General features: G+C 46.9%; 1 protein-coding gene across 1 annotated transcript; it reads right to left on the bottom strand.

The window, feature by feature from the left end:
- Positions 1-17,620: 17,620 nt before the first annotated feature.
- Positions 17,621-85,153, bottom strand: DDHD1 (DDHD domain containing 1). Its single transcript, XM_058806862.1, has 12 exons — positions 84,472-85,153; positions 71,728-71,901; positions 59,647-59,775; positions 57,137-57,284; positions 43,365-43,471; positions 42,965-43,071; positions 31,314-31,576; positions 29,892-29,967; positions 25,601-25,750; positions 23,664-23,916; positions 20,494-20,673; positions 17,621-18,452 (listed from the first exon to the last, which is right to left on the bottom strand). Exons 1-12 carry the CDS (start codon positions 85,151-85,153, stop codon positions 18,271-18,273), a joined length of 2,451 nt encoding a protein of 816 aa, XP_058662845.1. The 3' UTR covers positions 17,621-18,270.
- Positions 85,154-137,017: the final 51,864 nt, after the last annotated feature.

Raw genomic sequence — 137,017 nt, 5'->3', positions numbered from 1 at the left:
CCTTTGCTGGGTGGCTGGAGCTGGGAAAGCAGCAGGACTGAGTGCCTGGCCTGTCTCCATACACAGAGACAGAGAAATTCCCCAAATCTCTGTGTAAAAACAAGGCTCTGTTTCCTCAGATGGTCCTGGTGCTCTGACCTGGTGGTGAGCAGGCTCCTGTCACCTGGGTCTTCATACTCCTGGGTCATGATATTCCCTGTCTGCAGCTTCTTTCTTAAAAAGGATAGTGTCAGGGAAAAAAAAAAAAAAAACCCAACCAAAGAGGAGAAATGTAGATGCTTGTTATTCCCTCCATTTTTTGTGTCTCCAACACTTCCCAGCCCATATTCTCCCTTCCAAACCGCTGCCACTGGTACCACTGTTCATGTGGGGTTTGCAAGCTCTTTACTTCACAAAATCATGGAATTGCAGAATAGTTTGGGTTGGAAGAGACCTTCAAGACCATCTCACTCCAATCCCCCACCTCTTCATCCCCTTCCGCCTCTTTTGGACGCAGCCAAGGCTCCCTTTTCACAAATGACCATTTCCCAGCAGGGACAAGGTCATGCTTCTGGCAAAGGAAACATGCTGGGTAACTCTGCTTCCTTGTTTATTCCTGGCCACATTCGCTCTTCCCTGGTTTTGTCATTTCAGAAGCATCCACATGACGTGGATTTCTGCTGTTTTTCTGGATGTAAAGGCAGAGCAATGATGCTGTGGTGGTTACGTGTCCTAGGAATGTGCCACCACCTGGGTGGTGCATGGAGTTAACCCAGTATTCCCATCATGAAAGGGTGAAGGATATTTGTGATGAGCATCTTGAAGAGGCACAGGACACGTGGAGGTTTAGTCTTTCCAGGTTGTGATTGTGATTTGGTCACTCCAAGCCCTGTCCGGCCTGGCCTTGGACACTTGCAGGGATCCAAGGGCAGCCACAGCTGGTCTGGGCACCCTGTGCCAGGCCTTCCCCAAACTCCCAGCCAAGAATTCTTTCCCCATCTTCCATCCATCCCTGCCCTCTGTCAGTGGGAAGCCATTCCCCCTCATGCTGTCCCTCCATCCCTTGTCCATGTCCCTTTTCTGATGGCCAAGTCCACATGGGATGAAGCCAGGGACCAAGATTCAACACTGTCACAACCATCCAGCCTGGTCCTTCATGCCTTAAGGTAACAAAATCATAGAAAATAATCCTGGAATAGTTTGGGTTGGAAGAGACCTTAAAAATAATCTCTATTTTCCCCCCTGCCATGAGCAGGGACATCTTCCATAGACCAGGTCTCTCCAAGCCCTGTCCATCCTGGCCTGGAGCACTTCCAGGGCATCCACAGCTTCTCCTGGCAATATCTGGAATAAATCCTGGGCTGTAAGAGATGGCTGCACTGAGATAAGAGGCACAAAGCTGCATTGAGGTGCCTCCTCCTTGGCAAGTCAAGCTGATGAGGTTTCAAGGCCCTGCAGCTACAAATTCCCCTCTCATTTCCCTGCCCTCTAATTCCTGAAATCAGCCACGGTGCACTGGAGCCTGCCAGGCTTGTGCTGCAGGACAAACCTCTCTGCAGGGCTCTTCTCTGGCCCCTCTTCACCTTCTTTCCAGGTATTTGGGTCAATTAAGCTCTCAAAGCCTCAGGCTGGGAGGTTTTGTCCTCAGCTCTTCGCAACCCAGCACTGTGCTGGTTCTCTGGCTGGGCCTGTGTCAGCCACTGCTTTCCTGCTGACATTAATTCCCGTGCTGTCATTTCTCTTTTAGTCTTTTTCTGTGTCCTTCTGATGTTTCCAGCTGCCAGGAGTGACCTCCCCTGAGCGTGACTCTGCTTTGGCCCACGCAGGAAGCAACGTGCCCCAAATAATTTTCTGGTTGGTTGTCCCCAGTGTCAGGAGTGTCCTTGAATTTTGTGTCCTTCTGGAAGGGCTGGCGGGTTCTAGAGCATCCTAAAACATCACTTGGAGCCAAAGGGAGTTGTTAGCTGAACACTTGAATCCATGTGATGGAGAATTTGGATAAATCCCAGGTAAATTCTCCTAAAAGCTGATTCATCTCCAGGGCTGCAAAACATCCCTGCACCTTCCAGCCTGGTGCCTGAGTGTCTCCAAGAGCAATGCCCAGGAATCCCTCCCACTGCTGATCTTCCTCTGCATCACCTGTGCCTGACTGATGGTTTTGGGACCACTCATCATCCTCAGCTTGTGACTTCCTGTGGTAAATGCTGCACAGGGATGCAGGAATTTGTCCCTCTCAGGTGCTGCTGTCCACATCCATATTTCAGACATCTCCAGAACCCTCAGGGATGTTGGATCGTTGCCTCCATCCAGCACAAAAGCTCAAATATCTCCCACACCCCCTCTTCTCCCACAATATGCAACATATTAAACCACTTTCTATTGTCCATCAGATGTTTTGAGCCTTTGCCTCTCCCGTTCTGGCTTTTCTCCACCTCCAGAAGGCCTCCTATTCTTCTGCCTTTACAAATACCATTTCTCCCATGGAGCTGAGGCTCAAAGAAACCCAAATGTCAGGCAACACTCAGTCACCATCCCTGGGGCTGGTGACTCTGTGGTGTCAGAAGTAACACCCTGAATCGTTTATCCACTGTTAGTCAGCACGAAGAGACACCAAAAATCCCAAATAATTCATCTGATGGGTCTGACATTTCTCTGGGAAACATCTATTTGGGAATCATTTACTGGACGGAGAAAAAAAAAAAAAATCCCCAAATTCTACCATCAATTATTCCCAGCTGCTCTTCAGGCCCTTTTGGGGGAGAAGCCACTTGATGGGAAGTGGAGTTGTTGAACTCAGCCTGTGCTGGTGAGTTCCAGGTGGTGAAGGAGGGGAGGGACACTGTGCCCAGCACCCTGTGAGATTCCAGAGGGGCAGGGAGTGCTGCAGCACCAGCCCAGCCCTGGCACATCCCGTTATCTCCCCTGCCCCAGCCCTTCCCTCCCCAACGGCTCCTCGGGAAATTGGCTCCCAGCCCATCAGTTTTCCCTCTCTCAGGGGGAGGAGGAGCTGCTCTGACGGGCTTTTTGAAGGAACTGGGGCCTGGGGCATCCCTGAGACACCCTGGACAACTCCCACTCTATGGATGCGCCCTGGTGGGGCTCTGGAGCTTGGCAAAAAATCCCCAAATTGTGGAGTGGAGAAGGAAATGCAGCCCTGGGGATGGGGCTGGCCAGCAGTGCTCAGGGGTGTGGGGATGGGGATGGATTTTCCTACTGTGGAACCGCCAGAAGCTCCAGCCTGGGCCACCCATCCCCACTGGATGGCACTGGGATGCTTCACCACCAACCCAAGTGGTTCCAGAGTCCTGTCCCCACCCCACAGCCCCAAAAATGCTCTGAGGTGGGTTTATTCTTCATCCCCATGACCAGGAGTATGACAGCAGCAGCTCAGGGAGGGGAATGGGCAGTTGTGTTGGGAATCCCCCAAATCCCATGGAATGGAGGTGACTTGGGAGCTCCTGGAAGACACAGGGTACCTGCAGCCAAGGGTGCTGTGGTGCCCCTGGTGCAGCCCCACATTCCCTGTGAAACAAGGATCAGGGAGGAACCCACTGAGGAGCCCCAGCCCCAGTTCCTCAGGGAGGGGAATGGGAGCACCCAGATGGGGAGAGCAGGTGGGACACACTTTGGGACCAATTATCCCCCAAAATCCCCCAGCTCCCTTTCCTGTGGCATCCTGAGAAGGATCCATGAGGCCTTGAGCTCCCTCAGGATGGGGCTCACTGCCCCAGGCCCAGGCAGAAGGAAGGAGAGGCAGCAGAAACCCCAGGGGCAATGTTCCCATTGCCTGATCCCAGGAACACCCAAACCCTCGGGAATGAGGGACTTGGGGCAAGGGGCAGGGAGCTCTGCAAGGCTCCATAAATCACACCTGTCCTAAAAATCACACCCTTGGGACAAATCCCACGGAGAGGAGAGGAGAGGAGAGGAGAGGAGAGGAGAGGAGAGGAGAGGAGAGGAGAGGAGAGGAGAGGAGAGGAGAGGAGAGGAGAGGAGAGGAGAGGAGGAGGAGGAAGAGGAAGAGGAGAGGAGGAGGAGCAGGGCACCAAGGACGGAGCCGCTGGGCTTTGGCTGCCTTTGCTCATGTGCTGCCAGAGACTGAAAAGCACTGAAGGAGAGTTTTTATCGATTCCCACGTCAGAGCTCTGTGAGAGCTGGCTGATAACAGGTCCCTGAGCAAAGCACCGACTCCACAGGGCTCTGTGGGGTGTTTGGGGACACGGCCCTGATGGAGAAGGACATTTTCACCCTGTGTGAGACACCAGACCCCAGTCACAGGTCCAGGGGAAGCGACTCAGCATCATCCCCTGTGACCTTTTCAGCCCCCCCAAATCTCTGCTGTCTTGTTTTTAACCAAAACCAAAGATATCTGCCCACAGCAAGGGGGTTGGACTGAGAGGATCTTCAAGGTCCCCTCCAGCCCAAACCATTCTGGGATTTTGGGATTCCCTATCCTGGCTCTTCCTGCTGTGTTGGGGGTGTGTGTGAGCACAGGTCACCCAAATTCCCCGATCATACCCCACAATGAATGGCTGCATCCAAGGGAATCAATCACAGCCATTTTCTCCTCATTTTCCAGATGGAGAAGTCCAGGCTGGACACACAGCAGGGACTTACAACCCCTGAGGATGCAGTTCCCCACTGGAACAGGGATCACTCTGCCCAGGATTGCTGGGGTGGAAAAGCAGCATTGGTTAAAAAATAACCCCAAATTGCTTCCTTTTGAAGGGAAATTAACACTGTGAAGCTGCAGGGAAACAGGGGGGTTGTGCCCTGATGGACACCAAGCTCAGATTTCCTGGTCACATCCACACATCTCTCCACCATGGATCACTGCAGATCTCAGAGAGCTGGAAAAGGAGATTTGGGGGACACAACCAGAAAAATCCATCTATTGAAGGGGTTGTTACCTTTTATTTGCCCCTCAGACACCTGGGCTGCCCTGAGAAGCTGCAGCACATTTGGGAACCTGTTGTCTGGGGGAAGGGGAGATGGATGATGCCCAGACAGCTGCATGGCTTTGTGCTTTTCCAGCCTCCAGCGGAAGGATGGGATGGAGCAGCCTGGTAATGCAGTTAGAGCTGGAAAAATAGAGACAGAGCAGGGCAGAGTGCTTTAATCAGCTCAGAGTTATTGAATCAGCTGGCTGGGATGAACTCCATCTCCAAGCAGAGCGCGCTGAAGAGATCAGCAGCTCCCCCAGGAAAGGGAGGTGGGCTCCCAGCTGGCTGGGAAGGGAAGTTGTGTTGGGAATCCCCCAAATCCCGTGGAATGGAGGCGATTTGGGAGCTCCTGGAAGACACAGGGTACCTGCAGCCAAGGGTGCTGTGGTGCCCCTGGTGCAGCCCCACATTCCCTGTGAAACAAGGATCAGGGAGGAACCCACTGAGGAGCCCCAGTTCCTCAGGGAGGGGAATGGGAGCACCCAGATGGGGAGAGCAGGTGGGACACACTTTGGGACCAATTATCCCCCAAAATCCCCCAGCTCCCTTTCCTGTGGCATCCTGAGAAGGATCCATGAGGCCTCGAGCTCCCTCAGGATGGGGCTCACTGCCCCAGGCCCAGGCAGAAGGAAGGAGAGGCAGCAGAAACCCCAGGGGCAATGTTCCCATTGCCTGATCCCAGGAACACCCAAACCCTCGGGAATGAGGGACTTGGGGCAAGGGGCAGGGAGCTCTGCAAGGCTGCAAAACCTACCCTGAGTATCTCAGCAGCCCCATAAATCCCACCTGCCCTATAAATCACACCCTTGGGACAAATCCCACCCCTGATGTGGGAGCTTCAAGGCTGGAGGAGGAGGAAGAGGAGGAGGAGGAGAGGAGAAAGGACAAGAGAGTGGAGAGGAAGAGATCCCGGTGGGACAAGAGCAGGAAAGGTTGAAAGAATTCAGGTTGTTTACCCTGGAGAAAGAAAGAATGGTGATAACATCTTGAGGTAGATAAAAGAGGGTTTGTGTAGGGAGGGAGGGATGGAAGAGGGAGGAAATGCCCTGTTCTGCCTTTCCACAAGGGATGGGCAAAGAGCAATGGAGAAATCACCTGGAGAAAGACTCAGAGTGGCTCTTTGGGGAGGCTGTTCAGATGGGAGGGAGTGAAGGAGTTACCCCACCATCAGAGGGTTTTCAAAGCCAGGAAAAGGAGTTCTGGGTGGTCACTGTGCCCACTCTGTGCCAGCAGGGCTCTCCCACCTGCTCTGGCCAGAAAAAACCTTTTGCTTGAACTGGAGGATGCTGGATCTGCAACAGCTCCATTCCAGCTTCATGTGGCACCCTGTCCATGGCAGCAGGGTTGGAAGCAGCTGATCTTTAAGGTTCCTTCTAAACCGTTCTTTGATTCTGTGATTATCCACAAAGGTGGGTTGAAGTTAATGCCAGGCACAGCCTTGCAGGTAAATCTCAGCGTGGACACTCAGCAGGAAGAGAGTCCAACCCAGTCACCAGGAGAGGAAACTGCAGCAACCAGCTGGGGCTTGGAAAAGGGGAAAAAACCCTCCAGCCAGGAAAGAAAATAACCTGCTGGATGGAGAGCTGCCTGTCAGTGATGGCTGTTTAACCATGGCAGGGAATCAGAGCGCTCGAGGAGCTGGATGTGTGTGCAGGAGGACAGGAGATGGAGGTGCATGCCAATATTTTCTGGCAGGGCTGGCTTGGAAATATCCTTCAGCTCCTTAGATAGCAAGGCGGAGATCCCGAGGCGGAGGAATGCGCCGCAGACGTGGGAGGCTGGGAGGAGCAGCCTTGGCCATGGCAGCAGGAGAGGAAACATCCTGGAGACAAGGAGAAATTCAGGTCAATGCTCTGCAGTGCCTTGACAGGCCAGCAGGAAGCTCTTGGGAAGGGGAATGGCACAGAGGGGGAATTGGTTCAGGTGAGGTCACCGAGGGTCCCACCGAGGGATTGGGGCAGCCCTGCCCCAAACCACAGTGAGGTTTCACAATGGGAGGTTTGGTTTGGATACTGGGGAGGAATTCCTGGCTGTGAGGGTGGGCAGGCCCTGGCACAGGTGCCCAGAGCAGCTGTGGCTGCCCCTGGATCCCTGGCAGTGCCCAAGGCCAGGCTGGATGGGATTGGAGCAGCCTGGGACAGTGGAAGGTGTCCCTGCCATGGCAGGGGTGGGATGGGATGGACTTTAATGTTCTTTCCAACCCAATCCATTCTGGGATTCTCTGGTGGAAGAGATCATGGAATTGTAGGATTCTGGAATGGTTTGGGTTGGAAGGGACCTTAAATCTCATCTTGTTCCACACCTGTCAAGGGTGAAACCTTCCACTGTCCCAGGTGCTCCAAGCCCTGTCCAGCCTGGCCTCGGGCACTGCCAGGGATCCAGGGGCAGCCACAGCTGCTCTGGGCACCTGTGCCAGGGCCTGCCCACCCTCACAGCCAGGAATTCCTTCCCAGTATCCCATCCCACCCTGCCCTCTGGCAGTGGAACTCATCAGAATGAAGGTGGTTCTTCCCCATGATGGATGTCATGGGATCAGCTGGGATCTGCAAGGCAGAGCCCGGGGGACCAGGAACTGGAGGAACAATTGGGAAGTTCAGTGCCACCTTCTCAGGGATGGATGGGGATACTGGGCAGATTTGGTATCCCAGCCCAGGCCCCTGCTGCTCTCCCACCTTGGGAAGTCAAGTGATGAGCAGATTTATCACCTTGCTTGGCTCCCAAAGCTCTCTGCACCAAGCACTGGCTGCTTTAGGGAAACCCCATCCCCATCCAACAACCCGAATCCTGACACATCCTGATTTTTCTTTCTTAAAGGGAAAATCCATGAGGTTGTGCTGCCAGGGTGTTTATTCCAAGCCTCTGGTCCCCTGTCCTTCCTTGCAGGGCTGTGGAGTGGCCAGGCTTTGCTTCCAGCTCTCCAGTGTGTCTGGGACACTGGAGATGCTGCCAGCTGAACAAGGATGGGTTATTCCAACATTTTGGGACACTGGAGATGCTGCCAGCTGAACAAGGATGGGTTATTCCAACATTTTGGGACACTGGAGATGCTGCCAGCTGAACAAGGATGGGTTATTCCAACATTTTGGGACACTGGAGATGCTGCCAGCTGAACAAGGACGGGTTATTCCAACATTTTGGGACACTGGAGATGCTGCCAGCTGAACAAGGATGGGTTATTCCAACATTTTGGAACACAGCTGAACAAGGACGGGTTATTCCAACATTTGTTCCTTGCAAGGAAACACCTCTGCCTCTTCCTCCTCCATCTCCAAGCGATGACACTGGGTGGTGACACAGCCAGGACAAGGCAAGAACTGTGATAGCAGCACTGGAAAGAATAAGGGAAAAACCCACAGTAAAAACCCCAAAGTTCCTGTAAATCACCATGGAAATTAGGCACAGTGGAGATTAGACACAATGGAAATTAGGCAGTGAATCTTGCAGGTTCACTCCTGGATCTCCAAGGAGAGGTCCCCATGTGGCCATAGGTGACCTGTCCTTCCTGGAGGGGACCCCAGTGGAAAGGTGGCACCTGCTGCCCAGCAGAGCCAGCCCCCCCTCAGGAGAACCCAAATCCTGGCAGCAGCACCTCAGGCACCTCCGGGGGCTTTGGCAGTGACACCACAGCTGCCACCCTCATACCCGACCTGTGCTCGTGCAGGTGACATCCCAGGTGGCACAGGGAAGAGCAGACTCCATGCTTTGGGGAGCTGCAGGGAGAATGACAATCCCAATTTCTTTTCCCTGGGAGAGGTGCCAGAATCCCAATTTTTTTTTTTTGCCCTGTCAGGCAGGGCCACCCTGCTGTGTCCTCGTGTGTCTCCTGCCACCAACCCACCACCAGGGCTGTGCTGCTGTAGGCCACTCACCTGGAACAGCTTTCTCTGGAACCTTCCCAGTGTGGAGAAGCCCAGAGCCAACTTTCCAGGCAGGGTTGTAGGAAATGAGAAGTGCAACAAGAGAGAGGCTGGCGCGTTCCTGCCATCCTGCATCCCACAGCATCAAGCAGATGGGGGTGTCCTGTGAGGAAAAGCAATTTCAAGAGGGGAAAACAAAAAGGCAGGAGGTGTTCTTTGCAGGGTGGCTGCTCCAGAGATCATGGGTGACACTTCCAGCAGGGCGAGGAACGCTGCAGGGTCAGATCCCAGCCAATACAGGAAGATTTGGGCTCATTTCCAGGCACTCTGGCTCCTGGCCAGCCACTTAACTCTCAGCATCTCAGCTCCTGCAGCTGGAGGAGAGAGGGGCAGGGCTTTCTTCCCAGCCTCTGGCATCTCCTGGGCTGGGAGCACTTTGGGATACACATCCATGAGTGTGGGGGGACTCTGGACAGTCACCCCCAGGAAGTGCCCCTGGAATGATCTTAGCCTGATTTTTTCCTGCTTTTTTTGGGGAGCTGTTTGCTTCCCTTGGCCACGTGCTGGGATGGCTCCTCACTCACCTTTTCCAAGGGAATTTGGCATCACTGGGGAAGGTCTGGTGGTCGGCACAAGGTGGCCTCTAAAGGAATTCCAGGAGGGACAATTCTGTCTGTCTGTCTGTCTGTCTGTCCCTGCAGGACCCTTCTCAGGCAGCATCTCCCGTCCTTCACCCACAGCATTCCTGAAAGCAAACAGACAAAAGGCCAAGTTCACCAAATCACAGCATCACAGAATATCCTGAGCTGCTTGGAAATGCAATTGCCGTGCCAAGAATTGTTTTAAATAGCCTCAAATTTCCAAAATAGACCCCAGGATTAGCTCAGACACCACACTACATTCACACTGCTGATTAAGATGGTTTTATCCAAAAATCCTCTTCTGAATTAAAAGGAAAAAAAATTACTTGTAGTATGTTATTCCCTTGAAGAAACACACATGTCTTAGGGTCATCCAGTCCAGCTCCTGGCTCTGCACAGATCCAGGACAGAGATCTCTCCAAAATTCCCTCAGGCATTTCCCAGCACAGCAATCCTCACACAAAATGCATCAGAGTGGGAATTCCAGGCTTCTGGAAAAGCATTTCTGTGGCAGGAGAGCTCCCAGAGGCTGCAGGGACCCAAACTCCAGGTGAGCATCCTGCTGCTCCTGCTCTCCAGGACACTTCTCCCAGGAGCTGGGACCTTCCAGAGCTCACAGAGGCGATTCCCAGAGCTGCTGCAAACTAGAAAACCTTATGTCAGGAAGAAGTCACAAGGCATCCTAACCAGAAACATATTTGGGGAGTGAGTCAGTGCAGGGGGAAGCAAAAAAGAAAGTTGCACCCTTTAAGTTGATGAAAAAAGCATATGGCAACAGCCAGTATTGTGAACAACATTCCCTGCTCCAGCAACTGAGCCAGGGAAAAAAAAATCGTGACTCAATCATTGCATTTCATCCAAATCTAAGAAAAAATCTTGTTGAGGACGGGGTATTTGCAGGCAGAGCCAGCCAGAGCTGAGTTAGCTGGTTAATTAAATAATTGTTTGGAGGGGGGGGGGGGTAATTTTGCAGCAGGTTTTAGGCTTTAAAAGGCCTGATTGAAACACAGCTTTGGCTGTGGAGTAACAAGTGAGCGCTGCAGATGTAACTGGTGCACAAAATAAATCCATCCCTGCTCAGGTTGCACACACAGCCTCTCCTGAGGGCACAGCACAAGCCCAGGAGCAGCCTGATCCAGGCCCAGGAACAGCTTGCAGCCAGAGCTCCTGCTTCCCCACCAGGCTGGGAACACGTCCCCATAAATCCTGAACCCAAGCAGGCCAAGAATGCCATCAGGATTATGAAGGAGAGCTAGAAACTGGCCAAATGTTTGCTGCAAAATCCATATGACTCTGCTCTCCTTTGGGGATGCATTGCAGGGCTCAGGGCTGCAGATTTCCCAGGCATTCCCAGGCTGAGGCCGCTCAGGATTGAAATTCACTGCAGGAAGAAGCAGTGAAACCTCAACTTTTAATTTTTTTATTTTTTTTTTTTCCCTTGTGGCTGCAGATGTCAGAGCTGTAACTCTGAGGGAGCCCCAGCACTTGGGAAGGGAAGTGAACAATCCCTAGAAAGCAGGCTGGGGATGCTGGGTGGGAGCTGCCACATCAGTGCCTGGGTTTGGGTGGCTCTGGGACAGGAATCAGCTGCTCCTGAAAATGGGCTGGAGATGGTGCAGCAGGGCTGGGACAGGCTCAGAATCAGGGAATTGTTTAGGCTGGAAAACCCCTCTAAGGTCGAGTGCAACCACTGTCCCTGTCCCCAAGTGCCACATCCTCACAGCTTTTAAATCCCTCCAGGGATGGTGACCCCACCACTGCCTTGGGCAGCTGTGCCAGGGCTGGGCAAACCTTTTCCATGGAGAAATTTTCCCCAATATCCAATCTAAACCTCCCCTGGTGCAACCTGAGGCTGTTTCCTCTTGTCCTGTCCCTGTTCCCTGGGGCAGAGCCCAGCAGTTCCCTGGACACAGATGGTGCTGTGGGCTCTGGGAGATCCCATCCAAGCACACAGGACATGCAGAACTCTGGAAGAGTTAAATCCCAGCAGGACAAGCCTTGGGACAGCCACGATTTGGACGAGTTCAGATGCGCTCAGGGTGAGTAGAATAACTGAAGAATAATTGGGGGGACAAAGGTTGATGGTTTTGAACAAAAAGAGAGTGGTTTAAATTAAATATTGAGAAGAGATTTTTCCCTGGGAGGGTGAAACCACAGGGTGCCCAGAGCAGCTGTGGCTGCCCCTGGATCCCTGGCAGTGTCCCAGGCCAGGCTGGACAGGGCTTGGATGACCCTGGGACAGTGAAGGTGTCCCTGCCATGGCAGAGGGTGGCACTGGATGGGATTTAAGGCCCTTCCAAGCCAAACCTTGCAGGGATTCAGTGAGTGAGAGGGTGCTGTGGGCAGAGCTGAGCTCCCACCCTGCTTCTGCCCACGGCTCTGGCTGGGAGCATCAAGCTCTGACATGTGCTGCACACGTGCTGCGCTGGCTCATCCCCATCAGGCTGATCCCCATCTGGCTGCTCCCCAGGCTGCCAAACTTCTCCTTGATTTAATCTGCTCCTCCCCTGCCTGGGCTGCCTCCCCTCCTCCCTCCCCGGGCAGATGTGGTGTCTCCGAGGCCAAGGTGGATCCGTGACAGCGCTGCAGGGAACGTTTCTGCCCTCTTCCCTTTCCTGCAGCCACCACGAAGCCGCCTCACCTCCCTGCCCAGCTCCTGCTGGTGTTTAATACCTCGGTTTTGTACCAAAATAACCCCCCACACGCTCAGCTGCATGCGAGGAGGGGCAGCCTGGAAGGCAGAAAGGAGAATTCCCAAGGAGTTTGCCAAGAGACTGAACCATCCCATCTGAAGGGGCTTTGGAAACACAAAATATTCACTCTCAGTGCGAGCCCTCCCTGCACAGCATGCAGGGCCACGTCCCAGATCCTTTTCCAACAGGATCTCACCTTGGCCAAAGCACAGAGCCCAGAAGCTGTGGAGCTATTTGGGAAAATGCTGCTGGAATGTGGTGGGGAGATTGCTGGAACAAAGGGCTGTAAGGAAAATGGAATCACAGAATTGCAGAATGGTTTGGGTTGGAAGGGACCCTAAAAACCATCCAGTGCCACCCCTGCCATGGCAGGGACACCTCCCACTGTCCCAGGCTGCTCCAAACCCATCCAGCCTGGCCTTGGGCACTGCCAGGGATCCAGGGGCAGCCACAGCTGCTCTGGGCACCTGTGCCAGGGCCTGCCCACCCTCACAGCCAGGAATTCCTTCCCAATATCCAATCTGAATCTCTCCTCTTTTAGTTTGAAACCCTTCCCCTTTGTCCTAGAAAGTGGAGTTTGTTTTGGAAGTGCTCTGTCCCTCTTTGCAAATTACTCTAACCTAAATTTCCATACTGAAAGTGCTTCTAGCAAAGCTGAAAGTACATCAAAGTTATTTTTAAACTTCAGTACTGGTCACTTAAAAAGTAATTAGGGATGTGAACGTTTCTGACAAATGCTGCATCCTGGAAAGTCATCAGAGCAGGACATTGGCACTATAAGGCTCAAAGTATGGATGTTCCTCATTTGGACTTTCAGCTCAGCACAGCAGGAGCGGGATGGAAAGGTGGGAAGATAAAACATCTGTGCATGTTTTGGCTCTTCTCATCTTTCAGAGGGTTTTTTTTGCCATTTTGCATTTCCAACAGGAAACCCCTGTCCTGAGAGCAGGGGGGGCTGTTCCTGCCCAGCTGGGCTCACAGAGACAGAGGGCAGGGATGGGGGCAGCCCTGCTCCAAACCACAGGAGGAGCTTTAGTTTGGATTTTGGGGAGAAATCCTCAGCTGGGAGGGTGTGAGGCCCTGGCACAGGGTGCCCAGAGCAGCTGTGGCTGCCCCTGGATCCCTGGCAGTGCCCAAGGCCAGGCTGGATGGGATTGGAGCAGCCTGGGATAGTGGAAGGTGTCCCTGCCATGGCAGGGGTGGGATGAGATGGGGTTTAAGGGCCCTTCCCACCCAATCCATTCTGGGATTCTCTGGCAGCAGCACAACCTCATTTTTAGCTTTGGGAAGGTGTGAGAGACACCAGCAGGTGAGAGAGACCCCAGATCCCAGCTCAGCAGAGTTGCTCTCCTTTCCCTCCTCCAATGGCTTTGGTTTCCAGCCAGTCTGAGCTTGGCAGGCACAGGAACAGGAACAGAAAACCAGAATGGAGCGGTGAAATGGGGAGACAGAGCTGCCCCTTGAGAGCACAGTCTGGGACTGGCCTGAGATGAGATCCTGACTGGAAGAGCCATAAAATGAGCAAGAACAAACTGGATGTGGGGTCCTTGGAGCTAGAGAAGTTTGGACTTCCCCTCTCCCATCCCAGCCCCACTGGGGGCTGGAATCAAATCAACTTTAAGGTCCCTTCCCAAACCATTCTGGGAATTCTCTGTCCGTGCCCACAATCAGTGAGGCCCCAGGGAATGGGCAGCAAGAGCTGCTATTTTATTTAGGAAACAAAGGGAGGAGTTAATCCGTGGCAGATGCTCACAGAACCACCAAATGAAGCCCCTCTCTTTTTGGATAAATCATCAAGGATTTCCAAACCACCAGAGATGGCTCCTTTTTGCTCCTTTTTGCAGGAAGATTCTCACTGCCAAAGGGGAAGGAGTGGCCAAGGTTTGCTGGAGAGCTGCAGAGGGAGAGAGGGGAAAATTGGCTGGAATTTGCTTCCCTGTGGCAGCAGGGAGCACTGACCCCCAGGGTGACCTGAAACTTTTCCAGGTGTTCCTCTCCCTGCTTTGGGACTTCTCTTGGGAGAGGAGAAGCGTTGACACACCCAGAGCTGCGCTGGCAGCGCCGGAGCTTCTGCAAAGGCGCGCAGGGAAACACAAAACTCTGGATTTCTATGGCAAAGTGGGGCTCAAATGGGTCCCCAGGGAGGCAGGAGAAACACGAGGAGCAAGGAGGCAGCCCTGGGAGAGCCCAGCCCTGGCTGAAGTGCCAGAATTCATTGACAAGGACAGAAAGTGCTTTGTCAGGGCTGGGGCTGAGCTGGGAGCAGCAAACAGAGCGGCACAAACACAGAGAGGGAACATTGCAAAGCCATCCTGGGAGTGAGCACATCCAGAGGGGATGCAGAGCTTTCAGCAGAACTCTTGGGGATCACAACAGCAGGATTTGCCTCTTGGGGGTCAAAGGGGTTCCAGGATTTCCCCTAAAAGTCTTGAGGCTGTTCAGACAAGCATGAAACCAATGGTGATTCCAGCAGGAATGAAATCCCAGCACGGCAGAACAGGTTGGAGTGCAGTGGGGAAGAGACAAAAGCCCCCAAAAAAAGAGGGAGCAAAAACCCAAACCAAGAGAAATGGTGGAATTTTTTTTTTTTTCTTTTGGAGGAAAATTATTCTTAAATACAGCTCAAACTGGGCCTTGGTGTGTAAAAGCTTTCTGATGGTGACTGAGGATGTTTGGCAGAGCCTGGGGAGGTGACCCTGCACAGGTCAATCACCTGCAGTCCCAATTCGGCAGAAAAAAGATTTGTGGAAGCAGAAATCTCCAAGCTAATAACAGAAAAACGGGGAACGAGGAATTCCAAATAAACTCACCTGGCAGAGGGCACACAAATATACATTAACTAACTCAGTGCAAACAGTTGACACAGTGACTCATGAACTCAGCTTGGAAAATAAAAATCAATTCCCAACAATTCAGACACAGCAGAGTCAGCTCAAGAGCCAAGCATGTGGGAAAGGAGCACCAGGAGAGCAGGAAAAACAGGTGGCAAAATAGAAATGTGGGAACGTGAAATATGGTTCAGCTCAGCCTGATAGTATTAATTAGGAAAGGAGATAAAATAATTGAAGTTGGCCAGCCAGACTGTCCATGGTGAAATAAAGCAAAGGGTGTCTGACTGCAGAGACTCTGGCACTGGAGCAGGGAGGGAGTGAATGCAAATGGAGAGGAAGCTGCAGCAGAACCAGGACAGAATAATTAGGAGCAAAGGGACAAAATGAAGAAAAAGAATAAAATTCACGCTCATTATCTGCAAAAAATGACCTTGTAGCAAAACCATTGTAAGCAACAAAGTTGGACAAAGACCTCAAGGCCAAGTTTGGAAAACAGGTCGGTATCAGGCAGAGGACTGACAGCAGTGAGGAACATTCTCTTATCTTGGTTTCTCAAGAAAAACCACCAGTCAACACAGCTTGGAAAGCTCAGCATCGTCCTTGCAGAGGAAAACAAGTCAGTAATTGGCAGCCAGGACATTCCAGCTCCACACTGTGACACAGAGCATCTGACCAGGGAGTTTGGAGCAGCAGACGTGACCCTGCCTGAATTCTGTGCTGCACCACAAGAGAAATGGGGCAAACCCTTCCAGCACCTTCAGCACCTGCTCTGCAACCAGGATTTCACCTCTGAAGCAGGAGGAGGGGTGGTTTTGGAGGACTAAAAAGATGAAAGGCTGTTTAACATCTCTGCATACAATTCAGAATGAGTCCCCATTGATTCTTTCAAGGTGTGCTTCATATTCGGAATTTAGCTCGGGAGATTAGCTGGTGGTCCAGGAAGTTGCTAATTAGGGCAGAATCACAAATAAACACACCCTCAAGTCAGGAAAAGCACAAAGGGGTGATCAGGTATTGGCTCTCACTGTCCCTTCTCCTCCCAGCAGTGAGATTCACCCCTCAGCTCTGCCTTCCCCCTGATTTTCCAAGGGGCACGCAGCACCTCCAAGTCGGATCTCCTCCCTTATATGGAGAGCAGGCAGCAAGTCCCAGCACGTCCTGAGGCCAGGGGAACAGCTATTCCATAAATCTGAAACATGTCCTGGGCTACAGCAGGCTTTCCACAGACCACAAGAATTGCAGGAATTAACCCCTTTTGTTTACATCCCTTAAAAAAGGATCCAGGGTGGATCCAGTGGTGGAAAGGGAGAAGGCAGCAGCACCACAGCCCAGCTCAGAGCCCTGAAACACCAACCATGCACATTTGGAAACGTTTTGCACGGTCTAAATATAAAAGGAGATTCTCCTTTTTGTGTTTAAGTTGTCCTCATTAGGAGGAGTTGATTAAACAACTTATCTGGAGGGGCCAGTCCTGTAAACACGAGGCTGTTTGCTGGAGCAGAGGCTTCCTCCTCTCAGGGGGTTATTTTCCTTTCCTGGGATTGCTCATCCACCAGGGTAAACAGGTCAGGCAGGAGAGCTCCAATTCTCTGAGGCCAGATGGGATTTTTCACAGATCCACACTGAAGCAAGGTCCTTTCCACCAGCTGAATGTTGGATATTCACTGCAGTGCTGTTTGTGTCATTTTCCCATTCCCCTCCACTCCTCCCTTCCCTTTCTCTTTGTCTTTCCCCCCTTCAGAATTATTCCCAAATCCCTAACTCCAGCAGAGAATCCAAACTCCCAATTCTTTCATGGAAGGAGCAGCCCAAATAAACAGAATTTGGGAGAAGAGCCCCCCTCTCCCCCCAGGCAGGGAACTCTGGGCTTTCCACAGCTCCAGCCACTGCTCTGGGCTGATGCTGCCGCATCTGCTCACACCGAGAACACAACCATTCACTCACCAACACCACAGCCCAGGTTTTTTGCTATTTTACAATATTTTGCTGTTTTAACTGAAGTTCAGGCTCTGCAGCTCCCACATGTGCCATCCAGATCATAAATACCTCAGGCAGAGGCAGCTCTGAGGGCAAATATCCAACACCAGAGCCTTGCTCTAAAATCTCAGCAATGACCCTCTGGTGTTTTATTTGGAGATCATTCCCTTTCATCCCAACACTTCCCTCTTGACTTCTGAATTAGTTTCAGATACAAACTTAATCTAAATGTTGGTATTCTCAGGCCTCACCAAGTTTATTTTATGGTGCCTCCCCCCCCCTGCACATAAATATACACATCCATATGTTTTCATACAAACACACACATGTATGGATTTAATTATGGTAAACAAAGGACAGCTGGGTCCTCTGCAAACCAATCTCACTTTTGGAACCTGAAAAAGCAAAGGCACTTACCTCTGAGAAGAAGGTGACTGATCTCATTTGTGTGAAACCACAAATATTTATTTTTAATGAAAAAATACTTAAAGTGTGCCACAGTGTCCATATATTCATTTGAATAGTAGTACAAAGATATGTATTTCTGAGAAAAAGTCTTAACACTGTAGAAAATAAATGTGGTTCTTAAATTATGTCAAAAGAAATCAGTAAAAAAGTAATGTTTTATACACTGGAATAAAATGAAACGATTAGAGAGAATAATAAATTATAATTACAGTATTTCAAATATTTGCCTCATGCTTTTTTTTTTCTTTTTTTTTTTTCTGTTCAGCATTAGTTTCTAAGTGTGTCACATAGGATAGGACCTCAGAAGCCAGCAGTCAGAATGGGCTTCCAATGTGGGAATAATTGGATGTGGAGCTGAATAAAGTCCTGGAAAAATGATACCACTGCTTGTAATTCACAGGTACATAAAACATCAGCACATGGCAGGTTTAGGTTTGTACTGAACATGTATTTTCTGTTGTTAATGGAAATCAATTTAAGTTTGGTTTGTTGTTGGTTTTTTTTTTGTTTGTTTTGTTTTTTTTTTAACCCACTAATTTTAAAAAATATTTTAATGAACTAAACAGCAATTATGGTCATTAACAAGGATGTCACCCAAGCACAACTGCTCATGGGATGCTACAATGCTGTCTTGGCTCTTTGTACAGCCCATGTTGACAGGAATTTGGAACCCTTTCAGGTCTAATTCAGCACTGCAAAACGTTGAAAACTATAAAGTGCTTTGAAATACAAATAACCTCTCCTCTTTAGAAATAGGAAAACCCCCCAAACATGCACTTAAACCTGAAACCTCCATGCCACAGGTCCTGCAGCTCTGCAGTCAAACATCTGCTTTGTGCCGTTGGTTTTTCAAGTTTCCTCTCCTGTCCTCAGTCCAAAATTCAGAGAGTGTCTAAATTGGATTTGTCAGTCTCTTCTTGGTCTTGCTTGTACATGAAGGTGAGCAGGAAGAGGGCAATATCCAGAGATGACCAGTAAGCAGTGTGGGAGGTGACTGCAGACCAGTATCTGCTCTCCACCAGACCTTCCCTGAGCTCAAAGTCGATCCTGTGCTCCAGTTCCACTGGGAAAGGAACAAGAAAAGGAACAAGAGGGATGTCAGAGCTGCAAAAACAACCGGGGTGTTTCGGGTTCTGATTCTGGACAAATACACACTCAACATCTCTGTGTTTTCACAGGGCACTCAACAAAACCAAGATTTAATAATGTAGAAATACATTTTAATGCACCTCTTACATTTAGCACAAGCCTAAGAGAGTTTAAAAAAAAAAGCAAAAAAAAAAAAAAAAGAAAACTATTCTTGCTCTTAGGCATCTTTTCTGAATGATTCTGTGATTCTCAACTTGGGAAAAGACAGGTTTTTTTTCAAGCAGCTGTTTTCCTTATAGTAACTCTATAAATATATTTATTTATACTTGTTATGATAACTACAGAGAGATATCCAGCAAATGCTGAGGCCCCACTAGGAAACTTTTGGAAATAAATGGATTTCTTGCATTTTTAGTGTCTACACAAGGAGACTACACCCACTACTACAAGCCCTTCCTGCAAAGTCATCCCTCCACAGCTCTGCCCTTTTAATATCCTGATTATTCCAAGCATATTTCAGCAGTTACCCTTTTATTTCAATGGCTGCTTTGATTAATGCCACATTCAAAGCAATTACCGCTGCATTTGAACTGGGCCAACGTGAACCTATTACTAAGGCACTTCAGAAATAAAATAAAATAAAAAATACAAAAAACCCAAAAGCCTGCTGAGCTACAAAAGCCAAAGGCCCAGACTGGGTGGAAAACGCCGCCGTTTCTCAAAGGCAGTTTGAAGGAATTTGGATTCTTGGCTGGAGGAGCGCGGGCAGGGGAGCATCGCGCGGGCATCGCCCCGATTCCCCAGAGCTGCTCCCCACTCTGCAGCAGGCACAGGGAGCCAGAGCCTCGGAGCAGCAGCAGACAAGCAGAGCCATTTCCAAGAAGGAGAGTTTATCCACACAAACCCCAGTGGCTGGGCAGGAAGGGCCATCGGAGAGGCCCCTACGGGAGCTTGGGCGGGAGCCAAACCCCAGCAGAGCCCTCTGAGAGCAGAGCTTGGTGGGGATTGCATCACTCAGCTCCCAGCCCTGCTCCACGCTCTCCTTCTATGGAGCAGGGATGGATGTGGGATCCATGCAGGAAGCTCTCAGCGTGCCAGCCCCCCTGACACGACCCCCTTGGCAGCTCTGCCACGTTCCCTGTGCTGCTCCTCTGCTTCCCTCACGTCTCACCCCAAGCTTCCTGCCCTCAAACACTGACTCAGACAGGTTTTCTGTTGCAATTCGTATGAACAGACAGCAATCCATCATGTGAATGCTGTCACAGGACACTTGTGACTCCCTCAATTGCAAAAAAATCCCCTGTGTGTCCTGCAGGAGTGTCAAGGGGGAGCTCAGAAATAAATCCAAGGATGAATTTCCTGAGAGGAAGGACCTATGCTTTTCAAAAATCCCAGCTGCTAAAATTGCACTTTCTGTCCTGAGCAGTTCAGATCAGGACAAGGGCAGCTTCTGTTTCCAGTCATACGTGTCCTAAAATCCAGATTGCTTCAGAATGGGAAATACAAGGGGGAATTGGGAGTTTAGGTGGAAAAAAAAGGGTTTAAAATGTCAGAGGGCAGGGTTAGATTAGAAACTGGGGAGAAATTCCTGGCTGGGAGGGTGGGCAGGCCCTGGCACAGGGTGCCCAGAGCAGCTGTGGCTGCCCCTGGATCCCTGGCAGTGCCCAAGGCCAGGCTGGACAGGGCTAACCTGAGACAGTGGAAGGTGTCCCTGCCATGGGAGAGGTGGAATGGGATGAACTTTAAAGTCCCTTCCAATCCAACCCAGGAACAGATTCACAAAATGCCAAAATGCTTTGGGTTGGAAAGGACTTTAAAAATCATCTTATTCCACCCCTGCCATGGCCAGGGACACCTTCCACTGTCCCAGGCTGCTCCAAGCCCTGTCCAAGCTGGCCTTAATATTCAACATTTATTATTTTATGGCAAACCCACAACAGCAAGCTGCATTTATGGCATTTCCAGCCCCCACCCCACTCTTGTTTCCCTGGACCCACAAGGTGGGCACCCCTCACCTGTGGGTTCGAGGAATCCCGAGCTGCTGTGGGGCAGAGGTGGGGTCCCAGCAGTCGTGGCCTTCTTCTCATCCCCCTCAGGGCCATCTTTTCCTGTCTCCAGGGTCTGGGGGGTGGCACTGGACCTGCCAAACCTGGAGAAGAGCATCCCACCGAGGCCCTTCCCGATGCTTGCGGCTCCTGCATCCAGCACAGAGGGGAAAAAACAACCAAGATGCATCAATCAAACTGCAAATTAATTAAAGCACCCCGCAAATTAAAGTCACTGCAGCACCCCTTAAGAAGAGCTGAGGGATGGGAAGCACTCCTGCTGCTTTCCTAGGGTGGGAACATCAGACTGGAGTGGGCTCTGTTCATCCCCAAACCCATCTCATTACAGCAAAAGCTGTAATTTGGAAGCTGTGTTTAGGGGGAAAAAGAGAAGCATGAAACACATCTGCAGAGAGAAATCTGACACTTTGAAGGATGTGTTGTGATTCCTCTTTCATAAATTCTAAGATAAGACAAAAATGCTTTCTAACAACGTTGGTGCCTTCTGCACTTAAAAATCCCAACAGCACATTTAAGACATCTCTCTTATTCTTATTATATTATTATTTCTTATATTCTTATTATTTCTCTTAGGTCCACTGCTGTAACAGACCTTTAAAAATGTTACATCATCCTTTAAAAGGACTATTTGGGTAGCTCAGGAAGAGGGATATAAAAGTTAAGAGTAGTTTTGTCCTGTTTTATCCCGACTCTGCTGCCACCTCATGGACAAGACATCCAAGTCACTACAGAAAGCCCCCAAAAAGGCACTCTGCTCTGAAATACCACATATCTCTACTTCAGGAAAAACTGCTTTGATATTCTTATTTAATTGGGAAGACTCCTGGCACTAGGATTCTCCCAAATCCCACACAGGGAGCTGAAGAAAAGCCTTGAGTCAACAAAAACTGCAAGTGCCATGATCAAGTATAAGCTCCAGTGAAGGGAATTTAAGCTCACTTAAACCAGGGCTTATTTTGAGTCAGAAAGCCAGAAAGGAGCAGACTTTATATGAAACCAGCCTGAATTTCCTATTGTAGAATCATGAGTTAAAGGTAACTGTATTGGGTTACATGGTGTGATTTTTCTGCTATTGGCTAATAGCAGAAAATGGAATCAGAAGACAAGCTTTAATTTAATTTTTTTTTCCATGAAGCAGAGTGGAAATTGTTAAATCACCAGGATGTTACTTCAATGAGACAGACAAAAATAAGGCAGCAATAGCATGAACTAAATAATCTCCCCCAAGCTATGACTCCAATGGACATTAACTGGTTTTTATTTCAAAGTAAATGTCAGCTGGGATTAAACCAAGTCAGACACCTACAGAAATCACTGAACCCATCCTCTGCCAGCAGAGATTTTGGGGGTTGGAGTAGAAGATCTCCAGAGGTCACTTCCAACCTCAGCCACTCTCTGATTTTGTGCAAGGGACAGGGATAGAATCATGGAATGGTTTGGGTTGGAAGGGACCTTAAAGCTCAGCCAGTTTCAATTCCCTGCCATGGCAGGGACACCTTCCACTGTCCCAGGCTGCTCCAAGCCCTGTCCAGCCTGGCCTCGGGCACTGCCAGGGATCCAGGGGCAGCCACAGCTGCTCTGGAAAACCTCAGGGCCTCCTCACCCTCACAGAGAATTCCTTCCCAATCTCCCATCCATCCCTGCCCTCTGGCACTGGGAGCCATTCCCTGGCTCCTGTCCCTCCATCCCTTGTCCCCAGTCCTTCTCCAGCCCTCCTGGAGCCCCTGAGGCACTGGAAGGAGCTCCAAGGTCTCCCTGGATCCTTCTCTTCTCCAGGTGAGCACCCCCAGCTCCCATCCCATCTCCACAGTTTCGTTAGGACTGCACCCCAACCCCAAGGAGCAGCAAGGCACCCCAAGTATTTTGCACCCCAACCCAGGGACAGAGGAGACATGACCTGTTGAAGCTCTGGGTGCTGAGAATTTCAGACTTTCTGTGCTGCCAGGCTCTGACCCCCAGGAGAACACTGCACTGACCTGAGGCCCTGGAGAAGCTTCCAGAATGGAATTATAGCACTGGGATTGTGGTTGTGGGGTTTGGATAGAAGTGTGTGATATCACAGGGTGAGAAACTTGGAGTTTGGGGTTTTAGAATAGTAATAGACATAAAGCAAGATGGATGTTTTAGTGTTGGAGGCTGCTCCTTCTTTGCCTTCTCCATAGGTTTGGGTGGTTTTGTGTAATTGGACAGAAAATTCCGCACCGCAGACTGATCGAGTGATTGGTTATTGGGTTAAAAGTGAAAAAAAGTTCAGCTGTCATTTCTTAATTGGACAGTTTATCCTTAAAAGACCTTGTATAGAAAGACAGTTTGCCATTCTGCAGCTTGTTAGTAGGATGCTGCAGAACTTACCACTTGTAACACAGATAAGAAATACCAAACATCCAAGCCTGAACACGAAATACCATCCCAAGCCCCTTGAATCCTGACATCAACAGAGGCAGAAAAAGAAGCTGAGAACCAGCAACTACCCAGAATGCTGCCTCTCCCCTCCCAACCCAGGGAGAGAGGGAACATGACCTGTTGGAGCTCTAGATACTGAGAATTTCAGACTTTCTGTGCTGCCAGGCTCTGACCCCCAAGAGAACACTGCATTGAACTGAGGCCGTGGAGATGCTTCCAAAATTGAATGATAGCACTGGGATTATGGGTGTGTAGTTTGATTAGAAGTGTGTGATATCACAAGGAGAGTTTGGGGTTTTAGAACAGTAATATATATGGAGGAAGATGGATGGTCCATCCTCTTCACCTTCTTCTCCATGAGTTTGGGTGGTTTTGTGTAACTGAACAGAAAAGTCGGCAATGCAGACTGATCGAGTGATTAGTGATTGGGTTAAAAGTGAAAATAATTCAGGTGTCATTTCTTAATGGGATAGTTTAGCCTTAAAACACCTTGTACAGAAAGACAGCCATTTTGTAGCTTGTTAGGATGCTGCAGAACTCACCACTTGTAACACAGATAAGAAATAACAAATATCCAAGCCTGAACGCGAAATTCCATCCCAAGCCCCTTCAACCCCAACCTCAGCAGAGGCAGAAAAAGAAGCTGAGAACCAGCAGCTACCCAAAGTGCTGCCTCTCCCCTCCCAGCCCAGAAGGACAGAGGGCACACTCCTTACCCAGGATGCTGGCTTTGCCAATGTTGGTGATGGACTCCCCGTAGTGGCGCCGCACCATGACCGGCGACGTGGTGGGGCTGGGTGCCGCCGAGGCGCTCTCGCTCTCTGGGGCTGAGGTAGCTTCTTTGCTGGGGTTGAGGAAACTTGGCTTCATGTGCTCGTAGGGGAGGGGGTTGGCTGTGTTGTACCAGTGGATCTGCACGGGTGAGATGTTGCTGTAGTGTTTCAGGATTAAGGGTTCTAATCTGTAGGCCTGGAAAGGGAATTCGGAGTGAAGATCAGTCCTGGGAGGACAGACTGGGAAAAAAAAATCAGTTTTCCTTCCCATCCAGAGCTCCCTCCAACCCCAAATCCAGAATACCTCTCCTAAACAATGCCTAGGAGGTGACACAGTGGTGGGGTTACAGTGTGATTCACTTTTAGTTTCACTATCACTGCCATATTCTCTGGAAAAATCCCTTCCCCAGGATTTCTCTCCTGGGAAGCTGAGAAGCCTCAGAGAAAAATGAAAACAATAATTATCTGATTTGCTTCTGCTGTGTTTTGCTGCTTTGGAATGTGTTTGGACATTGTTTATCAACAGGTAGATGTTTGATTGGTTTCACATGAATTGTTTTAACTTAATGACCAATCACAGCCAGCTGTGTCAGGACTCTGGAAGGAGTCACGAGTTTTCATTATCATTCTTTGTAGGCTTTTGTCTGTATCCTTTCTCTATTCTTTAGCATAGTTTAGTATGGCATTCTTTAATATAATATAAGATCATAAAATAATAAATTAGCCTTCTAAGAACATGGAGCCAGATTCATCAATTTCCTTCCCTCAATGGGGACCCCAGAAGCCACCGCAGTTTCACAGCCTGGAAGATTTATCAGCTGCACAGCTGCCTGTGAGCTCACTTTTGCACATCTCTGCAACACCTGCATTACAACACTTGTACTACATGCTGTTACCAACACACAGGTTCCTAACAGATGGCTTCACTGAGAGAACAAACTTCATGTGAAATTAAGCTGATTCTAACACAATAAACAGGAATTGGCTATGTAAACATTTTGTTTGATGGCTCTTTGTTGATCCCTGTGCAAACCATGAGTTATGTTTATTTAAAAAATATTTTCCTATTGATTATTTATTTATCTTTGTCCACTTAGATGTACAAAAGCATCTTGCATTTCTTTCTTTTAAAACTAAGTGAAGTTACTATTTGCAGAGTGGAACCAATTGTCCCTGTTAATCCAGGAAAATTCTGGAGTAGCTGGAGCTGAACATGACCATGTTTGGACTGAAGTCTGAAGATATTTAAATTCAGCTACTTTAAATAGGAAAGAATCCCCAAATTGCTGTTGTAGATGAAATTCCCAATCCAATTTGCATCAGAGAAGTTATCAAGGGGATGCAGATCAAAGGTCCAGTAACTGATTTGGTAACAGCCAACACTGGCTGCTGTGGAATAAGGAAAAGGCAAAGCCACACCAATAATCCTCTCCCAAATACTATCAACAAACTTTTCCTTGTAGGATCCTTTGGGGGGGAAAAAAAAAAAAATCAGTCTTTGCTTTTCTATATTATCTTGTAAACTGCTCATGAAGCCTTTTTAAACAGCAAAAAAATATATTTTAATGGAAGCCAGGAAGTTAAACATAAAATCCTTGTCTGAAAAAGGATTATTTCTTTGGGGAAAAAAAATCAGAATAATCCCAAATCTTATGCTTATTACTATGAAAAGAGAAGCAAAATATATGTTATTTATGGCAATTACTTGTAGGAAATGTAATTCTACAGTTCCAAACCCCAAGCCATTGTATAACAACCATGAACAAATAATCCCCTGCTGGAACACGCTCGTGTTGAGTCACACACTTTGAAGATCCCACGTTATCCCAGAGCTTAAAGCCAGGCAAGGCAGAGGCTTGAGAGGGCAGCGAGAGACTCACCACTGGATCTGTGGGGTGGAAGATGTTCAGCAGGCGGTTGCAGATGGCTCTGGGCAGGATGTGGTCCTGGCTGCCGCTGGTGCCGGGACGGATCCCACGCAGGGCCAGGAACACGGCCAGGGGGGATCCCATACAGAAGAAATTCTCAACCTGGGGAGACATTTAATAAGGATGGAATTGATGTTTCCTGACACTGCATTTGGTTTCTTTCTCCATTTCCTGGTTTCAGTGGAGGGACTCAAAGTCCTGGTTGGTCCAAACAGGGAAGAACAACATAACATCAATAAATGAGGGTTAAACTGCCCTTGGCTGCATGTTGGGGTGCTAAAAGCAAAAATCAAGTTGGATATTTGAACTCAGAGAGGTCCACCAGCACTGGAAAGGATGGAGCAAGAAGACTTTGGGAGACACGAAAGGAAAAACAAAGCCTGGATGTGGCACTGGGTGCCAGGGTGGAGTTGAGCTGTTGGGGTTGGGTTGCACTCGATGATCTTGAAGGGCTGTTCCAACTCAGTGAATTGAGTCTGATCTCTCCTGGAGCTTCCCAGACCTCCCAGTCCTCCTCATTCTCTTCCTAACCAAGTTCTCCATGATTTTCTTGCTACACACAGATGGTGCTAAGTGAACAGAACAGTGCTTGTCCCCAGTGCCACCATGTCCCAGGAGCAGGAACAGCCACTGGGACCCTCTGATGTCACCCAAAGCTGCTGTGACCTCGCTCTCAACTCCTGCCTCCAACACCAACTGAGTAAATCTGAGCTGCCACATCTGACAAGTCACTGAACCTGCATTCTGGGGTCATTACAACCAACCACAACTCTGACCCCCCACTACCAACCCTCAGGCATCGCCTCCTAAAACCATCAAATGGAAAACTCAGTGGTAAAAGACATTTCCCTAAGTCAAAATGACCTTTCAGCCTTTATTTTCTTACTTGAAAATTTAATTTTACCATTGTCAAATGCTCAGCCAGTGAGAGAAATTGCTGAATTCTTGCTAAATGCACGTGGAGGATCCTTGGAATGCCACGTGCCTTCCCTGTATGTCAGCACATGGAATGAGGGCAGGGGAATAATGGTCCCTTTCATCTCTTGGATTCCAGTGCTGCACAAAACATTCCTCCTCCTCTGTCTTGGCACTGGTACCACCCCTCTTCCTTCCAAAAGAAGTCTCAACTTGATGGAAAAAGTAAAAACTCGACCTTCCGCATGGTTATTCCATGTCACATGCAGCACAGCACTGCTCTGTCATTAAAACTGTGACTTGGTGCAAAGCTCCTTTCCTTTCCTCAAGGCTCCTTTCCTTTCCCCAGCCCAAGTTTCAAACAGCTCTTGTGTGTTGGCAGCTTGGACAAAAAGCTTTTTCATCTCCAAACACAACAGAAAGAGACATTCCCAGTGCAATCCTTTAAACTGAATAAGTAACCTCCAACCCTGTCCATCCGATATTCCTGTGTCAAGCACCTGAAAGGCACAATTATGGTTTTTCTGCTTTAGGGAGGAATCACAGTGCCTGCCAGCTTGCACTCAGCAGAGGACACTCAAAAGGGACTGGGAAAACCCTCAGAAGGTAACTGGTTTCAGAGGGTACAAGGTGTGTGGCTTTTGTCCCACTGCTGTCCCATCATTTCTATTAAGAGTGCTGGGGTCCCCATCCCTGTAGGGTTTTGATGTGGATGTGGCCCTTGGGGACACGGTTTAGTGATGGACAGGTCTTCTCCAACCTTAATCCTATGATTCTTAACCCCAAATGCTTTAATCTGCAGCCATTAGACTGTCAGTGCTGTTGCAAGGCTGCTGTATTATATTACTGGGAATAAGAGATCAAAATCTTTCTAGAAAATATTTATTAATTTTGGTTGTTTCTCCTGCAATCAGGAGTGGGGCATTTTCCTGTAAATGTTAACAACACAGGAGATGTGTTTATGTGAAATGACCTTTGAGAGAACTCCTCTCCTGGTTATGATTCATAAACAGAAGACTTAATGAATTTATTTGTATTTTAAGCAGAAGCTGAGCCAAGCAATCATCCATTCAAGTTAGCACTGCAGTATTTTCATAATTAGGTGAAGGAAAAAAAAGCTGAATGAGTCAAGAGAAGTGAGGCAGCAGAGCCCTTCAGTGCTGGGCACAAAGAACACGAGGTACAGGCTGGACCTTCCTGCAGCCTTGGCTGAGTGAGAAGTGCTGAGGAACCCTGAAGTCTTTTGGGCCAGGACATTGCAAGGCCAGACTTAAATGCATTTCCATGGCAGCCCTAAGGAGCAACTGAGGCACATCCTGCTCTCCTCTTCCCTACCATTACTGGAATTCATCCTAAATAAAAAATTCCCAATTTTCATACAACAGAGGCATGCAGGGGCTGGTGTCACACCACGCCCCATGTTCCTATGATCTTCAACCCCTCACCCTTTAACTCCAACTCCCCTTCCAAGGCTGGTGGGGAGAAGGCTGTGATTCTAAATCTTAAATTTACAACAAGGTGTTGGTTTAAACTCCCACTGCTCCTGTTGGTCTAGCAGGCAATTCCATTATCCCATCTGAGGAGAAGCAGAATTAAAGACAAAGATCCCTTTCCCTCAAGTTCCCACTCGTGTGGCTTGCCCAATATTTTATTACAGTACAGCACACCCCATCTCTTCATGTTTTGTGGGGTTTTTCCTCCCTGTGGAGTCAATAATTTCATTTTCTCTATTACTAAGCATGAACCAAGCAAACTGCTGTATTTCTTCCTGCATATGTCTTGCCAAAAGCAACTTTGTGCTTGCTCAACATCAAGCACAACTCTCCCTCATGTGGCACCAGTGACTCTGCCCCATCCTGAGAACCCTGATTTTTTTTTCAGTCCATGGAAGAGTTGACATGAAGAGCCAAGGGATGGGTGGGTGGTTTCTGAACAAGGCTGTTCTCTTTCAACAAACCAGTCACCCTCAGTGAGCTGGACTGCTCTGCTGATGAGCAATCCTGTTCCAGCCACTCCGCTGAAATCCTCCCTTGCCATCATTTCCATGGAAAGCTTCTCCCTCTGGAGCTCTGCCTCAAGCCATGGGAGTCACCAGTGTGAAACCTCACAGAAACAAAACACCTCCCTGTCAGGAAGGGCAAGAAAAAGGATGAACTGCACTGGAAATGCTGCCTGAAGATTACAGAGCAATTCAGGCAGATAAAGTCCTCTTTATCTAAAGTTTCTTCCCCCTTTTTTTCCTCCTCTCCATCTAAAAATCAACTGTCCAAAAACTCTTCAGTTTAAAACCAAGTGAGTGAAGAATATTCTTTCCCAGAGCTGGGGGAGGACCAGCCTGACTCCAGCTTCCTTGATGGGAGAGATAATAGCCTGACACATGCTTTCAAGCACTGATGAAAAGGAGAAGGCTGTGACAACATGAATTATGGCTGGTTTCCTCTTTTTTTATGGCTCAACATTGACCTTGGCTTCCAGGAGCCCTTCTGAACTCATAAGGAAAGAAAAATGGCAAGTTAAGAAACAATAATCCATTTAATTCTCATCTATCATGTCACATTTTTATGGTTTAATACTTCAGGATGGAGTTGAGCAACTGGAGAGTGTTGCACATCCCACCCAGGAGCTGGAAAATGCCTTTTCCCAAAGATAAGGAATTCTAGCAATTTGTACAGCTGATTAGCAAGCAATCTGCTTCATGAGATTGAAAGAGTGCTAACTGTCAGAGCAGAATCATTTGGAAGGAAAATCCACTCCTGGAGGAAATTCAATCAGATTTGCTCAGAGATGTGACATGCTAGAAGGAGTCCCCAAGGAAGATGGATTATTCAATGGAGTAGATGTGAAACTCTTTAAAATATGTGATTGATGTAATCTGCCAAATGGTTTTCACCTTCCCACAGAATTGTGTGTGTATAATAACTAGGTTTATGTATCAAAATGATTTATAATCTATATATTCACATATACATTTACATATAATTTCATATAAACATATATAACAGAATCCCAGAATGGTTTGGGTTGGAAGGGACCTTTTAAAGCTCAGCTCATTCCAACCCCCTGCCATGGGCAGGGACACCTCTCACTACTAGACCAGGTTGCTCAAAATTTATTACAAATACAGCATTGCAATAAATAACCATAATCTATGAATACAACAAAATTTTTACATATATGTACACACACTTCATCCAACATCCAAATTGTTCTGCCAAAATCATGTCTAGGGTCATGGGAAAAAATAAAAGTAAGCAGAATGACTCAAACTGCAGGTGTATTTTTACAGCAAGCAGAAAATTTCAGCAGAAACCTCTTAAAACATACATACCTTAAATTTTAAGACAGGTGGTTTTGATATGGTGGATGCCTTTAACTCATGTAACCTCTCTTCTATCTCTCTCAACCTAGAAAATAGAGATCTTTCTGAGATCCAATAAAAAATGCAGCTTTAACCTCTCTGATCCAAACAGGCATTCCTGTGGGGTCCAACAGTTTTGTCTGCTGGGAAGAGAGAGGGATGGTGTCAGTATTTCCTGGAGCAGCTCAACTCATCAACAATCAATGTCTGTCAAATCCTGTTTCTCTGGCCACAGAAGGAATCAATCCACACATGACAATTCCCCTTCACCACCCCAAGCCTCTGCCCACCCTCCTTCCTCAGGAGCAGCTGACTCACCTCCTGTTTCCTTGGTGATTTTGCAGCCAAATCACCTGCTTTATTTTGTTTTAAACCCCCCCCCCAGACAACAACAAAGCCCCAGGAAATGGTCTGGGCATTATGGAGTTCTGTATGGAGGTGGAATTTCTAGAGGATGGTGTCCCACCCTTTAAACCTTCACGAAAAAAAGCTTGTTCACCTGCTTTTCTAGCTGGCCTGAATTAAAAAAGCAGCTACAATGTGAAGCAGACATATGGATGGGTCGAACTGTTCCCAGTGCCAGTGAATTCTAGAAGTTACAGGATGTCAGGAGTCTATTTCCCATCACTTCACACTGAAGGGACAGCCACTCACTCTGTGCAGAAGTGCCAGTTGTCAAATGACACTTGGGAATTCTGTGGAAGCACTTCAGGAGATGCCTAAGGAGCAGGAGCAGAGTGTGAAAGTGGCCATTTCTCCCTGATTATATGTTTGTGACAGGCCTGAAGGGTCATCTTATCACTGCAACACTTCATTTGGCTTCTAAACTTCCCTTTTCTCAGAAATCCTTCACTGAGTCCAGCCCTGCAGCTGACAGAGACATCCTGCACCCATCCCTGGTGAGACACATCCTGACTGCCACCACAGCAGGGCTGCTGCTAAATTAATGCTTCCCAAGAACCACCAATACTCAGATTGGTTTCAGGCAGGAACCAAAGCCTGTGATTCATCATTTGTCATCTCCCACCTGAACGACTGAGGATGCTAATTTTAGATTCTCCAATGGGTGCCTCACAGCACCACAACATCCCCAGCCCTGAAAGTATCCAAGGACAGGTTGGATGAGGCTTGGGAGCAACCTGGGATAGCGGAAAGTGTCCCTGCTCAGGGCAGGGGGGTTGGAGCTGGATGATCTTGAAGGTCCCTTCCAACCCAAACCGCTCCATGGGCCAGTGTGGATTCAGAGCTCCCAGTGCTGTGTTTAGCATTATCACCCAGCCCCAGAAGAACACCAACCACCAAAGATAGCAGCCCTGGAGGGCTCTGGAAACACCCAGAGGGTATCTCCAGGGCTGTGTTATCTCCCCTGATCCCTGGCAGTGGGGGCATTACCGTTGCTTGGTCAGGTAAAGCTCCTCCAGCAGACGCCGCTCCTCGTAGCTCATCCAACTCTCCTCCAGCTCCTCCTCCTCCTTCTGCAGCAGCTGCTCATAGAGCCTGACTGGATTCCAGCCAGTCATGATGTCATAGGTGATGACACAGCCCAGGGAGTGGGACACGATGGAGACCTTCCCTCCCTTCTCCTCGAACTCGGGGTTCCGGGAGCAGAACAGGGAGTAGAGGCGGTTCAACTCCTGCTGCAGCCCCTTCACCAGCTGTGCCAAGAGGGAGAGGACACAGGGTTTAGTATCCACATCTTGCTGCTCCTGTTGATGTTCAGGAATGTTCCCACCCCACACTGACCCATGGCTGTTAAATCAGGCTGGGAAGATGAGCTCAAGCCCATGGCCAGCAGGAACTGCCTGGCTGATGGTCACTGGCTCCAGAAGCTCATCCCTCCCTCCAGAGCCACCACACAGGACATGTGGTGACCCTAAAACTGCTGCACTGCCCAAGGCATTAAATTGAAATAAACACTTCAATAAATTAAACACTTCAACAGTTCAAACACTTCAAGCTGTGCTTTGAGTACTGAACAGAACACTCTGAGGTGAGCAACACCCGGTTCTCACTGGCACACCAGTGATTGTTGGCACAGTGGCATTTCCCTTCTTGCTGGATTCTATTCCATTTTCTGCAGCACTGAGCACAAGAGCATTCCTCTTGTATCAAGGTTCAGCTCTTTTTTTAATTTAAGGAGGATGGAAGGAGCCTGAGCCACACATGACCTGGAATCAACCTGATGCCTTGTGCAGGCTGTCCTAGAGCAGAGGCTGGATGGAGCTCCAGAATAAAGCAGGGATTCATTCAAAGCATCTCCTCCATGCATCCACCTTGGGCAGCACCAGAGCCCAGCCAGGGCTGCACCCAAGATGAACCAAAATGGCCCCAAAATGCACGGCCGGGCACGGGCTCTGTCCCTGGGATCAGTTCTGCTCCATTTGCACCTTGCAGTTCATTGTCCCATTCCAGCTTTAGCCCTGCAGTCCCACCCTGCTTGTTTTTCTCTCTCCAGCCCACGGGGTTTGTGCTCTGGGGCTGAGATTTGGGTCATTTGTCCTTGGTGCCCAGCTGGAGCAGGAATTGTTTTGTCTCCCTGCTCTGTGCACAGAGCTCACCATCCCTGAATATGGAGCCCAGACCCTCACACTAAAGCAGCACAGAATGTGAAAAATACAAAATCTAAAACATGAGGCATCAGCCCAAGCCATTTCACCACCTCCTAAGGCTTCTCCCACAGACTAAACAAGCTCAAACACCTCCCAGAAGAATCAATGAGGCAGCAGTGGATTGAGCTGATGTTTTCCCTGTCAGCTGCTCTGCTCCTCCAGAGGGAGCAGGGAAATGCAGCACCTTTATCTGTTTCTGAGCAGATCAAACACTGCAACAAAGGGAACACTTCCTATTTCTTCCAGAAAAGCTGCATCAAATCCCATCCTCCCAGCTGGCCTCTGTGCACAGAGCTCACCATCCCCTAAATGAAGCCCAGACCCACACACTAAAGCAGCACAGAATGTGAAAAATATAAAAACTAAAACCCGAGGCATCAAACTCACATCTCTGCCATAACCTTGGCATCACCCTACTAAACAGCTCATATCCCCTCTTCTCCCTTCATCCCTGTGAGCAACAGGGGACGGGGAAGAGAGAAATCCACTCAAATGGATGTGCTCAGACTGCAGTGAGAGCCTGGATGGGTTCTGGGAAAATATCCTCAAATTGCTTTTGGGTCTCAGTAAAACAGGCTTGAACTCATCAAGCTTTTCCTTCTTCTCCCCAGTGCCTGGCTGAAAGGAGAGGCATCTTCCTCTCCTCCTTCCCTTCCTAGACCTGCACCTGTTGGAAAGTATTCCCAAGGAATCAGACTGAAACAATGCTGCTAAAAAATGAAAAGCCTCATCTCAGGTAAGATGATGACACAGGAACTAAAAAAGACAAAAAAAGAGACAAACAGAGGCAGAATTTGAACATTTGACTTAAACAATGTTTAAAAAACCAGTTTTCTGGTTATAGGTTTCCTGGAGGGATTCTGGGGGAAAAGCAGGAGTGCAACATGGTTCTTAAACATCACAGACCAATCCTAGAGTACTACAGGAATAAATAAATATACAAATGTTGGTCCTATGTTCATGGAGTCTCTGAGAAGCTTATCTGCCCAAACCCAACCCTGTAGGATAAAAAGGTACAGCTTCCCATAAAGTATTTTAGAGAGAAACACTGGAAACCATGAGATTTGGGAACTGGCCAACAAAAAACAAACAACAACAAAAACCAACCAACCAAAAACCACAAAAAACCCAAAACCAACAAAAAAATCAAGACAAGAACCCCCCCCCAAACCAACCAATAAAACAAACAAGCCAACAAAAAAACACCCCAACAAACAAACAAAAACCCAACAAAAAAAACCCAACCCAAACATCCCCAAACCAAACAAAAACAAACAAAAAAAATCCAGCTTTGCCTGTGAAACTCAGGATGGAAACCGAGCAATGCTTCCAGGCTGTGGCAGGGAGGAGGACAAACAAGAGAGTGCAAATCATTCCCTTGTTAGCAAGAGGAAATTAAAGCCATGGAACATATAATTTCAGCATGATTTTTCAAGAGCCTGAGTCATTACTGAATATAAATATGAATGGCACCAGAAGTGCCAGTGTTTGATACACATTTTACTGAGTGAGAATCCACACAACAAACGCTGTGCCTGCAGCATGGGGAGATGATTACCAGAGCCCTGCAGCAGCTTGCAGAAAGGAGTAGCAAAACACCCATTTTCAAGTATTTTTGACTGTGGTGCTGCCTCTTCTTCCATTTGGGTCTACACAGAGTCTGGGCACAAAATTCCACACATGAACAGGCAGAGCTGGAGCTGGAAATGTCAGTCAGGATGAGCTGCGGCTGGCTGGTATCCTCTCCATTTAAAAAGCTTTTGACTAAAATCCAGAGCAAAATAGCAAGAGCCAGTTGAAATCAAAGTGTTTGGGGATTCCTGCCAGGAATAGGTAAATTATCTTCTGGCATCGTGGCATTTCTATTATAAAGATCTGATCTTGCAAACATAAAACAGAACATTTCTTGCAAAATCCAGGTTGAAAACTGAGTCCAGCCCTGTTTTTAATCCTCCTCCTCACTAAAAACTTGCTGTTACTGGGAAGTTCAGCACAAACATGGATATAACTAAAAAAATATTTTCCAAATAGGTGCACATTTGCAATTTTGCAGACCAGAATCCAAGCCCTGAATTCAACCAAATCATCTGATGAAGACAATTCCTAAACTCCAGAACCCCCAGGTAATTGTGGAGTGGAAGATCTGCTCTGGGAAGGGCTCCAGAATTCCAGGCCCTGGGAATGGTCTGGTTTGCTGCTCTGCCAAAACCAGGAGCCCTGCACCTGCAGTGAGCACTTATGCAGGTTGGTGTCCTGCCAGCAGTCCTGTGCCAGCCCTAAGATTAGAAACTGAACCTTTGTGCTGCAGAGTAAGGGGGGAAAAAAGGAGAAAAATAAAAGGAACTGAAACAAAAATGAATATTCATTTAAAGTCCCAGCTTAAAACCTGCTTGGTTAAGCAGTATATGAAGCTGAGGTAATATTTATTGGGGGATGATGTTTAAGGTCCCTTCCAATCCAAGCCAGTCTATGATTTAATCCTGATTTGCTTTCTTAGTCTTAAGAAGCATAAAATATTCCAACTTGTGAAAGAAAAGTTTGAAGAGGGTTTTAGTGCAGTAAATGCAACATGAACTGCTTTCAAACCTTTTGTAGTTACAGCTTGGTAGGTCCTAAAAGTCCATGTAGAAATACTTCTAAAACCACTTTACATTGCCTAAAATCAATGAATCTTTTGGTAGGATTTAAACATGAAAAATCAGACTGCCTATCAAACTTTCTCTCCTAAATGGCATCACTGTAATAAATTTTTAAAGAGCTGATCTTTTCATGCACAGCTTGTCTTTCTACTCCCTCTAAAGGGTCTTAAGTAAAGGTTCACTGTTAAATTAAAAAAAAAAAAAAAAAAAAAAAAAAAAAAAAAAACCCCAAAAATAAAACAAATCCCTTCTCAGCCTCCCAAACCCAGGATATCCAAGTGGCTGCTCCATTCTGCACCTCATGGTTGGGTTACAGGTAATGGTGCCCCATCCTGAGCTTGCTGAAAGCTTCTCCTGCTCCACTGCAGCTCCATCCAAGGAATTCCTGCTGAAATCAGCCCTTTTCTCACTGATTGCCCTGCCAGCCCCAAACCTCAGCACCTGCTGCTCCATGGGGTCTACTGTGCTTGGGAAGCACCTGCTGGTTCTGCAGGAATCACCCAAAAATCCCAGGAATGGTGGGAACAGTGGAATGCAGCAAGACCAGACTCCTTTCTCTCTTTGCAGCTCCCCTCTTCCATCCTCCCTCCCAGTTCCCAGCTCATTTTGGGGACTGCTTTTCCATCCCAATGGCATGGAGCAGTAGAGCTGCTTTTTCATCCCAGGTCTCCATAGGGCTTTCCTTACAAAAAGCCTGGAGGTTCCTTGAGTTCCCTAAGCCAGGGATTGTGGCTTTGGTCCCATCTGGGTCACCAGAAACTGATGCCTTGAGCAGGCTGCCCTAGAGCAGAGGCTGGATGGAGTTCCAGAATAAAGCAGGGATTCATTCAAAGCATCTCCTCCATGCATCCACCTTGGGCAGCACCAGAGCCCAGCCAGGGCTGCACCCAAGATGAACCAAAATGGCCCCAAAATGCACGGCCGGGCACGGGCTCTGTCCCTGGGATCAGTTCTGCTCCATTTGCACCTTGCAGTTCATTGTCCCATTCCAGCTTTAGCCCCTGCAGTCCCACCCTGCTTGTTTTTCTCTCTCCAGCCCACGGGGTTTGTGCTGTGGGGCTGAGATTTGGGTCATTTGTCCTTGGTGCCCAGCTGGAGCAGGAACTGTTTTGTCTCCCTGCTCTGTGCACAGAGCTCACCATGCCCTGATATGGAGCTCAGACCCTCACACTAAAGCAGCACAGAATGTGAAAAATACAAAATCTAAAACATGAGGCATCAGCCCAAGCCATTTCACCACCTCCTAAGGCTTCTCCCACAGACTAAACAAGCTCAAACACCTCCCAGAAGAATCAATGAGGCAGCAGTGGATTGAGCTGATGTTTTCCCTGTCAGCTGCTCTGCTCCTCCAGAGGGAGCAGGGAAATGCAGCACCTTTATCTGTTTCTGAGCAGATCAAACACTGCAACAAAGGGAACACTTCCTATTTCTTCCAGAAAAGCTGCATCAAATCCCATCCTCCCAGTTGGCCCTCATTTTCCATCAGCCTGAGGACACTGAAATATTTCCAAGAAAGGGCCTGGAGTGAAAGGACAAGGGGGAATGGCTTCCCACTGATAGAGGGGATATAGATGGGATATTGGGAAGGAATTCCTGGCTCTGGGTGCCCAGAGCAGCTGTGGCTGCCCCTGGATCCCTGGAAATGCCCAAGGCCAAGCTGGAGCAGCCTGGGATGGTAGGAAGGTGTCCCTGCCCATGGCACGGGTTTGGAATGAGATGGGATTTAAGATCCCTTCCAAACCAACCCATTCTGAGATTATCTCTCTCTATCAGCTGAAGTTTTGCCAATAAATCCTCCTTGCAGGAAACTCAAGCCTGCAGGATCAACTTGCTCAAAAGGCAGCAGCTCACATTCAGATTGACTGAGGTTAGAAGCTCTCTGCCCTTCAGAAACCAAATTAAAGGCAGAGGAAGGAATGCACATCCATGGGCAGCTGGCTTGGGGGCCATGCAATTCCAGGGAAAGCCAAAAACTGACCAAGGAGCAGGAGGCTGGGCTTGATGAGGCCAAGAATGCCCTTTGCTTTCCCAGTTATGTGCCTGGCTGGCACATGGCTTCCAAGAAATCAAAAAATAACAGCTTATCCCCTCCATTCAGGAATCCTGAATTGGCACAGGCCTGGGTTTTGTAAAGGGAGGGAATCAGGTGACACGTCCCTGTCACCTCAGGCTCAAGAACACTGATAAAAAGGGCAGCAGAATCATCTATTTTAACACCTCCTGAACTGCTGGATCATGATGGGAACAAGAAATTGTGGAAGCAGTGAGACATCCAGAGCTGCTGCCCTTTTCTGCAGAGCATTAACAGCATCCCATGCTGGGCTGGAAAAATCCAAACCTCTGAATTCCAGCACCAACAGCCCAAACAGATGTTCAACCTCTAATTTCCAGTACCAACATCCCAAACAGATGTTCAACCTCTAATTTCCAGTACCAACATCCCAAACAGATGTTCAACTTCTAAATTCCAGCACCCCAAACAGCTCTTCAACCCCTAATTTCCAGCACCAGCACCCCAAACAGCTGTTCAACCTCTAAATTCCAGCATCCCAAGCTGCTGTTCACCCTCCTCTGAGGGAAAGCAGCCTTGAAGACACAGCATAAATAAGCATGGATAGCATGTTCCTGGCAAAGCAGAAGGAAATTGGGATGTGTGTGTGGACAAACAGCCCCTGGACACACACCAAGAAGATCCAGAACTCCATCCCCTGCTCCATTTTAGGGGCAGATTGTTGGGACTGAAGGGGGTTTTCAAAATTATCAGTGTAGAAAATTACATTCTCCTCTCAATATCCAAAAAATGAGGTTTTTTTCCCCAAGAAAAGAGGGAGCAGAAAAGCCCTGCTGGCACCTGAGCACAGCAGTAACACAGAGCTTGAGTGCTGCTCCTTTCTCTGCGCTGTCTCCCCAGGATCCTCACCCATTAAACAATCTTCCCACACCAACAGTTTGAAGAAAAATAAAAACAAGAGACAGGTACCCATGGAAAGGGAGTGCAGCACGCCTGAGCTGTGCACCCTCTGCAGCCTGAAGAGCAGGACTGCTTCTGCAGCTTTGTGGGGAAGGAATGCGAAGGAGATCTGAGGAACAGTGAGCCCTGCAAGCAGCTCATCCCAAATGTCAAGAGAACTCGAGGAGAAAGTGCAAACTCCTTTGAAATTCAGCCAGCAGGAGTGTGAGCCAGCTGGAGGGGGAAGAGGCTCCTTGAAAGCCAAGGGGGGACTGGGAAAGCAAAGCTGAGGAGTTTTTGCTCCACGTGGCCCAGGAGAAGGTGCCAGCAGAGCTGGTGAGGCTGCTGATCCCCAAGGGGACAACAGTTGTCACATTCCCTGATGGAATCACGGGTGGATGCCAGAGGAGTGTCACAACAACAGATGAGAGGCCAGAACGAGCTGTGGCTGTGGGAACAGATGGGAAGGGCTCTGTCTCAGGGATGGCACGGGAAAAGGATCTGTGGAGCTGCCTGAGCCTCTCCCAGGACCCCTCTTGTGCTGAAAAGCTGAGTCCAACCCATTTCTAACAAGTCACTGTGCTCAAGATTAAGTTTAGGTTCAGGCACAGCCACTAACCAATGACTTTGTAAAGCTGAGAACACATTCAAGGGCAATCAAATTAATTAAACCAGCCAAGCAGCTCCTTCACTATTGGGTTCAACAGGATATGCAAAACCAGTCTTGAAACAGCCTCAGCTTAAAATTCCCTGCTTCCCATATGGTTTTCAAACACACCTGAACCAGTTGTCTTTTATTGCTGAAAGGAGTGCACAACAGAATGGTATTTCCACTGCAAAACAACCCAAAGGGATGAAAGCTCTGCTAAAAGTTAATACTTGTCCCAAATTTCAAGAGGTTAGTCATTAATTCTCCTTTTAAATTTGTGTATAAGGGTAAATCATGAAGCCAGTCCAAGGTCAGGACTCTGAGCAATAAGATGTCTAGTTGGAATGAGATTATCCCTAATTTCCTTTCCAACATAAACTATTCCATGATTCTAAGGTGGACAGTGAAGTTTCTCCACTTTTTGCACTAAATATTCTCCAATATTTGCACTAAATCCTTAGAAATCTTTGGATGATGAATGTAAATTATATTTATTCTGCACTAAAGGCATTTTCTGCCAAGCCATGTATCAATAATTCACAGATTTACAATTAGCCTGCAAGTAAGTACAGGGAAGATCAGTAAAAAAAAAGGCACTTAACAGTATAATGAAGGTGACAACTCTGCATTTACTATGCAACAATTAGTCTTTCTAATCTCTGCTGCAAGCATTTATTATTAAAGCAATATGAAGCTCCAGTGACACAGATGTGAAACCAAGTGCCCCAGTGAGGACACTAAAACCCAAGATTGTGTTACCACAGATGGACCAGCGAGGTCAGGGGCAGAATGTGAAATGATTCTTCATTTAGAAATAGGCCTGTGTGCATCACAATATCAATTTATTGTTTTTTTCTTACATCTGGGTAATGTCTGAAGAGGGATTTGGTAGAGAGGAGGACACAGCAGAATTCTCTGCCACAAAACCAGCCCAGCTGAATCTGACTGGGATGTTCAGGGGGCTGTGCTGAATTATTAATGCTGCCTGGTATCACATCACATGCCAGCAGTCAGAGGCACCTTTTGGATATTCTCCTGCCTCACTGGAGAAGAAACAATACCTGAAATCAGAGAGGGGGGCACCCAAACGCTCTGGGGGGCTCAAATGGGCAATGCAGTGCCCTGGGACAGCTCTGTGCTCTTCAAGTGACAGTGACACCTTCCCCTGGTGGGACACAGGGGCTGCCACTTGCAAACCCTTCATGAGCTGCCTAAAGAGTGCTCAGGAGCTTAAAAGGAGAAGTTGTGATACTCCTAAGTGGGGAAAATCCTTGAAAGGGGAAAGAAAATTCCCATCCAAGAATCACTATCACATTTTCTGAAAAATCCTTTGCTGAGGATTTCTCTCCTGGGAAGCTGACAAGCCTCAGAGGAAAAGGAAAACAGTATTTTATCATTTGCTTCTCCTGTGTTTTGCTGCTTTGGAATGCTGTTGGAGATTGTTTATCCAACATGTGAATTGTTTTTACTTAATGACTGATCACAGCCAGCTGTGTCAGGACTCTGGGGAGAGTCACGGGTTTTTCATTATTATCTTGTTAAGCCTCCTGTCTGTATCCTTTCTATATTCTTTGGTATAGTTTAGTATAGCATTCTTTAATATAACACCATAAAACAATAAATTAGCCTTCTAAGAACATGGAGTCAGATTCATCACTCCTCCCCACGATGGGGGACCCTGAAAATGCCACATCCCAGCATTGTGCCCTGGGTGCCCACAGCCCAAAATGCCAACAGGGTCCTGAGCTGTCCCACTGGCACTCAGGGGAGCAGGGAGAGGATTCTGTCCTTGCCAGGAGTGACCTGGTCACTGGAGGACCCTTGGAATGCTCTGCCAGCTCTGGGGCTGCCAGCATCAGGAGGAGCTGCTGGAGAGGCCATGGAGCTGCTCCAGGGCTGGAGCCAGGCTGGGAGAGCTGGGGATGCTCCCCTGGAGAGGAGAAGGCTCCAGGCAGAGCTCAGAGCCCCTGGCAGGGCCTGAAGGGGCTCCAGGAGAGCTGCAGAGGGACTGGGGACAAGGGATGGAGGGACAGGAGCCAGGGAATGGCTCCCAGTGCCAGAGGGCAGGGATGGGTGTGGGAGATTGGGAATTGTGCTCTGTGAAGGCTGAAGGTTGCCCAGAGCAGCTGTGGCTGCCCCTGGACCCCTGGAAGTGTCCCAGGCCAGCCTGGATGGACCTTGGAGCAGCCTGGGATGGTGGAAGGTGTCCCTGCCATGGCAGGGGGTTGGAATGAGATGATTTTTCAGATCCCTTCCAACCCAAACCAGGCTGGGATTCTGAGAGCCATCAGCTGAATGGCAGCTCCACTCTTCACCACTTTCCTCAGTTTATTTCCCAGAGGCAAAGGAAAGTTTAATAAAATAATCTCCTTTTGAGACCCTTTGAGGATTTCTGTGTGGAAAGCACTTGGAGTGCCCAGGGTACACACAGAATTGTGTTGGGGTGATAAAGCAGTGAGCAGGGACATGAATTCTGAGCAATGTGTGAATCCTCAAAGCCAAGGCTCATCTCCGAGCTGGAAGGAGCAAAGTGACACAAGAAAAACACACTGAAGGTGGGAAAACCATCCAGAACTGACACTGTAGTGTTAAACTCTGCAAAGTTAGGTCACGGAAAATAAAATGGGATAAGGAAGAGTAACTTGAGTGTACTGCTGCCAACACTTCAAGGAAATTAATTTGATTTGATGAATAAAACCAACTTGGTATTTTGTAATCAGATCTAATCATGCTCCTCCTATGTCAGTTCTCACACCCAGGGGATGGTGATGAACCTGTAAAACTGCAATTCTACTGAGCAATGAATTAAATTTTCATGCACTGCTGGCCAGCACACCTGAACTTTATTCACTAATCCATTTCCTATAAGATGTCCACAGACATGCCAAGCATCTAATGCAGTTAGAAAAATATCTGTTCTCAAGCTGCCAGAGAGATTTCCATGGCTTGCCACAAAAATCTGTGTTGGCTTCAGGTACACAACAGGCAGGGAAAGCTGAGAGACAGTGGAGAGCCCTGATCAATGAATTGTGCATCACTGAGCAGGAAGGGAGGTACAGATTTTGGCTTGAAAATTGTGTTGCCAGTTTAAAGGACTTAAACACACCTAATTTGACATTAAATATCCAGGTAGGACTGGGGTAAGGTGACCTTACCCCAGTCTAAACATGCTCAGGGCACCAAGGCTGCAAAAGGATTAACACAACTCCATATATAACACAGCAAACACAGGAAAAAGCTGCAATTCCTACAGAAATTAATCCTAAAACAGCCCCAGAGGGCTTTTCCAGTAGTTGTGAAATACCAGGGATGATACTGGGGTGAAGCACTGTCCATTTTTTATGGGCTGCTTCATTTATTGATGTTATTATCATTTATTCAAGGCTTATCATTATTTACAGGCCACTATAATTTATGATCACATTCCTGGTTTTTCTCCTCTGGTTAATGGGGTCACTCAAGAGCTACAAGATGGGTCAGGGTGGGATGGGAGCACCCAGGATATGAAGAGCCCCCTGATAAAGTGATTAACTGGGGATCATTTTGGTGTCCCTGCAAGGCAAGTGCACACAAATGCAACCAGACTGGGCACGTTTGCCATCCCATCTGTCCCCAGAAACAGCAGAAATAAAGTGACAAATACCCATGGATTTTGTCAGAGGTAAAAAGAACCTGAGCTCTATGGACTTCTAGATATGCAGAAATTAAGGAGAACAGCATTAAAGCCCTTCCCATTTCTCAGCTGTTGATACAGACCCATTTTAGACATCTTTGAATAAATGACATGGATTGTGCTTTTTGTTGTCTTTCTTCTCCTCTGTCCTTCAGGAGAAGTGAGACAGGTGAGGATAAATCACTGCCACCACCTGGGACAGGAACTGCTTCAGCTGCTCCACGTGCTGGGCAATCCTGAGCTACCCACAAATCCCATATGGATAACTCTGTTCTGAGAAGGTAGGAAAGGCTATGAAAGTCAGTGGTTTGGGGAAAAAAACCAAAAAAAAACCCCAACATTTTCTACAATTATCTCTTCTCCTTTTAATTTTTTTTCCTTTTGACACACCTACAAAGTGTTAACACCTTTTACAAAGGTTTTCCTTAGAGGGGAGCTTCCCTGACACTCCCAAATCCACATTTTTTCAGCCTCTGTGCCCTGCTCTGGTGAATTCACACAAAAAGCAGTTTTCCTCACTCACCTCATCCCTGTAGAGAGGGCTGGTGTAGTACATGATGTCCATGGCACTGCTGTTGAGCATGTCCCTCAAACCCCGCACTTTATCCGGGGTTATGGAGTCCACAGTGTCTGGGAAAATAAAGAAAATGAATTAAATTACATCCAGGAGAATGAGAAAACAGAATAATGGGGTGATTTGGGTTGGAAGGGACCTTAAAGATCATTCATGGGCAGGGACACCTTCCTCTATCCCAGGCTGCTCCAAGCCCCAATGCCCAACCTGGCCTTGGGCACTGCCAGGGATGGGAATGTTCAAAGTTGTGCAAACAAAACCAAAGGAAAAGCACAAGCAGAGAGCACAGATGAGATTTCTGGGGAGAATTCTGCAGCTGCTGGAGGAGCACAAGAACTGAGGCCTGTACCTCCATCGAGGGTCAGCTTTGATCTCCACTCCACTGGAAGGAATTCCACGTGCGTTGCAAGGTTGGAAAAATATTTTTCTTCCACTTTTCTTGCTGTATCTCGCATCCTACAACAAAGAAATGAATGTTTTCCTGTACAGACTACTCTTGGAATTCCCTCAATTTCAAGCTCTTATTATGAAATGCTTAAATTCTCATAGAATGAAAAAAATTCTGTGCACTGCATGCTCAAAAGAGTCTGGATGTATCGCAGCATGGGCTTAACATAATCCACATAAATTAAATTCAAAGGTTTCTGTTAATCCTGGTGGGTTTGGGGCTGAATAGGAAAGGTAAGGATTAGAAAATTAGAAAATAATTAGAAAATCAGAAAATAGAAAATTAAGAATTTCACCTCTGCTTTGAAATCCAGAATCCACTGAAATCAACCACTTGATCAGCACAGAAGGAAAACAATTCCGCGCTTTTAAACACAAAGAAAACTCTTTAAAATTTGGCTTGAAAGAGCAGAGTTTTATTTTAATTTTGCATAGTGAATTGGAAGGCTGGAGAGCTCCAAGGGTGAGAAACAGGATCACTTGTGAGTGTTTTAACTTGCAGGAGCAGATGGAGAGGCTTTTAAAAGATTTTGCATTTTTACAGCATATCTGAACATGAACATTGCTGCACCTCTCCCAAGAGATGAGAAAAACTTAAAATATCTCAACCCCAAAGTATCTCTGACCTTCTCTGGGGGAAAATGGGAATAATGGTAAGTTATGTTATTTAAAAAAAATATTTATTTGTGTTGTGTGAAAAACCCATCATTGAAAAAGGAAAAGCAGCAAGAAATCAGACAAAATATAAAATATCCAGGCATTCTATAAATCATGAGAATCTTTACTTTTGAACAGCTCATCTTTAAAACAGTACTGAAACGTTAGCATAACCCATAAACACAACTGCAAAAAAAAGCTTGTGAAAAATAGGAAAGATTTCACAATAACAGATTTCCCCAAGCAGCTGTGACGTGTAAAAATTAAGAACCACAAAAGAACTATTTTCTTGTAGAGAAGTCTCCATGACATTTACAAGAGGGACTTCTCCCCCTAACCAAAGAAAGATTATTTTAGAGGTAGTAAACTGAGTAAAATTTTAAGTTTTATTTCTTTACATTATCATTAACAAAGAAAAGGTTGCAGGAGGAGGAGAAGTATCCTAAAGGTTTTGTTCCAATTCTATATTACTAATATTGTTAGTAATTTGTTCTAATTCTTATTACTCTTTCTTTTAATTCCTAGTAAAAAATATTTCTTTACAGTCTTTTAAAGTTTTAACCTACTTGTCTCCCAGTCCTACCTCACAACAAGAAGTAAATGAGTGCCTTCTATTAAGCACACTGATAATTAACCAACACCAAACCCACCACACTCATTAGTACATTAACCAAAAAATCTCCAATTAACAAACCAAAACCACTACAGTCACTCATCATCCAAAGCAAGGAAATGTTTTATTTTCCTTTCTTTCCTTTACCTCAATCCTGGCCCCAACAGCATCCCTATTTTTGAAGATGAGCACAACAAACCAAATCCAAGTTCCCAGTTCCAAGCATCAATTTTTTATTTCAGTGTTTCAATGTGTTTTCCCCCCTATTACCAAAGCAACCCCCTTTTAATAATTCTACAACCAAAGGAACAATGACATTAACCTTCCACCTGCACTTCCACCCGGCCAAATGATTTTTAATGACTTTAATCCCTGAGCTGAGGCACTTTCCATGGGTGCATTAATGCTCCTCTGTCCTTCAGGAGAAGTGAGACAGGTGAGGATAAATCACTGCCACCACCTGGGACAGGAACTGCTTCAGCTGCTCCATGTGCTGGGCAATCCTGAGCTATCCAAAAATCCCATATGGATAACTCTGCCCAAACCCTGTTCTGAGAAGGTAGGAAATGCTATGAAAGTCAATGGTTTGGGGGAAAAAAAAATCTACAATTATCTCTTCTCCTTTCCCTTTTTAAAAAATTTTAATTTTTTTTTTTTTTCCCCAGGAAAAGTTCATGATGCTACTAAAAAAGCAGATTAATCATGTACCACATTTTGGAGAGAAGCAGTGAAAACACTTTTCCATCACTGATATTTATTTTCTGATGAAAGAAAAGAAAACCAAAGGAGGAATGGAGAGAAAAAAAAGAGAGAAGGGAAACGAAATGGGAAAAGGGGGGAAAAAGGAGAAAGGAATAAAAGAGAGAAGAGGAAAAGGGAGAGGAAAGGGAGAGGAAAGGGAAAGAAAAGGGCAAGAAAAGGGCAAGAAAAGGGCAAGAAAAGGGCAAGAAAAGGGAAAGAAAAGGGAAAGAAAAGGGAAAGAAAAGGGAAAGAAAAGGGAAAGAAAAGGGAAAGAAAAGGGAAAGAAAAGGGAAAGAAAAGGGAAAGGGGGAAGGAAATAAAGGGAAGTGAGAAAAAAAGGGGAAGAAAAAAGGGGAAAGAGAAAAGAAAGGGGGAAGAAAAGGGGGAAGGAAAAAAAGAAAAGGGAAAAAAAAACAAGGGAAGAAAAAAAGGGAGGGAGAGAAAAAGGGGGGAAGGGGAGAAATAAAAGGGGGAAGGGAGGAAAAAAGGGGAAGGGGGAAAAAAGAGGGAAAGGAAATAAAAAAAGGGGGAAAAGGAGAAAAAAAAGGGGGAAAGGGAAGTAGCATCCTGTACATCCTTTTTGCAGTCGCTGCAGGCCTGTGCAAACAGCCAAGAAATGCAACTGCTCAGCATCTCTATTTTTAGAGCCTGGTGTGACTGCACTCCTAATCTCCTGGATTCTTGTCCAAAGAGATGGCAAAGGTTTAAATAAAGCAGAATATCCTTCCCGTGATAAGGGAGAAAATAATTCAGCAGGAGGATGTGCTTAAATCAGGGCTGATTCAAGGCCTGAGCTGAGCCATCCTTGCCGGGCACAAAACCCTCCCTGCCTCCCCAACACACAACAGGACATGTGAGAGTTCCAAATTCAGCATGGAAATCCTTGATTATAAAGAAGATAAAATTCCAGTGAATAGATGAACATTCCTGGAGTCCCTGAGTGAGCAAAATAAAGGAGATTTTTGAAAACGCCCCCAGTTCCTTGGTATTGCCAAGTCAGCCTCACTTTGTCTGCATGAAGGAGGTGGTTTTGGCTGGGATAAAGTTAATTTCTTTCCTGGTAGTTGGTACCAATTTGGATTTAGGATGAGGATAATGTTGATATTTTGGTTGTTTTGGTTGTGCTCTCCCTAAATCAGGGATTTTTCAGTACCTTGTGCTCTGCCAACAAGGAGCTGCACAAGAAATTGGGGGGGATATGGCCAGACCCAGACTTATTTCTGGATATTATTATTATTATTATTATTATTATTATTATTATTATTATTATTATTATTCAGTTCTCATCTCAACCCATGGGTTTTACCTTTTCCCAGCTCTCCTCCCCATCCCACTGCAGCTGCAGGCTGGGGTTAAAGTTTGACACCAGCAATGAGGAATTCAGAAACAGTAAAGTTTAGAAGGAAATTAGCCAACCTCAAATTAAAGCTGCTCAGATTAAAAGCAGTAAAAGCACAGGAATACTGTCTGAACAAAACACAAAATTTTACACCACAACAACTACTTGAGGTGAAGAAAATGGTAAATAACCTGTACCTAACAGAGCAGGAAAAACCACCCATTATTTATTATATAACTATTCATATCAACATAATATTTATGCTATTATCAATTCATATAATACTAATATTTATAGATTTATAATTCATTACATAATTATTTATATTATAATATTCATGATATATTTATTATCGAATTATTTATATTATTATAATATTTATTATATATTTATTATAGAATTATTTATTATTATCACTAGAAGCTGATTAGGAAATATTATATAGATATTTTATATAAACATTATATATGTTCCTCCACAATAGGAAATATTGTGGAGGAACAGCTGTTAGACATCCCTAAACCTTTAAATCTTTAAATACAGCAACTACAGAGCTTTCTGCTCTTTGAAAGGGTTCAGTTCTTACTAAAGCTGTTCACAAACTGACACAGAGAGTTTTTAAAAATAAAAGTCAAAGCAAGAAACAGGAGTTTGGAGAAAATAATGTGGTCTTGCAATTCTGGCAAATCTTTTGGGAAAAGCTCCAGGTCTCCCCACCTAAAAACTGAGGTGGCTTTGTGTCCTCATCCAGGAAATGTAAAGGCTGATTTTACTCAGGGGAAGTTGAGGTTCTCCAGCTGTGGTCCAGCACAACAGTCCCAAATTTGTAAAATCCCAGAAGGGTTTGATTTGGAAATGACTTTAAAAATCATCCAGTGTCACCCCCTGCCATGGCAGGGACACCATCACTGTCCCAGTTTGCTCCAAGCCCTGTCCAGCCTGGCCTTGGGCACTGCCAGGGATCCAGGGGCAGCCACAGCTGCTCTGGCAATCCCAGCCCAGCCAGGAATTCCCAATTCCCAATCTCCCACCCATCCCTGCCCTCTGGCACTGGGAGCCATTCCCTGGCTCCTGTCCCTCCATCCCTTGTCCCCAGTCCCTCTGCAGCTCTCCTGGAGCTTTTTTCCTGCTGGAATAATCCTGCCCCAACAGAAGCACTCAGCTCCATGAGAAAACCCAACTCCAAACTTTAAGGAAATGTTGTTTTTTTTTTCCTTAGACTCCTCATCCAGGTCCAAGTGCACACAAGCTCTGTTTCAAGCCATTTTTTCACCTGTCTCCCCTGGGTGTCACAGGCTGTCAGAGCTGCACTTCCACCCTCTCATTATCTCCCAGCAGTCACTGAAATCCCCAGGGCAACCCAGCCAGAGGCACTGCACCACATCCCCCACGGATTCTGATCAGCAGTTTGACAGAAACTCTGAAGAAAATTGGGTGTAATTTCCAGGCAATGCAGCTACAGACACAATCCCCCACCACACATACCTGCTCATCTCTTCTGCTATAAAGACGAGGTTATTAATTTTTTTTTCTTCTTCTGGCTCTTCAAAATAAATTTCTTTAAAGATTTTTATTAGATGACAAATCCCTCTACTCACTTGTTAAATTAACACCAACTGAAGCCATAAATCCTCATCTAAACAGGGAGAGAATTCACCTGATACAAATGCATGCTGAAATAGTCACCCCAGAGCAACAATTACTTGAAGCTATGCATTGAAACACAAGGAAACAACTCTAATTTATGGTTTTTCTAAGAAGAAAACCCACTCATGCACAGACTCAATGCACACCTTGAAAGAATTCTGACACATTGCTATTTTCCATGCAAGAAGTAATGGCCTGAAAATAGGTATTTTGATATACACCATGAATAAATTGTGCCTGGCTGCCTTTCTCTGATTAAAATAATAAATAACAAACCCATATTTTCACAGATATACATCCTTGCTTAAATTGAGAATATTCCAGAGGTATGTTAGCATATTTAGAATTATTACTGAGGGGTTGTTTTTAATCTCATGCTACTACATTTGTGTAGGATTTACAAATACTCCATTAAAAACAGGGGAGCTGCAAACTGATTTAGCTTCAGCTGCTTCCCAAATTTTGCAGAATGATGCTGATGTTAACAGAGCAAACTGCTGAAAGCTTGAAGAAACCATTCATCTTAATTCCAAGTTATCTTTGCAGATTCCCTTCAGTCAGATGATCCATAAGAGAGAAACAGGGAATTGTCTTTAAGCCTTAAATGTGACAGCTTCTTACTCTGAACTCCTGATTTCAATAAAATCACTGAATTCCAGAATGGTGTGGGTTGGGAGGGACCTCAAAGCCCATCCAGCTCCACCTCCTGCCATGGGCAGGGACCCTTCCACCGTCCCAGGCTGCTCCAAGCCCTGTCCAACCTGGCCTTGGACATTCCAGGGATCCAGGGGCAGCCACCTGAGCATCCTCTTCCTCAGTTCCAGGGCCCTCACCATCCTCACAGTGAGGAACTTCCTCCTAATATTTCATCTAAACCTCCTCTTTGTGTCAGCTTAAAGTCACAACCCTTTATCCCACCACACTGACTCCAAGAGACAGAGCTATGGGATGTTCCCTGAAAAAAAACCACCTCAACTCTGACTCTTCCCTGCAAAGCCATGTGGATCCATTCCTGGATTTTGCTCACAGAACTGGGGAATGATGCTCTGAACCATTCCCCAGCTGCTCTCACCCCCCTGGAGCTCCCTCAAAGGGAGGGCAGCTCTTGTGGTGTTTGTGGGTCCTCAGGATGAGGGAAGAGATGGGAATCTTGACTCCATGTTTCAGAAGGCTGATTTATTATTTTATGATATATATTATATTAAAAATGCTATATTAAAACCTGCTAAAAAAATAGAAGAAAGGATTTTATCAGAAGGCTAGAAAGGAATGATGATAAAAAAAAAGCCGTGACAGACTCAGAGAGCCTGACACAACTGGCTGGGATTGATCGTGAAGTAAAAACAACCACATGAGACCAATCAAAGATGCACCTGTTGGCAAACCATCTCCAGACCACATTCCACAGCCATCAGATAATTACTGTTTACATTTCTTTTCTGAGGCTTCTCAGGAGAAAAATCCTGGCAAAGGGATTTTTCAGAAAATATGTCAGTGGCAGGCAGCACTCACTGCCTCCTTGAGGAAATAACAGCACTTTATTGAGGAAATTCAGGGCTGGCCTGGGCTCAGTTTGCTGAGCTGAAGTGAGCAGTGGAAGTGGAGCTGTGCTGAGAGATGAGGAAATGGGAGGGAGAGGCTGTTCCCAAAGCTCAGCTGCAGAAATGCCAACTCCACTCTCCCTACGGGCAGCTATCAAAGAGCAACTCAAGACCCAAGGCATGTTCTGCCACTGCTGCTCTCTGAAAACTGCTGTGAAATCACTGCTCCACAACACACACAGACTCATCCCGCTCCAGAGGAGAGATGGCAACTCCAGGATGCAAATCCCTGAGTTTGGGTTTGGCTTGGAAGGGGTTTTAAAGCCCATCCAGTTCCACCTGGCTCCCACAGGCAGGGACACCTTGCACCAAACCGAGATGGTCCAAGCCCCCCCAGCCTGGCCTGAAACACTTCATGGCATCCCATCACTCATCAATAACATAGAGGGGATTCAGGGTGAGAGCCAACACCTGTCCAGTCACCTTTTCCTGTCCTTTCCTGAAGATTTTGGGGTGTTTGCCAGCCCAGCTGGGATCCACACTCCATCCTTCTGAAGAACAACAGGATTTTGCACCATCAGAGGCACTGAAGGTGCTTTGTTGGTCGATCACAGGATCCTGGGAGGTTCAGGTTCTCCATAATCTCCTCCAGCACTGCTTTCCAAAGGGCAGGAAGGCTTTGCCCTGCTCTGGCACAGAGCACTGCACTCCCTGTCCCCTCCCAACCCACTGCACCCACTCCCTGCACCTTCCAGATCTTGAGTGTTGGTTCTACCACCCAAACCCATGAAGAAGAAGGTGAAGAAGGACTAGGATCCAGATAAAATCCCACTTTTTTACACCAACTGGAGTGATCCAGCTTACAGCTGGGATGGTGTGAGCAGGGAAAAGGCTAAACAAGGGATTTGGGGAGGTTGGGAATAGGAACAGCCCTGGGGATACACCCAAACCCTGAGCAGGCTGCTACAGCTCCTGCCCAACACCCAGCCATGAGTTAGGTAATAAAAACACACAAAACAAGCTGCTCCAAAAGCAGTTCATGCCCTAACTATCACCTTTTACCTCTTGGCCTGAACTTCTCTTGCAAGACAGGCTCAAGTTGAAACCTGTAAGGCAATGTTTACCAGCTGGGTGCTTATTTCCTGCACCAAAGGATGAAAAACAAGCATTTAATATGTATTTAATGCAATGCGAGGATTTAAATGGAACATAAAGCTACCAAATACCTGAAGAGCTCATATTATAGAAAAGATTTTACAGGAAAATCTTCATTTGAGATTCTAGCAGCACACATTAATGCAGTGAAAGGCTTCTGAGAGGCTCTGCCCAGGCTTGCATAGCAATGGAAATGTACCAAAACAGCTATTCCAAAGTAATTATCCTAATGATAATCCACAATTAAAATGCTTTCTAATGGGACTTGCAATAAAAATGTAATTGGTGATTAGGCCAAGATGCTGGTGCTTGTGCAGACAGCAATTTTTGGGCTGTGAAGAGCAGCACAGACAAATGTGATTTTGGAATCCAAACAGGAGATTCAGACAGAGGCAGAGCCCAGCTTCAGCTGAGAGCAGCCCAGAAGTGACACAAAACTGCAGCTGCTCCGGAAAAGCACAGCAGAGTCACTGCCCTCATTCCCCAAGCACAGGAGATGATGAAATTTAGCCCAGCCTAAAGGTCTGAGCCCTGCCTAAGGTGTGACAAGGTGAAACAACAGGAGATTTGAAAAGAAGGTTGAGAACATGGAGAAGAACATTCCTAGATAGGCAGAGGAAGCCACCAAGATGATCTCAAGAGGGATGGAGCAGCTCTCCTGGGAGAGCTGGGATTGCTCAGCCTGGAGAAGAGTAGGTTTGGGTGAAAAATGTGACATTGAAAAACCTTCAGAAGAGCTGCAGAGGGACTGGGGACAAGGGATGGAGGGACAGGACACAGGGAATGGCTCCCAGTGCCAGAGGGCAGAGATGGGTGGGAGATTGGGAATTGGGAATTCCTGGCTGGGCTGGAACACCCAGAGATGCTGTGGCTGCCCCTGGATGTGCCCAAGGCCAGGCTGGACAGGGCTGGGAGCAGCCTGGGACAGTGGGAGGTGTCCCTGCCAAAGGAATGAGATGAGTTTTAAGCTCCCTTCCAACCCAAACCATTCCATGACTCCAAATTACACTCAGATGTTGGAGTTCTGGATGCTGAGAATTTCAGACTTTCTGTGCTGACAGGCTCTGACCCCCCAAGAGAACACTGCACTGACCTGAGGATGTGGAGAAGCTTCCAAAATTAATAAATAGCACTAAAATTAAAAGTTTGTAGTTTGAATAGAAGTGCGTAATATCACAAGGTAAAAAATTTAAAGTTTTAAAATACAGTAATAGATATAAAACAAGACAGAAGTTCTAAGTTTAAAGACAGAAGCTAGTCCTTCTTTACCTTCCTCTTCATCTTATTGATGGGTTTGGGTGGTAGAACCAACACTCAATATGTGCAACAACATCTCTCCCTCCACAAATTCAACAAAAACACAGATCAACTTCCATGAAAAAAAAAATCCATTCCAAATAACAACATGTGAGTGTGTACAGTACAAAGACATCCCAAAGAGATTTATTTTAAAGCCAACACTCTGCCTCATCACAAACCAAGAATTCCAGGATCCTGAGGCCAAATAAAACCCCCTCCAATTAAGTACGTTCTGCCACAAAACCTTGCTTTGTATGAGGCAGAAACACAGATTATAAAGCCTTCTCCCTTACAGAAGCATCCCTGTGGTACCAAGAGAGCTCAGAGCTCCTGCTGGGGCAGCTGAATCTCTGCTCCAGCCTGGAGGAGGGGCTGTCTCTTCCCAGAGAGTCCCAGGGAACATCAGAGCTGACAGGAGCAGCTTGTTGCACCAGCTGCTGTGCTACATTTAGATAATAAATGTGTTTAACTACCACGGAAAAAATAAAATTATGTCACATCCACCACAGACCTGCTCATCCAAGCATCCACAAGATGCATCTTTTCCATTTACCTACTCACAGGACACCCTGCAACCACAGCATCCAGCCAGGCTAACGAGGAGGTTGAGCTGCAGTCCCTAATGAAATTAGCAGGGATAATTTGGAATTTCCCTGGACAAGGGGTCTCTGTTTTCAGCTCTGTAACCAGCAGGATCTGCCTAATGATGCAGCAGCACCCTGGGAGCTGCACCAGCTTCTGCTCAAGGTGGGAACCTGAGGACAGAATGCGCCAAATGAGCTCTGGTGGGGTCTAGCTGCAGGTTTGCTACTAAAAAATGTGCATTCAAAAGGCAAAAAAAAACCCCACTGACATCTTCCCTCCTTAGTTTTGATTTAGATGGTCAAAAATTACTTTTCCTTATTAATTTTCTTCTTCAAAAGGCACCAGTGTGTCCCTAATGGAAAAGCTGGTAAAAAACCACCCCAAAAACCAAACAGCACAAAAATATCATGGATGAAGGTGCTAACAGAAAGTGCCAGTATGGCTTGTGAGAGCTTGGCAGACATTCCTTCTGAAATCTCTCCCTGCAACATATGGGATGTTCCTCACTGATAAGTTTTAAGTTGTTATTTGAAAAAAAAAAAAAAAAAAAAAAAAAGGGAAAGAAAAAATAAAGATACTTCAATCTGAAATGATGCTTTAATTTGCAAATTTTGTGCAGAATGCACAATTTATGCCAATAATTAGCATTTTAAAAGGCTATGCAGTGCTGTCTGGTATTTCTTGAGGATGGGAGTGAGATTTATTGAAGCACATAAAGTCTTGTGTCCCTTTTTGAGAAAGTATTTCATATGCAGGGCTGCCAATTAGAGCAGGACTTATGGAATGAATGAACATCTCTGCACTGTGACCTGAGCTGAAGTTAATCCACCCTGTATCTATGGAAAATGGAGGAGGGAGAAAGATAAAGCAGAAAAATTTAATGATTCCAAGGCTGAAGCTTTATTTCTGGTCACTGTTAAAAGAGCAGCTTACACTGAGGCTATGTGCATTCTGTGTAATTCCATCCCACAAAAATTGAAGTTTTTACATTGATTTTGGTGACTAACTGAGCCAAGGGCTGTGGATCCTTTTTCTCTCAACTTTGCATTGCTGGCTCTTAAACAAAGTGAATAACAGAGCAGTGAAGTGGCAGGACAGGGGTGGGGAGCTGCAGGCTGGGGCTCTGAGGTGACAAATGACACACAAGTGACATCAAAAGGTTTACCCTGGCACCCCAGAGGAGGCTGGAGTGGCACCAAGAGCTGTGGGGACACAAGAGGCTGATGACACCATGGCACAGAGTGACAAAGGGAGGGTGACAAAGCTCCCACCACAAATCCCAGCAATCCCAGCTCTTCCCACGGGAGCCACTGGGTTTGTCAGCGCTGAGGGAACCTGGAGCTATTTGGGACACACCATCCAGATCTGTAATTAACACCTTTTGAGCCTCCTCTTCCAGCTAATGAGGGATTCCTCAGTGCCACCTTGTCCCCCACACAGCTGCCATCAGCACTTGGTGACTTTTCTAGGATTCAAACCCATCTTGTCAGGTGCATAAAATCACAGATTGCTTTGGGTTGGAAAGGACTTAAAGATCACAAAGGTCCAACCCCTGGCACGAGTGAGGATGCCACCCACTAAACCAGGGCCCAAACCTGGCCTTGAACACTGCCAGGAATGGAGCAGCCACAGCTCTGGGAAATATCATTCCCCAGAGCCATCTGCAAACCAAAACACATCCAGTGAAGAGATTCCACAGCCTTTTTGGCCACATTTTGCCTTTCAGCCAGGCTCTGTGCAGAGAACTCCATGAGCAGTCTCACAGCAAGAGCTTCATCCATGGAGGGCTCCTGTCCTGCTGGGAATGACAACATTCCTGTGTCTCCCCATTCCCCCTCTTTCACAGGATGCAATTTGCTTGCCCACCATCCCAACACCCAGCTCTGAGAGACTCCATTCAAAAATTAACTTTCCCATGCCACTTAATCAAAAATGTTCTGCTCAGCTCCTTCCCAGTTGTTACACACTGAATTCACCCAGGTGAATTTGCTTTTCCAGCATCCCAACACCCAGCTCTGAGAGATTCCATTCAAAAATTAACTTTCCCATACCACTTAATCAAAAATGTTCTGCTCAGCTCCTTCCCAGTTGTTACACACTGAATTCACCCAGGTGAATTTGCTTTTCCAGCATCCCAACACCCAGCTCTGAGAGACTCCATTCAAAAATTAACTTTCCCATGCCACTTAATCAAAAATGTTCTCTCAGTTCCTTCCCAGTTGTTACACACTGAATTCACCCAGGTGAATTTGCTTTTCCAGCATCCCAACATCCAGCTCTGAGAGACTCCATTCAAAAATTAACTTTCCCATGCCACTTAATCAAAAATGTTCTGCTCAGCTCCTTCCCAGTTGTTACACACTGAATTCACCCAGGTGAATTTGCTTTTCCAGCATCCCAACACCCAGCTCTGAGAGACTCCATTCAAAAATTAACTTTCCCATGCCACTTAATCAAAAATGTTCTGCTCAGCTCCTTCCCAGTTGTTACACACTGAATTCACCCAGGTGAATTTGCTTTTCCAGCATCCCAACATCCAGCTCTGAGAGATTCCATTCAAAAATTAACTTTCCCATACCACTTAATCAAAAATGTTCTCTCAGTTCCTTCCCAGTTGCTGCTGAATTCACTGAATTCACCCAGGTACCACTGAGGAACAACATTCCCCAAATGAGGAACCTCTCCCTGCTCAGCAAAGTCACCAACAACAGGAGCCAGGATTTCACACAGAATCCTTTCAAAAGTCAGCAAGTCCAATTCCCACCTTGTCCTGAGAGGAATAATGAATTTGTCTTTCCAAACAAGCTGTGGGTGTGCTGGTAGATAAAACCAGCACTAGGAGATAAAAGAAACAATGGGAGGGATTCTCCACTGATTGATGAATGGAAAAAGATATTTGCTTTTGCAAATAAACTTTAGGTGTGCTGATAAATGAAATTAGACATTGAAAGATGAAAGAAACAACGGGAAAGAAAAACCCCTAAATTCTGTAAGAATTAAAAATTAAAAGGGAGGGTTGTACATTAGGGGGGCATCTCTGGTATCAGGTGTTTTGGGGAGTCTGTACCTCTCAAGTACCTCAGAAATGGGGAAAGAGAGAAGGGAAATGAGGCTGGGAAATTTGGATAAAAAGTGAGGCTGCATCCTCCAAAAATGTGAGAGATCCCAGGGGAATGCCCCATGGCCTCTCTCTTTATTTGAATAAAGTCAAAGGATTCCTCTGTCTCCTTTTTGGACACAAACCTCTGGTGTTTGTGGATTAATTTTCCTAACAGTCTCCAGCCCAGAGAACTGAGTGCCACCTCTTGGACACCTCCAGGGATGGGGACTCCAAACCTCCCAGTGTGGCATTCACATTCCCTGGAAAAATCCCTCTGCCCAGGATTTTTCTCCTGGGAAGCTGAGGAGCCTCAGAGAAAAGGAAAACAATTCTTATCTCATTTGCTTCTCCTGTGCTGTGCTCACATGTGGAATGTGTTTGGAGATTGTTCACCCACAGGTGATTGTTCCATTGGATTCTGAATTGTTTTGACTCAATGGCCAATCAGGGCCAAGCTGTGTCAAGAATCTGGAAGAGTCACAAGTATTCATTATTAGCTTTTTAGCTAATAATATCTTTTCTGTATTCTTTATTACAGTTCAGTATAGTATTCTTTAATATAAAATAGTATTATAAAGTAACAAATTAGCCTCACATGGAGTGAGATTCATCATTGCTGCCTTTATGGGGACATTCCCAGCAAATACAAACCTCCCTGGGCAGCCCCTTCCAATGCTTAACAACCATTCCATGGAGAAATTCCTGCTGATGTCCAAGCTGAGCCTTCCCTGCTGCAACTTGAGGCTACATCCTCTTCACCATTTCCCCAAAAGTCACAAGTGCTGGTGATAAAATCAGAATAAACCTTTGCTCTTTGGCTCACAGCTCTCCCTAAATCCATACATCCCAATTGACATAAAAACCAGTGTACCCACAACACAAAGAATAATGACTCAGGAGAAGAGGAGGAGAAGGAAAACAGGCCAAGACTCAGCCCAAACCAAAGGCTCTGCTGTCACTCACATTAAGGCTGCTTCAAACACCCCAAAGCACTCACATGGCTGTGTTTTTGATGATTCTTCCTTGGTCCATTTTCTGCCCAATGCCATGCACAACAAACACAATGTGGCTGGTCTGGGGTGGCTTGTCCTCTAACGTGGCTTCTTCTACATAGCCCCTGTGTAGCCTTGTCCCACTGCTTGAAGCTGCAGAAAGAACATTATCCCACATCAGAGACATTCTGCCAGGTGCAGGGCTCCCCTCTGCTGACAGAAGCTTGGCTTTTCTCAGGCCAACACGTTGAAAATGAGATTATATAATAGAGAATCATAAAATTAAAGGATTAGCATCTATTTTTAAATACGTGTGTACAGTACGAAGACATCCAAAAGAGATTTGTTTTAAAGCTAACACTCTGCCTTATCACAAACCAAGGAATTCCAGGATCCTGCACCTGATGGCAAATAAAACCCCCTCCAATTAAGTTCATTTTGCCATAATAAAAGTGCCTATATTTTTAAATCTAGGTAGTTTTACAGCCCTGAAGGATTTAAGCAGCCAGGTGATATCCATAGCCACTTCCACTGCAAAGGGAATTAATTTCAGGTATGTTTGAGAGAACAACTCTTCAGAAAAGAGTTGTGTAACTGTGCACCCACTTTTACAGCACAGAACCCTTCTCCTGGGTGTCTCAATCAATGAAATTCCTTCTCTCTCCCCCTTACTCCCACAGCATGGAAAGATCATGGAAATGACCTGACCACACAAGTGATTAAATGTTGTCACTTTTCCCACCCCAGTTAAAAGAGCTGGTGGAAAATCTTTAAAATTTATCATTTTGATAAGAAAAATTGCTTTATTAAATACACTTTTAAAGCCCTGGAAGATTTAAGCAGCCAGCTGATATCCATAGCCATTTCCACTGCAGAGGGAATAATTTCAGGCATGTTTTGGAGAACAATTCTTCAGAAAACAGTTGTGTAACTGTGCCCCCACTTCTACAACACAAAATCCCTCTCCTGGGTGTCTCAATCAATGAAATTCCTTCTGTCTCCCCCTAACTCCCACAGCCTGGAAAGATCATGGAAATGACCTGTCCACATTAAGTGATGAAATGTTGTCACTTTATCCAGCCCAATTAAAAGAGCTGGTGGAAAACCTTTAAAATGTATCATTTTGATAGGGAAACTTGCATTATTTTGAGCTGATCCAACCTGAAATTCCCCCCTTGTTCTTCAGCTCAGTGACCAAACCCAAACCCAGTTCCCCAGGGTAAACTGGGCATTTTCTCCCTGCTGTGCTGACAAACCCATGGGCACAATGTGCCTCCATCCCCCTCTAGTGACACTCAGGGGACCACACCAGGCACCAGTGCTGGCCTCCAAAACTGGAACTAACAGCTTATTTTGGTTTTAAAGAGGAGGAAAACACCCCAAACCCACTGAGGGCATTTTTTTACCCAAGACAGGTTTTATTTATCAAGTGAGTTTCTCTTTGACATTTCTCCTCCACAAATTGTTTGGGACAGATCTCATTATTTATTACACATTATCCCCAAGGTGTTCTGGATAAATTACTTCATTTCTTCTGGAACTGAAGCACTGAATTATATTATTATTTTAGGAAACATTAATTAAGTGTTCACCCAGGAGTCCTGGAGGGTAAGAGGGCATTAATTACAGGGCAGAGGATGCAGAATAAAGTCAGAGCTGTGACCTGACCTTGTCTGTTCAAGGAACAAACCAGATGTGCAGGTTCTTGTTCTGGTATCCTGCAGAGGACAAATTCCCATTTTCTAGGATGGAAATAATCTGCTTTTTCCTTGAGAGACCTCCCCATTCTCTTCCAACCATCTCAGCTTTGCTGCCTGACTGGGAGTGTTGAGTTTAAATGAGCCTGAATTTCTGCTGGAAATAATTTCTGTCTAAATGCCCTTTCCTGTCAGTTCATACTTTTGTTTTATGAACAGAAAAATGACTGGATGGAGGTGGGGAGAGGGAAGGTATGGTCATGTATTTAAGGAATGAATCAGAATATCTAAGTACCCAGCAGTAAAATTAAAGTTGCAAAAGGAACTGTAATCCTTATATTATTACAGGAATAATTCTAATTTTACATTGAATTCTAATTTAATTCTAAAGGAATAATCCTAATTTTACATTGAATTCTAATTTAATTCTAATTTTAGCTTCTGGACTCTGCCACTGCAATATTTTCATGTATTTGCTATGTAGGGCTAACTGCTGTATCCAAACCCATCAAAATAAAATTAAAATATAATAAAATTATAATTTTAATTTAAAATTAAATAAAAATAAAATTAAAATATAATAAATCAAATATGTAATCTAAATAAAAGAAATTTAAAATTATTCACATCCAAACGGAATAAAATTTAAAAATATTAACATCTAATTACAATTATTTTCACAAGCTAAGGATTCTGAGTACTCATATAAAGTAAAAAATGCAATGGCCCAAGTGGAGTACTCACATTAAAACCTTTTGGAGTTAAACTTCAAATGCTGGCATTTACAATATTCTTTACAATGTTTGGGAAAGATTTACCTTTGGAAAACCCCAACTTTTGTGTGACAGTCCTTGCAATTTTGGATGTTGTGGCATCACTGTACAGATACACCTCATCCACACTGTGCCAGTCCACATGGTTACGGCTCAGCTTTAGGCTGTGAATGGCTGCAGCAAAAAGGAATAAATACATTGAATTTAGGTGGGGAAGAGGGGAAAAAAAAAACAAAAACAAAGAGAGGAAGAAGGGTGATTTACAGACAGGTTAAAATCTAGAGCTCTATTATGCTTAAATTTGTGGTATTTCTTACCTTGAGGAATTTTTACACTTTCCTTGAGGAATTTTTTGGGTTTAACCTGAGCAGGACAAGCAGAAGTTTGAAGACCACCTGTGAGGACATTCACATCATTCCCCTCCCACCCTCATTTTGGGGTGGGAATTACCCAAAATATTCCCTTAAAGGGGGCAGAGTGATGGATCCTGAAACACTAAAGGTGGGTGTGATGAGCAGGTGGCTGCCTCAGGTATTTCCATCACTAAAAAGTGGAATTTCAGCCCTCTCTCCCATGCTCTGCTCTAACACAGAGGCTCCCAGGGCTCCCTTGCATTTCTCCCCTTTCAGAAATACCTCAGGGCTGGAAATGCAGCTCAATGAGCCTCTGAACGGGCAATTTCTGGCACAGAATGCAGCTCTTTGAAAAGCCACTAAGAGCTCTGGTGGTTGGGTTTTTTTTTTTTGCTGTGCACTGATTGTGTTTTTCCAGATTTGGAGCTGATTGAGCCCTGAGCCCGACCTCATGACACACAGCCTGACTGTCAGGATTAAACAACAGGCACGCTGTGATGCAAATCAAAATCATCCCAGGCTTGGAGCTTGCAGGAGCCAAGCTGGGTTACAATGATATGGATTTCACCAAAATTTGCTGCTGAGGTCTTGTTGAACATGGGGTGCAGAGCAGAGCTGACAACAGGAATAGCCCTGCGACCAAAGAAATGGTGATTTATCTGTCACTGCTCTTGCTGGGAAGTCCAAAGTCATGGAAAACACCCAGAGGGGCTGGTTTGGGGTTGTTTCTTCCACAGCAAGCAGAGCTCTAACCCGTCTCCTCCTTGAATCACCCAAATGAATTTTTTATACTCTTCTAAAAACATTCTGAGAAAGCCTGAGCCAACACAATTTCCAATTTTAACTCTGCTCAGCCAGATGTTGTGACCTTTCTCCAGCAAAATTTTTTGTTTCTTTGCCAAAGCAGACAGACTTGACACAGACTGATGAAAAACTAAACAAAATCTGTAAGGAGCACGGGGATTAAGAGAGGATTAGCACTTGTGTTGTGGTAAACAATTGATTCACCAAAATAACTGGAATTACATCGTTGTTTTCCACTGGCAGAGCAGGAAGAGGAAAGAAATAAGCCTGGCTTTGAAGAGCAGAGATGGTCTGGTCTGTCCAGGAGGTGCTCAGGAATTGTTCCATCTGCATTCTGCAAAATCCCCCTGAGAGAATGATGCTGGGGAAGCTGGCAGAGGAGGGGTGGAAGTCTGATGCCTTTGGAGGGTGTTGTGTTCAACATCCAAAAAAAGAAGAGGAAGAGATGAGGTTGAATATCTAGAAAAAGAGCAATTTGTGGTGGAGTGATCCTCAAATTCCTTCTAGAATCGAGTCCAGCCTCTCTACTGGAAGGAACATAAAGGAACAAGCAGCTTTTCCCTACCCTGCATTAATTATTCTCATTTGGGAAGAACAAATTCCTCACTTTTATGCTGTTCATGGACATGGAGGAACATCAACATCAACTACAAGATGTGGAACCAGCAAAGTATTTCAAATGAAGTTCAGCAGGGCCAAGTGTGAGGTTCTGCACGTGGGTCAGGGCAATCACAAGCACAAATTGAGGCTGGAGGGAGAATGGATGGAGAGCAGCCCCAGGGAGGAGGATTTGGGGGTGCTGGGGGATGAGAAGATCAACAGGACCCAGCCATGTGTGTCTGCAGGCCAAACGTGCCCAGGGCTGCATCCAGAGAAATGTCACCAGCACAGAGCTGGGGGGGCTCAGGCTGGAGAAGAAAAGGATCCAGGGAGAGCTCAGAGCTGTTGGAACCCTGGGAATTGCTGAGAATTTCAGACTTTCTGTGCTGCCAGGCTCTGACCCCCAGGAGAACACTGCACTGACCTGAGGCCCTGGAGAAGCTTCCAGAATGGAATGGCAGAACTGGGATTGTGGGTGTGGGGTTTGGATAGAAGTGTGTGATATCACAGGGTGAGAAACTTGGAGTTCAAGGGTTTAGAATATAGCAATATATATAAAACAAGATGGAGGTTTGAGGGTGGAGGCTGCTCCTTCTTCTTCACCTTCTTCTCCATGGGTTTGGGTGGTTTTGTGTAATTGGATAAAAAAGTCCCCATTGAAGGCATGGGTGGTTGGTTATTGGGTTAAAAGTGAAAATAATTGAGGTGTCATTTCTTAACTGGACACCTTAATTAATTGGACACTTAATTCTTAAGTTTATCCTTAAAAGGCCTTAGAGAGAGAGAGCTGGGGCTCCATTTTGAGTTTGTTACAGTGAAGTGCTGCAGAACTCAGGGTTTGTGAGACTGTGACAGAGATAAGAACTAATAAACATCTGAGTCCCAACAAGAAACACCATCTTGTGATGACCCTGAAGATAAAACTCAACACAGAGCCCGTTCCAAGGCCTGAAGGGGCTCCAGGAGAGCTGGAGAGGAACTGGAGACAAGGGATGGAGGGACAGGACACAGGGAATGGATTTAAACTGGAAAAGAGCAGGTTTAGGTTGGATATTGGGCAGAAATTCTGCCTGTGAGGGTGGCGAAGCCCTGGCACAGGGTGCCCAGATCCCTGGCAGTGCCCAAGGCCAGGCTGGACAGGGCTTGGAGCAGCCTGGAAGGTGTCCCTGCCCATGGCAGGGGTGGCACTGGATGAGCTTTAAGGCCCCTTCCAGCCTAAATCTTTCAGGGATTTGATTCTGTGATTATTTGACAGTGAGGGGATTATTTAAACCCTTGAGAGTTCAACCAAAAGGAGTTTCTGCTGCTGACAGCCCCAGGGGGTGTTCACAGTGAGACAGGGAACACAAAAATGTGTCTTTGGGGAGGATTTGACAGCAGTCTGAAAAGAAACATCCTAAAAAAAAAAAAAAATCAAATATTCCAAGTGTGCTTTGCAGGCATGGGATTTTACAGACTGACAGTGGTGGTGTGAAGCTGAGCCTGAGGAAGGGAAAGTGATGTTTTGTGAGGATGAGGAGAGGACAGGACTGACAGAAGGACTGTCCTGTGAAGCTCCAGAGGGCTCAGAGTGGCAGCTCAGGGTGTCCCAGGTGTCAGGGAGCCAGCAGAGTGTGTCACAGCCTGGCTGAGGGAGCCCAGGGCAGAATGCAGATGAGGCAGCAGCACAGGGGAATCTCTTCTTGCTCATCCTCCAGGAGCACAAATTCCACACCTGAGGGGCCTCTCCAGGGCACCAGGCTGGGATGGTGCTGAGCTTCACTGAGAGCTGACTGTCCATAAAGCCACAGGGACAGAAATCTCCCTCTGGACCTGACTCCAAGAACTTGGATTTTAAAAGAGGGAGAACAACTTTTTACATGGGGAGATAGAGAGAGGAGAAGAGGGAAGGGTTTTAAACTAAAGGAAGAGAGATTTAGATTAGATTTAAGGAAGAAATTCCTCACTCAGGGTGGGGAGGCCCTGAGGTTGCCCAGAGAAGCTGTGGCTGCCCCTGGATCCCTCTGCATCCTCCAGGAGCACAAATTCCACACCTGAGGGGTCTCTCCAGGGCATCAAGCTGGGATAGAGCCAAGCTCCCCTGAGATCTGCATGTCCATAAACCCACAGGGACAGAAAACTCCCCTGGCCCTGACTTCTCATCGATTTGTTCCCATGTGGCACCGCCCTGGCACTGACAGCATTCCCACAGTCATCCCTCTGCAGGTGCATCTTCCCCAGATGCACAAAAGCCCTGCAGAAAACCCCTGCACACATCTTCCTGGAGAAGAGAAGGCTCTGGGGAGACCTTGCAGCAGCCTCCAATGTCACTGTCATATTTTCTGGAAATATCCCTTTGCCAGGATTTCTTCTCCTGGGAAGCTGTGAGGCCTCAGAGAAAAATGAAAACAATAATTATCTGAATTGCTTCTCCTGTGTCTTGCTGTTTAGAAATGAGTTTGGGGATTGTTTATCCAACAGGTGATTGTTTGATTGGTTTCATGTGAATTGTTTTAACTTAATGACCAATCACAGCCAGCTGTGTCAAGGCTCTGTTGAGAGTCACAGGTTTTTCATTATTATCTTGTTAAGCCTTCTGTCTGTATCCTTTCTCTATTCTTTAGTATAGCATAATATAATATAATATAATATAATATAATATAATATAATATAATATAATATAATATAATATAATATAATATAATATAATATAATATAATATAATATAATATAATATAATAATAAATTGGCCTCCTAAGAACATGGAGTCAGATTCATCATTTCCTTCCTGTAATGGGGGACCCTGAAAATACCACACTCCAAGAACTTGGAGGGGGATTTTAAAAGAGGGAGAAAAACTTTTAACGTGGGGAGATAGAGAAAGGACAAGAGAGAACGGTTTAAAACTAAAGGAAGAGAGATTTACATTAGATTTAAGGAAGAAATTCCTCACTCAGAGTGGGGATGCCCTGAGGTTGCCCAGAGAAGCTGTGGCTGCCCCTGGATCCCTGAAGTGTCCAAAGCCAGGTTGGACATCGGGGTTTGAAGCACCCTGGGAAGATGTGGAATGAGATGGGATTTAAGGTCCCTTCCAGCCCAAGCCCCTCTGGGATTTTAGTCAGGGATTGAAGGCCAAGTCCTTGGAGATGAGGCCAAATTTTGGGTTCTTTTGTAGCCAGAACTTAGAAATGAAACATTTTTCAGGAGCTCCAACCAAGACCGACACCTACAGCGTGAGCACGTGAAAAGCTCAGCCCTGCTGGAGATGGAAGATGGGATCAGGAAAGGATTTCTTTCAGCTGAAGATATCAGTGGTTTCTATCACACAAACTCAGTTTCACCAAGAGAGATGAACCCTGAGGGGAAAAAAAATCCCCCTAAAAGGTTGAAATCTGAAAAATGAACCTTAAAACACAGAACAGATATTCCTAAAGCCTTGCAGAACCTGACCTCCATGAGGCTTTTGACTCATCTTGAGTCAAAAAAATGGAGAAAAACAGAGGAGCAGAAACCCTGCACTGTGTTGTGCACATGGAAACATCCTCCCATCCTGAGCACCTCCTGCTCACAATTAAACACCTTTTTGAGCTAAATACCTGCTCCTCTCCTTGATGCTCTCATCCACCTGCCAAGAGCAAAGCACAGGGTGGATCTTTCCTCCCCACAGTCTGATGGTGCTCAAGTCCAAATCCATCCAGGGAAAAGCAGCTTTGAAGTGCTCAGGGCTGACTCTGCCTCCAAGGACAAAGGCACTGTCATTCCAGCCAGGACAGAGACCAGAGCAGGGATACAGACTGTCTCAAAACCTCTCATGCATTCTTTTTTTCCCCCCAAGGATTTTTAAATTAGTCTGTCTTGCAAGCAGCAGGTGCCACACAAAGCCTGACACATGGTGCAGGGAGCTGAGAACATAATTTGGCTGCTGCTGTTCCTTCTGAAATGAATCTCAGGTTCTGCTACAGAAACCTGTAGATTTAAAAACCTTTTCTTATTTATTTTTTTAAAAAGAGCCATTAAAAAGGCCATTACTCTTAATTAAAATTTCTCACATTGCTGTCATTTATACACTGCACTTCATCACCTCTCAATTCATCACTGTCACTATTTGTCACACAACCACCTAATTTCAATTTCTTTTTAATTTGAGCACATTCATTACCACAACTGAGCATGATCTGAGAGGAAAACAAATGCACAACATAATTTCAGAATTTCAATTTACAAAAGAAAAGGCAGAACTCCTTTCTTATTGCTTGAATTACACTGATTCACCTTTAACAGACTTGGGTTCACTGTGTGAGAAGAGGCAGGAAAAAGTTTTACTGCAAAACATTTTGATTTCTGGCATTTTCCATTTGGACCCAATCATATAAAAAAATAATTAAAGGAAGCCAAAAGGCAAACATTTATGCATGTCAAAATAAATTCTTAGAGTTCATAACATCCCCAGGAGCTACAAGAACACAAGATATGACAAGAACAACTCCAAGCCTACCACGTACATTTACATTTTAAATTAAAGGCTTTAGAAGTCAGTGAAAGTTTAATCACTCCTGGCTTTAGCAGAGAGAGCCCAGTGAGAAGAACTTGGAGCCTCCTGCAGTCATTAATGGCTCCTGCAGGATCTCCCCCCACTTTCTGAAATAAATGTGCTTCAGCTGCTGCAAAGGTCAGGGCCGTTTTCTGCAGCTCAGCAGCCCTGAGCTATAATCCACACAGCTTCCCCTTTTCCAGGGGACTCATTCCATTCCAAAGCTGCAGCAAAAATGAATTATAACTTAAAATTAAAGATTATTATCCCAAAGAAAGCAGCAAACAAAACATTATCTGGAAGGAACCCTCCATTCCTTCTCTGACAGAATTAATCTCACCCCAGGCCTGCTGAAATCCTAAAAAAATCCCTTTTATTTTATTGAAAAAGCCAAATCACACCAAAGAGTGCAAGAAACAAATATTCACAGTTTTCATCAGCCACAAACAATTCTAATAAGAATTACTGCATGACACTATGAGCATCTACTTCTCTCTAGGCCTCACAACACTTCTACTTTTCCTCTAAGCTTTAGGATGCTTTTTCCTTCCTCTTGGAAAGAAATTGCATGGATACAGCTCAAAAAAAAACCTGAAGCATGTAAATCTAACATTTAACTGAGACAAGCAAACTAGAATTTAAAGCTTCCTAAGCCAGGAGCACTACAAAAAAAAAAAAAAATTAAAAAAAAAAAAGAAATCGCCAATTACTGTACCTTGGGAATGCTTTCTCTTAAGACATGCAGCATCTGATTTCTCCTTATATCCTCTCCATTTGAACAAAGAAGGGAGGGAGAAGGGAGGGAGGTAGTAGAGAACTAAAAGTAAAAACACTGAGCTTCAAAGTAAAATTTTTAAAAGGGGTGTCATTTTTTTTTTTCATTAGAATCACCATTTTCAGGAAAAAAAAAAGGAAAGAAAAAGTCACATTTTCTAGAAAGAACTAAAATGTATATATTAAAAAAAAAAAAAACAACAAAAAACCAAGAGATTTTGTAGCAAGTCCCAAACTCAATATTTTCACTCTTCACAAGCAGTTATGACATCACAACAGAGCTAAAAGCATCAGTAAAAGGCACTGGCACATGGTGTCACCAGGGTCACCTAAAGCATCATCCCCCCCCCCCCCGGTACAGGGTAGAACTTCCTAAATGTGCACTAAAAACTCCATTTTAAGCACAACTCTGGGGGTTTTTCCCCCCAAAGAGCGTAAGAGGATGGTTAAAAGTTAGATTAGACAAAATCTCCTGCTCTTGCCCTGTTCTGCAAGGTTTCAGCACTCCCTGATCCAGCAAAGTGAGTGACATCCCACACTTGTGTCACCTGCCCCAGGTGTGCCCACAGCTCTCAGGGCAGGTGTAAATGAAATGTATTTATTGCTGCACATCACTTCTCCGGGGGGGAGGAAAATCAAAATAAATTCTCAGAGCTACAGCACTGAGGATTCCACAGAATAATTTAATTTGCAATACTGCACTGGCTTTTTACTTCCCTCAGGAAGAATCAACACAGGAAACTCAAGGAAAGTAGAGGAAAAATTGCTTTTCATGGTGAGGGTGGTAAAATACTGAACAGGCTGCTCAGAGAGGTTGTGGAGTCTGTTGCTGGAGAGACTGAAAATCCCACAGGAAACATCCTGAGCAAGCTGCTCTCATCAGAGCAGGGAGGCTGGGTTTGAGCATCCCCAGAGATCCCTCCTGACCTGCACAACTCTCCAAGTCTATGAACAGGAATTTCCCATCTAAAGGTTAACTTAGCTGTGAATTTTTTATACAGTGAGAAAATACTATTTGAAAGCTAAGACAAAAAAAAAAAAAAAAAAAAAAAAAAAAAAAAAAAAAAAAAAAAATCAGCTCTTCCAAATGCAATTTTTAGAGGTTTTGTGGCCTTGACCACACACTGAAATTCTGTAAGAAAAAACCCAACAGAGTTCTGCTGTCTCAAAATCAATGCATCGGAATATTAATTCTAACTGGCAGGATTTTTTACTTCTCTATGTCTATCATGGAATCACAGACTATTTTTTGGCAGAGGCACTGCTGGGGTTCATCTGCTCCAATCCTCTCCACAGATCAGCATCAACTTCAAAGTCAGATCCAATTTCAGGTTTGAATCAGGTTGCTTGGCTGATTTCCAGCTGAATTTTGAGCATCTCTCTGTGCAAATACAAAGAGCTGTATCTGTTCCTATCCCACCTTCCTGACATATGGGTCTCCTCGAGCCAGGTCTCATAAGCTTTTGGAGATCTATTTCACACCCAAGATTGTCTAAGGTAGCTGAGCTAAGGCATAAAATCAGCAGGATGGCTTCTGTGGGAGTGCTGGAAACAAAAAGGTTTTAATAAAAGGCAAAATAACAAAGATCTTTACAGAGAAAAACTGATCTAGGTGCAAGAGGCCCCTGGTAAAACACCTCACAAAAGTGATTGGTTTTTTTGTTTTCTTCTTTTTCTAGTAAACTGCCCAGGCTGGACTTTTTGGCTTCTGTCCCATTAGCCATCCTTAAGTTTGAGGTGAAGTTCCCCAGGTCCTATGAGATGTCTTTCCACCTCATTGAGGAGAGAAACTTCTGGGCTTAGTTCCTTTTTAAAGGGACAAAAATAGTTTTGTCACTCCATCAACAAAAACCACATTCCTATACCTTCCTATCCCATAAGTAAAGCTTTCAGCTTCACTCCATCATCACTAAATAAATATATCTGAAAAAGGTCATGAAGCAATGGATGATAGGAACTTCATTGGTCTTGTTTTATCTGACAACAGCCTGGATATGCCAGAAATCTCTGCAAAATGCTGCTCCTTTGATGGGCTACTTCAGATAGGTGCTGAACTCACTGCCTGCCAAAGCATGAAGAAAAGGCAGTTTCTAAATCTTCTGTCATTCTGTAAATTTTAAACTTATTTACTGCTACATAGGTGTCCCTCTCCAGCTCTCCTGGTGTCCTGGAGAGGGCTCTGAGCTCTCCTGGAGCTTCTCCTCTCCTGTTGAGCACTCCCAGCTCTCCCAGCCTGGCTCCAGAGCAGGAACAGAATTCCAAAGGGGTCTCAGCAGAGCAGGGGGGACAATTCCTTCCCTTCACCGGCTGCCCAAGCTCCTTTTGATCATAAAATGCCCCATTTCTGCACCCTGCCATTACAACAATAATTCATCTGATGCACTGAAGGGCATCAGGCACCAAGAGGAGCCACTGGCATCAGGCACCATAAACCAAGCTCGTTTTGCAAGGCATGAAATTGAACACTTTGTGAGGATGAAAATCAAAATGCAAACTACAGTTGTAAGCAAAGGAGTGATTTCCAGGCTGCCCCATGGAAAACAGAGCCTGGGGAATCACTCCCTGTCATCTATGCTTGCTGTTCCCTTGTGCTTTCTGATCCCTTCTGCATTTAAAGCTCCTTGTGCTCCCAAAAAAAAAACCCCAAAAAAACAAACAAACAAAAAAAAAAAACAAAAAAACAAAAAAAAAACCCCGCCAATCTTTTATTTGTAAAGAATAACACAAATATCAGCATGGGCATCATGTTATTTGTTAGCTGCAGGTTGGAGACTCTCCTCCTGAATAATTCTGCACTTTCAGAAGAAGGTTTGCTAGGATTAACAGTTTAATAACATGCCATTTATCCCTCCTATCACCACCAAAAGCCTTGGATGAAGCTTGGTGATTTCCTTGTTAACACGCTGCAATCCAGGATTAATAAATGAATCAGAATTAATAAATTAAATAAAATTAATAAATTTAATTACTGGAGTAATCCTTGGTACAAAGGGGCTGTTACAGCACCTTGTATTAATTTTGCTAAGGAATCAGAGGACCTGGTCAGTTTTTCATCCCTCACAAGGTTTTATCACAGCACTGGGAACAGTCACTGCTTCCCAGTGGATATTTCCAGATTTAGCTCAACTTTTACTGATCATAAACAACAGGTACCTGTACACCCTGATGACACCAAAAACTGCTTCATACAGGATGCAATTACAGCAAAATGGAGCATTTAAGAAATTTATAAACTGAATTCAGCTAATTGTTTTTATTTCACCAGTTGCAGAGCTTCTCCCAGTGCCACTGCAGATGGCATTTGTGGATGCCAGAGGATCCAAGAGGCATTGAGAGGCAAATTAGAATGACAAAACCACTTTTCACACACTGTCAGCTGTAATTGCCCTGCAACTCTCCTATTATTACCAAAAAAACCTTGTTGGAACCTGCTGGTGACTTGACATATATACCATTGAAGTGATGCCATACATAGCTTGGGGGTTTTGTTTGTTTTGGGGCTTTTTTGGTTTTGTTTTGTTTTTTGGGGGTTTGCTTTTTGGTTTTGCCTTTTTTCTTTTCTGACTTTGGTTTTAGAAAAGGCACTGGCACCTGAATTTGGACTTTCTTTTTCTGAACTTTTACGTTTTCATAAATATCAGTGGTCTTATCTTTCTCATCACACTCCCCAGTCCATCCAGCATCAAAACCAAAAATTTCTGTTCATAGTCCAGACTTTATCTGAAAAAAATCCCAACCCTGACCTCTCTTATTTACTCTATAAGGAGAACCCAAGAACCACTGCAGCCTTCCCTCAAAAATTAAACTACCAAAGGCTGGGAGCACTCAGGAACCACAAAGATTTGCTTTCCATGTAAAAAACCATAAATCCCTGCCACTAACAACCCTGAGCTTTGTGCCTCTGGGACAATAAATCAGAAATACAGGTAAAGTGCCTTTCCAGAATGATGACTGCAAAGGCACAGAGCTGTGGCTCAGGGCTCACACCACTTCATGCACCTTTTGGACAGAGCTGTTCTAGCAGGAAATTGTTCTGCAGCCTTGGACAGGTGAAAAGATCTTTTAAAGTAGCACAAATAAGGAAAAAAAATATTCACAAAGCCCTCACTAGTTTTGAAGGGGAGTTAGAAACTCTCTGTAATGCTGAAAAAACTCCCTAAATCAAGAAATGACACTTTGGTTTTCTTTACAGTGATTACAGAATTTATTGCTGGGCTTCCAATTTATGAATAAGGCTTTACTTGTGTGGCCACACATAAGAAGTCATGGCCAAAACACAGCCATTCCCACACTGGGTGACTGCTCTGCACAAAGCTCCACTTCAAAAATAAAGTTTCTTTGTAAAGAATAACAGAACCAAATCCCTGCTGAAATATCTTCAGGGCTTTCTGTACCTGAAGCTTGTGGTTTGTAGATTGTTCAAGCAAGAGACAGCCAAAAGTGTGAAGGCCAAAAATTGTGATTTTTTGCTGTGCAACACCTGCTCTGAGCAATCAATTCAACTGTGTACATTAAATAATAGAGCAGTAATTTCAGTAATTTTGAAAATGTTCCATGCAGCAGACCAAGATTCTCAGCAACACTACCTGAACATCCTCAGCCTGCCCATTAAAATGTAAGGACTTCCCAACAGAATGCATGCCCAAGATTTACTGCAGCTGAAAAATAATAAATCCAGCCTGAATCAAAATAGAAAATGGAATGTGATTTGTAAAAATGATCCCACTCCCTTCAGGGCAGAATTAGGGATGCTGAGAGAATGAGGGATTGCAGAGAACAATCAGCCAGTTTGCCTTTGGACACTGACCCCTATTATCCCATAAAGAGATTTTAGTTTGAAATGAGATTTCAAACACAATTAGAAGATATGAAACACAATGGGAACAAGATATTTCTCCATAACTTTCATTTTTACAGCATTCCCCAAACATGCTGCAGCAGGAAATACCACACTGGAAAATGGGAGAACAAACTGATATTCCCCAATTTCCAGGATAAAAAACCAAAGCAGATCATATTGTTACTTAGGAAAAGCACATCTCAAGTGTCCAAAAAAATGTATTATAGTGATCTAAACAATCTTACCCTCCTTCCCATCAACAGGTTTGGATATTTCCATTTCAAAGCTCTCCTGCAGCTGCTGGCCTTTGAAGCGGTTGAGGTGCTCCTGCTCTATTAAATTACTTTCCTCCTCTTCCAGAGGCTGCCAAGTCCCATCAATAAACCACTGGCCACGCATGACAGGGATCTTTTCAGACTCTAAAAAGATAAAAATACAAAAAAAAGAGGGTTTTTTAAAGCAACCAATCACAAACTGAGAGTAGGAAACGGAGTGTAATTGCAAACCTGAGCTAATAAGATTTCCCAGCTGTGTGTGAGGATGTGAGAGAGGGACAGAAAAACAGAATTCCAGAATGTTCTAGGTTGGAAGAAACCTTAAAATGCATCCAGTGCCACCCCTGCCATGGCAGGGACACCTTCCACTAGCCCAGCTTGCTCAAAGCCCCATCCAGCCTGGCCTTGGACACTGCCAGGGCATTCCCAACAACCCAAATTACACATCAATTAGCATAAATGGTGGTATTAAAAATTCAAGTTTGTTTTTTTTTTTTAATTAAATCCAGTGTTTTACTGAGGGCTGGTTTTGGTTACTGCTGTTCTTGTTTCAGTTTCAGTTCTCCAAATGAGGAAAGTGGGGGCTCTGCATTTGCTGTGCATGTGGCAGAAGAAAAATCTCTTAAAAAAATATAACTTGGTGCTTATTCTTTATCAAATTGGGCTTCACTGTTGCCCACACTTACTACAGGGAGCAAGAACTCCCCTCTTACACCCAGGACAATGACATTGTAATTCAGCTTTGAATTCCTCCTCCTACATCTGGAAAATCAAGGAGAAATTCAGTGACCCACAAGCTTCAAAGATCCCAAATCCAGGTTTTTATGGGATTAACAAATTTGGGTTTGCTGAGAGCACAGAGCAGTGGGACCAGGGACCACCAGTGCACACTGGGAGTGTACATATATGTATGTATGTGTGCACATATATATATATATATATATATATATACACATTCACATGTACATTCCCAGTGTGCACTGGAGGTCACTGGTCCCATTTATATATTTATATATATTTATACATTTTAATATATTTATTTTAATATATTTATACATATATTTATATAGTATATAATATTTATATATTTTGTGTATATTTTATATATATTTATATATACTTATATATTTATATATACTTATATGTATACAAATTGATATTTTATAAATATATATTTTTATATATTTATATACATATACATATATATATAATATACATATACATACACACACATATATACACATATACATATACATACACACACGCACATATATATATATATATATATATATATATATATATGTTTGTATAGACCGACTCAGCCAAAACCAAACATCCTGTGTGTGCTACACTGACCACAAAGATTTAGCTCCACAAAGCAAATTAGAACTCAACCACAAAAAAAGGCTTAAAAAAAAAGGAGATAAAGGGAAAAAAAAAAAAAAAAGGATTCACTGTTCCAAGATCTGCTCTGACCTGGAACAGGGTAGAAAAAAGCTGGCAAAGGAAATTAATCCTTGAAAATATGAGGAAAACCAAATTTCTGAGTAGCTGTAAAATGCACAAGTCATGCAGAAAATGCAATATTTAATGAAAATTTAGATGAATTTAGGAGTCTACACCCATCAATGCAGGGTGAAAGATGAATATTTATTTTTCATGAACTGAAAGTTAACCACACCAGGCTCTTTCCTTAACCTTTGCTGTATTCCCAGACATTTTACACCTGTCAGAAATTCACATTTTTCAGAGCACACAGACCCAGCCAGGCTGCCCTGCCAAACAAAGCTGTGTCTGTAGGAAGAAATGAAATGTGAGGGGACATAAAGGCTCCCATTGTGGCTGCAGCAGTGACAGGGCTATGTCAGATGTTAATCCTCACTGGGAAAATCTGTGAGCAATTCCTTAATTCTTGACTAAGCAGCCTGATGAGGCTCCATTCACTGAATCCACAGGCAGAAATATGTTGTTTTTTTTTTTTTTTAATAATAATCATATGAATACTATTTTGTACTCCAAACTAAGTGAATACAAGACACCTCTTTTACAGTTCTGAAGGGCTTCAAGTTTTTCACATGGGAATTTCCACCTACAGATTGCTAAAATTCTCACCATCAAGTATTAAAGTAAATATTTTCAGGCTCTTTTTGCCTGAGAGAAACTTTCCCAGAGTGGTTCCTTATAAGAACAGTCCAGAGGACTCAACAGCAGCTCTCAAACAGAACCTGAGCCCTTCCCAGAAAGGCTCAGCCAGGAAAAACTTTGAAATGAGAAAAATTTTCACATGAAATCTCTGCAGAACACTTGAGTTTGGGAATAAATATGATATTAGACTTTGGAAAGGGTGTTAATACGCAAATATAAATTATTTTTAGATCCAAAGACAATTAAGGAGGTTTGAAAAACGGAGTGGGGTAGTTCTGTTGTTCTGTTTTCCAGCTCTGTGGGATTTTAGGGGGGGAACAAGGTATTGCCTTTTTTTTTCTTTTTCCTATTTCTTTAAGCAGTTGCACACTCTCAGAGCAGCCAAACCAGCCTGAACCACAAACTGCTTTTATTTCCCATCACAAGCTGAGGGGGGGGGGGGCAGGTTTGAACCCTGAGCTACAGGAAAACCTCAAGAGAAAAGCACCTGGAAGGGCAGGAGGAGGAGAGGAAGGCAGAAAATGACATTTCCTGCCATCAGCAGCACAGCTTGGCTCTCAGAAACCTGACCACAGAGCCCTGCAGAGCTGAGAGCATCAAATCTGGGATCACAGCACACAGAACCACATTTTGGGGCAGGCTGGGAGAGCTGGGGGTGCTCACCTGGAGAGGAGAAGGCTCCAGGCAGAGCTCAGAGCCCCTGGCAGGGCCTGAAGGGGCTCCAGGAGAGCTGCAGAGGGACTGGGGACAAGGCATGGAGGGACAGGACACAGGGAATGGCTTCAAACTAAAAAAAGGGGAGATTAGGAGGGAATATTACGGGGAAATGAGGGTGGGGAGGCTGCCCCTGGATACCTGAAAATGCCCAAAACCAGGTTGGACATTGGGGCTTGGAGCAGCCTGGGATGGTGGGAGGTGTCCCTGCCATTTCAGGGGGTGGCACTGGATGGGATTTAAGGTCCCTTCCAACCCCAAACCATCCCAAGACTCCCTGATAACCTCCAATTCTATGACAACTTGTGGAGAGACTGAACTAGAAACAAGTTTCAACATGTTTCAAAATAATGGCCTTGCAAAAAAACCAGATATTTTAGAGAATTACAACTGTGAAAGATGCATTGCAGTAGGACCCCATGGGATAAAACTAAAGGTGATTGGTGTTAGAAGTAATAACAACATCCTGCAGCAAAAGCTAATAGGCTGGAAAATATAAGGTATTGTAACCAAGAAATAAGTGAGCTTCTGATAAAACAGCATTGAGTTTTACATCTCTTGCGTCTCACTCTTCATCAAGACTGATAATGGAATAAAATCTTTTAAAACACCTCTCAGTTACCACATCTCTGTAAAAGCTGAGAAAACCAACAGCAACCAGAGTTCTAAAGGTCCCCAAAAGCAAATGAGACTTCAGTTAATGAAGACAGGGAAGTGCATCCGTGGTAATTCCATGCAATACTCTGGATGGCATGGGGAAATCATTTCACACACAAAAAAGGGATTTTTCAGAGAAATCTGTGACTCTGGGAAAGAGGCTCCTAACCACAGCTCCTCTGTTTAATACTGCACAGGGCTGTCACTGAAAAACTCCCAGGTTTAGTCCAGAAGATTTGATGCAAACTTACAACAGTAAAGAGCATTAAAAAGTGATGAACCAGAATTGCCATCTCAGCACCCAATTTCACAATTCTTCAGCCCTCATCCACCTTCAATAAATTAATTCATGTCTTGCACCATCATATATTTCAGAAAACTTAAACTAAATTCTTTCACTTACTTTTGTTTTATGGAAGAGTTAAAGACACTGGAATTACATCATGTTGTAATTTAATTTATTTTTTGTCAATACAGAATTCCAAATCTACAACATGAAGAGTTATTTATCCTTATCCCTACAATCTCAATCCCTAGGAAAGGATTTGCCTTGATTTCTTTACTGCCTTAAGTCTTACACCATATAATCTGCAGCTGGCAGTGCTTCAGACTGAAAGATATCAACATATTTGACTGGTTATACACTTCCATGGTTTATTTATAAAAGAATTTCTAAATAAATCTGAATGGTGGAGATTTAAAGTAGATGAAAACCACTTAATTTTAATTAGTCACACGTATTTTACCACTTCTGGAGGAAATCAGTTTAAGAGATTTACTCTGCAACAAAGGATTTATTTATTTTTGGACAAATGGGTCTTTTTTTCCCCCTGAAAATCCAAAGAATAAAAGAATACAAGTGCTGTAATTAATGGTGTGATAAGAACACGAGTGATTTGCATTATAATAATCACCAAAATCCTCTGAATAACGAGAATTATGTTAAAATAAAAACTGTAGGCAACATAAAAACTACAGCATGTGTGTGTAGTGTATGTGTATAACCCAGCTACTCCTCACATCTAATAGAAATTGGAATAAAAACCTGGCTAATCCATCACAATAAAGTCATAACTGAGCAGAATTTGCCTTAATTTCCCTTCTAAAATAAAAATTCCATCATTCATTTCCTGCCACCACATCGCTGGACAGGGCATAGCCTTAAATTTCAATTTTGCACAGCTCAAAGGAGCCTTTTTCAGGACCTGCCTTGATTCAAAGTGAGATAACTCAGAGATAGGAACTCACTGCTGGCCCAGCCCAGGCACTCCTGGCACTCTGCAGCCATCAGCCCCAAGACACTTATGATGATTTGCCCACAAATGAGATCTAAAAGGTTAATAGAATATTCAGAGGCTCAGAAATTTAAATTAAAGCTGGTGCTTTGCTCAAATTGACAACTCCCAGCTCTCCAAGCCCAAAACCAAGAAGTGAGGCAAGAAACACAAGCTTATAAAACACCACCAGGCTGAGATGTTTTTCAGTGTAGTAATTTCAGATTCCTGATTTTTTGGTGCTGTAACATTTCCTTAAATTTGATTTCCTTCTTCCTGCAGTAGCAAACAATTTGCAGCATGTGAGAATAAAATCTGCACAAGCTGAAGGCAACTTTGGGGCTGCAAATGTGGCATCTAAAACTGAAAGTTTTATATTAACTTTTCAGTTATAGTTAAAAGTTAACTTTTCTTTTATAAAACTGAAAGTTTTATATTTAGTTAAATAATGAAGGGCTCATACATTTACCGAGGACCTGGCCTGAAACACTTCTCTGGGCAACCTGTAGCAGTGCCTAAATAAATAAATAAATTAATAAATACACAAAAATATACTCCAGAATAATATCAAGGGTGCTGTTGGAGAATTTCTAAAAATTTGTTATCCATTCCTATTATATCAAGCCTAAAATCATGTTCTGGGTATATTTCATCAAGAATTTTAGGGATAGGACAAGGAGATAAGAGTTCAAACAGTAAGAACTGGAATTCAGGTTAGATACGTGGAAGAAATTCTTGTCTGTGAGGATGGTGACGTTGTAATAAAACAGCCCCAAACTAAAATTGCATTATTTCATGTTTGCTACCTAACGTAACACACTTAAAACTTTTAAAAAAAAAAAGTTTAACATCGCACACCTTTCTAGCTCTCCCTCACTTTATTTCACAACACAGCAGGTGACTGACTCTTAAATAAACAGAACCATTTGTTTGATGCCAGCCTGGTGACCTCCCTTTGTCCAACCACAGCCAGGTGTGACCGGTCCTGCTCCGCCAGAAGGGAAAATCCTGCAGAGGAGTTCAAGGGTGAAGCCTCAGGAAGCTCCAGAGGGACACAGAGCCTGAGCTAAACAGAGATTTCACTCACTGAGCAGTGAAAATCATCGTTTTGCTGGTTCATCCAGTAGCTCCCAGTTGCTCCATAGAAGCAATTTGTAAATTCCAGGTGCAAGTTACCTTTGAGTTTCAGTCCCACTGGCACAGGTGGGATTTTCCTTCCAGAGCAGCCCAACCTGTGAGCCTCAGTGTTGGCTCCACTGCTGGATCCCAGAGGCAGCAATAGATGTTTCTTCTCTGCTGCAAACATGGAATTGCCTCTGATTTACCAAGACTGCCTCAAGTATTCCAGCAACAGCCTAAAAGTGTTTTTCCCTGAACTGTTTTTGATCATTTCACACTATGAATCCAGCAATGAGGAATGAGAGGCTGCTCTGTGGGGCTGGTTCCAGTCAAACACAGAAGGAACTCCACAAAAAGCGATAAATGCGCTCCAAGTCATCAACTGCAAATCATCCCAAAACACAGAATCACAAAATGTTTGGGTTGGGAGGGAAATTCAAAATAATTTTGTTCCACCTCCTGCCATGGCAGGGACACCTTTCACTATCCCAGGCTGCTCCAAGCCCTGTCCAACCTGGCCTTGGGCACTGCCAGGGATCCAGGGGCAGCCACAGCTGCTCTGGCAATTCCAGCCCAGCCAGGAATTCCCAGTTCCCAATCTCCCACCCATCCCTGCCCTCTGGCACTGGGAGCCATTCCCTGGCTCCTGTCCCTCCATGCCTTGTCCCCAGTCCCTCTGCAGCTCTCCTGGAGCCCCTGCCAGGGCCTCTGAGCTCTCCCTGGATTTTCTTCTCTCCAGGGGAACATTCCCAGCTCTCTCCTAGCCTGGCTCCAGGACATAATTTTATCAGGAAGGATTTTCCTGCTTTAAGGTAACAGTTTAATTACCATATCCACAATTGTTCTTTCCACAGACCTGATCCTGATGGTCCAAGCCAAAATCCCAAAGCTCACTTTACAGGCCATATCAAGCAGGAAGAACTCATAAAAAAATAAAAAAAAAACAACCTTAGACTATCAAAACATGAAATGGGCTGCAGTTTTAAAGTTAGAATTTTATTTTTATTGAATTCTTATCCATTAAAGCAGTTCACTAAACTTCAATCCTAGTGCTCTGAGGCACTTCCACCAGTGGCATTTGCTGCTGGAACCACTGAGTTTGTCCTTTATCAGCTCTTTACCCCCCAGGGACACCTGCATTTTTTAAAAAACACAAAAGAACAATTCCTGAGCCACATGACCAAGCATGAGCACCCCCAAAATTGAGAGTGTGCTCCCAGCCCATCCCAAAATGTCACAGGGCTTTTGCACAATGCCACCCTCACACTCTGAGTGTGCTCTCCTGAAAGCCCTGCTGCGCTCCCCAGCTCTGCCAGCGCACACAAACACTTGGAACAAGAGGTTCCTGGAATATCGTCCAAAATAAAGAGCAAGATTGTTTCAGTGCACACCTCAGACCTGCCACTAATGAACAAGATGACAGCAAAGGTTATTGTGCCCTTGGATGGCTTCAACTCCTTCCTTCTCCACCACAGGGATTATTTTTCTGTTTCCTCCTGAACTCCCTTCCTTCCTCCATCTTCTCCAAGCCAACTCCAGAATTCCCTACGCCTTCATCCCCATGTTTAAATTTTCCTTCATTTACAACCTCTGTGGGGTTTCCCCTACCAGAAAACCAGCAGGATTTTCACAGAAACCCAGAATGGTTTTGTTTGGGAGGGACCTTGAAGACCCCCCAGCCATGGCAGGGACACCTTGCACTGTCCCAGGTTGTTCCAAACCCACACAACCTGGCCTGGGACACTGCCACGGGCAGCCACAGCTTCTCTGGGCAACACTTTTAGTTTCTTTCATTGTAAATTTCACTGCTGGGCATCCCACTTGAACCTCGTGTTTATGTGTTCACTAACCCTGCTATTTACAAAATCTGTGGAGTTTCTGCTCCCCAGCCCCTCACACAGATCCCATCACAGCAGTGACCTTTTCTCAAACCACTCCCTCACCCTCACTGTTTTCAACCTTTCAACCGCTCCTGCTTCTTATTTTAATTTCTTGTTCCTGCTTCTTATTTTAATTTCTTGCTCTTTTGCAGATAATTTTTTTCCTGCATTTAATTCATCTAGGCCTTCTCCTCACTAACTGGCACAGCTCTCACACATCCCTGTGCTCCTCCAAGCGCTCTGGACAGGGTGTATGGTTTGGTTGGTGCTTTCAGTGTTGTTTTTCCCTAAAAGAGCATCACACACACAAAAATTCACCTGTCACCAGTCCTTAATTCAACTCTGTCACCTCCAAATTCAATCCCACCCCATTCCTTTGATCTCGGCTCTGTCCAACCCAAGTTCAGGCCTGAATGAACTCAGAGCAGAACTCCTCATCCTTCTCATGCCACAAACATTTCCTGCTGCCACAGTTATAGCAGTAAACACAATTTGTAATCCAAATATTCCCTACACCTCTGCCTTCGTCCTTGTGGACCAAATCCAGCAGGAAAAGTGCTGGCCCACATCAAAGGACAAGCACAACTTCCCAAGCCATGTCCTTCCTCAGCTACTCTGCTGTAGCTGAGCCATCCACGGGAGAATTATTTTGGTCCCATTTAAAGGAGAAAGACAGATTAATTTTGATGAAATATGGTTAAATGAAATATAAAAGCTGGGCTCAGGGAAGAAACTTGCTCTCAGAGACACTTCCAAGTGCTGCCACCTCAACCCTGGCCTAGTGAAAGAATCCCAAAATTCCCAAGCTCTCTCTGCTGAGAGGCAACAAAAACCCCTGAAAATACAAACAAATGTGATTTAATACATGGAACACTGCAAATCTGGAAGTTATTTCATCTAGGTGTGTTAGGTGACAGGATCCCAGAGTGGTTTGGGTTGGAAAGAACCTTAAATCCCATCCCTGCCATGGCAGGGACACCATCCACTGGCCCAGGGTGCCCCAAACCCTGTCCAGGAACACTTCCAGGCCTTTTGGTCAGCAAGGAATTGGCCAAAAATTAAGCTACAAGATGTTTTTGAAATGATGGCACAGTAAAAACAGACACAAAAAAGAACCCAGAAAGATTTTGAGTAGTGAAAGCAACGTTTCATCTTTACAAAATGAACTGTCACTGTTTTATTTGCCAAAGGATTACACACCTAGAGATAAAAAAAAAAGCCATAAAATTTCATTCAGGACTTCAGCCTTCAATCAAAAGGTCCTTTATAGAAAGGAAATTGTTATCAACCAAGTTCAAAGACTGTCCAACACACTAAAACCAACGTTTAAGTGTGCTGTAAAATGACAAAAAACACTGCTAAAACCAGACTAAACCAAATGAAAGTCACAAACAATGATAAACTCTTGATTTCATTCCCTTAATTTTCATCTTGATCAAAAAGGCAGCTAAAATTGTTTTTTAAAGCAGCCCAATTCCAGTCTGAGCAGAAAGATCTTGATTTTAAGACCCAGTAGTCCATTCTGTATTCACAGGTATTTCCAGATTAAAGCCAGTAAATTATCTGTTATTTCTATACATCTTCACTCAGGGATGGTTCTACTAAACAAATTTGGTTTTAAATACAAAAATTGGCTTTTTACTTAATAGACTTTAGCTACTGTTAGGTAGAAAAATAATATACATTACAAAAACAAACAAAAAAATTTCAACTTTACCAAGCCTTTGTCTTGAAGTGGAATAATTTAAATAAATACACTCAACTTTACAATGTACCCATGAAGAAAAGCCTGGAAAAAGCAAATATCTGACAGGACAAGGGTTGCATGGGACAAACCCACAAGCCAGAAAACAGAATCCAAAAATTCACAGACCATGGATTTAACAGGCTCACACAGGACTTTGAAAACTCCACTGACAAACTCCAGAGCAACATGGTTGTAAAGCAGCCCTCTTCAGCTGGGAGGGCTGAAAAGGGCTGGGTAATTTAAGATTTAAACAGAAGACCCTTGTATAAAATATCACTCTTGTCATCTCCCCAGAAAACAATAAACAGCCCTGCTCCAAATGACTGACTTATGTGAAAGCCTACATTAATAATTTTCATCCTCTTGAACCATTTTTGCTGGTTCTACAGCACTAATTAAATAAATCCCAGAGGTCACAAGGTAAGGATGAAATTCTCAGTAATTAATCTGCTCAAATTGTAACTCAGGCTGATATTCCTGATGTTACCAACGGATCCTGCAGCCTGCTGAAAATGCAGATATGAAAATAAATATTCCAGCACCTGCCAAGCTATAACCAACACTTGCCTGGCATTGTGATGCCCCAGGAATTGCCAGCTGAGGAACCAAGTGCTCAGCGTGGTGGTTGTGTGAGATTCCAGCACATGCAGGAAAGAGGGCAAAAAAACAAAGAGAAAAGCTTTTGACCTTTGCTGTGAGCTGAACCATGAGTCAGCAAAACCAGCCAGAAGTTTCTGTACTCTCCAACAAGCACCTCAGCACATTTTAAGGCAGTTGTACTCATCATACCTCATGCCTGTGTGGTCAGAGAGGAGAATTCTCCTGCCTTACTCACAGCTGGTTTGGCACATCCACATCAGGGCAGCAGCCACCCTTTGGATCCAGAACTGCACACATGCTACCAAAGGGGAATAATATGGGAATTATGGCTCCACCAAGGCCTTCAAAGGCACAGATAAGACTGAATCCTGGGATCTGACCTTGCTGTTTTCTCAGATCTGCATGCAGCAGTCAGGAAGAATGGGAGAAAGGCACTCACAAGGAATAGAAGCAAGGAAATGTGCAGTGAGGAAGTTAAAGCAGAAGGTACCAGAAGCCCCTTGAAAGACCAAAAGTTGATCTCAGCCTTGCTAAAGGACTGGACCTGCTAATAAGAAAAGACTTGAGCACTGCCCTTAATCAGCTTTCTGAGGGCTAGAAATCATCCCTGTCATCAGTCTGCTCGGGCCCAGCAGTTTATTCTTCCCTGCCTCTGGTGCTAACCTCTGGGAATCTCTCCTTCCCAGCACCAGAAATCGTCTCTGCACAGCCCATGCTGTCATCTGAAACATCTGCTCCTCGGGCTTAATGAGACTGAATCAGCTTCCAAAATGGACAAGGCACGGTGTCAAGAAATTAAACCTTTAAGCTGCTGACGAGTGCAGCCTCTTGCTCCCATTACCAGGAGCAATCCTGCCTCACCTGACAGCTCTGCTCACGCCTTCCCCTCTCTCCCCAGGCACAGTTTCAGCAGATTCCTCCTCCTCCCCTGGCTGTCCTGCATCTTCTCTCCCCAGGAACCATGTGGAGCTGCAGCCAGAGCCAACAGCAAGGGGCTTCAGCGTGGTGACAGGGAGAAGCAGCTCCAGTTTCTGCTCAAGAAGCTGTGCCCAGGCTCCTCTAGCTCAGAATTTGTGTGGGCTGAGACCTCTGCTCGCTGTCTGTCTGCTGGGGTGATGACTTGAAAGACAAACTGTCCCACAAGTGAACTGTATTGTCGTTTATGGAGCTGCCCCCTGTAGAGAGGCTGATAAATTAAGAGGGAAAACAACAGAAAGCCCTGGTTTTCATCCCTGAAACAGCCCTGCTGTTCCCCTGAGACTCTCACCTGAGTCTCAAGATGAGAGAAACCTGACTGCCCCTCTGCCAAGCCCACGCCAGGACATGCTCAGCTCCTCTGCAGCTCACTCTGCTCCACCACATCCCCCTTGTCCTTGAGGGAATGCAGTTGGAAAGCAAATCCTCAGCACCAGCAGGTGAGCACAGCTTGTCAGCCTCAGGAAAACAGGGGTTCACTTGTCCAGCAAGACCCTTGAGCCCTTCCCACCAGGGGAAAAGTGCAGGGAAATGGGGTCTCTGCCCCTCTTTAATTTCTGCTCCACAAGGACATACAAATGCAAGGGGAAGGGTGGCACAGGGGGTGCATTCCCACCTCGTTTTGAAGCTGAGGAGGTGAAACATATTTCCCTTTATTGGAAGAGTAGGAATTAAGGATTATGTGTGTATGAGATGCCTGTTGCAATTCCTCCAAGAGGAAGGCAGAAAAATCCCACTTCATGCTTCCTCCCAGAGGGCAGGCGAGGAGAAATTAAATATAAAGCACAAGATAATCTTTTCCCTAGTGGAGAGGACAAGGGTCACAGTGGGACAACCCTTGCTTCCATCATTCCACACTGAAGATGAGGACCAAAGACACATCTGTGGGGAGGAGAGAGTGGACAAACATCTGATGTTTCCACTTCTGAAGGAAAGGTGTGCAGGGAGGGAACTGGGAGAGTGCTGAAGGCAAATACCCACCCTCACTCACCCTCTGCTTGGGAAAAGCAGAGCATGAGAAGGTTCTCTGCCACTTTCCCTCCCACTTTCTTCCACACATGCCAAGAACCGAGCAGATGCCCAGACCTCCCTTTTCCAAGTCTCTGGTGCCAGGTGCATGCCCCAGATCGTGTCCTACACACATGCTTGTGTGCTGAGGGGGAGCTGACAAGGGGAAGATGCTCAGTCCCTGTGCTGCTGGAATGGCTGATGTGCTCAGAACACCCTGACTGGGGGTACCGCTCATCCTCGGGCAGGGGGATGGCCCAGAGTCCCCTCTCTCAGGGATGCCCGAGTCTTTTCCCTCACAATGTCCCTGAGCCTCGGAAGGCGAATTCCCACTCCCTCCTCGCTCAGGGACCTGCTGGAGATGCGCACCGCGAGTTCTCTCTCCCTGGATGATTTATCCTAAATCCCCTATACAGGAACACACCGGCAGTAAGAGTGACCGGGGCACCAAAGGCCACCCGGTGTCTCACCCGGTGTCCCCGCGGCGGGGTCACCCAGCGCAGGCTCCGCGCTCACGGGGGATGCTCAGACTCCCTCCCGGGGACCACGGGGCACCACGACCACCCTCCCTCCGCCTCGGCACGGCGGCACTCACGGTTCCAATAGACGGGGTAGCTCTCGGCGCTGGCCACGTCCACCTCGTAGAGCCCGCTCCTCACGCACACCGGCTCCACGGCCGCCGGCTCCCCGCCGCCGCCGCTGCCGCCCAGGGCGCGGAAGGCCAGCTCGATGCGCAGCGAGTCGTAGCCGATGAAGGGCTTCCAGGTCTTGCGGTCCTCGCGGTAGAACCAGCGCACCTCCTCGGCGCCCAGCTCCCGCACCACCTCATAGCGGGGCCGGCCGCCGCCCGGCCGCCGCCTCTCGGGCAGCGCGCTGGCCGCCAGCGAGAAGCCGCTGCCGCCGCTGTCGCTGCTGCCCAGCCCCGCGCCCTCGCCCTCGCTGCCCTCGCCGCCCGTGCCCGTCGAGTACCGCAGCGACGCGCCGGACTCGGCCGAGTCGAAGTCTCCGGCGGCGGCCTCGTCGCTGAGGCTGCGCTCCCGCGGCGGCGCCGCCGGCTCGGGGTCGCCCTCGGAGGAGGAGGTGGAGAGCGCGGCGTGGAGCGGCGGCTGCGGGCGGCGGGGCGGGCGGGCGCGGGCAGCCGCCACCTCCTCCTCCTCCTCCGCCGCTTCCTCCTCCTCGCCGCGGCTCGGCCGCTCGTAGCCGCCGCTGCCGAAGCCGCCGGCTTGGCCGGGCAGGTGACGAGCGCCCTGCGGCGAGCCGGGCTCGGGGTAATCCATGCCGCAGCGCGCCCTGCCCGGCGGGGCCGCCTGGCCTCGCCCCGCCCGCCCCCGCGCCCGCCCCCGCCCCCGCCCCCGCTCCCGCTCCCGCTCCCGCCCCGCGCCGCTCCCGCTCCGCGCCCCGGCCCGGCCGCGCTGCCGCAGCCGCCGCCGGCTCCGAGCGGGCGGGGGCGGCGCCGCCTCTCGTCACGCGCGGCGCGACGCGGGCGGGGGCGGAGCGGCGGCGGGGCGGGCACGGAACGGAACGGAACGGAACGGAACGGGGACACCGAGGGGACAGCGGGAGCGGGGGACACTGTGCGGGACACTGAGAGCGTGGGGTGAGGTGTAGGACACTGAGAGTGACACGGACACTGAGAGTGACACGGACAGCGAGGGACACTGTGCGGGACACTGAGAGTGTGGGACACGGTGTGGGACACTGAGAGTGACACGGACAGCGAGGGACACTGTGCGGGACACTGAGAGTGTGGGACACGGTGTGGGACACTGAGAGCATGTGACACTGAGTGTGTGACACAGACAGTGGGTGACACAAAGAGTGTGGGACACTGAGAGCTTGGGATGTAGTGTGGGACAGTGAGCATGTGACACAGCAGGTGACACTGAGAGTGGAACAATGCGAGTGTGACATAGTGTGGGATACTGAGAGTTTGGGACACTGAGAGCATGTGACACTGAGTGTGTGACACGGACAGCAGGTGACACTGAGAGTGTGGGACACAGTGTAGGACACTGAGTGAGTGACTCAGACTCAGAGTGTGGGACAATGTGAGTGTGATATAATGTGTGACAGTGTGACACTGAGTGTGTGACACAGACAGTGGGTGACACCGAGAATGTGAGTGTGACAGTATGACACTGAGAGCGTGACAGCCTCTGACACTGTGTGTGACACTGAGTGTGTGACATAGCATGTGACACTGAGAATATTGGATGTAGTGTGTGACACTGTGAGTGTGACAGAGACAGCATATGACACTGAGTGTGTGACATAGTGTGTGACACTGTATGTGACAGATACAGGGTGACGTTGAGAGTGTGTGGCACACACAGCAGGTGACACTGTGTGTGAGATAACATGTAAAACAGTGTGACAGAGACAGTGTGTGGCACTGAAAGTGTGACAGTGACACTGAGTGTGTGACATAGCATGTAACAATGAGTGTGACAGAACAGTGTGACACCATGTGACATAGCGTGTGACATGGTGAGTGTGTGACACTGAGAGTGTGTGACATAACGAGTGACAGTGTGGCACAGAGTATGACACTGTGTGACACCAACAAACACAATGTGTAACACTGAGTGTGTGACATCTTCAGACACAGAATGTCACACCCTGTGTGTGACATGGCGTGTGACACTGTGACGTGCTCAGAGAGTGTAGAACTGTGTGACACCCTCAGACACAGCCTGTGTCCCTGTGTGTGTGTGACACCCTCAGACACAGCCTGTGTCCCTGTCCCTGTGTGACATCCTACAGCCTCATGGGGGATTGAGGAGGGAAGCAAGATACCCCCAAAACTCATCTGCTGCCTTTTGGGGTTCCTGATACCCCCCAAACTCCTCTGCTGCCTTGTGGGGTACTTGATACCCCCCAAACTCATCCTGCTGCCTTTTGGGGTTCCTGATACCCCCCAAACTCATCCTGCTGTCACCCTGCACAGGAGCACAGGGCCAACAACCTGGAGTCACCCTGGTGGGAGAGAAACCCCAATGCTCCCCCAGAACTGAAGAAGGTGGGGTTCACCCGTGCTTGTTTGTGTGTGTGAGAGAGAGAAAGTTGCTTCCACCTGCAATCCACACCTGGTAATCAGCAGTAGGGGGTGTTGAAACGCTTGTCTGTGTGATAAAACACCTGGCAGCCCTAAAGGAGGAGGGAGGGGTCCCAGGATTTAGAGCTGTGTGGGACAGCTCCCCACCCCAACACACACCCCAGAGCTGGTGAGGGGCAGCTGTGGATCAGCTCCAGGTGCCCCGGCACCTTTCCCAAGGGCTGAGGGCTGGTGTGGGAAGCAGAAACACACCCTGGCTTACTGGGGTGGGGTCACCTGTTTATGAGACACCCCCCACTTTTTGCAACATGCCCTGGAGGGAGGAGAGCAGAGTGATACTGCTGTCTTGGGGACATCTGGGTGGGCAGGCAGCTGATAGCTGCACCTCTGTCACCCCTGGGTGTGCAGTGTCCCTTCTGGGTGTGCAGTGTCCCCTTGGGGTGTGCAGTGTCCCTGTGGTATTTTCAGGGACCCCTGACAAGGGAAGGAATGATGAACCTGACTCCATGATATTAGAAGGCAAATTTATTATTTTATGATCTATATTGTATAAAAGAATGTTGTACTAAACTATACGAAAGAATACAGAAAGGATACAGACAGAAGGCTAAAAAGATAATGATGAAAACTTGTGACTCTCTCTTCAGAGTCTGACACAGCTTAGCCCCAATTTGCCATTGAGTCAAAACAATTCAGAGCAGAAACCAATGAAATAATTGGTTTAAAACAATTGTAAACATTTGTACATTTCAACATGTACATGTTTACATTGTACATTTACAATTGTAAACAATTGTAAATTGTTCACCACGTGTTAGTAAACAATGCCTAAATCACATTCCAAAGCAGCAAAACACAGGAGAAGCAAACCAGATAACTATTGTTTTCATTTTTCTCTGAGGCTTCTGAGCTTCCCAGGAGAAAAATCCTGGGCAAAGAGATTTTTCAGAGAATGTGACAGTGACATGTCCCCACACACACACACACACATCACAGCCAGGCCAGGCTGCTGCTCTGTGCCCACGAGCCAGACACAGCCCACAGAACCATGGAATCATTTAGGATTGAGTCCCCACCTTGTCACCCAGCCCAGAGCCACGTCCAGTCCTTCCTTGGACATTTCCAGGGATGGGGACTCCATCATCTCCCTGGAGAGACCATCCCAATGCCTGACAAGCCTTTCTGTGAAGAAATTCCTCCTAATATCCAAACTAAACCTTCTCTGGCACAACTTGTGGCAGTTTCTCCTTGTCCTGTCCCTGTTCCCTGGGTGCAGAGCTGGCTGTGCCCTCCTGACAGGAGCTGTGCAGAGCCACAAGGGCCCCCCTGAGCCTCCTTTGCTCCAGGCTGAGCCCCTGCCCAGCTCCCTCAGCCTCTCCTGGTGCTCCAGACCCTTCCCCAGCCCTGTTCCCTTCTTTGGACATGCTCCAGCCCCTCAATGTCTTGTTCCAAGAGACCCAGAGCTGTCCCCAGGGCTGGAGGTGCCTCAGCAGTGCCAGCACAGGGGACAGTCACTGTCCTGCCCCTGTGGCCACTCTGTGCCTGGTACCATCCAGGTGCCCTTGCCCTTGTTGCCCACCTGGGCTCACTCTGGCTCATGTTCAAGCAGCATCTCCAGATCCCACAGGTCAGTTCTCCAGCCTGGAGCAGTCCATGGGGTTGTTGTGACCAACAGCCTGGCAGGGGCTGTAGCTGAGTGCACTGATTGAACCCCCAGCCCCACCTTCCCACACCTGCACACCTTTTCTAGGGCATATTCACATTTTCTAGGGCAAGAACAGGGGAAAGGGGATGGCTGGAATCCACCTCTGCATGTGAATCACCCTGTGCTGGCTTATGGTGGAAAAGACATAAAAAAAAAGACATAAAAAAAAGATATAAAAAAAAACCAGTGTGTGTGAGTGTCCTGTACATCATTGTGCTCCCTCCCCTCAAATCTGTGTGTGTGATTCTCCTGAATTTTCAGCAAAACCCCTCTCACAGCCCCACTGACAGCTGTGGGGGAAATAAAGCAGGGTACAGAGCGTGTGTTCCCTAAGTCCCCCTTCTCCCACACATCCTCACTGTCTCCATCCTCCAGCCTGCAGTGACAAGGGGACTTCTGTGCACTGCACGGTGCTGGGTGTCCCAAAATAGGCTCGTGCTCCACCTCCTACGTTCTCTTTCAGCTGGGGAATCCTGTTAATGGAGTGTGTTAAAACCCAGAGAGAGACCAGACTGAGTTCAGGCTGGAAGGGGAGGTGAAGCTTTTAAAAATGTTCACTGCTGGCGTGGTGTTTCCCTGAGTCATTGAAATCCTGCTGAAATGCTGCACACGGATCCTTGGGTGCATCAGCAACACCTTCCAACCCTAAAAGCTCCAAGAACATCGTGAAGAATTCAGCTGAAGGAGCTCTGAGCATGCCTCTTCTACCTTTCCAAATGGAGAAAGAGGGAAAAGAGAGGAGACAAGCAAGGAACAGGCCAGGAGCCAGGAGAGGAGGCTGTGCCAGGCTGTTTGGCCCCATTGTTTTAGCAACTGGGACATGATCTGTTTGTTTAACTTATCTTTTGCATTCCTAATGAGCTGCACGAGGTAACCTCACCCTGAAGCCTTGTCCCAGATTTTTCTCCACAGTGGAGAAGGAGAAGGGAATGTTTCATTATGTTGTGGATTGATTTTAAGACACTGATTGTGGGACTCTCACTTTTTATCCCCATTTCCATCAATGCCAGTGTGATTTCAACATCTTTTCTCCTCTGACAAGTTTTTCACCCTTCATGTCACCCTACTCACATTCTCCTTCCTTTTTCTCCTTGTCTGAGATCAAGGGGAAATTTTCCAAATGGACAAGGGGGCTCTCCAAATGTTGTTTACCTGTCTTATGTATTCTCTCAGATCATGGAATGGTTTGGGTTGGGAGGGAAATTCAAAATAATTTTGTTCCACCTCCTGCCATGGCAGGGACATCTTCCTCTGTCCCAGGCTGCTCCAAGCCCTGTCCAGCCTGGCCTTGGGCACTGCCAGGGATCCAGGGGCAGCCACAGCTGCTCTGGCAATTCCAGCCCAGCCAGGAATTCCCAGTTCCCAATCTCCCACCCATCCCTGCCCTCTGGCACTGGGAGCCATTCCCTGTGTCCTGTCCCTCCATCCCTTGTCCCCAGTCCCTCTGCAGCTCTCCTGGAGCCCCTTCAGGCCCTGCCAGGGCCTCTGAGCTCTCCCTGGAGCCTTCTCCTCTCCAGGATGAAGAATCATAGACTTGAGCCCCAGATGTTCCTCACAATCATCATCATCACGAAGCTGAACCATAGCACAGAGAGCTGTGATGTGACTTTTCTTCCTTGCAGACCTATGAGGACACATGGCCTCAAAACCAGTTTATTAAAGGCAAAATTAAGGGAACTCCAGAGCCTGGAGCCCCTCCTGAAGGATTTCTTGTGGCATTCACATTTTCTCAAAAAATCCCTTTGCCCAGGGTTTTTCTCCTGGGAAGCTGAGAAGCCTCAGAGAAAAAGGAAAACAATTCTTACCTCATTTGCTTCTCCTGTGTTGTGCTCACATGTGGAATGTGTTTGGAGATTGTTCACCCACAGGTGATTGTTCCAATGGGTTCTGCTGGGAGTTGTTTTCACTCTTTGGCCAATCAGGGCCAGGCTGTGTCAAGACTCTGTAAAGAGTAATGAGTTTTCATTATTATCTTTTTAGCCTTCTGTAAGTATTCTCTCTGTATTCTTTAGTGTAGTATATTATTCATTAATATAATATAGTATTATAAAGTAATAAATCAGCCTTCTGAGAACCTGGAGTCAGGTTCATCATTCCTGCCTGCGTTGGGACATTCCCTGCAAGTACAATATTTCTGATGGATTTCACTTTGATTTTGGTAGGTCTTGGTTGGGCTGGGCTGGTATGAATGATGTTGGAAGCCCACACTTCTCTCATTTGAGCTCAAAAATGGATTATTTCCCCATTTTTACTTCTGGCAGCTCTGAGGTCACAGATGTGGAAGAGCTTGAAACTTTCTGGCATGACATGGGATTGGGCTCCATCAGCACAGAGTTACATGAAATGAAAAACAAGACCAGAAGTCGAAATTTCATTTACCATCAGAAAGGGAAATTTTCCTTTGAGTGGAATAAATCTGGAAGTCTTAAAGCCAAGTTACCTTGATTTTGAAAAGTCATTTATGGAGCATTGTGAATTTCCATAGAGGTCCCTTCCAACTCAGGATATTCTATCCTAAGATAAAGAATGGTGGATCCTGGAATCCTTTTATAATGAGACCTTCATAGAAGACTTCAACTTATATTTACATTTATATTTATAATTATATTTATATTTATATTTATAGGTGTATTTATATTTATATTTATATTTATATTTATATTTATATATTTAGAATTATAATTATAGTTATAACATTATAATTATATTTAGTTATTTTTACTTATATTTATATCTAATCTATATGTCTATTTAATTCTATATTTATAGTCATATTTATAGTAATGGTTATATTTAATAGTATATTTATATTTATATGAATTTATTTTTATTTTTATTTTTATTTTTATTTTTATTTTTATTTTTATTTTTATTTTTATTTTTATTTATCAGTGTTTTCTCTCTGCTGAGTTAACACAGCTGGGAATTTCCTGGGAGGGGTAAGGAGGACCATAAGAAGCTCCTAAGGATCTCCCTTTGTCCAAGAGGAAAAGTAGTGAGAATGTGTGTAACTGAAAGAGTAATGCACTGCAAATCATCTCTGAATACCCACCTATTTTTTAATGTTACTTTAAAAAGAACTTTGTACAAGAAATGGACTTCTCCCTGGAGGGATTTAAAACCCTTGTGGATATGGCTTTGGCAGTGCTGGGGGAATGGTTGGACTCTGTGATCCCAGAAGGCTTTTCCAAACTTAATGATTCCATGACTCTGAACTCATTTTACCACATTCTTCTAATTTTCCTCATTGCACCATTTTATTTACAAATAAACTGCTCTGACCAGTGCAATTTTAAGTAGCAAAATATTTACAGTTTGGAAACACTCTCATGATGGGAGCATCTTTTATTTTCCTGCAGTTCCTACACAGAGCACAATGAATGGCACAAGTGCTTGCAGGAGTCCGTTAGAAACAGCCTTTACTCATTGATGAATCCTTCATTTCCAAGCCACTTTAAGACCTTTCCATTAGCTATTTTTAAACCATTTGTTATGCACTCACATTGATCTTGTCCATTTTTTCCCCCTCAAATCAGGGTATTGCACAGCCCTGAGCCAACACCACTCCTGATAACAACTGTGCCTGTGATTTTATTAAAGAACAAGATGAAGTTTGTTCTGTGACAGGAACCATTTGCCATGAACACTGCTGATTGCTGCCCCATCACATCCCCACTCTCCTTCTCCTTCTCAGCTGCTAAAAACCACTTCATCACCTCAGGCTGGACGAGCCAGCCTGAAACTTTGTGGACTTACCTGAGTCACGCTCTCCAAATATTGACTCATTGCTGTTTTTCTTCTTAGAAAAGCTCTCCTGGGCTGTTCATAAACTCTCACATTCCCACCTGGTGTGAGAACAGCCAGCTCTGCAAATGATGACACACATGTCCTCTAGACTCAAAATGTTAGTTGTGATTTTGATGTTTTTTTTTAAAGTTGCTTGGGTAGGAAGCATTTCATCATCATTATATAACAGGGACATGGCACTCAACTTTGTCCCAAATACAGGCAGGAAATATTTATCAAACACTTCTGCTTTTGTTCTGTTTTGTTTTGTTTCACAGCTATCCAAATATATTTGGATACACAGAGAGTGTCGCAGTATTGGTAACTGGACTCTGCTAAAATATTGTTCATCAAATTAAGCAGAGTTGCAAGAAATCTTTGAGTACAATGTGATAATTTCTGCACAGGGAGCATTAACTGTGTGGCTGGTTTAGAAAGGATGTTGGTCAACTGGTTTAAAAATCCCCTTTGTGAGTATTTTCCTCTGCTGCCAGACATGTGAGGCTTGTCTGTTTACAATTTTTTTTCCTTGAACACCAGCACTATTGGCACTGCTCTTATGCCAAGGTCAAAGTGCCTTTTGTTGGATCTGAAATGTTCTTCCAAAGGCACAGATCCACATTCCTTTACTCCTATTCCAAGCAGCAGCAGAATATCCCCCTTGCTCCAAAAGACAAGGGTTAGGAAGCAAGGAGAGGTCATTCCTGGGATATCAAATCCTGTCTCCCTCAATGCAGCTTTGTTCAATTGTGCAGCCTTTTTCTTCCTTCTTTTTCCCCCTCCATTGTTCCAGGGCAAACAAAGGAAGAAATCAATGATCCCTGACAGAAATATTTGCTTTTTCAGGCTTTGATCTGGAGAAATCCTGGTGTTAAGAGCTCACCTTTGTGCAGGTGAGGCTCATGGAAAGCCAGGCACAGAGAGATTCCTGGCAAAGGAGCTGGAGATGTGCTGCTGCTGTGGGCTCAGCCACCACTCCAGGCTCCTCCTCACCTCATCCTGGATCTCCAGGGTTGTGGATTTTGTCCTTGGAGTAAGGTAACCTGGACAACATGACAAAGTTGTTGGGGTAAGGGAAGAGTTTCTGACTGTGAGCCTGGAAAATAATATTGTGAGAGAGATGTGGGACATGAATTATTGCTCCCTCTTTTTCTAAAAAAAAATGGCCCTGCATTGTCCCCCTGGAAAGAAGGGGACAAAGATGTGAAAGGTAGAAAAGCTTCAAATGTGGGGCTGCACTCAATCTTCTAGCCAAAACCCCTTGAGCATTTTTCTGAGGATTGCTACAGAAAAGTTGGTTGCAAGGCAGGCTCACAGAGGTTAAAATACCTCTCCCATAAATGGGATTGCAATCCAGATGCATGTGGTATTTTCAGGGTCCCCTGTGGCAGAAAGGAAATGATGACTCCATCTTCTTAGAAGGCTAATTTATTATTTTATGATATTGTATTATATGAAAGAATGCTATACTAAAACTATACTAAAGAATAGAGACAGGATACAGACTGAAGGCTTAACAAGATAATAATGAAAAACCTGTGACCTTGTCGGAATCTTGACACAGCTAGACCATGATTGATCATTAAGTAAAAACAATTCACCTGTTGGATAAACAATCTCCAACCACATTCCAGAGCAGCAAAACACAGGAGAAGCAAATGAGATAATATAGTTTCCTTTTTCTCTGAGGCTTGTCAGCTTCCCAGGAGAAGAAATCCTTGCGAAGGGATTTTTCCAGAAAACATGACAGTGACAGATGCATGTCTGGGGTCACAGAATGTCACAGAGTCCCAGACTGGTTCAGGTGTGAAGGGACCACTGGAAACCACCTGGCCCAAGCCCCCTGTTCAAGCAGGGCCCCAGAGCCTCTTGGTCAGGATTGTGTCCAGGTAGCTCCTGGATATCTCCAGTGAGGGAGACTTCAAAACCTTTCTGGGCAGCCTGTTCAGTGCTGGGTCACTGCACGGTAAAATTCTTCCTCATATTCAGATGGAATTTTGTGTTCCATTCTCTGGATGATGCCTCTTGTCCCGCTGTTCAGCACCACTGAGAAGAGCCTGGTCCATCTCTGGTCCCCTCCTTCAGGTTCTTAAAGCCCTTCAAACCCTTTAAACCCTTCATGCCCAGGTACCTCTCCACTTCTGACAGAACATTGAGGTGTCCCATGTCCAGAGATGCCAACTCTGTGAGCAGGGTTAGGTGATGCCATCTCACTCCTAAGCTATGTTCCTTCTTTGCAAACTGCTCTTCCAGGAGAGCTTTGTCACCTGTTCCTGGCCCTGGGACTGGGGAGTTGCCAGTGTTAGAGGGGTTGTTATCATTGATTCATTTTCCTTGCTGGAGATGGTGAATAGATGGATGAAAATAATGAAGAAAAGGTGCTCCTGGTGTTTTCAACCAGCTGAAACAGGATGCAGAAATTCCTCAAAGCTTCACTTTCTTCAGGTCTTTCTTTTAGCCAAAGCCCTTAAAATAGAATCTGAGATGAAATTTATTTCTTTGTATTTTGTCTTTCTTTTTGCTATTTTTATTTCCAGAGGAGATACTGAGAGTTTGGGCACAAAGGGGGCGAATAATTCATTTTGTAGGTCCAAGAACAATAAATGAAGGTGACACAGATGCTTTTTAGGGACAAAGGGAGAGGTGTTGTGTAACATTCTAGTCAGTGTTGTCTGTGGACTTGAAGTGATCAAGGCTGCAGTCAAAGGCTCTCTATTTTCACAGTGCCAACCACTAAGCCAGGAGACAAAGCACTGAGATCCTCCAGAGGAAACCATCCCAGAGCTTTGGGAAAATGGGAAGCTGGCTCCTTTCTGAAGATGCTGAAGGAAAGAGTAAGAGGTCACTGTCATTTCCACACATGTTGCTTGTTGGGCATCTGAAAGGACACAACCCACAGAGCAAGAGCTGGAAGCACCACAAGGGGAAATAAAACCCCTTTTATTCTGCACAAAACCCTCTGTCTGATGAGTGCCTGAGAAGCCAAGAACAAGACAGGGTTACAAGTCGTGAAAAGCTCCTGCATGCTGAGATTAAAAAAGGAACAAACGAAAATTCCTCCCTCATTCCCTGGGAACGGGGCTGGAATACACAGGGACAGGGTGAGGAGGTTCTGTAGGGGTGTGGGGCTGTGCCAGAGTTCACAGCCATGAGGAAAAATGACATTTTAATGCCCTCAGGGCCAGAGTCACAAGGCCTGGAAGGTCACACACAAATGATTTGTCTCACAGTACACCCCAAAGTGGTGCTGGAGCTGCAGGACCCTGGGAACACTTGGCACTAAAAGTGACTTTGAGGTCACTGTCAAAGTGATCATGTGTGAAATCCTGGCTTTGCTGCCCCTGGTGTGACACTTTCCACTGATTTCAGCAGGGTTAAAAATTCACCTGCTCTCTGGGGTTCATCCTTTCCCTTCCCAAAGGTTTATTATTGCCAATCCCAATGCACTGGATGTATTTCTGGCTCAAACCTGCCATGACTGTTATGCACCATGAATCATAAGAGATATTAAATGTATTACCCAGCCCTCGTGGCACTCTGTTCTAGGAAAGCATGGTAGCAATGCTCATCATCCCATCCTCCATGAAGACACTGAGGGAAATGTCTCCCAGCATGAGACCAGCACTGGAAATCCTCACATACAGCCAGGTACCAATTAAATAACAACTGAAATAGCCCCTGATTGAGGAGACATTTAAGGCTGCACGAATCTGCAGAGATGAAGAGGTTGCAGTCTCTGTCTGGGAGGTGTCACCTGACAGCAGGTGAGTGACCCTGCATCATCTGACACTGTCACACCGAGGGAATGTGACTCCTGCTTCAGAGGGGACCTTTGCTGCCTGTGTGCCTCTGTGCAGGAGGGCTGTGCAGCCAGAGCCCCGTGCTGTCATCTGTCCTGAGCTGCTGGACTGGCAGGTGGTGCCTGGCACCACATTCCAGCTATAAATATTTCACTTGTTACATGGAAACGCTTCCATCAAGGCCTCCAACTCCTACAGGACACTCCAGTCTTGCTCTTTGATGAATATTCCAGCTGCTTTGCTCTGCCCCCAGCGCCAATTTATTAATCTTCTTCCACTGTTAAGAGGTCCCCTCTTTTATGTCATAGCTGGAAGGTGGATTGACCTGCAGTTTTGAGAGGGACTAAAGGCCAAGTGTTCCTTCAGCCAGGCCAGTGGGGCAGGCAGAAGATCTCCTTTCTATTTATAGTGGAAGTTCTATTTTAGCAAGGAGTGAAGAGCCTGGCAAGGAAAGTCAGGAGAGGCGAGCTCCTTCCAGTTAAACATATATAACTTTCACATTTTCCAAGATCCTCTGGGCTGAATTGGGGCAGTCTGTGCTCATATGGTACAGAGAGATCAAAAAGGGGAAAAAAATAAAACAAGAGAGAGAAAGAACAAACATCTGATGTGGAAAATCCTCCTGTGTAGAAAATATGACTCTGGTAGGAAACCTGACTGTGGTGGAAAACTTCCAAGGACCTGGATTGTGGAAAAGGTCACTTGAGGAGATTTCCTCCCTGTTTCTTTGCAGAGGCACACAATCATCTCACCACAAGGGAAAATAAAGCCCCATGAAACAAACCTCTTGCTTCTCATCAACTTGCATTCACTTCCATCCACATACAATCCCAGAATTTCTCATTTATATAACTAACAGTGACATACAAAGTATACCCAACTCCTCCTGTCTGAGTGCCAGGGTTGGGGACATGTGTGGCCACTCAGAGGACTGAGTTCCTCCTGCTTCTGTCCCTGAGCTGCCACAAATGCAGTAACCAAAACCTTTCAGAGTATTTTCCCTTCTTTAGTGGGTTGAATCATACCCCAAGCATCCCAAAGGCTTCCAAGGAAAGGCTGGTTGTTTATTTAATCCCAGGTCACAGTAGCCCTGTCCCTGCAGGGCAACAGATGATGTTTGTACAGCAGGGTGGGTCTGCACACCAGGATCACTGCTCTGCTCCCCAAAGAGCTGCTTGGTGAGGAAAACAGGCTCCAGCCCTCTCAGATTGGCTCAGGGCAGGTGTGGAATTTCAGGTGGGTGAGGGAGGAGCACGTGTTTGGTGTCACTCTCACTGCACCTGATCCCACACCCTGATCTGAGGCTTTGTTTGTGCCACGGGACTTTTATCCCTGGGTGGTTACCTGGGATTTGTGTTTCAGGAGGGAGGTTCTGGTGACACAGTGCCACGTCTAGAGCTGGTGTCAGCACTGCCAGCAGCCTGATGAGCAGCACCAGCAATGACAGGTTCAGTGAAGTGAACATCCCTATCCAGGTGTAGTGGTTTTGGTCTGTTAATTAGAGATTTTAGTAATTTTTTTGATTTTCTAGCTAATGCACTAATTAGTGTGGTGAGTTTAGTGTTGGTTAATTATTAGTGTACGCACTTCTTGTTGTGAGATAGGATTAGGAGAAAGGTGAAGTAGGTTTAAAATTTTAAAAGGGTATAAAGAAAATTTTATTAACAGTAACTACAAGAAAGAAGTAATAGCAATTAAAACAAACTTTTTAGAACACTTTTTTTTCTCTATATAAGCTCTTCTTTTTAACTTTTCTTTTTTTCTCTATATAAGCTTTTCTTTTTAACTCTGTCCAACAGAGTTGGACAGTGCTGTGTCCAGCTCTGGTGTCCCCAGCACAGGAAGGACACAGAGATCTTGGAGTGAGTCCCCCAAGGAGGACCAAAGGGATGGGGTCACATTCACATTTTCTGAAAAAATCCCCTCGCCCTGGATTTTTCTCCTGGGAAGCTGAGAAGCCTCAGAGAAAAAAGAAAATTAATTTTTATCTCATTTGCTTCTCCTGTGTTGTTCTCACATGTGGAATGTGTTTGGAGATTGTTTACCCACAGGTGATTGTTTCATTGGTTTTCTGTGAATTGTTTTGATTCAATGGCCAATCAAGCTGACTTGACCTGATTGGGACTCTGAAAACAGTAATGAGTTTTCATTATTATTTTTTTAGCCTTCTGTACGTATCCTTTCTGTATTCTTTAGTATAGTTTAGTATAGCATTCTTTAATATAATATAGCATCATAAAATTACAAATGAGCCTTTTGAGAACATGGAATGAGATTCATCATTCCTGCCTTTGTGGGGCAACACGAATACAAAAGGATGGAGCACCTCTCCCACAGAGGAAATGCTGGGAGAACTGGGATTGTTCAGCCTGGAGAGGAGAAGGCTCCAGGGAGAGCTCAGAGCCCCTGGCAGGGCCTGAAGGGGCTCCAGGAGAGCTGCAGAGGGACTGGGGACAAGGGATGGAGGGACAGGACACAGGGAATGGCTCCCAGTGCCAGAGGGCAGGGATGGGTGGGAGATTGGGAACTGGGAATTCCTGGCTGGGCTGGAATTGCCAGAGCAGCTGTGGCTGCCCCTGGATCCCTGGCAGTGCCCAAGGCCAGGCTGGACAGGGCTGGGAGCACCTGGGACAGAGGAAGGTGTCCCTGCCCATGGTGGGGTTTGGAACAAGATAGGCTTTAAGGTCTCCTCTAAGTCCCACCATTGTCAAATTCTGGGATTGCTACTAGTCTTGTGAATTTTTTTTAATTCTCCATCAATTCCATATGCTTCCCTTCTCTGCTTTTTGAAGGCCCAGGCAAAGCCAGCCAAGAATCCACATTTTGCAATGGTTGTAGCTCCTGTAGCATCCATTCCTTTGGATGCTGGAAAAGCAATACCCCGGGAAAGAGGCCAAAGCTAGCAAAAATATGTCAGGTTTCAGGGCTGCTGATAAGATGGGGAAAGGATCTGTTTCCCCTCAGCAGCCACATCATAATTGACAGTTGAAATCAAGGAGTGATTTCTATTTTTATTCATCTTTACTCTTTACTTTACGTTGCTTTCACCAAATCTTTTTGTAGAAAGAAAGGAAGATTATTCAGCCTGGAGAAGAGAAGGCTCCAGGGAGATCTTAGAGCCTCTTCCAGTGCCTAAAGGGGTTCCAGAAGAACTGGAGAAGACCTGGGGACAATGGCCTGGAGTGGCAGGACACAAGGAATGGCTCCCACTGCCAGAGGGCAGGGATGGATGGGAGATTGGGAAGGAATTCCTGGCTATTGCAAGGACTGTGTGGGGAAAAGGAGGGATCTGGGCTTTTTTCCATGGATCCTCTGTTAGTTACACAAGGAACCTGCAAACACATTATCCCTCCTCCTTTATTGGTCACTTCATGGCAAACACAGGTGCAAAAGGGCTTGCCAATAATATTTCCTCATTTTCTTGGTCTGCTCAAGCTCATTTATTTTATCCAAACTAAACACTATGCTTAGGGAAAACATCCCTCAGCCTCGTGATCTTCCCCAAGGGCCATGCTGCCTCCCTTTCCCTCACATCCAGCTTTTCCTCTCTATGTGGCCTGTGGTTTTTTCAGCTCATGGATGTACTGGGGAACAAAAAACATCTCTATGTCTGCTAATCATCAACAAAATGATCCATACAGCTCTGTTGCTCCTGCTTTTGGGAGTAGCCTCATCCTCTGACAAGAAGCTCATCCCCTCTGGGGCCACTCCATTGGCTCAGTTTGAAACATTTTCCTCACAGCAGACAGGAGAAGCTCCTTGTCACCAGCTGTGCCTGTCATGCATCAGCTGATAGAGCTTGAGTGGAAAGATGCTTTGGCTTGAGGTGGATCCACCAGTGAGCTTCTCTGAGGCTTTGATTCAGCCAGGGCCCTCCAGGAGCTTCTGTGTGCTCTTGCTTTATTTTATTTTACTCAGCTGTTGGTACCTAAGGCACCCTGAAGAGAGAATCACAGAATCCTGGAATTACAGAATCATAGAACCACAGAATCACAGAACTACAGAATGGTTTGGGCTGGAAGGGACCTTAAAAACCATCTCATTCCAACCCCTGCTGTAAGCAGGGACACCTTCCACTGTCCCAGGCTGCTCCAAGCCCCATCCAGCCTGGCCTGGAACACTGCCAGGGATGGGAAGGTGACATGGGGGTCTTTTCTTTTGCCTTCATCCAAGCTTGCTGTGGGTTTCCCTCCATACCCACTGCAAAAGTCAGAGCTGGTCCTTTGCAGCCATTCCCCATCCAGTGCCCTGGAGGCACGAAACTGCTGGAGGAGGAATTGATTGCCCCACAAGCACCCAGCCCTCTCCCCTGCTGGAGGAAGGATTGATTGCCCCACAAGCACCCAGCCCTCTCCCCTGCTGGAGGAAGGATTGATTGCCCCACAAGCACCCAGCCCTCTCCCCTGCTGGAGGAAGGATTGATTGCCCCACAAGCACCCAGCCCTCTCCCCTGCTGGAGGAAGGATTGATTGCCCCACAAGCACCCAGCCCTCTCCCCTGCTGGAGGAAGGATTGATTGCCCCACAAGCACCCAGCCCACCTCCCACTCCTGGAGGAAGGAGGGCTCCCCTGGGAGCTGGCAGGGACCATCCTTGGAGTCGGGGACCAGAAGGACAGGGAAGTGCAAAGAGTAAACCCCTTGATGCTGTAGAGCAGCACAGATCACCCAACCATCTCCATACAGCCCCCTCCTCCTTAACCCCACAGCAACCCACCACAACCACAAGGATGGCTCAAGGCAGTAAATTTTGGAAATTCAGGTTCCTTCTGGCTTGATTTCAGTCTGGATTAACTCTTCTTTAATATCTAAAATAGCTTTTGTGTCAAATTTGATTTGTACAGGTGATGTTTATTTATTTCACATCATTATTTCCCCCTTTTATTTGGCAACAGGATAGCTGGTGATCCAGATATACCTGCTCAAATTATAACATATCTAGAAAGTTCAGAAGGCTTTAATAGCTCTGAATAAATATGATTATGTATGATTTAAAGGCTTTAACCAAGACAGACAATCTCTGGCCAAACAAAGAAGTGTAACCATGTTTGCTCCCCAAAATGTGCAAACTCCAAGGAGAAACTGAAGAAAAAAATCAAGAAAAAGGAAGTGTTTAAACATATTGGCAGAGAGTAAAGTAAAACACTGAATGATCAAATGGTCTGTGGGAGGGCACATGGGGCTCTGACAGAGTCTGGATGTAAACCCAGATCAGAAGGTACCCCCAGGCCAAACAACAGCTTCTCTCTCTCACACACATATCTTCAAGGCCCCTCTTAGAGAAGGATCAGGGAAAAATCACCGTGGTGAAAACACCACTGCAGGAAAGGGCTGAGGGAAAGGCAGGAGGAGAGCATTAATGCTGGGGAGGCAGGAGGTGCATGCACAGACCTTCCAACCAGCTCAGGCTGGAGCTTTGGCTGGTTTTGGTTGGAACTGTGTCCTTGCCCCATGAAAAGCAAGCTCAGACCTGTGTCAGAACAGCTGAGCTGGCTGCACTTCCATTGTAGATAAATAGCGATTGATAAAAAGCTGCCAACTGTTTAAATGACTGCCATAGGAGTCTATTTTATTTTTGTTTTATTTAATTTCTTTTTCTTTAATTTTTTTTTTTTAATTGGAGTTTGCTAGTTTTTCTGCAGCAAGATCGTCCCAAGCATTTGGAACCCATCTGCAGCCACTGCACATCCAACATTGTCCAAAGGGATGTGATGGAAGGATCAGAGATTTAAACTTCCTATCCCCTGTGGCTCCTTACAAGAGTCATTAAAAGCAGGCTTTTCAAACTTATCCTCTGATGATGAGACACTGCTTTTTTCCCCATCCAATTGCCACATTTTCCTTTCCACATCTGCCCTTTGGCAGAAAGAAATGCTCATGGAAAGACAGTCCTGCATCACATGCTGATTTTTTTCATGCCATGAAGATTCAATGAAACAGGAAATATTACAGCCTTTAGAAATCCATATAGAAATTGTAGTATTAGGGCTAATTATAAGAAATTGTCACTTTTCTGGGCCTCACATACAAATCTGAGGTTTTTAGATGTGCCTTTTGTCTCTGCAGGAGTCTGAGTCTTTAGTGAAAGAAAATAAATATACAAGCAATTAGAACCCTTCTTTTTGTGGAGTTTTTTTCCTGAAGTAATCCATCCTAAAGACATGGTGTACAGCGTAAAATACATTGAAAATGTAAAATAAAATACACTGAAAATAAAATACATTGAAAATGTAGATACATTGTAGTCCTGAGGAATTGGAATTGCACCTGAATCCTTGCTCTGCAAAAGGCATGTAGACGTATTTCAGTGCAAAAATTGGAATTTCTGGAAGGTCAATGACCACAGATAAAAATTATTTTGTTAGGCAACACTAATCAGACTGAGACTGCTCTAATCAAAGGTGTGAGGAGTCGGCTTTGGCAGTACAGAGCCCATTAATCCGAGTGCCCGAGATGCTGAAACATTCCTTCATCCAGCATGAGCCAAGCCCTGCAGGCTGCCAAGAGCTGCCTCTGAAATTCATGGGAACTGGGAGTGTGGCACCTGCAAGATGAAGCTTGCTGTAAAAACCTCTTTGGAAAGGAAGGGAATTGCATGCCAGGGGCTGGGGCAGTAAATTGGCTGTGGCCTTGGCCAGCAGGAGCCAGCACTGGGATCATGGTGTGGGGAACTCATAAAGCAGCATGACGAGTGTGCAGCCTGAGCTTTTCCAGGCTGGAATTTCATTCATACAACCCCCATCACATGGGTTTACAATAAAATGGTAAAACCCATGGTTTTACATCAAAACCTTGGGTGGTGTCTTGTGGGACTCACATTCTCTGAACCTGAGAGAAGCAGAGAAAAGAATGATCAAAACAATTCTTATCTCATTTGCTGCCCCTGTGTTGTTCACAAGTGGAATGCATCGTGGAAGGTTGTTTACCTGAAGGGAATTGGTAATTGAATTCTGGTGTGTTTTGATTAAGTGACCAATTGAATCCAGGTGTGTGTGTGTCAGGACTGTCAGCTGACAGTCACGAGATTCTGGGCAGTTAAGTGCTTGTGAAGATTCAGTTTAGATGTAATATAGAATAATATAGTATGATAAAGTAATTAATTAGCCTTCTGATATCAATAAAGTCCTCCTCATCATTTCTCCCTGCCACAGGGGTCATGCTGAATACTGCAGTGTGGGAACCCAGAACATCCCTCTGGCGGTCCAGGATGGCCAGGACCCCTGCCAGGGGGCTCAGGAGCCCTGGCACAGAGCCCAGAACACCTGTGGGTTTGATTATGACCAATGGAGCAAATTACCAACCTTGTATTTAGGTAAAATAATAGTGAAGTTATCATGGGCTGGAAAAGTAGATTTTGGGGTTTCTGGTATGGGGGTTCAGGAGGCAAGATGGAGGGATCTGGGCATGTCCAGCCTTTCTCCTCCTTTTTCTTGGCCTCCATCTTCTCCTGTGATGTTGGCACTTTGGGATTGGTTTAGAGTAGAAGCTCACTGTCTAACACAGGTGATAGGTATTGGGAAGTTATTGTAAACATTGCATATGTAGTTTTTAGTATAAAGATATAACACTGCCCTGGGGGCAGGCAGAGTGCCTGGAACGGACCTCGGCAGGGCAGGAGAACATTTTACAGATAAGGAACAATAAACAACTCTGAGACCGAGAAATGAAGAGCCCTGACTCCTTCTTCAAGCGCAGGGCTGGGAAAAGAGACTTTGGAACTCTTCCCGGGGTCACTCTTCCCAGCTAGAGACCCCAACACTACAGTGTCTCAGGAAAGTCTGTTTTGCCCAGAGAAAGGAGGAGATTCCCCACCACTGGTGCTGGAAAACATCAGTGTCTTTGCACAACCCTGCTGGGAAAAGGGCAGAGGTTCCCAGCAATGCCCAGCCTTGGCATTGACCTGGAGAGCTCTGCAAGAGGGGTGAGCTTGGTTAAACCTTCACACCAAGTCCAGACAGAGAATGGAAAAAGGCAGATTTTCCCTCTGCCACCTGTTTAGGCTCCAAAGTCAAGATGCACAAAGCCAAACATACTGATGGGATGTGCACCCACATATTCCCACTGTGCTGGCACTGCTGAGGCACTTCCAGCCATGGGGGCAGTTTTGGGTCCCTCATGATGAGATGCTGAGGGCCTGGAGCATGTCCAAGGAAGGGAATGGAGCTGGGGAAGGGTCTGGAGCACCAGGAGAGGCTGAGGGAGCTGGGCAGGGGATCAGCCTGGAGCAAAGGAGGCTCAGGGGGGCCTTGTGGCTCTGCACAGCTCCTGCCAGGAGGGGACAGCCGGGGGGAGCTTCAGCCTCTGCTCCCAGGGAGCAGGGACAGGACAAGGGGAAATGACCCCAGATTGCACCAGGGGAGGTTTAGATTGGGTATCAGGGAAAATTTCCTCATGGAAAGGGTAGTCAGGCATTGGAAGGGGATGTGCAGGGCAGTGGTGGAGTGCCCATCCCTGGAGGGATTTAAAAGCTGTGTGGATGTGGCACTTGGGGACATGAGTGAGTGGTGGCCTTGGTAGTGCTGGGGGAATGGTTGGACTCCATGATGTTAGAGGGCTTTTCCAACCCCAGTGAGTCCATGATGCTGTTTTCCAAGAGGTTCCTCACAGCTCCCCAGTCCCTCAGCTCTGCTGGAGGGTATCTCAGAAATTGTTGGAGCTGTTGTAGTGCCTGGAAATCAGCAGGAGAGGATGAGGTTTCATGGCCAAGACCAATGGCAGAACAAAAAACCAGAGGGCAGAAATGGTCTGCGAAATCTTTTTGCTGATATTTTGTCTTTTGAAGCTCATCCTTGCAGGTATTTTCCTGAATTCAAATTCACTGTTGTTGCCATGAGGGGTTTTTCAGCCATTCCTGCAGCAAACCTTGCTTACCTGGCATCTGACCTCCTTTCTTACTGGTGATTCTTATCTCTGAGTTGAGCAAAGCACATGAAATATGATTTCATCTGCTTGGGAAGCAGGTAAGAAGGATAAGAAGAGATAAGAAGGAGCTGGTTGGCCAGTGAGATGCAAAGGAGATTACAGGAACTTTGCATCACTCCTGCACAAACAAGGTGGCTGATGAAGCCTGTGAGAAGCAATCAATGATCAGGGCTCACCTCAGAATATCTGGTGCACCTGATGTGAATTTTGATGGGACCAAGTCTCTGGCTCTTTTTTTGTTTGTTTTTGTTTGGTGAGTCTTTGTTTTGTTTTTGCATGTTTTTTTTTTTATTTTTTGTTTAATTTTGTTTTGTTTTTGGGGTTTTTTGTATGTTTTGATTATACACAAAATACCAAAATAAAATGAACAAAAAATATCCCATTATTTGCCCTGTTCCAGCCCCCATGAGCAGGACAATGAAATTTCCTAGAATCACAGAATGACAGAATGTCCTGACTTGGAAGGGACACTCAAGGATCATTGAGTCCAACTCCTGGCCCTGCACAGGGCACCCCAAGGGCCACATCATGTGCCTGAGTGTGTTGTCCAAATGCTCCTGGAGCTCTGGCAGCTTTGGGGCTGTGACCACTTCCCTGGGGAGCCTGTTCAGTGCCCAGTCACCCTCCGTGTGAAGAAATTTGACCCAATTCTGAAGACATCTAACCCAGTCCAGTTCTCTGGGGCATTAGAAGTCAATTTAAGTGACCTCTTCTCTCCTTACACATTTACTTCCTTATTTCAACCAGTAGATCCCATTAATTTTATTGTTTTCAGATCCCAGTTTTACAGGGGAAGATGTTTGGATTTTATTGTTATCATATGCTGTGAGGTTTGACCCAAAATCTACTCTGAACAAGAATACTGTACAAAAAGAAAGTGGCCTTTTCTGATCTGAGGACCTTGCACAACAAGCCATGAACATTTTGTAACAACAGCTGCTCCAGGGGTCCTGCCAGGACATGATCCTGGCTTGGCTTTTGAGAAGGAATTCCTGGCTCTGATGGTGGTGAGGCCTTGGCACAGATTGCCCAGAGAAGCTGTGGCTGCCCCTGGATCCCTGGAAGGGTTCCAGGCCAGTTTGGATGGGTTTGGAGCAGCCTGGGACAGTGGAAGGTGTCCCTGCCATGGCAGGGGTGGGATGGGATAGATTTTAAAGGTTTCTTGCAATCCAAGGCATTCCGTGATTCCATGACACGAGAGCAGAGTACCACGTGGTGTTTACTCACACTAGGTAATTTCTGGACCAGAGCAGCTTTTGGAACGTGCCTTGCTTTATGCCCAGAGCAGCTGTAGGTCCTGCTGACACTCTGAGTCACACTGAACAAGGCTGGAAAAAACAATCCTGGTCCTGCTTCAAACACAGCCAAGCTCCCATCATCTTCCTCAGAGCCAGGATATTACCCTGGGACCCTCCACACTGCAAGCTGTTCCATGCAGATGCACCTCTGATCTTCTTCAAAGCTCCTCTGGTTTTCCTGGGGCTGCAGATGGCTCTGGGATCTGCTGCTGGAGCAAGTGCTCCGAGGAAGGAGCCAGCAAACAGCCAGTCCAGCTCAGCTGTGGCTGCCTAATGGCTTTGCAGGTCCTAAACCTCTCCAGAGCCCTCTGTCTGGGGAGTGGGCAAGAGGGGATCCATCAGGAAGCAGGGGAAGGTAGCAGCAAAATTCAGACCTGAGAGTGTTGCTGAACACTGCTTGAAATTCCCTGGAGATTTCAGGGATGAGGAGGGATGTCAAACATCCTAAAGCCCCCTTTTCCCAAACATCAGTATTTTGGGAAATAAAGTATCCTCTGTAATGTGTGGTGAAAAGGTCAAACCCACTGCAATTTGGGAATATAATACTTCCGACCAGGGCTTTCCTGGGGAAAATATTTCCCAGAAATTTTTGACGTTACCAATCTTGGAAAAGTACTTCTTGAGCCACGAATGGTGGTAATCGGAGGAAAAAAATTAGGCAGATGTCTTGTGTGACCACGAGATGGCAGCTGGAGCCTGGGAAGTCCTTTGCAGACACAGTAGCTCCTCTGGAAAACCAAGTCGTTTGCCAACCCAGCCCACATTTGGGAATATGCACCTGCACCGTGTTGGCTTTGAACATTTTGCATGTGTGCTATGGAATATCTGATTACCCCTTTCATTTCCCTGCTCCTCTGAGCCTTCCTCCATTAGTCAGTATCAAATAAATGGTTTTAAGCAAAGTAATCCCTGCTGATATGAAAACAGCAGCACATCTGGTCTGACACTGCTGTTAGGCTCCAGCCTGCTCTGACACCTAATTCAACAGAGACCTGGAGCCTGATGTTCTGCCCACCTTGTGCCACCACCACTCCTGCCTGCAATTTCTTCTGGAGCTGGACTTTCAGTGGCTGATTATGAGTGGCCACATTTCAGCAGCAGTTTAAGCAGGCCCTTGGATGCCCTTCATCCCTGCAGTGCAATTTGTTTGGGCCCAGGCTCTGCAAAGCTCTGGTGGAGATGCCCCACCAAGATTTAAGAGAGGATTCACAAGCAGTTGAACAACACCTGGATGAAGGCAGTGTGAGCCCTGAGGTTTCTCAGCCCTGTTAAAATCCTCGCAGAGACCAGAGAAATGTGAACTGGAAAGTGGTGCTTTAGGGCAGAAATTCATTATCCTGGAAGAAGGAAGGAATGATCACTTCCATAGGTGGATTTTAAGGCTGTGGAACGAGCACATGGTGTGGTAAAGGTAGTAATTTGGAAATCCTGCTGTGCAGCCATTTGGTTTGGAGTCAGCCTGTGTGAGAAGTGTCAATGCACTTGGCTGCTTTCCCCAGAAGTGACAGCTTGGTACACTCCATCTCCACCTTTCCCAGCTGTTCTGCATATGCCAATGCTGCACAGGAATTCTGCCCTTTGCATAATGGAAAACATGATAAAATTTCCATATTTCCGCCTGTGGGAAATCTCCACGTGGTGTTCAGCCATCGCTGCTCATCTTTAGTCCCTTCCAGCTCTGTAATTCCCTGCTGAGCTGTTGTTCTCCCAGCTGGGGAGTAGATAATCATGACAAAAGCTGAGCAATTTCTCAGCTGAGCCAGGTAACAGCACCTGCCACTTCAGAACCACCTTAAAGAACAAAGGAAAATGGTATTCAGTTTATAATTTCTGTTTATTGTGCTGGTTGGCACTACTGGTGCTAGAGGAAGATGGAATTATTTACCCACATCCCAAGCTAGGACAGACCCAACCCTAAAACCTCGTACCCCCCAAGATGACCATGTTGCCCATGATATCTCCTGCTAGAAGAAAACATCCCTGCTCCTCTCCCCCTTGCTTTCACATGCCACAAGGAGATATTTCCTAGGATCTCTCATGTTTCTCACAACAGCAGGAGGGAGTTCTTGGCAATTGGCAGGTGGTAGGAAGGAGCTGCAGGGAGAATGCTGAGCAGAACAAGGAGGAAATTGTTATGGGCCCTGGAAAAAGGTGGAGAAACATCACAATGATTTCTGCACTTCTTGAACAGTTTGGTTTGTGGGATGGGAGCTGCCACTGCTGTGGGTGAATTTTAGTGAGCTTGCCTCCTTCCAAAGGGCATAAGCTGATTTTATAGGAGAGGGGAACACAGCCAGATCAGAGCTGTTCAATTCTCTCTCCCCTGACCCATTGTGAGTCATTTACAAAGGTTCAGACCAAGTTAAAAAAAAAAAAAAAAAAAAAAGATGAATTTCAGGGCCTGTGGGTTTATATTTTGCAGCTGCTTTTCTGAGGCCTGATCCAAGGACCAGCTACATTACCAGGCACCTTCCCTCTGACATCAGAGGGCATTAGGATGGGATTTATACATTTGGGAGAGGTTTCCTAATAATTTATTTAAACACTGGAGAGAGCAACAGTGATTCAAGTCAGGCTGAGGGTTCAAGATTAGCACTCAAGAAGAATGCCAAGACCTGTGGATTTGCATGTACTTTGGAAATGGGGCACTAACCCTGGGAATGGTGCAGTCCTCAGGAGGAAGGGACATTTCCCACCCCATTCTCCCCTCATCTTCAAAGCTTTTGTATCCCAGGGATATCCCCTTGCTGTCCCTGGGGCTCTGTGGGCTCTCAGGAGCCAGATCATAGAATCATGGGATGGTTTGAGTTGAAAGGGGCTTTAAAGCCCATCTCATTCCAACCCTCTGCCATAGGCAGAGACACCTCCCACTATCCTAGGTGGCTCCAGCCTAGCAGTGAATATTTCTAGGCATGGGGCACCCACAGCTTCTCTGGGCACCCTGTGCCAGGGCCTCACCACCCTCACAGGGAAGAATTTCTTCCTAATCAGGTCTCACATTGATGGGTTCATCCTGTTCCTGTCCTGCTGCTTTCAGAGCATTGTCCATAACCATCAGCTGCAGACAAACCTCAGCTTCTGGAGATGTTCTCCTGTGCAATGGAATGCATTGGGTCTGTGTGCCTTGATGTGAAAGTGTTTTTGCAGCCAGGAGCTGGGATACCTCTTGATGTCCCATGCAGGAGAAAGAGGGAATTAAAAAACAGGAAAGTGACCTTATAGATCACATCGGGGATTGTGAACTGCAGAATTTGAAAGCCAGGAAAGCTTTGAAAATTTGAAAGTAAGGAATCATAGAATAATTTAAGTTTGAAAATCCCTCTAAAATCGTTGAGTCCCATGGTTTGCCCACTGCTGCCAAGGCCACTACTAACCCATGTCCCCAAGTGTCACATCTACAAGAAATGGAAAAGATGCATTGAGAAAAGTTAACCAACCTCATCCCTTGGTCATTGCAGAGGGCAGTGTCTCCCTGCAGCAGAGCTGTTTGCAGGCTCCAGGGATGTCACTGGGAATGCCTGGCCTGCTGTGGGATGGGACACTGGAAAGGGAATGAGCCTTTGCTGTGCTCAAACAAACAGATCAAGTGACACTTTGGGGTGTCCCTCAGCAGCCCCCAAGCCCCCCTCCCCTGCTCAGTATGTAACAGACCTGTTCCATCACAGCAGTGCCTGTAGGTGAGAGCTCACAGGTGCACAGAGAGCTCCCAGCACAGCAAAACTGCTCCAGTTCTGCTCCCCCAGAGCAGATGGAGTGAGAGGATCAGTGGGAAGAGCTGTGGGCTGTAACATCACAATTATACCCTCTGCTAGAGAGGATCCAGCGTGAGACTGATGGAGAGCTTCATGGAAGTGGGGTCAGAGCTAGGTGATCTTTAGCATCTCTTCTGACCCAAACCAGTCTGATTATTTTTGCTTTCTGTCCGGCTAGTGTGGACAAAGACTTGGAAGATGTCTTGGCTTAAGACCAGGAGCATGCAAAGAGTAGCTCCATCATCAACCTGCTCTCCTGAAGCTACTGAGGCAGCTGAGATCTCTTCAGACACAAGCATCTGTCTCTTGTTGGGATGTTGCTTCTGCAGCCTGGCTCAGGGAAGCACTTGCACAACTTGCCAGCCCATCCCTTGGCCTAGCTCACAGAATTTGGGCTGCCATGGATCCTGTCTGACCAGGGGCAGGCTCACAGCTGTGCCCCAGTTGTGTGGAGAACTCAGGATCATAAATAGAGCTGAAAACTGGGACACCCCTGAGGGTTTGTTTCCACAGTCATCCCCAGCCGTAAATATGAGGGCTGTGATTTCTAAATCCCATCCTCCAGATTTCTTTCTGGCAGATGTCTGGGTCCTTTTGCCATTGCACTCTTTCAGTGCATTTTTTGCAGTGCCTGGTCACAAATTCCTGTGCACAGCATGGGATGAGTTTTTAGACCCAGGGCCTGCAGTGAGCAGGGTTCTGTCAACCAAAGCAAGAGGCTGCTGAAAGCAAGAGGAGTGAAAGGCCAGGCTGGATGGGGCTTGGAGCAACCTGGGCTAGTGAAAGATGTCCCTTCTACTTGGAATGAGATAAACTTTAAGGTTCCTCCCAATATTCAAATCTTTCTGTGAAACAGAGTTATTCTCACCCACAGGAGATTGGGCCAGTCGATTTTTTCTCTGAAGATGTGCCCATTGATGCCACTTCCTTATCTCTTTCCATGAGCAATACATAGAAAGATAAATCAGTGTTTTGTCTGCAGTGCCCACAGGCAGAGAGAAATTCTCGGTGTGGAAGTGTCACCATTGTGATATTCCTTCGACCTCCGGAGGACAGTGCACTCCTGCCATCTCATGGACATTTCATGAACAGGGAGGAATTTCTCAAAAGGAAGAGGGGATTATGATGAATTTTTCTTCAAATCTGTTTCAACAGTTGAGAATTTAGCTAAGTATTAAGTAGATTAATTTTTTTTTGCCTTTTTGCAGGCTTTTGATTATGCAGTTTTCATAATGAACTCAGTGTGGTTGTTTCCGATTTGGCCCCGAAGCATCTGGCAGGGAGCCTCTGTCTGAATGTGAGACTTGCTGCATCCAGATTTGATTCCTTTTCCTTGGCACAGCTTTGCCTCCTGCTGATGGAAGATTTAAAGAAAAAAAAATACCATGACATCTGAAACACTACCAAAAAACATCAACATGCTTTCTGGCTGCCATCTATTGTGCAATGCAAACCTCTTAAGATTTAATATTTCTAAAACTGCGGTGCACCTGTTAGCAAGAGAAACTACCTTGTCACATGATGACGTGTTTTGCCAAATCACTTTAAAAAAAAATTATTTACTAGCTTTAGAGGGTGAGTTCCCTCCCTTCCCTCCCTGTTTTTCCTCCTCCACCCCAAATTTCTCCATGCAAAAATCCTTCTTCCAAGAACTGATATCTGTAATTATACAATGCATTTCCCACCCTCTGCTTTTGACTGATCCTTGTCTTCTACCTACAGTGAGAGGTGCAATGACTGGGTGCATTTGTTTGGTGCCTGTTGTACCCATTTTATACCAGATAAACCCCAGTTTGGCCCAGCTGGGAGCCTGCCAGTGCCTGCAAGGTCACGTTGGTTCAAACAGCTCTTCACTACCCATCACTGGACTGAAGAGGGCTCTCCTGTCTGGCCAAACCTCTCTGTCTGCCACAAAAGAAAGTTCCTTCTTCAGCTTGAGTTCGTTTCAGCTGTTTTTCAAGGTAGGTTTCAGCTCCACAGCTGCTTGGCTGGGAAAGGAATCTGAGGCAGAGCTGGATGTTGCAGGTGGGCTCGGGTGGGCCAGGATAGCTGGGAGTGAAGAAGCCTCTTGAAAAACAAGTGGCATCACTTCATTTTGCTCCCACCTGGTAGATCAAAGTATTGCTCAGTGATAACGCCGCCTTCCAGGTGTCACAGAGATAAGGTGCTTTGCTCAGGTTACACTTACTTGTTTGCTGTCACTAGAGCAAGCACAGACAGAGTGTGCTCACTTCAGGGATTGCTTTTAAAAAACCTTCTCTTAGTTTTCAGAGGAGTGGCAGCATGGTCCCACTTCCACCTCCCTTTGCCCAATTGTTTTTCTGCTCTTCAGGGAGCAGAAGAGCTGCATGCAAATTGACTTAACTTTGGATCAGAACCAATTCAGCACTATAGGTGTGGTTGAGTTCAGGAAGAACTTGCACAATCTAGATTCTGGAAGAGCACATGTTAGAGAAAGACAAGGAAAGATGGTTTTCTTCTTTTTTGTGGTCTTATTCTTGATAATTGGCCTAAAGTTTGCTTTGGAAATTAGGCCTTCTGCCTATTTCCTGACCTATACCCAAACATTTAAACCCTATCTAGTTGGTTATTATTTAGCAAAATTCCTCTTGCTTCTCTTTAATACTTCCTCGTGTAAGCCTCTGCTGGAGTTTGCGTGTCCTCTGCTTCAGCTCTCCTGGACTCTGCTCTCTGTCTCATTGCTTCTGTTGTGTAGATACTCCACAGTGCTGAGAGCAGGAGCAGCACTTCAGCAGCAGTCTAGAAGGGACACCTGTATACAGAAATTAAGAAAACCTTTCCCTGAGAAGGGATTGGCTGTGGCAAGGACCCCTCTGGTTTTCTCTTTCATAGAGTTGTTTGTGTGCAGAATATGGGCAGATGTAACTTTGGCAATGTCCTCCTCATCCTCGTGGTCCCCTTGCAGAGCCTGAGCCCCTGTGCTCTGTCAGGGCCCCTGGGCAGGTGGGACATTCCCAGAGGAGAGGGCCCTGCTGTGTCACCATTCCCCCTGTCCCTTATGTCCCTGTCTTCAGGAGGGCACAGAGAGGATGGGGACTCCTGCCTGCCCCGTGTCCTGTCTGCCTGTTGGGCCTGTCCCAGTCTGTGATTCCTGTGCTGTGTCCCCCTGTCCCTGCTGGCCCTGCTGTCCCTGCTGTCATGGCCCACTGCAGCGTTCCACACCCTACACAGCCACGGTGGCTCCTGAGCTCTGCAGGGACCTAAGTGACAGTCTGAGTGGTGGCACTCCTGGTTTTCTTTCATTTGGCATCCCGTAGAGCAGAGGTGGATCACAGCACCAAAAGAACAGCAGCCAGAGGGGAGGAAAGGAGCCTGTGCATGGCCCAGGGGTGCTGTGGTGCCCCTCTGTCAGGAATTCCCCACAGCTGACACTTGAGTCCAACGTGAACACTCACAGACACAGCGTTTGTTCGGGCATTGCCTTTATTGCATGTTTGCACTTGACAGCAGCTCACAGTGGGAAGACACTCTCCCAAGAGAGCAGGACAGTCAGTGTCAATTTCAAATCAATATAACATATTTTAAACTTTAAAATAATCAAATTCTGATTATAGTCAATCTTATCTTAAAAGAAATTGGTAGACTCTTATATATTAATATTAATAATACAGCAAATAATTATTTTATCAAGAAGATTATGTAAAATTCAGTGTTTAAGATAGAGATTTGGTATACTTCAATTTTGCTTAATTCCTATAATTCCTATTAATTTTGATGAATAATAGTTAATCTTTAAATTAAATACAAACTTCTGTTTCTTAACTATTAATAATTAATATGATTATAATGATATTTTACTTGAGTATTATTCACCATTAAAATTATTAAAATAAAAAAAACCTGAAAATATTTCTAAACTATTTAACAATTTGAATAAATCTCCAGTCATTTGGCCTGATCTTCCTTCAAATGGCTCCATCCTCGAGCAAATGCTAGACCTCTGCAGAGAAAAGGGTTAAAATAGATATAGTCACTATAGATACAGTGAGGAGATAGAGGGAAGAGGGGCAGGGTGTGTCAGGAGCCCTGAGGCTCTGCCCCGGCGCAGGGCTGTGCTGGGCAGCAAGCGCAGCTCTGTGCGCTGGCTGCTCACAAAGATGTGCGGCTCGCCTTGGCCAGCCCAAAGAGCATCCTGCTCACCTTCCTGCTCATTCAAATCAGCCTGGCCATTTTCTTCTTGATCGTTTTCATGGTCGTCCACATCTCCTTCAAGTCTTTCCACGTCCTCTTGAAGCGAAGCCTTCTCTGCTCCATTTCCATCCTGCGCCTTCTGGACTCTTCTTCAGCTCTCTGGGCCGCTGCTCTCTGCGTCATGGCCGCCCTCCTGCGCCTGAGCCAGAGGAAGAAAGAAAGGAGGAGCAGATCAGCAGCAGCCCAGTAGGGCCCCTGCTGCATGGCTGCCAAGAGCAGGGGTCCCCAGCCAGGCTCGGGTGGATCTGGGGGAGCCTGCTCCAGGTCCTCTTCTCCCAGCTTTGCATCATCCTCCAAAGGAATCACCACAGCTCGTGGAAAAGGGAAGGCGAGCAGCACAAGCATAGCCAGGACTGCTTTTCCTGCCATGGTCTGCAGGAGGAGAGAGACAAGGGTTTCAGTGGGGCTACCAAGGGAGCTTGTGGGGGCTGCAGTGAGGCCTGGAGGCGCAGGGATGTGAGGGCAGGGAGCCGAGGGCCCCAGGCAGCTGGCAGGCAGCAGGGCCTGTCCCAGTGGGCCAGCAGCAGCCCCGGGCCCTGACCAAGGCGCCGGCCCCAGGGGCTGGCCCTGGATGCAGGGGGACAATGCAGGCCCGGCTGTGGCGCTTGTGCCCCGGCCCTGGCCCGGCCCAGCCCCGCCACGTGTGCACTCACCGCTTGCCCAGGCTGTGCTGGGCCAGCGTTCCCTGTGGGGGCCTTTTCCAGCTGCCCCCATTGTGACACGCTGCCCCTGATGTCACAGGGGCCAGGGGCATCACAGCCCAGCCAGCCCTGCCCTTGGTCCCCAGCCCAGCTCAGGGGCTCTCAGTGGGCCCAGCAATGAAAGCCCCGGCACCCAGCAAGTGCAGCCCCTGTGGGAGGGAATGGGCCCCTGGGGCTCCCCTCACAAAGCAGGCAGAAGTTGCTGGACATTTTCTGTCGAAGGGAGAGGAATATAACTGATAATCTTGAATATGATACATAATATCTACTATGAGAGCCCCAGAGGTGCTTCTGTGATGGCAGTGATTTTTCTTTGAGTGGAGTAAGAGAGGGTGGCTCCGTTTTTCCTGCTTGAGTCTTCCCTGATCCCGTCCGTCGAAGACCTCAGTTATACGTTCCCATTATCAGACATCACTGAGAAGAAATGGTAGCCAGACCACCAGCAGGCTCTTCTGTTTCCAGTAGGAGCTGATGGCTGGGTGTGGCAGAGAATTCCAGGAGTTTTGTACAAGAGGGGCACAAATTGAGCACTCGTGCTGTAGCGGAACAGCTGAGCAAGGTGCAGCAATCTCAGGTCAGAGCGCATTCATGTGCTCCAGCTGGCCGGGCCTCAGCGCCCGCCCTGTGCCCTCCCTCACGCACGGACAGGCTGGGCCCTGCTCGCTGCCCTCACGGTGACACTCCTGGCCCCAGCACTGTCCAAGGGCTTCTCCAGAGGCACCTTCCTGCGGCCTTTCAGTGCCTGCACCAGGCCCAGCAGAGACCTGCAGAGGGGCTGTTGGCAAGGGCCTGCAGGGCAGCGCCAGGGCCAATGGCTTCCCCCTGCCACAGGGCCGGCTGATCTGGGCTGTGGGCAAGGAAACCTTGGCTGTGAGGGCTGTGAGGCCCTGGCACAGATTGCTCAGAGCACCTGTGGCTGCCCCGTCCCTGCAAGTGTTCCTGTCCAGACTGGATGGGCCTTGGAGCAACCTGGCCCAGCCAGAGGAGTCCCAGCCCATGGCAGAGGGGTAGAACTGGATGGCCTTGGAGATGACTGTGGACACTCACAGATGCAGTGTTTGGTCAAGCACTGCCTTTATTGCAACTTTGGACTGACTGCAGCTCCAGAGGAGACACAGTTTCCCAAGATGGGGGGGCAGGCAGTGTCCTTTCAAAAATCTATCACATATTTTAAACATTTTCAATAACAAATCACAGTAACAATGATCCTTATGTAGAGTTTTTATTTATGCTTATATAATTGATAAATGAAATATTACATTGACAACGGTTTTGAAAGGGTGTGAAAAATTTCTTTGTATGACATCTATTCAACATATATCAATTGTGGTTCATTCACATAATTTGCAGTGATTATTCCAATTAATGATAATTACTACATAATAGAGTGTAGATTTTTTTAAACAGAATGAATATTTGTTCCTATTATAATTCCTACTAAGTCTACAATTGTATTACTACACAATGAAATTATCTGTAGATAAAAAGTAAAATATCAAGAGTATTTCCAAACGAAGCATGAAGTTAAATCAATGTCCATCTAATGCGCGCCCTGGCTGGGTCTCGGGGTATGCCTGACTGGCTGTGGCTGCTCTGGATAGCACAGTCCTGTCCAGCAGAGCCTGCCTGGACTCCCAGACAGCTTCCAGGCGCAGGTGACCTTAGCAAGCTCAGCTCTTAGGTGATATCAGCTCTTTAGTGATTAGCAGCCCTTTTGTGATTTCAGCTCTGTGGCTTGCTAAGAGCCTTGGAGCGGAGATGCCGGGAGAGAGAGAAGAAGGCTGTGTGAGGCTCCACAGAGATGTCTTTATTGGGGTCTTCTGCAAAGGTGTTCAGGGACAGCGTCTTCTGCCAAACTGGGCACAAGTAAAGGTTTTTATAGCATACAGGAGTTTTAGAAATTGTTCAATAGTAAGGGTTGAGGCAAAACTGACCTATAGTCTGTGAGAGAGATAAGCAAGGGTCTGAAGGCGGAAGAGGGGCATCTCAGGCCCAGGCATGATGACTCGGCATTTCCTATCTTAGGCTGCTGAACGCCAGGGAGGCCTTGCAGGCCCTGGGCGTGCTATGTCCATTCATGTGGCCCAATCCTCCTTCAAATGCCTCCATCCTGGAGCAAATGCAAAGCTTCCACAGGGAAAAGTGTTGAAATAGATAGAATTAATATAGGTACAGTAAGAGAGAGGGAAGATGGGCAGGCTGTGGCAGGAGCCCTGAGGCTCTGTCCCAGTGCAGGGCTGTGCTGGGCAGCAAGCACGGCTCTGTGCGCTGGCTGCTCACAAAGATGTGCAGCTCGCCTGGGCCAGCCCAAGGAACATCCCGTTCACATTCCTGCTCATTCAAATCTGCTTGGCCATTTTCTTCCCGATCATTTTCATGGTCCTCCACATCTCCTTCAAGTCTTTGCACGTCCTCTTGAACCGAAGCATTCTCTGTTTGATTTCCATCCTGCACCTTCTCGCCTCTTCTTCAATTCTCTGGCCCGCTGCTCTCTGCTTCATGGCCTCCCTTCTACTTCTGAGCCAGAGGAAGAAAGGCAGGAAGAGCAGCTCAGCTGCAGCCCAGTAGGGCCCCTGCTGCACGGCTGCCGAGAGCAGGGGTCCCCAGGCAGGCTCTAGGTGGCTCTGGGGTAGCCTGCTCCAGGTCCTCTTCGCTCAGCTCTGCATCCTCATGTGAACCGATCACGACGGGCCGTGGGCAGTGGAAGAGGGGCAGCAAAATCAGGGCACTGACTGATTTGGACACCATGGTCGGAAGGAGGAGAGAGACAATTTGTGTTGCTTTGCACAAGAGTTGTACCCACGTGTTATTAGGGAATGTCCGCTCTTGTTGAGCCAGAATGCTCTAGCACGGGTGAGAATCTGGTGTCAACGTCAGTTCATGGGCTCCATGTAGCACAAGTCACCCATGTTTAACAATATATAAAACTTCCCTCAGAAGGGATCGGCTGTGGCAAGGCCCCTCTGGTTTTCTCCTCCATGGAGCAGGTTGCATGCAGAGTGTGCGCCAATATAACCTCAGGATGGTCCTCCTCATCCTTGGGTTCCCCTTGCAGAGTCTGAGCCCTTGCGGTGTGTCAGGGCTCCTGGGCAGGTGGGATATTCCCAGAAGAGAGGGCCCTGCTGTGTCCCCATTCCCCCTGTGCCTTATGTCCCTGTGTTCAGGAGGGCACAGAGAGGATGGGGACTCCTGCCTGCCCAGCATACTGTCTGCCTGTCTGGCCTGTCCCAGGGATCCCCCAGTCTGTGATTCCTGCCCTGTGTCCTTTTGTCCCTGCTGGCCCTGCTGGCCCTGCTGTCATGGCCCACTGCAGTGTTCCACACGCTACACAGAAGCCATGATGGCTCCTGTGGTCTGCAGGGACCTAAGTGACAGTCTGAGTGGTGGCACTCCTGGTTTTCCTGCATTTGGCATCCCGTAGAGCAGAGGTGGATCACAGCACCAAAGAAACAGCAGCCAGAGGGGAGGAAAGGAGCCTGTGCATGGCCCAGGGGTGCTGTGGTGCCCCTCTGTCAGCAATTCCCCACAGCTGACACCTGAGTCCAATGTGGACACTGACAGACAGCATTTGTTCAGGCATTGCCTTTATTGGATCTCTGAAATGACTGCAGCTCCCAGAGGGAAGACACTCTCCCAAGACAGGAGGGCAGTCAGTGTCATTTAAATTAACAAATGGTGATTATAGTCAATCTTTTCTAAGCAACTATCCTATCTACTAAAGTATCTTTGTATTTGTTCCTAGTCAATATCATATATTATATATCCTATATATTAACATTTTAGAAACCTAAGTACTTTAATCATGAAGATTGTGTAAAATTCACTGGTAAAGAAAAATTAGAGTATGCTTCAATTTTGTTTCCCTAATAAAATTCATACTCATTTTGATGAATGATAGTAATTAAATAGTATAAAGAATACATGTGCTTACGTAAATAATACCTATTATTCCAATATTGATATCTAACTACAGTATTACTCTGCAATAAAGGTATTAAAATCCTGAAAAATATTTTAAAATAAGATTTTGAAAATATTGAAAATATTTCTAAACTATTTCGCAATTTGAATCTATCTAGAGGTATTTGCTTGGAGCCTCATTCAAATGGCTCTGTCCTCGAGGAAATGCAAAGTTCCTGCATGGAAAAGGGGAAAGAGAGACACCAATATAGATACAGTGACTATAGATACAGTGAGGAGATAGAGGGAAGAGGGGCAGGGTGTGGCAGGAGCCCTGAGGCTCTGCCCCGGCGCAGGGCTGTGCTGGGCAGCAAGCGCAGCTCTGTGCGCTGGCTGCTCACAAAGATGTGCGGCTCGCCTTGGCCAGCCCAAAGAGCATCTCCAGCAGGAAGCTTTTCTTCACACAGGCCACGGCCTGGGCTCCTCCAAAAGCCTGCCCTGCCTACCTTCAGCAACTTGTTTGTGTCCCTATTCATTTGAATCAGCCGGGCCATTTGCTGTTCCATTTGTCTCATGGTCCAGCGCATTTGCTCCATTTCTCCATATCTCTTTATACGGAGCTGCCTCCTCTGCTCAATTTTCATCTCCCTCCTTCTGGCATTTCCTGAGCTCGCTGGGCTGCTGCTCTCTGCCTCGTGGCTGCCCTTCTGTGCCTGAGCCACCACCACATAAGCATGAGCAGTGGCTGAGCAATTTGCCAGATCTGGGGCAGGTAGCGCAAGGCAGCCAGGAGCCAGGGTCCCCAGCCAGGCTCAGGTGGCTTTGGGGGAGCCTCTTTCATCTCGTCTGAATGATGCTGGTACCCCAAGGCAGGCAGGAGCCAGGATGCCCAGCCAGGCTCAGATGGCTCTGGGGGAGCTGGTGTCACCTCTTCTACAGGGTGCTGGTAGCCCAAGGCAGTCAGGAGCCAGGATGCCCAGCGAGGCTCAGGCGGCTCTGAGAAAACCTCTTTAATGTCCGCTGCATGTGGCTGCTCATCCCCATGAAATCTGTTCACCACAGACAGTGGGAACGGTAAGATGAGCAGCACAAGCACAGCCAGGACTGCTTTTCCTGCCATGGTCTGCAGGAGGAGAGAGACAAGGGTTTCAGTGGGGCTACCAAGGGACCTTGTGGGGGCTGCAGTGAGGCCTGGAGGCGCAGGGGTGTGAGGGCAGGGAGCAGAGGGCCCCAGGCAGCTGGCAGGCAGCAGGGCCTGTCCCAGTGGGCCAGCAGCAGCCCCGGGCCCTGGCCAAGGCGCCGGCCCCAGGCGCTGGCCCTGGATGCAGGGGGACAATGCAGGCCCGGCTGTGGCGCTTGTGCCCCGGCCCTGGCCCGGCCCAGCCCCGCCACGTGTGCACTCACCGCTTGCCCAGGCTGTGCTGGGCCAGCGTTCCCTGTGGGGGCCTTTTATAGTGGCCCCCATTGTGACACGCTGCCCCTGATGTCACAGGGGCCAGGGGCATCACAGCCCAGCCAGCCCTGCCCTTGGTCCCCAGCCCAGCTCAGGGGCTCCCAGAGGACCCAGCAATGAAAGTCCCGGCACCCAGCAAGTGCAGCCCCTGTGGGAGGGAATGGGCCCCAGGGGCTCCCTGCACAAAGAGGAAGAAGATCCCCCAAGCTCTTCTTAAACACAAACAAATATCATCAATACTGTTGATTTTAATCAATAATATCAATTATGAAAACACCAGAGGTGCTTTTGTGATGGCGCTCCTTGTTTTACAACTCGAGTTGGTGAGCATGGGTCAGTTTTTCCTGCTTGTGTCTTTCTGGATCCAGCCCCTCCAAGACCTCTGTGAAGGCTTCCCATGATTGGACATCAGAGATAAGGAACTGTAGCCAGACATCTCCTGGATCCTCTAGACTCAGAAGCTGCAGACAGGTGGTTCTGGCAGATGATTTGAGATGATTTGCACTAGAGTAGCACAAATTGGCCGCTCATGTTCAGGTGTTGTCATGGAACACCTGAGCAAGGAACAGGAATCTGATGTCAATTTGCATTCATATGCCCTATGTTACAGAGGGCTCCCCAGTGCTGGAATTAAGAATGCTTTCCCGCAGAAGGGATCTGCTGAGGCAAGGACCCCTCTGATATTCTCCTTCATGGCCCTCCTTGTGTGCATAGTGTGGTCTGAAGTAATGTCAGCAACATGTTCACGAGGTTAGCCAGCTTGCATCTTCTCATTCTTGGGTTCCCCTTTCAGAGCCTCAGCCCCTGCGTTGTGTCAGGGCCCCTGGGCAGGTGGGACATTCCCAGAGGAGAGGGCCCTGCTGTGTCCCCATTCCCCCTGTCCCCTATGTCCCTGTGTTCAGGAGGGCACAGAGAGGATGGGGACTCCTGCCTGCCTGGCATCCTGTCTGCCTGTTGGGCCTGTCCCAGGCTGTGATTCCTGTGCTGTGTCCCCCTGTCCCTTCTGGCCCTGCTGTCCCTGCTGTCCCTGCTGTCATGGCCCACTGCAGTGTTCCTGCACACCCTACACAGCCACGGTGGCTCCTGAGCTCTGCAGGGAACTCAGTGACAGTCTGAGTGGTGGCACTCCTGGTTTTCCTGCATTTGGCATCCCGTAGAGCTGAGGTGGATCACAGCACCAAAGGAACAGCAGCCAGAGGGGAGGAAAGGAGCCTGTGCATGGCCCAGGGGTGCTGTGGTGCCCCTCTGTCAGGAATTCCCCACAGCTGACACCTGAGTCCAAGGAGGAAACACACAGACACAGTGTTTCGTCAGGCATTGCCTTTATTGGATCTTTGCACTGACTGCAGCTCCCAGAGGGAAGACACTCTCCCAAGACAGGAGGGCAGTCAGAGTAATTTTCAACTCACAATAACATATTTTAAACATTAAAATAATCAAATTCTGATCTTATCTTAAAAGCAATTTATGCACTGTTTTTTATTAATATTAATAATACAGCAAATAATTATCTTATACTGAAGATTATATAAAATTCAGTGTTTAGGATAAAGATTTAACATGCTTCAATTATGCTTAATTAGTATAAATCCTATTTAATTTGATGAATACTAGATAATCTTTAAATGCTAACTTCTGTTTCTTAACTATTAGTAATTATATAGTTTTAATTATATTTTACTTGCGTATTATTCTCTATTAAAATTTTCAAAACAAGAAAACTATTGAAAAATAGAGTTATTTAAATGTAAAATATTTTAAATAGTGAAAATATTTCTAAATTATTTAAGAGTTTGTAGAATCTGCAGACATTGGGCCCGATCTTCCTTCAGGTGGCTCTTTTTTTGAGCAAATGCAAGCCCTCTGCAGGGAAAAGGATCAAAATAGATAGAGTTAATACAAATAAAGTTTAGAGATAGAGGGAAGAGGGGCAGGGTGTGTCAGGAGCCCTGAGGCTCTGCCCCGGCGCAGGGCTGTGCTGGGCAGCAAGCGCAGCTCTGTGCGCTGGCTGCTCACAAAGATGTGCGGCTTGCCTTGGCCAGCCCAAAGAGCATCTCCAGCAGGAAACTTTTCTTCACACAGGCCACAGCCTGTGCTGCTCCAAAAGCCTGCCCTGCCTACCTTCAGCATCTTGTTTGTGTCCATATTCATCTGATTCAGCTGGGACATTTTCTGTTCCAGTTTGTTGACGGTCCGGCCCATTTGCTCCATTTCTCTGTACGTCTTGCTAAGGAGCCGCCTTCTCTGCTCAATTTTCATCTCCCTCCTTCTGGCCACTTCCTGAGCTCGCTGGGCTGCTGCTCTCTCCCTTGTGACTGCCCTTCTGTGCCTGTGCCACCACCACATAAGCATGAGCAGTGGCTGAGCAATTTGCCAGATCTGGGGCAGGCACTGCAAGGCAGCCAGGAGCCGGGGTCCCCAGCCAGGCTCAGGTGACTCTGGGGGAGCCGGTGTCATCTCCTCTACAGGGTGCTGGTACCCCAAGGCAGCCAGGAGCCAGGATGCCCAGCCAGGTTCAGGTGGCTCTGAGGAAACCTCTTTAATGTCTTCTGCATGTGGCTGCTCATCGCCATGAAATCTGTTCACCACAGACAAGAGGTTATATTGGCGCACACTCTGCATGCAACCTGCTCCATGGAGGAGAAAACCAGAGGGGCCTTGCCACAGCCGATCCCTTCTGAGGGAAGTTTTATATATTGTTAAACATGGGTGACTTGTGCTACATGGAGCCCATGAACTGACGTTGACACCAGATTCTCACCCGTGCTAGAGCATTCTGGCTCAACAAGAGCGGACATTCCCTAATAACACGTGGGTACAACTCTTGTGCAAAGCAACACAAATTGTCTCTCTCCTCCTTCCGACCATGGTGTCCAAATCAGTCAGTGCCCTGATTTTGCTGCCCCTCTTCCACTGCCCACGGCCCGTCGTGATCGGTTCACATGAGGATGCAGAGCTGAGCGAAGAGGACCTGGAGCAGGCTACCCCAGAGCCACCTAGAGCCTGCCTGGGGACCCCTGCTCTCGGCAGCCGTGCAGCAGGGGCCCTACTGGGCTGCAGCTGAGCTGCTCTTCCTGCCTTTCTTCCTCTGGCTCAGAAGTAGAAGGGAGGCCATGAAGCAGAGAGCAGCGGGCCAGAGAATTGAAGAAGAGGCGAGAAGGTGCAGGATGGAAATCAAACAGAGAATGCTTCGGTTCAAGAGGACATGCAAAGACTTGAAGGAGATGTGGAGGACCATGAAAATGATCGGGAAGAAAATGGCCAAGCAGATTTGAATGAGCAGGAATGTGAACGGGATGTTCCTTGGGCTGGCCCAGGCGAGCTACACATCTTTGTGAGCAGCCAGCGCACAGAGCCGCGCTTCCTGCCCAGCACAGCCCTGCACTGGGACAGAGCCTCAGGGCTCCTGCCACAGCCTGCCCATCTTCCCTCTCTCTTACTGTATCTATATTAATTCTATCTATTTCAACACTTTTCCCTGTGGAAGCTTTGCATTTGCTCCAGGATGGAGGCATTTGAAGGAGGATTGGGCCACATGAATGGACATAGCACGCCCAGGGCCTGCAAGGCCTCCCTGGTGTTCAGCAGCCTAAGATAGGAAATGCCGAGTCATCATGACTGGGCCTGAGATGCCCCTCTTCCGCCTTCAGACCCTTGCTTATCTCTCTCACAGACTATAGGTCAGTTTTGCCTCAACCCTTACTATTGAACAATTTCTAAAACTCCTGTATGCTATAAAAACCTTTACTTGTGCCCAGTTTGGCAGAAGACGCTGTCCCTGAACACCTTTGCAGAAGACCCCAATAAAGACATCTCTGTGGAGCCTCACACAGCCTTCTTCTCTCTCTCCCGGCATCTCCGCTCCAAGGCTCTTAGCAAGCCACAGAGCTGAAATCACAAAAGGGCTGCTAATCACTAAAGAGCTGATATCACCTAAGAGCTGAGCTTGCTAAGGTCACCTGCGCCTGGAAGCTGTCTGGGAGTCCAGGCAGGCTCTGCTGGACAGGACTGTGCTATCCAGAGCAGCCACAGCCAGTCAGGCATACCCCGAGACCCAGCCAGGGCGCGCATTAGATGGACATTGATTTAACTTCATGCTTCGTTTGGAAATACTCTTGATATTTTACTTTTTATCTACAAATAATTTCATTGTGTAGTAATACAATTGTAGACTTAGTAGGAATTATAATAGGAACAAATATTCATTCTGTTTAAAAAAATCTACACTCTATTATGTAGTAATTATCATTAATTGGAATAATCACTGCAAATTATGTGAATGAACCACAATTGATATATGTTGAATAGATGTCATACAAAGAAATTTTTCACACCCTTTCAAAACCGTTGTCAATGTAATATTTCATTTATCAATTATATAAGCATAAATAAAAACTCTACATAAGGATCATTGTTACTGTGATTTGTTATTGAAAATGTTTAAAATATGTGATAGATTTTTGAAAGGACACTGCCTGCCCCCCCATCTTGGGAAACTGTGTCTCCTCTGGAGCTGCAGTCAGTCCAAAGTTGCAATAAAGGCAGTGCTTGACCAAACACTGCATCTGTGAGTGTCCAGAGTCATCTCCAAGGCCACTTCTACCCCTCTGCCATGGGCTGGGACACCTCTGGCTGGGCCAGGTTGCTCCAAGGCCCATCCAGTCTGGACAGGAACACTTGCAGGGACGGGGCAGCCACAGGTGCTCTGAGCAATCTGTGCCAGGGCCTCACAGCCCTCACAGCCAAGGCTTCCTTGCCCACAGCCCAGGTCAGCCGGCCCTGTGGCAGGGGGAAGCCATTGGCCCTGGCGCTGCCCTGCAGGCCCTTGCCAACAGCCCCTCTGCAGGTCTCTGCTGGGCCTGGTGCAGGCACTGAAAGGCCGCAGGAAGGTGCCCCTGGAGAAGCCCTTGGACAGTGCTGGGGCCAGGAGTGTCACCGTGAGGGCAGCGAGCAGGGCCCGGCCTGTCCGTGCGTGAGGGAGGGCCCAGGGCGGGCGCTGAGGCCCGGCCAGCTGGAGCACATGAATGCGCTCTGACCTGAGATTGCTGCACCTTGCTCAGCTGTTCCGCTACAGCACGAGTGCTCAATTTGTGCCACTCTTGTACAAAACTCCTGAAATTCTCTGCCACACCCAGCCATCAGCTCCTTCTGGAAACAGAAGAGCCTGCTGGTGATCTGGCTACCATTTCTTCTCAGTGATGTCTGATAATGGGAACATTTAACTGAGGTCTTGGACAGACGGGATCTGGGAAGACTCAAGCAGGAAAAACGGAGCCACCCTCTCTTACTCCACTCAAAGAAAAATCACTGCCATCACAGAAGCACCTCTGGGGCTCTCATAGTAGATGTTATGTATCATATTCAAGATTATCAGTTATATTCCTCTCCCTTCGACAGAAAATGTCCAGCAACTTCTGCATGCTTTGTGAGGGGAGCCCCAGGGGCCCATTCCCTCCCAGAGGGGCTGCACTTGCTGGCTGCCTCATGGTCCTCCTCATCCTTGGGTTCCACTTGTAAGTGGGACATTCCCAGAGGAGAGGGCCCTGCTGTGTCCCCATTCCCTCTGTCCCCTATGTCCCTGTGTTCAGGAGGGCTCAGAGAGGATGGGGACTCCTGCCTGCCCCATGTCCTGTCTGCCTGTTGGGCCTGTCCCAGTCTGTGATTCCTGTGCTGTGTCCCCCTAGCCCTGCTGGCTCTGCTGGCCCTGCTGGCCCTGCTGTCCCTGCTGTCATGGCCCACTGCAGCGTTCCCCACCCTATACAGCCACGGTTGCTCCTGAGCTCTGCAGGGACCTAAGTGACAGTCTGAGTGGTGGCACTCGTGGTTTTCCTGCATTTGGCATCCCGTAGAGCAGAGGTGGATCACAGCACCAAAAGAACAGCAGCCAGAGGGGAGGAAAGGAGCCTGTGCATGGCCCAGGGGTGCTGTGGTGCCCCTCTGTCAGGAATTCCCCACAGCTGACACCTGAGTCCCACATGGACACTCACAGACACAGCGTTTGTTCAGGCATTGCCTTTATTGGATCTCTGCACTGACTGCAGCTCCCAGAGGGAAGACACTCTCCCAAGACAGGAGGGCAGTCAGTGTCATTTAAATTAACAAATGGTGATAATAGTCAATGTTATCTAAGTAACTATCTTATCTAAGCGACTATCCTTGTATTTGTTACTATTACATAATATATATAATATGCATTTATTTTAATATTAATAAAATTGTTAAGGATTTTAATCAAGAAGATTATTTTAAAGGACTGTTAAACAAAAAATTCTGAATACTTCAGTTTTGTTTCATTAATATAATTCATGGTCATTTGGATGAATGACAGTAATTATAAAATATAAAGAATAAGGTTCGTTATCTAAATAATACTCATTATTCCAATATTGATATCTAACTATGTTAATTTTCTACAATTAAGGTATTAAAATCTTGAAAAACATTTAAAAAATATTGAAAATATTGAAAATATTTCTAAACTATTGATTGAATTCAATCAATGTCAAAGCATTCAGCCCAATCCTCCTTCTAATGGCTCCATCCTCGAGCAAATGCAAAGCTCCTGCATGGAAAAGGGGAAAGAGAGACACCAATATAGATACAGTGACTATAGATACAGTGAGGAGATAGAGGGAAGAGGGGCAGGGTGTGTCAGGAGCCCTGAGGCTCTGCCCCGGCGCAGGGCTGTGCTGGGCAGCAAGCGCAGCTCTGTGCGCTGGCTGCTCACAAAGATGTGCGGCTCGCCTTGGCCAGCCCAAAGAGCATCTCCAGCAGGAAGCTTTTCTTCACACAGGCCACGGCCTGTGCTGCTCCAAAAGCCTGCCCTGCCTACCTTCAGCATCTCGTTTGTGTCTCTATTCATTTGAATCAGCCGGGCCATTTGCTTTTCCAGTTCTTTCATGGTCCGGCGCATTTGCTCCATTTCTTCGCATCTCTTCTTAAGGAGCCGCCTTCTCTGCTCGATTTTCTCCTTCCTCCTTCTGGCCTTTTCCTGAGCACTCTGGGCCGCTGCTCTTTGCCTCCTGGCCGCCCTTCTGCGCCGGAGCCACCAGCCCACAAGCATGAGCAGTGGCTGAGCAATTTGCCAGATCTGGGGCAGGCACTGCAAGGCAGCCAGGAGCCGGGGTCCCCAGCCAGGCTCAGGTGGCTCTGGGGTAGCCGGTGTCATCTCCTCTACAGGGTGCTGGTACCCCAGGGGAGCCAGGAGCCAGGGTCCCCAGCCAGGCTCAGGTGGCTCTGGGGTATCCGGTGTCACCTCTTCTATAGGGTGCTGGTACCCCAAGAGAGCCAGGAGCCAGGGTCCCCAGCCAGGCTCAGGTGGCTCTGGGGAAGCCTCTTTCATCTCCTGCGCACGATGCTGCTCATCCCCATGGAATCTGTTCACCACAGACAGTGGGACCGGGAAGATGAGCAGCACAAGCACAGCCAGGACTAATCTGTCCACCATGGTCTCTGCAGGAGGAGAGAGACAAGGGTTTCAGTGGGGCTACCAAGGGAGCTTGTGGGGGCTGAAGGGAGTCCCAGAGGCGCAGGGATGTGAGGGCAGGGAGGAGAGGGCCCCAGGCAGCTGGCAGGCAGCAGGGCCTGCCCCAGTGGGCCACCAGCAGCCCCGTGCCCTGGCCCGGCCCAGCCCCGCCACGTCTGCACTCACCGCTTGCCCAGGCTGTGCTGGGCCAGCGTTCCCTGTGGGGGCCTTTTCCAGCTGCCCCCATTGTGACACGCTGCCCCTGGTGTCACAGGGGCCAGAGGCATCACAGCCCAGCCAGCCCTGCCCTTGGTCCCCAGCCCAGCTCCGGGGCTCCCAGTGGGCCCAGCAATGAAAGCCCCGGCACCCAGCAAGTGCAGCCCCTGTGGGAGGGAATGGGCCCCAGGGGCTCCCCTCACAAAGCAGGCAGCAGTCTCCGGGCATTTTCTTTTGAAGGGAAAAGAATATAACTGATAATCTTAAATATGATACATCATATCCACTATGGAAACACCAGAGGTGCTTTTGTGATGGCACTGTTTTTTCTCTTAGTGGAGTAGGTGATGGTGGCTCAGTTTTTCCTGCTTGACTATGCCTAGATCCAGCCTCTCCAAGACATCTGTGAAACTTTCCAATTATTAGACATCGCTGAGAAAGAAAAGTAGCCACACCACCACCAGGCTCCTCTAGATCCAGAAGCAGCACATGGCTGGTTGTGGCAGAGAATTTCAGCAGTTTCGTACAAGAGTGGCACAAATTGAGCACTCGTGCTGTAGCGGAACAGCTGAGCAAGGTGCAGCAATCTCAGGTCAGAGCGCATTCAGGTGCTCCAGCTGGCCGGGCCTCAGCGCCCGCTCTGGGCCCTCCCTCATGCACGGACAGGCCGGGCCCTGCTCGCTGCCCTCACGGTGACACTCCTGGCCCCAGCACTGTCCAAGGGCTTCTCCAGGGGCACCTTCCTGCGGCCTTTCAGTGCCTGCACCAGGCCCAGCAGAGACCTGCAGAGGGGCTGTTGGCAAGGGCCTGCAGGGCAGCGCCAGGGCCAATGGCTTCCCCCTGCCACAGGGCCGGCTGGGCTGGGAGGGAAGCCTTGGCTCTGAGGTGCGCCTCCAGCTCTGCTTGTTTCCCGCTTCCCTGCATGGTTGAAAGATCCCAGATGAGCTCCCATCTTTCAGCAAAATTATTCCACACACATCCAATATTTATGTCCAGAAAGGAGACAGAGGAATCCTTTTACTTTTTTCAAAAATCGGGAGAGGCCCTGGGGCATTCCTCTGTGGTGTCTCAGACTTTTGGAGGATGCAGCCTCTCTTTTTATCCACATTTCCCGCCTGCATGCTCCTTCTCTTTTTCCCCATTGGCTGAGGTACTTGAGAGGTACAGACTTCCTGATATGCCTGATACGAAAGATTTCCCTCTAATGTATAACCCTCCTTTTAATATTTCATTGATAAGGAATTTAGGAGTTTTTCTTCCCCATTGTTTATTTCATCTTTAAATATCTAATTTCATTTATTAGCAAACCTAAACTTTATTTCTAAAAGCAAATATATTTTTCCTTTTAACAATCAGCAGAATCCTTCCAATTATTTCTTTTATCTCCCAGTGCTAGTTTTAATTACCAGCAGACCTACAGCTTGTTTGTGAAAAAAAATCCAAGATTTGTCTCATGTTGTACTGGAACACCCAAGCAATGCGCAAAAATCTCACGTCAAAGTGCATTCATGTGCTCCATCTGGCAGGGGGCACCTGCTATAGGAATAAGGAAAAGCTTTCCCTGAGAAGGGATCTGCTGCGGCAAGGACCCCTCTAGTTTCCTCCCTCATGGAGCTGTTTGCATGCAGAATCTGGGTTGAAGAAATCTTAGAGACCCCTTCACCTAAAATCAGACACCTTGCACCATCTCATCCTCGTGGTCCCCTTGCAGAGCCTGAGCCCCTGTGCTCTGTCAGGGCCCCTGGGCAGGTGGGACATTCCCAGAGGAGAGGGCCCTGCTGTGTCCCCATTCCCCCTGTCCCCTATGTCCCTGTGTTCAAGAGGGCACAGAGAGGATGGGGACTCCTGCCTGTCCCGTGTCCTGTCTGCCTGTTGGGCCTGTCCCAGGCTGTGATTCCTGTGCTGTGCCCCCCTGTCCCTGCTGGCCCTGCTGGCCCTGATGTCCCTGCTGTCATGGCCCACAGCAGTGTTCCCCACCCTACACAGCCACGGTGGCTCCTGAGCTCTGCAGGGACCTAAGTGACAGTCTGAGTGGTGGCACTCGTGGTTTTCCTGCATTTGGCATCCCGTAGAGCAGAGGTGGATCACAGCACCAAAAGAACAGCAGCCAGAGGGGAGGAAAGGAGCCTGTGCATGGCCCAGGGGTGCTGTGGTGCCCCTCTGTCAGGAATTCCCCACAGCTGACACCTGAGTCCCACATGGACACTCACAGACACAGCGTTTGTTCAGGCATTGCCTTTATTGGATCTCTGCACTGACTGCAGCTCCCAGAGGGAAGACACTCTCCCAAGACAGGAGGGCAGTCAGTGTCATTTAAATTAACAAATGGTGATAATAGTCAATGTTATCTAAGTAACTATCTTATCTAAGCGACTATCCTTGTATTTGTTACTATTACATAATATATATAATATGCATTTATTTTAATATTAATAAAATTGTTAAGGATTTTAATCAAGAAGATTATTTTAAAGGACTGTTAAACAAAAAATTCTGAATACTTCAGTTTTGTTTCATTAATATAATTCATGGTCATTTGGATGAATGACAGTAATTATAAAATATAAAGAATAAGGTTCGTTATCTAAATAATACTCATTATTCCAATATTGATATCTAACTATGTTAATTTTCTACAATTAAGGTATTAAAATCTTGAAAAACATTTAAAAAATATTGAAAATATTGAAAATATTTCTAAACTATTGATTGAATTCAATCAATGTCAAAGCATTCAGCCCAATCCTCCTTCTAATGGCTCCATCCTCGAGCAAATGCAAAGCTCCTGCATGGAAAAGGGGAAAGAGAGACACCAATATAGATACAGTGACTATAGATACAGTGAGGAGATAGAGGGAAGAGGGGCAGGGTGTGTCAGGAGCCCTGAGGCTCTGCCCCGGCGCAGGGCTGTGCTGGGCAGCAAGCACAGCTCTGTGCGCTGGCTGCTCACAAAGATGTGCGGCTCGCCTTGGCCAGCCCAAAGAGCATCTCCAGCAGGAAGCTTTTCTTCACACAGGCCACGGCCTGGGCTCCTCCAAAAGCCTGCCCTGCCTACCTTCAGCATGTTGTTTGTGTCCCTATTCATTTGAATCAGCCGGGCCATTTGCTTTTCCAGTTCTTTCATTGTCCGGCGCATTTGCTCCATTTCTTCGCATCTCTTCTTAAGGAGCCGCCTTCTCTGCTCGATTTTCTCCTTCCTCCTTCTGGCCTTTTCCTGAGCTCGCTGGGTGGCAGCTCTCTGCCTCGTGGCTGCCCTTCTGTGCCTGAGCCACCACCACATAAGCATGAGCAGTGGCTGAGCAATTTGCCAGATCTGGGGCAGGTAGCGCAAGGCAGCCAGGAGCCAGGGTGCCCAGCCAAGCTCAGGTGCCTTTGTGGGAGCCTCTTTCATCTTGTCTGCATAGGGCTGGTACCCCAAGGCAGCCAGGAGCCGGGGTCCCCAGCCAGGCTCAGGTGGCTCTGGGGGAGCTGGTGTCACCTCTTCTATAGGGTGCTGGTACCCCAAGAGAGCCAGGAGCCAGGGTCCCCAGCCAAGCTCAGGTGGCTCTGGGGAAGCCTCTTTCATCTCCTGTCCACGGTGCTGCTCATCCCCATGGAATCTGTTCACCACAGACAGTGGGAACGGTAAGATGAGCAGCACAAGCACAGCCAGGACTAATCTGTCCGCCATGGTCTCTGCAGGAGGAGAGAGACAAGGGTTTCAGTGGGGCTACCAAGGGACCTTGTGGGGGCTGCAGTGAGGCCCGGAGGCGCAGGGATGTGAGGGCAGGGAGCAGAGGGCCCCAGGCAGCTGGCAGGCAGCAGGGCCTGTCCCAGTGGGCCAGCAGCAGCCCCGGGCCCTGGCCAAGGCGCCGGCCCCAGGGGCTGGCCCTGGATGCAGGGGGACAATGCAGGCCCGGCTGTGGCGCTTGTGCCCCGGCCCTGGCCCGGCCCAGCCCCGCCACGTGTGCACTCACCGCTTGCCCAGGCTGTGCTGGGCCAGCGCTCCCTGTGGGGGCCTTTTATAGTGGCCCCCATTGTGACACGCAGCCCCTGATGTCACAGGGGCCAGGGGCATCACAGCCCAGCCAGCCCTGCCCTTGGTCCCCAGCCCAGCTCCGGGGCTCCCAGTGGGCCCAGCAATGAAAGCCCCGGCACCCAGCAAGTGCAGCCCCTGTGGGAGGGAATGGGCCCCAGGGGCTCCCTGTACAACGCAGGTAGAATTCCCCACTGATAGGTTTCCAAAGGGAAAAGATTTAATCAATAATGTTGAGTAAGTTACATATTGTCAGATATGAAAAGACCAGAGGTGATTTTTCCAATGGGTCTTGTTCTTCTGTGAGTGGTTTTGGGTGATGTTTGCTTAGTTTTTCTTTCTTGACTGATCCCTGATCCAGTCCATCCAAGACATCTGTGAAACCTTCCCATTATCAGACATCAGAAACAAAAAACTGTATTGAGACCTCTTCTGTTCCGTTTCAGATCAAGAAGATGCAGGGGGATGAATCTGGCAGAGAATTTGAGCTGCTTTGGACAGAGCCACAGTGCTGTGTTAGCAGGGACTGGCTGCTTGTGTTGGTCTTTGGATGAACAGAATCTTCATTGCATTCAAGTGAACACATGGTGGTCACAGCAGCAGTGCCTCTTGCCTGTTCCCTGCCTGGCCAGACCTTCCAGCCCAGGTGAAATGCCCAGCATGGCCTTTGAGTACAAAGGGATTGTAGAGCAAAAAGCATCTGTGTAGCCACCACGGTCTTCAGCAGTCTCTGCACCGGGGAGGGCACTGAGAGGAGGCCACTGCTGCTCTTGTCAGAGCGCTGCTCTGCAGGGATGTCCCTTGCCCTGCTGAGTCCCACATCTGCCCATCTTTTTGCCTGGTTTGAGGTCAGGTGGATGCCATCTGCTCCCAGTCCTGCTGTTCCACGGTAGATGTACAGACGTGGAATCGAAAACCTTGAGTATCCCCTGAGTAGCCAGGCATTCAGCTCTTTAGTTTGTCACAGCCCATGTCAGGGGTTGGAACAAGATGGTTTTTCAGACTTCTTCTGACCCGAACCATTGAAGGATTCTAGGATTTCTCCATGACTGACTTTGGTCCCCTCAAAAGACCTCCTATCTCCTCTCTTCTCTCCACCTGTGGAGATCACATTCTGATGCTGCTGGTGGTGTTGGGACAGGCTGGTGGATACTCTTCCTGCCATCCCATGGGTGTAAGCATGACTCCTCTCTGAAATCTTTGTCCCTGAATCAGTGCCTTCAAATAGCAGTTATCTCCCCTCCTTCCTTTTCCATTCAGCACTTGAGTAGACACAACATTTCTCATCGTTTTCCACAGAACAGCACAGGTCCCAGTTCCCATATTGTGGAGCCCTCTGCCATAAATCAGCCTGATAGGTTTATTCTCTACGTAATGGGAAATTATGACAAATGCAGCTGTATAATCTAGTTAGTAACTCACCATAATGACTGCTTCTGGGGTGATTTATGGGTTTTGTCATATGTGAGCTTTCAGAACTTTAGAGATTACATTTTTCACACTTTTTTGTTGGAATCTCAGTTTATTAGACTTTACTGCAGCATTAATCACTTGCAGTACAACCCTGGATTTCACAAATGTATCACATCAGCATGAAAAAGGCAGAGAAAACAAGAACTGTTGTGAATTAATGAGCCGGGTAACACATGTCTCACAACCAGTGATGAAACAACCTGTGTTCTTCTTCAAGCCGAAACAGAAAGTCCCAAAGTCTGGCTATTTAATTTTTTTTTTTTTTTTCACAAAACACAGGCAGCAGCAAAGAACTGAAACAACACAGCCAGGCTTGAAACCTGAAAGATCTGCAAGGCTGAGTCCATCCTAGTTAATGGTGAAATGATGTGTGAATCTGTCCTAGATGTTCAAATAAAGAAGATTGATTCACAGTTATAATATGGCTTATAAGCAAAACACTGGGATTATATAGGAGAAATGCATGTGTCATGAAACAACCAATAAATCAGAGAGACAGTTCCAAGCTCTACTGTGAAGGTCTGGGAAATGTTCAGAGTTGCCATCTATGGAGTTTGGTGCAGGATAAAGTGGAACAAAAGGCCATCATTACCCAAATTGATTTAGTTTGGGCTGGTTTGTTGGGGTTTTTTTGTCTGTTTTTCTTTTTTTCCTTTTTTGTCAGATTATGTTTTATAATACTCCAAGAAATATGTTGAAAAGGTCACCAGGATCCATCAGACACAAGCAGGGGGGCTGGGGTAGATGCAACATGTTCCTTTCACTGGGAGTGCAGACAGAGGGAAGATCTGTTTTGGGGTAAATCACACACGGATCAGGGAGGTGATTGAAACCTGGGCTGGCCAAAGCCTTAGAATCACAAAATATCCTGGGTTGGAAAGGACTCACAAGGATCACCAAGACCAACTCCTGGCCCTGCAGAGGACACCGCCCCAAGAATCCCACCCTGTGCCTTGGCACGTGCTGGTGGGCAGGAGCACACAGCTGGCTGTGGTTTTGGGTGGATGGGTAAGATGATCTGCAGGTGATGAGGAGCATCCCTGCTCTCTGAGCTCCTGGAGAGCTGCAGACACTGATAACTGGTAAGATCACCACCAGGGGCATGACCTGGGGCTGGTGATCTGGTGTCTCCTTTCTGCTGCTGCTTTCTGCTGAAGATAACAGCCTGTTACCAAGGTCTTGTTGCTGAGGTGATAAACGGCTGGCGAGATTCCCCCCCTGCTTTTTTCTGCACAACTTTTTATACTCAGCACCAGGAAGGATTGGGCCAGAATGGAGGCATTTGGGGTCTCAGTGCTGAGACTGAGACAGACAGCCAGGCAGAGCAGCTCCTCCTGGCTGATGCAAACATTAGCCCTGTGCTGGCCAGGCCAGTGATCCATAGTTATGGTGGTGGTAGGTATTCACTGGGAGAAGAGGAGGTATGAAATGAAGCTTCTGAAGCTGGTTGGTATCCTGGAAGCTGGTCAGACCCCACCTAACCACAGTGGTTGTTTGACCAGCTGAGGTGATGGAATTTATTGGGCTGTGCAAGGACAGTTTTCTGTGGAAACATGAAGGACTTTCAGGGGGGATGAAATACGGCCTCATAGGAGAAACAGTTGGGCTGAACACTCTTTATTCCAGCTACGAATCTTTGCTATTAAGAGCAACAGATCCCACCTTTCATTAAACCAGAACATCATCATCATCATTATTATTATTATTATTATTATTATTATTATTATATTATTGAAGAACATAAATGACCTTTCTTGTTTATTTTATTAGCATTTTAAATCATCTTGTCACCCATTGCATGAGAAGCATGAAACATTAGATGTTACCAAAGTGTGGCACCTGCAATGAGATGGAAATACTGAATCTCCTTTTGGAGATGTGGGAGTCACAGGCTCAGGTTTTTAGTGACCAGCAGGAGATGGGAGACAGGCATTGCACAGACACAGAAGGTGACAGACGTCATGGCCAGAGTTTCCCTGTTGGGTAAAAGCAACTCTGCTTGTACATGCTTTGATTTTAAAAACACAAAATGAGTCAAAGCCATGCTCCTATGTTTTCTGCCTTTGCCTTGATACAGGCTGGGACAGATGGTTTCCATGAGTATGTTGCACCCATTCCAGACTTCAGGCACCAATGCTGGTCCTCAACAGATAAAACTCTGCTTTGCAGGAGGCATCACACCTCAAATGGAATTTGGAGCAGAAGTGTTTGTTTTGAGGCCTGGGCAGAGACAGCTCTGCTGGGCAGCCCAGGGCTGGGAGAATCACCTGTGTCCTGCTGGGAAAATGTGGTGGCAAGAGGGTGAAGGCAAGTATGGAAATAAATCCCGTTTTGGGGAACACTTTGGTCATTTGGATTGAGATGATCAATACAGAAAAAGTGTAGACCTCAGTGGATAAACCCCAGCAAGTGCCATCCTCTGCAGGTCTTGGATGTGTCAGTGGAATTTCCGTGGAAACCCAGGGATGAGGCAAGCAAGAAGAGCATGCCGGGGACTACAAAGCTGCAGGTGCTCACTCCAGTATCACCTTGAGCCCAGGAGATCAGCAAAGCCTCACCTTGCCTGCTCCTGTGCACAGCCAGAGGCTGGGGCTGGACAAGGTCTTGGACCAGCTCAGCCCAGCTCTGTCTAACCCAGCTGTACCTGGCCAAGAATAGGGTCCAACCCCAGGCTCAGCCTGTGTCATGTGGGAGAGATTTAACCTTCATCATCACAAACACAGTCCATGCTTTACATCCGGAAATGACCTATGGGTGGAGCATGAAGGACATGGACACGGGACACCCAAAAAATCCACCATGCAGCACAAGACCTTTAGGTGTTAGCAGTGTGGCAAGGGACAAATGCAGCTCAGAGCTTCTCAATCTACGCCTGTCAGTCTTCAGGAGGAGAGTCAGGGTGAGGAAGGGGAGTGGGAGAAGATCTTTGTGTGCTGGCCTGGTGGCTGCTGGTGCAGGAAGTGATGGATGCTCATTCCCAGCCCTCCCCCAGTGGCAGGAGACCAGTGGTGTTCCAGCACTCCAGCACAGGCAGGGAGGGCCTGGCTGCTTTGGGCAGCTGCCTGATCTCCATGTGCCTTGAGCCGTCCCGGCTGGATGCTCTCAGCTCTGACATGGTCTGGAGGAGAGAAAACAAGAGACATTCCTGCTGTGTGAGGGGAGCACAGGGAGCAGAGCTGTCCCACAGCGCCGTACATCACGTCCCGCTGACAGATCCTGACTGCAGCAAAGAGGCTGCACCCCAAAAATAGCCCCTTCCCTCACACATGAAATGAATAGATGGGAAGGCCTATGTGCACCCACACCTCTGTGTCCTGTCCTGTGCCCCAGCAGAGGAGCATCAGGAGTATCAGGAGAGGGATGCTCCCTATGGCCTCCCAGGAACAGGGT

The sequence above is a fragment of the Ammospiza caudacuta genome, chromosome 6, assembly GCF_027887145.1.
Source record: "Ammospiza caudacuta isolate bAmmCau1 chromosome 6, bAmmCau1.pri, whole genome shotgun sequence".
Classification (NCBI taxonomy): Eukaryota; Metazoa; Chordata; class Aves; order Passeriformes; family Passerellidae; genus Ammospiza; species Ammospiza caudacuta.
This window is presented reverse-complemented; position numbering and strand designations above follow the sequence as displayed.

What these genes read in the sequence shown, in the direction of transcription:
- DDHD1 (XM_058806862.1), bottom strand. Translation starts at nt 85,153, where the DNA reads ATGGATTACCCCGAGCCCGGCTCGCCGCAGGGCGCTCGTCACCTGCCC. An exon ending in CTACCCCGTCTATTGGAACC is followed by an intron (nt 71,902 to 84,471) that starts GTGAGTGCCGCC and finishes TTATCTTTTTAG; the next exon opens with AGTCTGAAAAGATCCCTGTC. An exon ending in AAAGTTGGGGTTTTCCAAAG is followed by an intron (nt 57,285 to 59,646) that starts GTAAATCTTTCC and finishes TTCTTTCTGCAG; the next exon opens with CTTCAAGCAGTGGGACAAGG.